Source organism: Tachysurus fulvidraco, chromosome 11 (assembly GCF_022655615.1).
Source record: "Tachysurus fulvidraco isolate hzauxx_2018 chromosome 11, HZAU_PFXX_2.0, whole genome shotgun sequence".
In the NCBI taxonomy this organism is placed as follows: Eukaryota; Metazoa; Chordata; class Actinopteri; order Siluriformes; family Bagridae; genus Tachysurus; species Tachysurus fulvidraco.
Window position 1 is genome coordinate 6,255,703 of NC_062528.1, and position 144,179 is coordinate 6,399,881.

The 144,179-nt window shown below is 38.7% G+C and overlaps 3 protein-coding genes, 1 long non-coding RNA gene and 1 other non-coding gene across 18 annotated transcripts; 1 reads left to right on the forward strand and 4 right to left on the reverse strand.

Annotated features, from left to right (window-relative positions):
* Positions 1-506: 506 nt before the first annotated feature.
* Positions 507-579, reverse strand: trnaf-gaa. Its single transcript has one exon. It is a non-coding gene; the product is annotated as a tRNA-Phe (tRNA).
* An 18,510-nt stretch (positions 580-19,089) lies between these two features.
* phldb1b (pleckstrin homology-like domain, family B, member 1b) lies at positions 19,090-96,187 on the reverse strand. 14 transcript variants are annotated; one of them, XM_047820685.1, is made up of 25 exons: positions 96,080-96,187; positions 86,568-86,669; positions 83,900-84,023; positions 80,483-80,653; positions 70,194-70,307; positions 63,779-65,256; positions 52,576-52,785; positions 51,505-51,645; positions 51,151-51,288; positions 48,524-48,652; positions 47,160-47,315; positions 46,483-46,593; positions 43,360-43,449; positions 41,012-41,128; positions 40,365-40,523; positions 35,877-36,020; positions 33,940-34,065; positions 33,717-33,819; positions 32,530-32,577; positions 30,446-30,722; positions 28,186-28,276; positions 27,919-28,065; positions 25,119-25,338; positions 23,860-23,945; positions 19,090-20,871 (listed from the first exon to the last, which is right to left on the reverse strand). In XM_047820685.1, exons 2-25 carry the CDS (start codon positions 86,625-86,627, stop codon positions 20,731-20,733), a joined length of 4,581 nt encoding a protein of 1,526 aa, XP_047676641.1. In that variant the 5' UTR covers positions 86,628-86,669; positions 96,080-96,187; the 3' UTR covers positions 19,090-20,730. The 14 variants fall into 14 exon arrangements, with proteins under 14 accessions (XP_047676641.1, XP_047676640.1, XP_047676646.1 ...); XM_047820684.1 differs by lacking the exon at positions 96,080-96,187 and adding an exon at positions 87,568-87,730; XM_047820686.1 differs by lacking the exons at positions 19,090-20,871; positions 96,080-96,187 and adding exons at positions 20,882-23,571; positions 87,568-87,736.
* Positions 76,795-83,555, forward strand: LOC113660460. Its single transcript, XR_003444810.2, has 3 exons — positions 76,795-76,928; positions 82,507-82,695; positions 83,387-83,555. It is a non-coding gene; the product is annotated as an uncharacterized LOC113660460 (long non-coding RNA).
* Positions 96,188-131,762: 35,575 nt separating the features above from the next.
* Positions 131,763-133,277, reverse strand: LOC113660431 (transcobalamin-1-like). The gene is made up of 4 exons (XM_027173933.2): positions 133,117-133,277; positions 132,724-132,868; positions 132,316-132,452; positions 131,763-132,218 (listed from the first exon to the last, which is right to left on the reverse strand). Exons 1-4 carry the CDS (start codon positions 133,190-133,192, stop codon positions 132,157-132,159), a joined length of 420 nt encoding a protein of 139 aa, XP_027029734.1. The 5' UTR covers positions 133,193-133,277; the 3' UTR covers positions 131,763-132,156.
* Positions 133,278-136,456: 3,179 nt separating this feature from the next.
* Positions 136,457-137,971, reverse strand: LOC125145911 (transcobalamin-1-like). Its single transcript, XM_047820712.1, has 4 exons — positions 137,811-137,971; positions 137,418-137,562; positions 137,010-137,146; positions 136,457-136,912 (listed from the first exon to the last, which is right to left on the reverse strand). Exons 1-4 carry the CDS (start codon positions 137,884-137,886, stop codon positions 136,851-136,853), a joined length of 420 nt encoding a protein of 139 aa, XP_047676668.1. The 5' UTR covers positions 137,887-137,971; the 3' UTR covers positions 136,457-136,850.
* Positions 137,972-144,179: the final 6,208 nt, after the last annotated feature.

The window sequence follows — 144,179 nt, forward strand, 5'->3', positions numbered from 1 at the left end:
CAGGTAGAAGGCATGAAACAGAATGGTGTTTATAGATATAACTGTGGTTCTTTGAACGCTGGATAATCAGCAGGGATCCAAAATGCTGCCAACACAAAACATACTATGTTTTTGTCACTTCATAACTTTGTTGAAATTCCAGTCATGCATGCACATGTGCTCTGGGTGTTGGGAACAGATTCTTGCAGTTATCCAGTGTTCATAGACCATAGTTGCATTCATACATTGAGAATTAGAATAGAATAGAACAGGGCATAGAAGCCTTTATTATCACCACATATACATTACAGCACAGTGGAATTCTTTTCTTCACATACCCCAACTAAGGAGGTTGGGGTCAGAGTGCAGGGGCAGCTATGATACAGCACCCCTGGAGCAGGGAGGGTTGAGGGCCTTGCTCAAGGGCACAATAGTGGCCACTTGGCTGTGCTGGGCCTTGAACCCCGATCCACCGATCAACAACCCAGAGCCTTAACCAGATGAGCCCACCACTGCCCCAAACCAATTGCCGACACCCGGGATCGAACCAGGGACCTTTAGATCTTCAATCTAACACTTTCCCAACTGAGCTATTTCTGCTATTACTAGCCCTGATTGTCTCTAATCAGCCTTCACAATTCAACAACAAAAATTCACCACCCCACCCAATTAATTAGGAGGGTTAACCACCAGCTATGTCCACTTCCCCATTATCTGCATACACACATGATACGTGATGATAAAATCTATGCCACATGACAGAGGCCTTGTGTGCTCTAAACATTAATGTGTTCCTTAACCATTAGTGTCTGTTCTAAGAAGTAACCCACATCATTTACTGCCAGGTGAGAATGTTAGAAAGACCAGACACATGACAGACTCTCTACAGCATATTTTATAATGACCTCGTTCATTTAGTCACCTTCATTAACTTTATCATGCTATGCATTCAGAGCTTATCATGGGAACACTGGACATGAGGTAGGTCATGAATAATAAACCACAGTCAGGGCTTTCTTTCTGTGATCCATTATATATATTATATAATTATAATATGCTAATTGTTTATTACCTTACTGTCATACTTTCAGCATAGCCGATCTATATGAAACCATTTTAGAGAAGCTATTTTTATTCTACATGTTCATTTGTATAAACATATTTCAGTCTAGTCTATGTGAATTGCTTCATGTTGATACATGCTGATTGATGAGTTGTGTGTGTGTCTGTGTGGTTATAGGGAGAGATTATTGGGCCACATCGACACCATACTGTGAAAATGAAAATAAGCAAAGGAAAAATCTCCAATTTAATAACCAACGCTACAGGCAACCTATCTGAACTCCTGGAAATCTTCCCATTGCTATAGCAGTATACAGCACAAATAATGCTAGATATTCTGATATCACTAGAGCAAGTATTGTATAAATGTTGATGCTTATTTTATTTAGATTTAGAATTTAAAAGTCAATGAGTGAGAAAAAGGAGCTGTGTTGTTTTAATTTACACTCTGATGAAACCGAATAGATTCCTTTTGCCAGAAAAGTGTTGCAGATCATTTCATGCCATTTCAGGTTAATAGTCTTAATGATGCTTCTTTATTTCCTTTCTGAGGAGCAGAACACGAAGTGTAAATGGCTGTAAGTTGACTCAAAAGACCAAAAATTATGCAGCAATTATCTGTCTAAAAATATATCAGCAAAGAACATTTTCTGTGCTTTTCAACCAGGAAAATAGATTCCTAATAATAAATAAGTAAATAAAATGTATCTGATAATCAGATTATGAAAACTGATTTTTAGAGGAAGAGCGGTGTTATATTTGCTGACAAAGGAGAAGACAAAGATACACTCTCTATAAGAGGGGAGTAAAATCTCTGTGGATTTTTTTATTTTTTAAATCAAGCATATATTATTCATAACAAATGGTCCATAACAAATGATGACATCCTGAAATCTGTATAATATCGATGATCAATTATCAATTTAATTCAACCATTTTTTTGTATAGACCCAGCTTTTGCTAATGATTCATTTTAGTCATGCAATAGCTTCAAGTAGGATTTAAAACAAGCATTTAAATTCTTTGCTTATCAGAATTCTTCTTCCTTTTTTTTGACATCCACAAGGACTCCGTTCCCGCAGCGCTTTTGGCAAGGCTGATAAACCTGCCATTACTTTAGAATGTTGACTAGACCTGCACATGCTTGTAAAAAAATAGTCTAGGTTACCTGTCAGTGCTAATATTTAAGAACATTGCATCCAAACAATCTATATAACAGAAGAAATAATAATAATAAAAATAAATAAATAAATAAATAAATAAATAAATAAATAAATAATAATAATAATAATAATAATAATAATAATAATAATAATAATAATAATAATAATAATAATAATAATTTCTGCTGAAGATTAACAAGTAATAACATGTTCTGTATGCATGTCTGAAATAATATTATAATAATAATAAAATTTAAAAACATTTTCAGCCCATAGCAATATGCCCTTAAAGTGCATTGCTATTTAAAAATCTTTATTCTATAAAGGCAAAATGTCTCTTTTTACAGCCATCTTCTAATCTTATATTTTTTTGCACTGACACTTTAATTCTGGACTGTCACTGTCACTTTAACTCTAGACTTGCACAGCACAGTACCACTTTATACACTCTATACACTACTTACTGTACACACCATACTGCACCTGGGCACTTTAAGGACAATATTTAAAAACCATACACATTTATGTATATGTACATTTATGCAAATGTATATACATTATTTCTCCTTTTATATTTTTATATTTTTTATATAGTTTTTTTAATATAGTTTTCTTATATAGTTTATACTTTTTATTACTTTATTTTATTTTTTATTTTTTGCTTTTTTTATACTTTTTATTCTAATACCAGACAGTTGCATAAAGCATTTCACTGCATGTCGTACCCTGTATGTACGTGTATGTGACAAATAAAATTTGATTTGATTTGATTTTGATCTCAAATTAACTTTTTTCCCCCACCATCACCTCAGGATTTAGTTCATATTTTATTATCAGGGATAAATTTATACATTTAAAATTTATATCTTGAATATATATATTCCAGTGAAGCTGCTTTGTGACACTGTCTATATTTCATAGTTCATATATCTCATTGTTTTGGCTCTTCTGTTTCATTAAACTAATTGATGATGTGTTCAAAAAGCGCAATTTATCTTTAAGGACCAAACATACCGTATATCCAGCAGTCGAAGGCTTAACTGGGTTTGTGGCATGAGTCAAATAGCCGCTTCATATTGGCAGGCAAATTCATCCCCAGCGACCTAAAGGTGAGCTGCCAGGTCAAATGGAGTGTGGAGTTGTGTTCTGAATGCCGTGAGAATCTCAAGAATATTCTGACAAGCAGAGAAAACACACACACACACTGCTCTAAATTGGACAGCTGTTGACAGCTCTGCTGAGCTGAACATGTGTATCTGCAGAGCTTTTCGATCATCTGGAGTATATGGGGTAGAGTGCTGAACAAAACTCGGACGCTCTGTGGTTGTTGAGGGAATCCTGGTCTGATGGTGAAAATACACTTTATGGCTAAACATGTTGATTGGCATACTATTGTTATCTATGTTTTTCTTGTATTTTTTGTGTTGTCTTTCTCAGAAATGCACAAGTTACAGCTGCATTTCTGGAGACATGAGGCACAAAGAAATTACTGCCATGTGATTCTATGAAAAGAAGGTTACTGGTCAGGTGAACAAGATCATTTTTATCCTGTTAACTACACTTTACCCTGGTTGAGAATGAGAAGACTTAACTCTCTGAAGGTGAAAACATATTTAGTGAAAAAAGGTGAAAGTCTACTACTGCTGGATAACAAATCACACATTAAAAGCACCTCTTTGGTCTGCAACCATATATGCATCTTTAAAGAGGAATTAACCCCATATGCAAAACAATTGGTATGCTTTTGGCTGAGATGGGTCTTATTTTTCAATTCAATTAAATAACATTTTATTTGGACAAAGTCATTTTATTTTTAATAAGCAAAACCAGAGGTAATTGGTGAGGAATACCTTCCTGAGATGAGGTAGAATGAGGAAGAAACCTTAAGAGGACCCAGACTCAAAGGAACCAGACTCAAATAGAAACCCATCCTCATCTGGCTGACACTGGAGTCTGTGATCATAAATAATGTCCTTTCTCCTAACCATGAGAATATGAGCAACATACTGTATAAATCAGCGTAATTTATGAATTCATTATAGATTTAAGACTAACAGTTCCTGCTGGAACCATTCAATGTTCAACGATGGAGCACAAAACCAACCACCGCAACAGAATAGATGCCTATACTTTGTCACATATACATAATAGCACAGTAAAATTCTTTCTTCACATATCCCAACGTTGGAGTCAGGGATGATACAGCACCCGTGGAGCAGACAGGGTTAAGGGCCCAACAGTGGCAGCTTGGCAGTGCTGGAGCTTGAAGCCCAATCATCTGATCAACCATCTAGAACCTTAACCACTTCAGCCACCACTGCCACAGCAGATCAAAGTTTTTGCCACGGTCTCCAAGTAGTTTATCTACACCAGTTCCATACATCTCCAGGTATTAGCCTGATACTACACCTATACTATGAGTTGCATCTCTTTCTGTGGTAAATGTGAATGTGAGGCCATAAATTAGGATCGTTATTTTTTTATCCTGATTAAGAGAAGCATTATGAGTCTTACAGCATGAGAGAATGGAGCCTCTGATTCAAGTCACAAAAGATTAAAACACACCTTTTTCAGTAGACGTAGCAATTCATTCCTAATAGGAGTAAACACCTTTTCCATGTGGGCAGATAGACCACAGGATGAACAAGAGACGTGGTAATAAACTGTTATGTGAAGTACTTTGATAGTCAATATATACTGTACTGTGAGCTGTTCTTGTGGCATGTTAGCTTTAAAATAAGCATCACACCCCAGCAATCTGGGCAGTGTTAAATAAAATAAAATAAAATAAAATAAAATAAAATAAATAAATAAATAGCGCTTGTCTTGTTTGGAAAGCAACATAACATGGCTGTTACTCCAGCAAAATTTGAAGGTAGCGTTGCATGAGCCAGTGTAACTCCATGAAAGTGTGGAAAAACTTGGTAGGAGAATCACCTCAGATGAACTTAAAATAACCTCGTCAGCCTTAAACTGGAAACAGCAACACTTATTGCTGCATAATAAATGGCACAACACTTTAATTCCATATTTTTTGGGAAGGGAATAAATTATTTAGCAAGCAGTACACCGGACATGTGGAATTGGACATATGAAATCTGCAAGAGTTTCAAAAATGAACAATATTTATGATTATATCTAATAAGAAAAAAAGCAAGCGCTGCACATTTCCTGTGTTCACTGTATATAAATGAGACAGTGTAATATATGTTCAGATGTACAGAAAAATAAGAATGATATTTAAACTCAGACGAGGTCATTAAGTCATATTGAATATATCTAAAAAGATACAATATAATAGAAGCAAAATAATAACAATGTATGTTTTATAATTGTATATATTTTTACATTATGCATTATAAAATATAATACAAACAAATAATGATTCCATATCATATAATAAAATTGAATAGTGTGTGTGTGTGTGTGTGTGTGTGTGTGTGTGTGTGTGTGTGTGTGTGTGTGTGTGTGTGTGTGTGTGTGTGTGTGTGTGCGTGCGTGCGTGTGTGCGTGTGTGTGTCTGCGTGTGTGTGAAACCACTGAATGTTGAATTGAATATCAAAGGGTGTATAGATAGGATATATTAGGCAGCATATGAACAGTCAGTTCTTGAATCCCATGTGATGAAAACAAGAAAAAGACTTTGACAAGGGTCAAGCTGTGATGGCTAGATGCCGGGGTCAGACCATCTCCAAAACAGGTTTTCTGGGGTGAACCTGGTATGCAGTGGTCAGTACTACAAGAGGTCCAGCGACAGGGTCATGAGCACCCAAGACTCACTGATGCATGTGAGTAATGAAGGACTGATTGGACTGTCTGGTCCAATCCCACAGAAGAGCAACTATAGCACAAATTGCTGAAAAAGTTAATAGTTAGAAAGGAGGCAGAACACACACTGTATCACAACTTGAAGTATGGGGCTACATAGCTGCAGACTGGTCAGTGTCTAATGCTGAATCCTGTCCACCACAGAATGCCTCTAAAACAGGCATGTGAGCATCAGTATTGGACCATGAAGCAATGAAAGAAAGTAGCCTGGTCTGAGGAATCGTGTTTTCTTTTACATAATGCGGAAGGCTGGGTGCATTTGTGTGATACCAGGACACACTATAACAAGAAGAAAAATCAGCCGAGGCAGCGTGATTGCTCTGGGCTGTGGGATGTTCTTCTGGGAAACCTTTGGTCCTGGTATTCATGAGGATGTTACTTTGACACCACCTACCAAAACGGTGTTGCAGACCAAGTCCACTCAACAGTGTTCCCTCTTTCATCAAGATAATGTGCCCTGCTCTCCTGCAAAAAAAATGTTCAGGACTGGTTTCGAAACATGATTTGAATAAGTGATGTTGATGCTACAATTCTTGTAGGGGGATGTGGTACTGTAGCTTAGTGGTTTAGGTGTTGGACTACTGATCAGAAGGTTGTGAGCTCCAATCCCAGGTCCACCAAGCTGCCACTGCTGGGCTTCTGAGCAAGGCTCCTAATTGACTTGACCGGTCCCACTACTGTATCTCTCAGGGTAACAGGCAAGCTTTGTCTTGCACTGTTTGCACCAGATTGCAAAGATGCATTGTATGTGGCTAGGACTAACTTACTAAGTCCTTAGTTCTGTGTTGTTCTATGTAGCACCATGGTTCTGAAGAAACGTTGTCTTATTTTACTATGTACTGCGTCAGATATAAATGGTTGAAATGACAATAAAAGCTTCTTGACTTGACTTGACTTGATCTGACTTGACTTGACTTAAACTGACTTGACTTGGCATACAAGTAATACTCTTTTCTGTTCTGGCACAAAGTTGGTCCAGAACAGAATGTCTGAACAGCTGAGTCACTGGCAATCTTCAAACGACAGGAAAATAACTACCTCTTCCTAAAACACTTAAACTAGCACCTTCTTTCCTTGTTTGTTTTATGACACACACACAAAAAAAAACTGGAACAGAATTTTAGGTTGATAATGTACTAAGTCTATAACCTTCTGAGCCAGTGTTAACGTATTCAAGCTCTTTTGTACGTCCCTATGGATAAGAGCGTCTACCAAACGGTGCGATATAAATGTCATTTTAAATTTCACTAAATCTCTTCTAAATTCTCCAAATCTCAATCTGATCGAGCATCTGTGGGATGTGCTGAACAATGAAGCCTCAACCATGGAGGCTCCACAATACAACTTAAAGGACTTAAAGGAGTTCATGCATTTATGCAAAGACTTTTTTACGTCGCTCTGGATAAGGACGTTTGCCAAATGCTTTAAATGTACAGTAAATTGTAACTGTAAAGTCTTGGTACTAGATACTGTACATCAGCACACTTTCAAATCTCCATGAATCAAGAAGTGTTGGTCTCCCTTTCTGACAGAAGGGAGACCTACACAGCATTAGGCAGGTGGTTTTAATGGTACCTTTGTAATGTTAAACTGACATTAATATGCATACATTTTCAAATCATTTGCACATCATTTTCATGCTCAGCTACTTCCTTCAGCATTTCAGACACACTCATGTACATGAACGTCCCACTGACGGAGCCACATTTTGACTGGGTTAGACACAGACATCATGTGCAGGGGCTTATTATAAAGTATGTCATCTGTTGCCGTTTGAAATTTAACAAATCATGAATATTTTTTAGGACTACAACATAAACAACAGACAAATGTATTAATTAATTGACTCTTTATTAAGGTGATTAACACATTTATAAATAACTTTACTAACAAATGATGTTGTATTCTATATACAAAATAATTCACATTCTCTAAAAAAATATATATATATATATATTAAATACATTAATTCTTTAACCTGTCCAGCTTGGAATTAAGTAGAATGTGGAGGGAGAAGCTCCTTGTAGTGTACATTGATTATTGATTTATTGTTTTAATTAACAGTTTTATATATTCCATTTGTCCAAGTAGATTTCCACCCACATCATAGATACAAGCTGGTACGTAGATTGGCGTCTCTAATTTGTCTCCTAGGTGTGAACGAGTGTGAGAATGTGTGTGTGTGTCTGTGCTTGTGTGTGTCAGAGAGAGAGAGAGAGAGAGAGAGAGAGAGAGAGAGAGAGAGAGAGAGAGAGAGAGAGAGAGAGAGAGAGAGAGTGCGACAGAGAGTGAGAGAGATGATGAAGTGTCATCCAGGGTGTATTGTATTCCTGCCTTGTGCAAGAATATGTAACTTGCTAACTTGACAGGATGACTAGCATTAGGTACAGTAAGTAGCAAATTCCATAAAAAGAGATAGACTGAATTAATTATTTTCATAGAATTAAAGAAGCTAATGTGCCATGACAAGCAAATTAAATTTTTGTCACTGCACTAAATGCTGAAATGTGGAACCTGAATATGCTAGTCATCCTGTCAAGTTAGCAAGACACAAATTCCTGCACAAGGCATAGATACAACCTGGATGACACTTCATCATTATCACACACACACACACACACACACACACACACACACACACACACACACACACACACACACACACACACACACACACACACACACACACACACACACACACACACACACGCGCACACACACACACACACACACACACACACACACACACACACACACACACACACACACACACACACACACACACACACACACACACACACACACATTCTTACACACACTCATACATTCTCACATTCATTCACACCTGATGACAAATTAGAGATTCCAAACAACGTGCCAGTTTGTATTTGGAAGATGGGAGGAAACCCACTATACACCCATCAGCCTTAACATTAACATCACCTGCCTAATATCATGAGGGTCCCCTTGTGCCCTAAGACAGCTCTGACCCATTGAGACATAGATCTCTGGAGGTGTGCTGTTGTATCTGGCACCAAGACATTAGCAGCAGATCCTTTAAGTCCTGTAAATTGTGAGGTGGAGCCTCCATGGTTTGGGATTATTTATCAGGGAAGATATCTGGGAAGTTCATCATCACAACTCGTTGGTGTTATTAAGCAGTTATATACAATTCAAAAATGTCTGCACCTGCCTATTGTATGTCATTAAATATGAAATGAACTCACTTAACTCTAAAGCCTTTGGGTCAGTCAGGAGGATATGGGTCTCTATGGCAGTAGACACTAGTTCTTATGAACCCTTGTTTCTGCTTTCTGCCCTGCAGTTTTCCCTGTAAGGTATAGGCTATGCCTCAAGCATTGTGCAGAATCTGATTCAACAGCAAAATGCCTCTGGCAGCTTTCTCTCTGCACAGATGCTGAATTTGTTGCGTTCTCGTTGTTCGCTTACTATTTGCCCCAGATCAGTCTGCCCCAGCTGGAGTATTAACGGTGTATGGAGTAACCGGCACAGACTGATTCACCAATCTCAGTATATCCAAAATGCCTGGAACAATTTAAAGGGATTAATTTAAAGGGAGATTGCACAGTGTTGAATCATACTGTATCGCCTCAGTGTATTTAAATTCAGTTTAGAATCTCATATTAGCAAATTGCTTTGATATGTACAGTATCTCTACATAGACAGTAGTAGTGTAACTCTTACGTTTTCTTTTTTTTTGCAGGAGCTTGTAGTATTTTCTACTCTCAGAACGAGCACAGAATTTTATTAAAATGGAGCTTGTTGAACTTCATTGTCCTTCCTTACTCTAATGTCCCCTATAAACCTGTGCACTTTGGGGACTTACAGATCCCTTATTCTAATGATCCCAAAAAAACTCAATTTCTCAATTGTTCTTCTGCACACCACACTTTAATGTTACTATATTCAGCTCACCTTCCGATTTGAAACTTTTCATTAGGTAATATTTGCACATTCTGTACTGTTACTACATTCCACTACATGTAACCTGTAGCATACTTAACATCATATTCTATTATCTCGTCTTATTTCTGTTCATTCTTTTTTAACTTAGTCTCTACTTCTAATGTACAGTACAGACCAAAAGTTTGGACACGCCTTCTCATTCAAAGAGTTTTCTTTATTTTCATGACTATGAAAATTGTAGATTCACACTGAAGGCATCAAAACTATGAATTAACACATGTGGAATTATACAGTATACGTACATAACAAAAAAGTGTGAAACAACTGAAAATATGTCATATTCTAGGTTCTTCAAAGTTTTTGCTTTGATTACTGCTTTGCACAATCTTGGCATTCTCTTGATGAGCTTCAAGAGGTAGTCACCTGAAATGGTCTTCCAACAGTCTTGAAGGAGTTCCCACAGATGCTTAGCACTTGTTGGCCCTTTTGCCTTCACTCTGCGGTCCAGCTCACCCCAAACCATCTCGATTGGGTTCAGGTCCGGTGACTGTGGAGGCCAGGTCATCTGGCGCAGCACTCCATTTGGAAGATGTGTCCAAACTTTTGGTCTGTACTGTACTGAACATCATAATTTATTACCTCCGTGTACTTCTTATTTCTATTAATTCCTTCAAGTTTTAAAGTTCAGTTTCATACAGAAAATGTGCATTTAATTCAGTTTTGTAAATACATGGACAAGTGTAGATGCATCATTTTAGTAATGTCTACTTACAATGTTTATTACAAAAAAAAAAAAAAAAAAGATTGGGACATAAAGAAGTTCCACATTTACAGAAGTTAAGAAAATGTTGAAACTGCTTACACATATTTGTTTAAGTCTCAATAATTAAAAAATGAAGTTTACTTTGCAAAAATTAGGCAATCGATTTCCAACCTTTTTTAAGTAAACCAAACTGGTTAGAATTTACAGTGTAACTTCTTGTTTCTGTTCATTCCATTTTTAAACTCAGTTTTAACTTCTAACACACTGCAGATCATATTCTATTACCTCTTTTTTAAATCAATTTTTATTATTTCTATTCAATCTTTAAAAAAAAAATTATTTAAACTTGAGTTCAATTGTTCTAACTTGTTTTAAACTTTTACATGCACAATACAAGGAAGAATGGCCATATTTTCATTTTACTATAAGTTGTATACTGTGTATAACTAACTATAAAAAACATTGAATCTTAATTAATATTCTGACATGATGGTCAATGTATATAATTTGATTCTTTTTACATAATTATTGAAATAAGTCTAGGATTATAGTATGTGTTTTGTTTTTTTTCCTCACACTTTAACACTGACTATTACAGTCCCTCTGACATAATCATTATGATTTAAACCTCAATACACACATACTGTACCTCACACTTGTCAGTACATGGTGCTTTACCAGGAGTCTCAGCTAGACTAATGATAAGCTCAGGGCAGAAGGCAAGGTCTACATTATTCTTTTTTTATGTGTTTTAATTATTTATAACATACAACACTGTTAAGTCTGGTACGTGATGAAAGCCGGTACAAAGGAGCAGAACAAGATCCCAACACGGTAATCATCAATGTCAAACTGCTGGTCAGCTACAAGCTGGAAAAATGTTTCTGCAGACTGTGAGTGACATTTTAAAGGGATTCTTTGATTCCTTTTCTACTTGTGTTGCATGCTTATTTCCCCTTTACTCAAACAAATAAATCTGGTCTAAGAAACAGATATACTCTTACTTGTTTGAGAAAAATGGCAGTAATTGTATCTTGGTAATACTTGTCTATGTATTGTCCTACAAAGACAATAACTCATCCATCATCTTTAGCTATAATTGCTTTATCTTTATCAGGGCTGAAGTGAATTGAGGAACGCTGAGCGCAAGGCAAAGATACACACCAGACGAGATGCCAGTACATGCACATTTGCAATACACATTCACAGCATTTAGAGAAGTAGGAAACTGGTGTACCCAAAGGAAAGCCATGCAGACACAAGGAGAACATGTGAAACTCCACAGAGACACTAACCTGAGCTCAGGATTGAACCATAGACTCTGGTGTATTGAGACAGAACGTTTTCTGCTGCATGACAGTGCCACCCAGATCATTCTCAGAAATTCAGAACGGAGTTCTAACTGAAAAATCTTTGATATTCTGGTTTGCCTTGGACAAAGTGACCAGGTTGAAAATTGTGCTATTAAAGAGAAAAAGTATAGTGTGAATAGTGACTTTTTTTAGTGTCAATGTTGTCACAGTCTTTCACACTTACTAGGAGAGACATATTCAGATTTTTTTTATTTCCTTCATGATGCCTGCTTCCCAATTTTCCCAAAACTGAAATGCCATAAAGAAGGCGGGGCTTTTAGAGAGTAGTCGTGCATATAAAAGTGGTCGATTGGCTCATCAGGCATTTTTATTACAAAAATCAGATGCCTCGTTTACACCTCAGTTACATTAAATTCATTCATTCATTTTCTACCGCTTATCCAAACTCACTCTCCCAAGGCACGGGGAGAACATGCAAACTCCACACACACACAAGGCGGAGGCAGGAATCGAACCCCCAACCCACCGTGCCCCCCTACATTAAATTTGAATTTTGAAATTTAAAAATGTATTTATTCCTAATGAGCGAGAAAAATCTCCGAAACGATACAAGGAAGAAACATTGAGAGGAACCAGACTCAAAAAGGAAGCCATCCTCATCTGGGTGACATCTGAGTGCGATTATAAATTATTTTCCTTCTATAACTGTGTACTCTATAGTCAGAAATGAGCTAGTTGAAGATAAATATAAGAGAAGTTTTTTAATTCATTATTATTTTAACTTTGAGTCTATTTTGTTGAAGTTATTAACAGTTCAATGATGGAATCTTGCATGCAGAATTGTTAATTGAAATAGCAGTCCAGAGTAATCTCATGTTGCTGTCCATTTGTGGCCATCCTCAGCAAGATTGAGTGATTTTCAGATAAGAACTTCAGATAAGAACTAGTGAGAGAGAGAGAGAGAGAGAGAGAGAGAGAGAGAGAGAGAGAGAGAGAGAGAGAGAGAGAGAGAGAGAGAGAATCTACTTACTATGTGTATTGTCACACCCCCAACTCCCAAACCCACCAAAAAACTCTTAACTAGCATTTCTTTTGTCCCAGAATACCATTGCACTAGCACATAGAGAAAGGTGCCAAGGATGTTGCCAGATCTGCCAGTATGTAGGTCTAACATTCCAGCAGTCTGTTCGTTTCAGTCAAATTTGCTTAGAAGCTGAGAAGAGAAACAGCTATGTTGTGCTACATTCACTCATACTGTACAGTCATTCACATTGACCAGAGGCCATTTATTTTCAATATGTGATGGTGACTTCTGGTGACATACAGTATGTGGGTGACTAGATGTGGGCGTGTCCAGTGGTGGCAAAGTTGAAAAAAGTTTAACTTTATGTAAATATGGAGTGACTACCAGCAAGACTAAATGTGAAAGAGAGTGAGGATGTGGTAGCTCAGTGGTTAAGGTGTTGGGCTACTGATCGTGAGGTCATGGGTTCAAATCACAGGTCCACCAAGCTGCCACTGCTGGGTCCTCAGCTGCTCAGTTGTCACTCTGGATAAAGATGTCTGCTAAGTACCATAAATGTAAAGACAATAGAGCGTACCAATTCCATCTGCATCATCTCATATGATCCGATGCGGACATATATGCTAAAATTTCGCACCTAATCTCCGTCCAAAATGTTTAATTTCAATTCAGTTTTTTAATTGAATGTATTTGTATAGCCATTTTAACAATCAGCATTGTCTTAAAGCAGCTTTACAGAAGCATAGAACTGTAAGAATAAAAATATAGAAATCTAGAATAAAAATGTATAAGTTTAAGGTTAAAAATTTTTGAAATTTATCTCTTACATCTATCCATAATGAGCAAGCCTGCGGTACGTGGAAAGGAAAAAGAGAAACAATAAACAACTACTTCAGTTATACCTGAAGAGTGACAACAGACAAAAGCTGGGCCTTTGTCTTTAGTGGCTATCTTATTCATTTCACATGCCATGATTGCAATGGTTTCTATTTCACAGATTATTAAATTCACTCCTGACAGGCTTATCTTTAAAAATGTATCCCATCTGGAGTAGATAATTAGAGATTCCCTAAACGGGAAAGCTGAAGAAAGTAAATATAATTAAAGCCACTGTGTTTGGCAGTGTTTAGAGGGCATAAAGCTGCATGCTATCGTACAAAACACAGCCCATGACATCATCTATGACCTTCTCAGGTTAGGAATGAGAGTCTGGAGCTTTATAATGGATGGTAGTTTTCAATGTGAAATTTTGTGACCTCGCTGTGTGATACCTGAGCCAGGGTGTGTGATACTCCATGTACTGTATATTGCAGGGCTGGGGGAAAATCTGGGAAAGAGGAAATTAAAAGCTGGAGCTCTTCCGTTGTGCAGGTGGTAATGAAACTTGCAATCAAAGCAGCTTTGTTTTATGTTTAAATTCAGTACTAAATTCAGTGGTTGGTTCCTTTTCCAATCATGTTGTCATCAAGACAAATGCAAACAGACTCTTGATGTCCACACAGTGTCGAAGGGACTCTGTAGAAAATCTGAGCAGTCGTAAACAAATAGCGCTTAACAATGGGCCGGAGATCGGTGGATATTATTTTTCTGAAACAACGATGACGTCTGATCGATTTTGACATGAGGTAAATATTTGGTGTACAAGCCTGTATACAAATGGTGCTATTCACTAATGAGCAGCTGTGAAGGTTTTACTTCTGGCTGATATTTTTATAATTCGATTTTTCTGCATTGATGTACTTCACACTGTAGTGCTATCGAGCTGTGGATCTGATTTAAAGATAATTATATATTTTACTACATTAATGTAGATATTTTACATGAAAAATAAAAAAACTGGCATTTAAAATAGAATTTACCATAACATGTCGACTTAATCTGTTTTAAGCTAATATAATCTTTTTTTATTATCTGAATTGTCTACAAATAATATAGTATAATAGTGTATAATTTGAGTAGTTATTCGATGATTACAAATAATAAAACCAATTTACTCATTGTAGTAAGTAACTTTTAGGAAGTATTCTCAGCTCGAGTCCAAGTCAAATATACGTCAACAAAATATCGTCTCAGGGAGTTTTTCCTCAACACAGAAAAGATGGATTTAAAATTTCTGCATTTAATATTCTGAATTTATATATTTTAGTGAAGCTATTTTGTGAAAAAGTACATTGTTCTAAGTGCCAAACAAGTAAAACCAAATTGAACTGAAATTGAGCTTAAATTCAGCCTAACTGACAAAGATTTTTAGGTGCTACAAAATTTTGAGGACTGATAATACTGACCATTATTTGAACTCAAATTCGTATGTCATACATAGAACACCAATAGTTGTGTTTTGTTTTGTTTTAATTAGGCTTTCTAACTTTCAAACTCAAAAATGAAAGGATAGAAATTGAAACACTAACCCAAAGCAAAAATTGAAATCGTTAATCAAATCAGAATGAATTTTGATCTTCCAGTGAAATGCCTAGCCTTTTTAATTCTGTAGCATTAGCTGTAAGGGCTAATCATCACATCCTACAGAGCAGTCCATAGAACACATTTTGACAGATATTATCAGTCATCATCATGAGTGTGATATCTGCCAGTAGAAATAACCTTATGGAATGTTACCACCACCTAACCACAATATCCAGCGAGCCCTGGTTAACAGTCAGGAAAAGATGAGGAACATTTTAAGTTAGTCTTTTAGTTTTATTTAAATTTTTAGTGTATAAAGCACATACTCTTGTGCTTACATAAGGACTGGCTTATCTGACAATTGACTTTATATTCAATTCAATTTATTTGTATAGTGCCTTTAACAATTCCCATTGTCTCAAAGCAGTTTTACAGAAGTATGGAAACAGAAGAGAGAGAAAAATATATATAAATAATAGTAATAAATGAATACAATTTTAAAGTTTAAAATTAGTTTATTAAATTTAAAATACTACATATCTATCTCTATACCTTAAATGATATATAAGGTATTTTATAACCTCAAACATGATTGCTTATATTAAAAACAAATCATAAAATAAAAAGAAGTATAAAAAATGCATAAATAAGACATCTTAATAGGAATAATAAAATAATAATAGAATAAGTAATTTTATGGTGAGATATTTATATTTATCTGCTCTTAAATCATGTAATCATTTGAATAATGGGATAAATTGCCAATGTTGAAAGATTAATGACTTATATAAAAGATTTGTTAAGTCCGGCTCTCTCTCTCTTTCTCTTTCTCTTTCTCTCTCTCTCTCTCTCTCTCTCTCTCTCTCTCTCTCTCTCTCTTTCTTTCTTTCTTTCTCTGTCTGTCTGTCTGTCTTTCAAGCTATACATGCCACCCATGAGTTCCATGTGTTCCAATTCTTCTTTCTAGACCTACCTGATCCATCCAATGCCCTAACCCTGGTTGGAGGCTCATCCTACGGTGGTGCACTGGGATAGATCTGCATAGACATTGCATGACCCATGGGATTTCTGAGGTTGGAACTTGGAGATTATCACACCGTCTTTGAACTGCCATTGAACGGCCAGCTTTGTACTCGGGTCTTCATCAGTGAACATGAATTTGGCAGGAAGTCTTTAATGAACTCAGAAATTACACTTAACTGCTAGTTCCACAGGAGCTCTTGATTGTTTAATTTCATTTCAATATAAACTGTTGTAGAAAGGACATTATTTACATTTACATTATTTCCTGTCCAGTGTCACCCAAATGAGGATGAGGTTCCCTTCTGAGTCTGGTTCCTCTCAAGGTTTCTTCTTCTTATCATCTCAGGGAGTTTTTCCTTGCCACCATCACCTCAGGCTTGTTCATTAGGGATGAATATTCAAAACAGTCAATTGTCTCAGTGTTAGATCATGCATTTTTATTCTGTTCTTTGTTCCTTTATCATCGTCCATCCTTATCTTCCGACAACTCAGTCAATGTAGCCACCAACAACCTAAAGTTTTTCAAGTATGTCGGACAGAATCTCAGTGAGTACAATACGATATGAAACTTGAATGCAAAGTGACGTGACATACAGCTAAGTACGGTGACCCACACTCAGAATTCGTTCTCTGCATCTCCATCCAAAGTGCACACACACAGCAATGAACACACACACACCGTGAACACACACCCGGAGCAGTGGGCAGCCATTTATGGGGAGCAGTTGGGAGTTCGGTGCCTTGCTCAAGGGCACCTCAGTCGAGGCCAGCCCGAGACTCGAACCCACAATCTTAGGATTACGAGTCAGACTCTCTAACCATTAGGCCACGACTTGCTTGTTTTCGCATATCCCAGGTTATGGGGTCACAGCGCAGGGTCAAGCCATAGGGACGGCACCCCTGGAGCAGGTGAGTTTAAGGACCTTGCCCAAGGACCTAACGTTGATGCTCAGCAGCTTGTGGACTCGAACCCCAACCTTCTGATCAAGATCCCAGGACCTTAACCGATGGATCATCACGTATGCATGTATGAACGTAGCTCTAGCGATTTCATTTTAGGGTTAGTACTATTGGTAAAGTTTTTATAGTAGATAGGATTATTACTGAACACACTTTCTATTTGATTGCATAAGCCAAATGTACATAAATTATTAAATGACAGTATATTAAATGACATACTATCTCATACTGATCGCCATTCTTTAAGACTCCTGGCCAAGGCCAATCCTTGCCAATAATAATAAAGTGAGCTGGTAGAAATACTAGAAGGGGGCAATCAGTGGTAGTGGCCCCAACACCTAGTTCTCCCCATATCCAATATTTACAAAATGCCACAGAGCCCTACTGTAACTTGTTCACACAAACAATCTTAACTACACTAAGGATGCTCTTGACATTAAAGCAAAGCGTTTTTTTCTTCTGTGTTTTACCCAGCAGCATACAGTCAATGGTTTCACCTGTTGCTTCTGCATGTGACTGTAGCTGGATGTTTGCTTCTGTAACCTCCCCCTGTTACTGTACGTGCTGCTTTCCTGTTAAAACCATGTGAAGTAAATACTACATTCTGATCGTCAGTAGTGGCATACGTCTGACATGTGAAATAGGACCTCTGGGTCATGTGCAATGCCTGGAATGATGAAATGAGCAGAAGATACTGTATTACTGAAAGCACACTTTGGGTAATTAGCTAATATTGGCTGGGATGCGTCGTTATATAAAATTGAAATTTATTACCCTTTTACTAAAAATAAATAAATAAATAAATAAATAAATAAATAAATAACGGGGCATGGTGGCTTAGTGGTTAGCACGTTCGCCTCACCTCCAGGGTTGGGGGTTCGATTCCTGCCTCCGCCTTGTGTGTGTGGAGTTTGTACTGTATGTTCTCCCCGTGCCTCGGGGGTTTCCTCCGGATACTCCGGTTTCCTACCCCGGTCCAAAGACATGCATGGTAGGTTAATTAGCATCTCTGGAAAATTGTCCGTAGTGTTTGCCCTGAGATGGGTTGGCACTCCGTCCAGGGTGTATCCTGCCTCGATGCCCAATGACGTCTGAGATAGGCACAGGCTCCCCGTGACCCGAGGTAGTTTAGATAAGCGGTAGAAAATGAATGAATGAATGAATAAATAAATAACTTTGATTGAGCAAGACTAAGCCCACCCCTGCCACCGGCCTAGTTCCTGGGTAAGCTAGGTCATGGTTCTACTTGTGATATTTTCTAGTTAAGATGAGGTCAACGGAATGCATCTCCATCACTCTGGGACGAGCTGTACTGTCCTTTACACAGTAAAAACACAATCCTCATGTGTGCACAAGACTGTGTTCTGAAAACCCTGCACTCAGAAATGCACTGGAGTGAGAACAGATAAACAGATGCCTGACCTACAGTTTTATATCTCACAGAAAATTTTGTTAAAGTAAGTAAATAAATAAATAAATGAAATCATGAGGCCTCTCATTACAGCTGTGGTAATAACAGTGTCACTAGTAATATTATTTTTCAGTTTCATTACTGTGGAACTCTATGTTCTGCTTTGAGACAAAGTCCAATGTTAAAAGCTGTAAAATTGAATTGAACCGCACAGGAGAAAAGATAACGAAAGGTTTTGTATATATATTTTTTAATAAACCTGAAAAAAATTCCATGAAATCCATCTAAAGTGCCACATGAACAGTACCATCATATTATATCATAGTGTCGTCGTGTGTAAGTGTGTTAGTAACAAAATAACAGTTAAACAGGATTTGTATGCATGTGACTTGTCATAGTACAGTATGGTTCTCCATGTGCACACAACATAACACTGAAAAGATATAAAACACTGCAGGGAACGTACTCAGATTCGGTTTTTCAGAGGGGTTCAAAAAAATAAAAAATAAATAAAAAATTACACACTGAATTGAAATAAAAACACTGGCAAAATAATAACTAATCAGTATTTTGGATGCATGCAGAGTGATTTTAGGGAAAACGCTCGCATAGAACAACAGAATTTGGCAAAACATTTAAGAAACACAAAAATTAAGATGATCGCTTTTGAAATCACAGCATAGATCAGTTCGGCGGACAAAGTCGAACATGGGCCAAGACAGATTCGTTACTCTGATCTGTATAAAGGATTCAACATCTATTAAATCTAAAAGCTAATACCATTGACATTTTTTTTCTTTTTTTGAGCTGATAAATCGTTTACATATCACTTTCCCATCATCACGACTGCATGCCTTGTGCAAACAACTGTTATGAATAGTCACAATAATAGATCTCTGCAGAATAAAAATACGTTTGAAGTAAACAGTGTGTACAGTATTTCTGGTGTTTTCATGGTCCTGCAGGTTTCTCACAACAGTATTGCAGTGATGAAATGTGGAGAAATATCAAGGCACTGAATGATTTGCATTATTATGCGAAGGTTAAGTTGGTTAGCGTTTCCTTTTGTGTTTTATTAAGTTCGGCCACCAAAGAGCCTTCAGGTGGCAGTGTACTGAGGACGGCTGCTTCCTTTAAGAAGTGAAGGCTGAAGTTGAAGTCAGGACTTGGCAAATAGACTCCCCAATACTGTGTGTGTGTGAAAAGACAGGTGATGTTTGGCTGGTTAAACAAAGTGGATGAAGAAAGGACATACAGAGCCACTGCAGGTGAAGCGGAGTTGTTCATGAGCTTTGGTGATTGAGGTTCTTGTTTCAGTGATCTTGGATATTTGTCTAAAAGTCTCATAAAAACAACCAAAAAATAATAATAAAATAGAACCCACATCGACTACGATACATTTGCTTTTAACATCATCTCTACAGGTACGATCTGTATATCCATAACCACTCATATTGTGTGGAGGTAAAATCATAATAAAAAAAAAAAATAATAATAATAATAATAATAAAGTCCAGACGTCATTTGGCTCTACCACACTTTAAATGTGGAGAAAGTTCCGCAGAAAAGAAAAGGAGGAGTTATAAAAAAATAAAATAAAAAAAATCCCACACACGATGAAATGCCACAGAGATGTCTGTTGGTCAAAACCATCAACAAACAATTGCTTCTCGTTTTGTTTTTTATTTAAATCTTGTAAGAATCCCTTTTAAAATCCAGGCATAAGGTGTAGAAAACCTCTGACGACCGTGCAGCTGAGATGAATATACATCCTAGAAAGAAAAGTATATAAAATAAAAAAAAAGGCTTGAAGTTTCCCTGGCGTGAATGCTTCACCTTTTATTTCTTCTTTTTTTAAATGTCCTCGTACGACTTTAGTTCATGAACTGCGTGTAGCCTTCTGCTCCTGTTACGATCACGTCCATCCAGATCCGCATGGCTTCGGGAGACGGAGCCACCACGTAGTACAGTCTGTCGTGGGTCTTCACGCAGAAGGTCAGGGAGGGGTTTGGACTCTGACAGCAAGACACAAAAGAGAAATAAGCCACGAGAGAAATCACTGAGCATCTGTTATGGTTTTAATAATAAAACTTATCTGCTAGCATCACTCTGAATGAGGTTCCTGCATGCGGGTCGACGCGGATAATTCCGCTTCGGTTTTAAATAGAAGTTAAATAGTGCTAGTCAGAACACTGTTGGTGCTCAACATCTCATCACTGGTTTAAAAACAAATGCTGTTCAGTTCATTTATGGTACATAATTTGGAAATTTGATATAAAAGTTTCCCATTTTCAGATATCGGTTGCGTCAGTCAGCTTTGTGCTCGGTTCTTCATCTGCGATCATTTAAAGACTTCGCCAGGAAGGAATTAGTGTCAAGTCTGTAATGAACTCAGAAATGATGCTGACCTATTAGTTCCTCAGGAGCTCCTGGTTGCTTAAATTCACTCGAGTACAAATTGTTGCAGAAATGACATTATTTATATTATATAATGTCCAGTGTCACCTAAATGACGATGAGGTTCCCTTCTGAGTCTGGTTCCTCTCAAGGTTTCTTCCTCATATCATCTCAAGGAGTTTTTCCTTGCCACCGTCACCTCAGGCTTGTTCATTAGGGATTAATCTTAGAGGTGTTGAGACATTTTCCATAACATAAGTGGCAGCTGTAATTCAAACCACAGGCTGATGTAAATGCTCTAAACTGCTGCTGTCATTTGTTTACAACCAACGCATCATTACTTCCACTCTACAGAACTGAACACTGCTCTACGCTGGTCTGTATACACCGATGTATTAGTGTCTTCTTTTTTTTTGCACAAGTTTTCACACAAAACAGTGTTCATTTACTTGGTTAAGTTTGATGTAGCTCTGCATTTTTTGTAACACCAGCATCCTGAAGGAACATTGTATCATTTCGCTATATATGGTGATATTAAAATAACAAGATAATATTTGTTTGACTTGACCGACTCGACTTGTGCGCTTGTTTGAATATAGCTGTTTCTATAGTAACAGCTACAGAGAAGTGACAGATATGCAACATAATACCTAAGAAATTTTGAAACCGTTTAATATTCATCTCTCTCTCATATCATTTCTATCTATCTATATCTATCTATCTATCTATCTATCTATCTATCTATCTATCTATCTATCTATCTATCTATCTATCTATCTATCTATCTATCTATCTATCCACAAAATAAAATTAATATTGAATTGATGATACGGTGACATTTTCTGTAAGGGTTTATTTAACATTTATGAATAACGTTTATTTAACGTTTAAGAATAAGGAGTCCTGGGTGTCATTATATTGCAGCAGCATTCCACAGTTTTCTACCTCAGGAACGTCTTCAGGAAAGAGGACACGCATTTTGCCGCTTCTCTCTAATTTAACAAGCGGAGTTTTTTCTCCTGATGAACATTTTTAGAGAGAAATTGCAGAGATGCTGCCGAGCGAACGACTCCTCAGTTATGGTAACTAACCTGTTTTATGACAATCCACCACATCGGACATATACGAATGGATCGAACGTATAAAGAGGCATTTGTTATTAAAAGGAAAAAAAAAAAGGTTTATAAGTGGAATAAACCCTTTGGATATGCTGTTAAAGAAAAAGAATAAATTTTCAGCTTCTGTGGCAAGAGTAAATTCCACATCACACCACCGGGTCGTCGCTAAAGCAGTAAAACATAAGGAGAAAAAAAATGTCCACGGTAACAATAGTGTACATGCTTAATACGTACAGAATGAAACAGCTTGTCCCATAATGTCTCCTTCTTTACGTTTCAAACATGTAAAATATTGTTACTGAAGACAATTTTCTCCTTAAAATTTTACGGCATGCCATTCAGGACCCTGAACTGTCTTGGCAGACATTTCTGGGCAGCGTTTCGAGGCTTTTCTCCTGAAAATAATGGCAATCCAATTCCAAAGACAGCTTAAGACAGTTGTCTTCCAAGGCTCATTATTTTGGCCAAATTTGAAGGAAGCACTGCATATATGCTACTCGGTGAAGGCAATCTCACTATTCTGTTCATGAGAGTTTCATAAAAATTTGGAAGAAAAAAAGGAAAAAAAAAAGGGACAGGGAGAGAAGGAAAAAAAAAACAGTGGTCAGGATTGACATTGTGCATAATTTTCCACCTTCGTGAACAATTAATACACAAACAATCTTGGGTAATATTAAAATATTAGACAATAATCATGATTAAAAAAAAACAACAGATTAAACCTAGAAATCCAGAAAAAAAAACATAATATAATTAATATAAACAAATACACACAGACAATAATTCACATATGCAGTTAGTAACACACACACACAGTTATTAACACACACACACAATTGTGAAACTGATGAGGCAGCAGTTCAGAAATGTGCTGAAGATAAACAGATCAGATTATCACAAAAATATATTTTCTACGTATGCATGTATAATATTTAAAATATTTTCCTCTTTTTTTTTTTATTCGACACCATGCAATCTGTCCGACCCTAAAGCGTTCGACACCATGGCCGGGTGGAAACCTGAAACAAGCACGATCACCCCGAGGTCCAGTCTGTGACTAATTCACATCGACGAGGATTAAAGGGCAAAAGAATTTAGAATTCAGTTCAGCTTTGTCTGCGAGCAAAAAGGAGGCTTGACTGCATGCAGGACGTGTTCGGAAATACGTACACTTGTCAAGTTCAGGGTGAAAAATCCTTTCTGTAGGAACAGAATGGTCAGAAGAGAAAGTTGAAGAGACCAGAAAAAAATAAAAAATAAAAAATACAAAGCCGCTCAAAGATGCTAAAAAAGCATTGGGCAACAAATTTATGGAAAGTAAATGAAAGAAATGAAATAAAGATGAAAGAGGGGGGAAAAAAAGGCAGCAATTACACAGAGGATGGCAGTGTGAACGCTGTGTGTGTGTGTGTGTGTGTGTGTGTGTGTGTAGCTTTGATACAGAGAGCGAGATTCAGCTGCAAATCTGTGCTTAATTGGATGAGTTACCTTCGTTGCACTCCGTAAATGGTCGTAGTAAACTTCCTCAATGGCCTGGAAATAGATTACTCCTTTCAGCTTGCTCTCATGCTTGTCTGTGAACAGGACAGACATAAAGTGAGAGAAAAAACAAACAAAAAAAAGGCTAAATAATATGTTGTTCATGCTCTCCCTACACTAGTTATTGAAAATAAATAAAATTCACAATTATTAGTGCTATAAAATGAGGAGATTTTTTAGTTACACAGTTGTAGAAAGTCTCGTCGGGGATTTGTGTGTGTGTGTGTGTGTGTGTGTGTGTGTGTGTGTGTGTACGTACAGATGGGACGGCAAGTTAGAGATGAAAGTCATGTGACTGTATTTGCCCTTTGAGTTAAATGATCATTACTATTATTACTATTATATTTTGTACCAACTATTCATTTTAAAGCATACTTAAGTAAAAAAAACAAAAACATTTTTCTCACATAGCCTCAGGGGAATATAATGTTTATTTTTCATAAACGATTTAAAATAGTTTTATTTTTATTTTTTCCTAAGAGAAACTAGTCATAAATTGTTCATGGGGTTAAAAATCAGTTCCTGCATCATTCCACTTAGGATCATTTTGAACATGCTTCATTTGGAAGGGAGAAAAAAAACCAAAAAAAAAAAAAAAACAAGGGGTAAAAACTAGACTGCCCTAAGAGGCAGCGATATGGGAGGCAGCAATCCAGCGCTGTTATTGAGTTTGCACCATCTTTTTTGCCTGTGTAACCATTAGGGGTAGAAACCGCTATCCCTGCTGAGCACGATGGTTGAGTGTGAAACAGAATTTCCACAGCATTGCGCTCGATTTCATCAGCATCATACAGAACGCGGACGAGCTGCTGGATATTTGTATGCCTCGAGCTATCCCGAGGCTATCGGAAACCACAGCAGCCTTCCCCGAGCTAAAGCCGCCGCTAATTACTGCATCCCCCCACGCTAGCTTCACTACGCCAGGACTGAGCTCTTGAGAAAGATGTCTTATAATTCATCTAAGAAATCAACTGGAAAAAAAAATAATAAAAAATCTAAATGCTGTAAAATACTGTAAATCTTTCGTTCATTTATTTCACTTTTTGGGCTTAATTTGGTTCCTTCTGCTTCTACTTTCGCTGCCAAGTTGAATTTCTTGTAAGTGATATCTTACTTGGCCAATAAAATGGATTCAGTTAAGAATTGTAGGCTCTCATCATCCAGGCTGCTTTCTCACTTAGGGCTCGGGTGCAGAGCTGAACACTTACCGGCGTAGTAGGAGAAGGTGCGTTTAAGGCGATCGAAGACGAACCAGCGCTTCTTCCATGATTTAATCTTTCCACCCATCTTGACCAGGTAGCCCTTACACATCTTTTCTGTCAGGATGATGTGATAGCAGGTCTCCACGTTGTGACCCGATGATTCGACATGAGAGCGCAGGTCAAACTCCTCTTTGCGGATGGGCAGGTAGCGCGTCATGGGTCGAGCCTTTGAGCGCAAGGTAAAGAAAAATCGATTTTTAAGACCTCGACATCGCTTTATCTGACAGATCATCGAACATCTAGGGATTTGAACTTCATGTTACATCAAAACAAATAAATCATGATGAATAAATGGCATGGCTCAGTTTGTGGCTCTGCATTATATAAAAGACATTTTGTTTGTGTATAAACTGAAGTGTCTGAGGACACGGACTACAGGCGGCAAATCCTCAAAGCCGTCTTTCCCCAAGGCGCCAGACTCCTCAGTACAAACCCGAACAGAGGTTTAAAGTCTTTGCCACAGTCTTTCACACCGAGCGCTGTTGCTATAGCTGTCACTGTCACTTAATGCTGTGAAACCGGTGATTAAAGGAAATTTCCATAAAATATACTGGGTGCATTTTTACTTGAATTTTTAGTGACAAAGGAATAAGAATGTTTACAGAATTTATATTATGTAGGTCTTGCACACGCACATGCTCACATGCTCACACACACACACACACACACACGTATGCACACACAAGTGTATGCACACAAACACAGCCCAAAAAGAACTCAAGAACATATGTAATTCTAGGACACACACACAAATGAATTAATATACACATACTATGAATATACTTGTATCAAACATGCGTGTATGCATGCACACAAACAACAAGTATATATATATATATATATATATATATATATATATATATATATATATATATATATATATATATATATATATATATATATAGATTATATATATATATAATCTTTGTGTGTGTGTGTGTGTGTGTGTGTGTGTGTGTGTGTGTGTGTGTGTGTGTGTGTGTGTGTGTGATTTTCCTTTTCTTCTTAGTTTTTTTCTTTGTATGACTAAAGTGTACATCACATCAGTGTTCCCTGTATATCCTTTTATACTACTATAGATTTAATCAATTTCCACTTCAGTGTGTGTGTGTGTGTGTGTATGCACGTGTGTGTATGAAATTTTTTTTCTCTGAAATGTGAAATATTGATATTTTACCAAATACTGGGGCAATATTTCACATTCAGTCAATAGCTACAGTAATATATTATGAATATTCTAAAGAAACACTGCCACACACACACACACATACATATATATACATATATATATATATATATACACACACACACACACACACACACACACACACACACACACACACACACACACACACACACACACACACACACACACACACACACACACAGTATAAAACCAGTGATACATGAAAAGTTTATGCGGCAAAAATACAAACAAAGGGAAAGACGCCCTCAAGCTAGCCGACTACCTGAGATCCTCTTATGGGGTTTCAGGAGCAAGCAGAGCTCTCAGTCACTATTAAAGCTCTACACTACTATAATAATCACAAGTATATTGTGTTTTGTTATCTGGGACTCCAGCCAATAGATGACTTACAGTATGTGGATGATTTGATCAATCATTTTATATTCTATAGGAATATAATATTACTACTACTATTAAAAGAACTTTGTTTAAGCAGCTCGCTTTTAAATAACGAAAGACGTAATGCTTTAGTAACGTGTAAATAAAGGGTAAATGTATTTAATCCCTTCTCATAAGGACATATTAGTGGCAGCTTCAAACGTCCCACTTCATAAAAATGTAGGTAGTGTTGAATTAAAATACATTTTTCTTTTGCATACATGGCCACCGGAAGAAATTCGACGATATTCTAACCTCTTTTCTCTGCAACTTAGTAGGAAGTTTATTAAGAAATGTATTAAGTATGAGATAGTAATCAGTCGTAACATTCGGTAACCATACGCTGCTGGGAATTACATCGCATCCCCTGCTTGGATCTGGCTGAGAAACGCTGATACAATATTGACTTTCACATTACAGGTAGCTGCTTACAGACGCTGTACAAATCTTACACGAGGATTTCATTAACTCGTGCTCCCGAGTGCACGGTGTCATGTGGGGCGACTACAAAACAATGACATAATCTCGGTAGGGTGCGCTGGTCATTTCCGCTGCAGGATATTATCCGAACAAATAGGAAATGTGACCTTGTTATTCACACGAACACTTCACTGACCCATCGCATCAAAACACACTCATTCAATATACATCCTGTCTACAGCACCAACCGTATCGAACGGTTTACTTTTATTCGGTCAGTTGCTGTTTTTACACACTACACTTCAATACCTCATCAAACTGCTGCTGTTACAGAAGTGTAGATACGTTTAAATAGAACCGTCTTGTTCGGATGGATTCTTTTTTTTTTGCACGATGTACTTAATAACATACAGTATGACGACACGCTGGTGATTAAAACGAATCGAGGCATCATATATCTGCGTTCATTCAGTAGAACTAGAGCTTCATTCTGAATGGATTCTAAATTGCCTATTGGTGATTGAATGATTATTAAAAAGAGACGGAAATAAAACATTCACAAACTAATGTGTGAATATTTTAGCAACTTAAAATAAAAATCTGACCCCAGATTATCAGTATCAAGTGTTTTGTCTGTGGATCGATGTCTTTGTACCCAATCCTATCTGTGGCGTACATACTCCTGTTTACCGTTCACCTCACCTGAGAAAAGTTCTTTGCTCTCATCTTCACCTCCTTCTCGATGAGCTGCTGCCGGTGCACAGTCTCCTCCTGCAGCCTCTTCTCTGCCTCCTCCCTCCTCTTCCTCTCCTCCTCTAGCAGCTGTTTACGTGCCTGGCTCTCTCGCTCCTGCAGTAAACACACAAAATAAGAAGCACCAGGAGAATTTAGTAACTCGTTGTCTCCTTTGTTACACTATTACGTCAATCTTCCTTCGCGTAGACGGATTTCGAGCTCGTCTACCCCTACCTTAGACTCCAGGAGTCTGGCCTTCTCCAGATGAGCCTCCTTTAGAAGCTTCTCCATCTCTTCGATTTTCAGCGCATCCATCCCGCTTGCACTGGATCACAGAAACACACAGGTTTCTTTTAAGAGTACATGGTACTAATTTAAACAAACGATTAGCTACAGTCTGCCTGTAAAGCGTCAGAGCAGCTTGGGACATAATCCCGGAGGAACAGAAGTCATTAGGTGTCAGGAATTTGTTATAATATAATATTGTACTATAATAATAATACAACAATGTAAAAAAAAAAATAAAATCATATGATCTGTATAAAAAAATAGGACTGTAGTATAACTACAAATAATTCAACAGATAATAAATACAGCAGTACAAGTAATTAAAATGAAATCATTATATATGAGTGTAAAGTATATATGTGAAAATAAACACCGTTTAAACAGGAGTTAGCGCCTGTGACAGGAAGCTTCTGTTTGCTTTGCGATTTTATTCCCAGAGTGAAAGTGTCCAGGATGGGAAAGAGGAAAGGTCTGCAATGATGTGTTGGATATCTCTTAATGCTTGACTTGTACATGTCTTGGATAGACAGTAAGCTACACATTATCTTTTATTTTCCCCTTAAAGAAGAAGTGATGACGCGCTGCAGTTTGCGCCCGGCCTCTGAGCAGAAGCAGCACCAAACCAGACAATTATAGAGGAGGTTAGGATGGACTTGGTGATGGCTGTGGACCACTACTGCCTGGGGGAAGAGTGGCTTTATGGTTTGTTTTTCAGCTGGCTCAGACTTTGCTGAGCTTTTTTTTTTGATGATGCAGGTAGCATTTTTCTCTGGCTAAAGGTTACATGACTTGACAGGCCAGAGGAATGATTGCTCAATTGCCGTTTTCTCAAATCGATAGTCTTATCCTGTGGTTTGTGGGTGTTCACGTCCAGGTTATTGTGACTGTACCAGATTCATGTGCGTGTACGGATTTCTCTGCGAACGTGTCGAGCCTGATGGACGGCTCGTTAAAGGTGCAGATGTTGCTGTATAGGAAAAAGGAAAGAAGGGAAGAAGGAGAGCACGTATCTCTGGGGTGTAGCAGTGCTGAATTATAGCGCCTGACATTTTTTTGCCATGCTGTCTGTCTCTGTCTGTCTGTCTGTCTGTGATCCACTTGCAGATAGAGTTTGGCAGATCGAGTCGGTTTCTTGTCCAGCAGCTCTGGAACGATCATGTCGAAAGGCCGAGCTGAAGTCAACAAATAAAATCCTTACATGTTCCGGGTGTCAATAAAACGCCGGCTCAGATTTAATCCACCATCGATTGATCTGTCAGTTGTGACAGGAAACTGCGGGAGTGTTGTTTTTTTTTTTTTTAAAAACAGAAGCTGCTGAAATCTTTATTACAGATGTTTTAACACTGCTACACAGAAAGACCAGCTCAAGGTAAAAAAAAAAGTGGAAGTAATTTTTTAGGATATATATATATAGGAGCTCCAAATGCTGTTAGAGTAAGTGAACTAATAAAGCTAGCTAGCACCACTTATGTAGAAGCGGTGCAAAAAATTTACATGGCCTTAGGATAAAATTAAGTACAAATTTAATCAACAAGACAATTAGAGTGTTTGCTTTCACAGATGTTTCGTCATTATTACACGTAATAAAATGCTAAGATATTAATAGAAAAAAAAATCATTAAAAAGTTTTTAGGATTTTTTTTTCTTCCCTCAAGGGAGTCGAACAAAAAAGAAAACTTTGTGCTTTTTTTTTTTTTTGGATTCCTTTAAATCTGGTTTTCTGTTCATTTTGCCACATGTCTTATGGACAGTTACCTTTCTGCAAAATGCATAAAATTTTGCCCTTTTTAATAAATTAATAAATTGTAACAGACATTTGAGGTGTTTTTTTTTTTTTTCGCTCTGAAAATGGAGATCTTTTTATTTTTTTACTTACTAATTTAGACTTGCTGAATGTGTGGTAATGTATTTGGCTGTAAATGCCAGATGTTGTATGGTGATAATGTGATACTGTGAATGTTGTAAAAACAATGAGAATGTAAAATGCAATATTATACAAAACGTGTAATCTTGAGATCTACAAATGAAATCAAATCTTATTTAATGGCTTTTTAAAATTTAGGGACTTGATGGCATTCATTTGGATTCTGTTTATAAAGTGAATTTTTGGGAATGGACATTGTTACAAAGCAATGTAACAGCTTGTAGACAATCCAACACACGGCGTCATTAAAGCATTTAAACACATTAAACTCATTATTCTAACCTGGACATGTTATCTGGTGAGCAGGCGGAGTTGTTGCTGGTGGACACGCTGGTGTCGATGCTGTCCGAGCTCTCCAGGCTGAGCGTGTCGTAGTTGTCCTCTCCAGCAGAGGGTGCTGTGTGGTGCAGGATGGAGTGATGGACCAGCGGAGGTGCTGGAGAGCTGCTGAGATGCGTGTGGGAGCCGTGCAGCGCCTCCCACTGGCACTGAGCCTCTGCTGCAGCCTTCTGCTTCAGCTCGGCCAGACGACGCCGCTGCTCCTCTATCACCTGCTGACCTGGAGAGAGATAGAGAGAGAGGTAGAGAGAGGGGGAATGAGGAAAAGAGAAAGGGAAAGAGAGTGGGAAAGAAAAAGGGAGAGAGAGACACAAAGGGTGAGAAAGAAATAGAGAGTGAAATAGAAAGGGAGAGAGAGGGGGAATGAGGAAAAGAGAAAGGGAAAGAGAGTGGGAAAGAAAAAGGGAGAGAGAGACACAAAGGGTGAGAAAGAAATAGAGAGAGAGAGAGAGAGAGAGAGAGAGAGAGAGAGGGGGGGGGGATATAAAAGGAAACAGAATGGACAGATTTGAACATTAAGTGAGAGACAATATGGAGGATGAGAGTGACAGTATGGTTATTTCTTTCCTACATCACAGCTCTGTATTCTGTGAGATGAGGACATGGAGCACTAACATGGTGTAACATGGTCACTTATTCCCATCACTAACCTGCTCCAGTGATGAAATTAGAAAGAGGAGATTCAGCATTTTATCAGAAATACGGAGCCATTTGAAAGATGTTGCAGATTTCCAGAGGCACATTTTTGTGTCATAAATGTAACAAAAAGAACATTTGAGATTTCTTCATCAACAGATAACAGTCACACACCTAGTACAAAAACACAGACACCGACACTCTCAAACACACACACACACACACACACACACACCCTCTCTCTCTCTGTATCTCATGTACATGTACACACTCACTCTCTCAAACACACACACACACACATCCTCTCTCTCTGTATCTCATGTACACGTACACACTCACTCTCTCAAACACACACACACACACACACACATCCTCTCTCTCTGTATCTCATGTACATGTACACACTCACTCTCTCAAACACACACACACACACACACACACACACACACACATCCTCTCTCTCTGTATCTCATGTACACGTACACAAACACTCACTCTCAAACACACACACACACATCCTCTCTCTCTGTATCTCATGTACACGTACACACACTCTCTCACTCTCAAACACACACACACATCCTCTCTCTCTGTATCTCATGTACACGTATACAAACACTCACTCACACACACACACACTCTCTCACTCACACACATTGTCTCACTTACACATACAGTACACACACAGTCCCACACACACACTCGCACACTAATGCTCACACACAGCCTCTGTCTCACGCTCACACACACACACACATACACACACACACCCTCTCTCTCTCTCTCTCTCTCTCTGTATCTCTGGCACACGTACACAAACACTCACTCTCAAACACACATACACACACACACTCACACACAGTCTCACTCACACATACTCCATCTCTCATGTACACACATTGTCCCACACACACTCGCACACAAATGCTCACACACAGCCTCTGTCTCATACACACACACAATCCCATGCCAAGCCCAGCTATACAAGGAAACCCATGTATCCATGTAGGATGACACGCCATAGCCACATCGCTCTTTTATGCCCTCACACACACACCAAACAACTGCACTGTGCTTTAAAATAACTCAAAATAATGCCCAAGCATATCTGGCCACTGCTTCCAATCACAAGAAAATAAACACACATTAACCATTTAGCTCCATGCTGAGCGAGAGAGAGAGAGAGAGAGAGAGAGAGAGAGAGAGAGAGAGAGAGAGAGAGAGAGAGAGAGAGAGAGAGAGAGAGAGAGAGAGAGAGAACACACTTCTCATGCACCATTTTCAGTTAGAACACACGGAAGCAGCTTAGAGAGAAAATAAAGGATGAGGTGTGATGAAGAGGAAGATGACAAAGACATGGCCAAACCCACTCCAGACTTAATGCAAGCTACCTGTGGGACTGTCCATGGTGGAAAACTCAGGCGATGATGGCAGGTAGTCTGGGTGAGAGCGGGGGATAACGGAGACGAACAAACAAAGTGAGAGAGACAAACGCTACGCTGGGTATAAACAACTGCAGGAGGAGTTCAGAGGAAAGGTTGGAGGTGAGGAGAGGTAAGAAGCACTGGTACATTTCATTCCAGACTCTTATCAGATGATCAGTTTATTCTCTCGCTGACCAAGAGCTCTTCCAGGTTCCGGACATTTTCCAGTTCTTTCTATCAAAATGACCCTTGAATGAACTTTAGAAGTACTTCTTTCCTTGTAGTCCTGAATTGTATAATAAAATACATTGCTTTCATAATTCTATTATGTAAAACAATAAATGTTGGCTACATCAGAGAAGAAAGTGTATTAATATCTAAATTTAAAATCCTGGACATTCATTCATTTTCTACCGCTTATCCGACCTTCTCGGGTCACGGGGAGCCTGTGCCTATCTTAGGCGTCATCGGGCATCAAGGCAGGATACACCCTGGACGGAGTGTCAACCCATCGCAGGGCACACACACACACTCATTCACTCACGCAATCACACACTACGGACAATTTTCCAGAGATGCCAATCAACCTACCATGCATGTCTTTGGACCGGGGGAGGAACCCGGAGTACCCGGAGGAAACCCCCGAGGCACAGGGAGAACATGCAAACTCCACACACAAGGCGGAGGTGGGAATCGAACCCCCAACCCTGGAGGTGTGAGGCGAACGTGCTAACCACTAAGCCACCGTGCCCCTAAAATCCGGGACAATTTTAAGTTTTTCCCTTAATTTCTAGATCTTAATTTAAGATTTACGAATTGTTGGGTGAAAGAACACTTTATGTTTATGAACATGTACTCAACAGAAACGGATGCCATGTGCTAGCTAAAAGATTCGCAAAAAAAAAAAGAAATCACTTATATATACACAAACTGACCATTTTAAAGCTGAATAGTTTTGTTCGTTACTCCTGCCATCTCTGAAATGTACAATAGCATTTCTAAAAACACTCTTTGGTGTCCATTAAAACTAAAGCTTAAAGTTTCCTACGGGAAAAATCTTCAGTATTTCTTTGCGCGATACGCGTATTGATCCTAAAAGAGTATAAGAAGTGAAACAGGAACGCTGCGGTTTAAAGAAAGTTTAGTGTGAATACCTTTCTGTTGCAGCGCCAGCTGTCTCTTCATCTCGATGTCCTGTAAAGTGGCTGCGAGGTTGCGAGGGAGACTGCCGGTGCTGTTGACCACCATGATGGGACTCTGGGTAAGTGAATATACAACCGTTTAAACAACTCGATGGTTAAATCACAGTAGTGTGTGATGATAGGGTTACGCAGTACGCGCGTGTGTGTGTGTTTGGGTGGGTGTGGGGTGTTTTACCCTGGAGGAAGTGTTGCGGCCAAGTGTGGCGCTTGTGGTGGTGTAGGTGGTGGGGGAAAGTCCAGCACTCACTCTGGGCTTCTGTGAGGACTGACTGGCATCGCTGTCTAGCCTGGAGCGGTACACCTATAGAGCAGAGAAACCAGGCAATTTACACAACAATCACTCCACACAGTGTCTTCAGGAAATGAGGGGGGAAAAAAGAATGTTTTTAGATTACCGATTTTAAAAAACAGAGAGAGATTATAGAGGTTTATAAATATGCACTAGCCTGAGACAAACACTGTAGAATTAGTACAGAGACTCAAATCAGGGACTATTTTGCACGTGTCGCAATTAGAAGTAAACTTGTATCAGGTAAAATGTGTTTAAACCCAAAAGTGAAAAGTGTGTGAAAATCTGCCCCTCACTCACAACATGACTGTGTAAGAAAACTCATACAGTGTGAGGAAAACTTCCAGTTTTTCTCCTGTTTTGAAATTTAGCCACATCGACAATTTTCCCCAGAATGCCAGACAAGCATTACACACATTCTCAGTCTATTTAAAAAAACAAACAAACAATACAAAAACAAACAAACCAACCAGTATTGGTCTATGTTACTGTTCTCTCAATGTTTTTATTGTTATCTACATTATTAGGCTCATCAAACCACTTGCTTTTCTATGTATTTAAGACACCAAATTAAGTTATATATTTGTTAGATATATAATAAAATCTACGGTATTTTCCGCACCATAAGGCGCAGTGTCAATTACGGGGTCTATTTCTGTACTTAACCCATACATAAGGCGCACCGTATTATAAGGCGCATGCTAAAACATAAGGTCTACAAAAAAAGGTAACAGAAGCAAAACAGTGCGTTTAGTTGAACTTTATTCTACTATTTAACAACACAAACATTATTTTTTAATCAATCTTCTCCCACAAATCCATCAAAGTCCTCATCTACTGTGTTTTCTTAACTTGGCGCAGTACATTTTCTTGCTTCCTCCACTCCCGAACCATAGATACATTGATGTTGTATTCTTTCAGCTGCTCTATTCCCATTTACAACCGCGTAACTGATAGTCTGTAGTTTGTATTGTGCCTCGTAAGCATCTGATTTTTATTGGCGGATGACAAACCAACTTAAGGTGCATTTACCGCCACTTACTGGACTGGAGTGTGGAGCGCATAATGGTTAGGAAGAAACGCATGTTGTTTTGCAACATACCGGTAGTTATACCTACCAGAGGCGTGGCGAAGGTAAGCGTACGTACTGTACGTATTACGTAATGTTCTCTGATTGGTTTATCGCTGCCAGCGTACGTAGTGTATGTATTACGTCCCTGTGTCAGCAGGAAATGGTCCGACAGTCAATCAAGCGGAGCGCTTACCAAAGTCACACAACATTTTTACAGATTTTTTAACTCCGTGCAAACATAAGGCGCACCGGATTATTAGGTGCACGGCCGATTTTTGAGATAATTTAAGTATTTTAGGTGCGATTTATAGTGTGGAAAATACTGTACTGTCACAGTTAAATAGACTTTAATACTGTAAATAATAGGAACTCATTAATTATAAAAATTTGTATATTATTTGCAAAAAATAAAAGAATCTTAACTTCAGGTTGTGATTCAAAATAAAACTAGCTGCTTTATCTCTTATAACAAAATAATAGCTGACTGCTTTAGTGTTAGACAATTTATGCAAAGTCATGTGATCTTTCCAGTTTGTTGGCCAGCAGAAAATTAGCCAAGATTCACAAAGTCCAAACACAACCAAATCAACCCCAAACAATACGACAACACTCAAACAGACACAACTCAACACTCAGTGCTCCTGGAGCTTCCATGCATTAAGAGATATCTACATGAGGAAAGACATGAAGGAATGAGAGCAGGGGGAAAGAGAAAAAGGAAGAGGAGAGTTGGGTCTGTGGCAGGAGTTACCTGCAGAGGTCTGTGTGCTGAGTGATCTTTAGCTGGGAGAGGAGGCTGGCATAGCTGGCTGGGATCTCCAGCTGCCATCACCTCCTGGTACCAGCGCTCTAAATCTAGCCTTGGGATCTGAGGCCGAAGCCGCTCCAGCTGACTCTGTTCCCGCATCGGAATGCAGTGGAAGGTGGAGGGGTGGAATGAGACGAGAAAGTGAGGGAAAGAGGAAAAAGAAGGAAAAAAGAAGATAAAAGTGTTATCGAGGAACTGAAAAGTTGGTTTTAATGAGAAAAGTGGACAGCCATTTAATTCACTTTAAAGATAATACCGAGACCCTTAAGGAATTTAAGGAGTTTATTTGTGATTGTTGCAGCCAAAAAAATGTTGCTTTTGGCTTTTTCGAAAAATGTGTGATGCAATCTGCAGATATTTTGGGCTTATTTTGTTGCATAAATCTACTTAAATCGGTTAAAACTGCATGCACAGGATTCTTATTTTAAACCTTCCCAGTGAAGACACAGATTTAATGTCTTTCTATTTGAGCTGTACTCATGTTAGACGCACGTGAATTAATAAGGTCTTTGGCTGAGTGTGCTGTGTGTTGTTGTCACACAACATTGTGGCCCAAATCTGTAGAATATCTGTGTTGGTTTTGTAAAATTGCAAGCTTCTCCTTGGCACTTAGCTGATATTGTGCCATTTTCTGTGATGGCAAATTCATGAAATCCTGGAAGGACTTAATGGTTATGCAAGCTTCTGTTTTTTTTACCAAGAGTCAGTACAGCTAGGTAAAGTTACCAAATGAGCAAAAACAAACAAACAAAAATAATAATACAGCTAATTTTCAGCTGGATGATGTCAACTCTTTACCCAGCAAACAACAGACTTAAGCCTTATTCGGCCGGGATTAGTTCTACGTGGGGACGTGGGGGTAAAGTAATCATTACCAGAGCTTCTCAGTGATTTTAGTCCCGTCCGAATGTGCCATCTCGGTAATCATTACGGACAATGTCAGTAAAGATTACGGCGACTTTTACCTTCTGTAAAAAGGTCTGGAAAAATTACCTCAGGTAATACTAATCCCGTCCGAAAAGACCCGCTGTAAATATGTACGGTAAAAGTTCGTCATTTCCTGTTTAAAAGTAGTTTTTGGCACGTTTTGCAAGCATGGAGGCGCTTGAAAGCAACATCATACGCACATGACGACAAGGAGGTTAAAGTGAGTTACCCCTCCCACTTCTGATAGTTTTACTGAGATGCGAATTGGCCAATTAATATTACAGACGTCCTGTAAAAATTGCATTACTCCACGTCCCCACGTAAAACTAGTCCCGTCTGAATAGTGCTTTAATCAGCAATCCACTGGACCTAAACATCATGCTTACTCTCCACACCTGTCCTCACTCCAGCCCTGTCCACAAGCTTTTAATGTCTCACTGTTGACCTACGGCTTGAGAATCTTCTCTTAAGGATGGTCATAATCAGCACTACTGTAATTGTTCATATGCAACCTTTCATTTAACTCGATCGTGTAATGAAATTGCTCTTTATGTACCAGCAGGACCGGTTAACACCAGCAATGCATTGACTGAAGAAGATGCAAACTACTGCAAAAACTGTTGTCTTGAGGACAGCAACAAGGTCTTGAGGACAACAACCTCCTACTTAAAACACAAATGTGGGAATGTATATGACTGTAGAAAGGACATTATTCATAATAACATCCTCTGGTGTTATTCACACCCCCCAGGGTCACCCAAATGAGGATGAGGTTCCCTTTTGTGTCTGGTTCCTCTCAAGGTTTTTCCTCACCACAGTCACCTCAGGCTTGCTCATTGGATATAAATACAAACACATTCAAATACAAGTCTAATATTAATCTTGAAGTTTGTGTACTATATTTCTTATGTTCTGTAAAGCTGCTTTGAGACAATGTCCATTGTTAAAAGTGCTATACAAATTAAATTCAACTGAATTGAAATGAAGTCCATCTTACAACTTATCTGTGCATCCCATATCATATACTGCTGCGCTATGCTATTCCATTGCCATGCCAAGAAGAAAAAGAAGAGCATTTCAACTATTCGGATGATGATGATATAAAAAACAGCAAAGCGTGGAATGTTGAACTGGTAGCTTTGCTTACATACTGTAGTGGAAGAGGGGCGGGGCTAACAGATGCTCACACTGGACAAAACAACGTACATGTCTTATAAATTAGCTCATGTTGTATGGTTTAATATTTCACATTTTAAAAATGTACTGTATTCTGTTAAAGCTAGCGGTGTTGCATTACACACGCTTGATGTCATTTGCCATCAACAGCTTATAGTTCCAGCTAGGAAAAAACTGTTAGTGTGCTGTTTGAGATGATACGGAGATGATACTGCCTTTCTAAAATTCATTCACTAGACATTAGATACATAGTGCATGGTGTAAGAGCATTGTGTGGTACGTCACTTGGGACGCAGCTCAAGTGAAATTAATTTCCTTCAAAACGCATCTTTTTATCTGATGGATACTTTACTTACTTTTTATGGTGCAGTAACAAGCAAGCAAAACTCCACATATACAGTACAGACACACCTTCCAAAAGTTTGGACACACCTTCCAAAAGTTTGGACACAACACCTTTTCAACAGGACAGTGACCCCAAACACACCTCCAGGCTGTGTAAGGGCTATTTGACCATGAAGGAGAGTGATGGGGTGCTGCGCCAGATGACCTGGCCTCCACAGTCACCGGACCTGAACCCAATCGAGATGGTTTGGGGTGAGCTGAACCGCAGAGTGAAGGCAAAAGGGCCAACAAGTGCTAAGCATCTCTGGGAACTCCTTCAAGACTGTTGGAAGACCATCAAGAGAATGCCAAGAGTGTGCAAAGCAGTAATCAAACTTTGAAGAACCTAGAATATGACATAATTTCAGTTGTTTCACACTTTTTTGTTATGTACGTATACTGTATAATTCCACATGTGTTAATTCATAGTTTTGATGCCTTCAGTGTGAATCTACAATTTTCATAGTCATGGAAAGAAAGAAAACTCTTTGAATGAGAAGGCGTGTCCAAACTTTTGGTCGGTACTGTAAATCAATTCCATACCTGAGTCAGCAATTCAATATCCCATAAGAAATAACTTTCATGCAGATTTGATTTATTTATTGCTGCCATTCCATGCAATGTTTGAAAAAGCAGCCTTTATTTTGTCACACGTACATTAGAGAACAGTAAAATTCCCTCTTCACACATCCCAACTTTAGATGTTAGGGTCAGAGCACATTGTCCAGCACCCATGAAGCAGGGAGGGTAAAGGGCCTTGCTCAAGGGCCCAAAAGTAGCAGTGCTATTGCTTGAACCCTGATCCTCTGATCAACAACTCAGAACCTTTACCACTTGAGCCACTGCCCACTGTCCCACTACGGCCACTTTTGCATGTCTGCGATTGGGGAAAAGTCCAAAAATAAGTTTAACGCTGATTTTTGGGGTGCGAATGTCCAGCATTACCTGTAATCCACTCCACAGTGGTGAATAATGGCTCATAAGAAAGTCCTGACTCATTCATTCAGACTTAAAATAATTAATTTTGTTATACTTATTAAAAATTTCCTATAAGTCAGTTTTCATTCTGCCGTCGGTACAGAATTATAGAGTGCTGGTAAAAAAAAAAAAAAAAAAAGAAAGAAAAAAACAATGGTTTCTATTTTGTTCATTATTAAATAAGCACAGATACTTGTTCCCATTTTCAAAGATGTCGATGACAAAGAAGCGCAAGTTTTGTTGAAGTATGAACCAAATGGTACTTAAAATGTCCCTTTCTGTAGGGTTAGAAAGCAGACTTCTCTGCGTGAAGGGTGACAATGACTACAGAATGGACTGGAACAGTGCCACGATGGAAAAGTGTAGAAATGATCCCATACACAAACTGTCCTGCTATTCATTTGGGACATGCAGAAAATCTTTGATTTGCTATTGATCACTTCAGTTGCTTCAGTCAGAAAAGTGTTTCGCTTTCATCACTGTGTCGCAGTCGTGCGACACTGAAATGCAACCTCAGCTCTAAGCTGTAGTAGGAGAAGAGCTGCACTGCCTGAAAGTTTAATGTTCCTGAAGGCCCACCATTGATTCCTTGTTAAATATTGATCCAATAATGATAAATGATTAAAGTGCTAATATGACCAGAAATACTTACAACTCAAATCAGGAAAAAAAAAAAAAGAGACAGAAAGAGATGAAGCAATGTAAGAGCAATAAAATGTTTTATAATGTTTTGCTTTGTGAAATATTTACTGCGTGTTACTAATAAATAGAAAAAGAGCTTGGGCATTTTATTCACCTTCTTTTCACTTTGCCTTTTGCTTTAGTGCAAAATGTTCTTCATATTAACAACAGCACATGTAACTAGTGTTGAAGGAAGAGTTATTTGATTTAAACACAACTAAACTGGATCTAATGTCAGAGAGATTAATGTAGCAGAAAGCAGGAGCTAGAAGAAGAGAGACACACCTCAAAACAGAGAGATAGAGAGGAGCCATGAGGAGAAGGAAGACAGGAAAAGGCAGGATCAGTGAAGGTGGGGTGACGCAATTGGGCAGGAGAGGTGGGGGAGGAATCCACCTTCGGCATCCCATAGATCTGGTTTAATTGGCCCACCGTAACATAGTCCTGAAATCCAGCACAGACACACGGGTGCAAGCAGGTGGGAAGGAATAAAGAGGAAAAGAGCGATTCAGGTTAAAAGGTTAAAGATGGACAAGCACAAAAATTTTTCAGCGATGAACAGGAAATTCTGATTCTCCGAATACAACGTTCTAGTTTTATAGTAAAGCTTTTTACATCTGTTCTCCTAAAAATGACAATTTTAGGCACAAATAAAGAGAGACATTTAATTATGGGGTAATGTATGTTAAATGTTTAATGCCGATATGACTAATATGCTTGTTTAATTTAATTAAGTAAGCCTTTGATGAGTAGACTTAGTAGTATTTGTTTAGTCAGATTAAAAAATTTGTTTAGATTTCTCAATAAAACATGATTTTATTTGCTTGTGCTAAAGTTCATTTAAATCAGTTTCTTCAGTGTACTGCATCAAGTATAAGTGCAAGCAAGCAACAGAGAGAGGGAAAGAAATGAAAATGTGATTTTTATGATACCTCGCAAGGGGCAGTTACTGCTGGGTCAAGTCTAATAGAGAGGTCATGTGAAGCAGATTTGGCCAGCTGGGTTTCGCTCACATACATCCTACAGGCATCTGCCATCCTGCAGTAACCCTGTACAACCACCAGAGGATTTACACAGAACCAGAGGCACAGTCATTATGTACATAAATGGACATAATGTACATAAACGAACAGAGACACAGACAGACACGCACACAGAGACACAGACAGACAAAGACGCACACAGACACACACAGACAAAGACATGGACACACAGACAGATGGACAGAGACAGGGACACAGACATAGACGGACAGAGACAGGGACACACACACAGACATAGACGGACAGAGACAGGGACACACACACAGACATAGACGGACAGAGACAGGGACACACACACAGACATAGACGGACAGAGACAGGGACACACACACAGACCTAGACGGACAGAGACAGGGACACACACACAGACCGTCGAGGGACACAGAGACCGTCGAGGGACACAGAGACCGTCGAGGGACACACACACAGAGACCGTCGAGGGACACACACACAGAGACCGTCGAGGGACACACACACAGAGACCGTCGAGGGACACACACACAGAGACCGTCGAGGGACACACACACAGAGACCGTCGAGGGACACACACACAGAGACCGTCGAGGGACACACACACAGAGACCGTCGAGGGGGACACACACAGAGACCGTCGAGGGGGACACACACAGAGACCGTCGAGGGGGACACACACAGAGACCGTCGAGGGGGACACACACAGAGACCGTCGAGGGGGACACACACAGAGACCGTCGAGGGGGACACACACAGAGACCGTCGAGGGGGACACACAGACCGTCGAGGGACACACACAGACCGTCGAGGGACACACACAGACCGTCGAGGGACACACACAGACCGTTGACGAGCACGGGCACACACAGACGATCGACGGCCAAAAATGTATCCAACTTAATCTTCCCCAAACTGCTACCACAAAGATAGAAGCATACACTTGTCTGGACAGTCTTTATATGCTGTAGTATTACAATTTCCTTTCACTGACACCAAGAAGCCCAAACATGCTACAGCACAGTCCTGCAAAGAGCCCTGACAACTCAACCACACTGAACACCTTCAGGATGAACTGGATGAACACTAGGCACTTTTGCCCTACTTGTGAAAAAAAAAGTTGGAAATCCTCAACGCCCATGGTGTCTACATACATCTGACCACATGGACACACAAAAAGGTCAGCTGAAAGTAAGAAACCCAAACCGTGGTAAATTGTTAGCATTCAAAATGTATGTTTTCTACACAAAGCTTCAGGAAGAAAGCCTGCTGAGCTTTCTCTTTCTAACTTATTCATCACATGCAGTATAATTAAACCCTACTGTTGGGAGTTATGATGTCTGAATATGGCCTGTCGTTCATTCTCGATAAATAAGTGCAATATGTTCAAGCCTGGACAGACTGGTGAGGAGTTCAGGCTCTGTGGTTGGAACAGAGCTGGACTCAATGGTGACAGAGGTGTTGGAAGCAGAGAGAAGAACCCTTGACAGACTGCTCTCCATCCTGTATAACACTCAGCACCCTCTGCACAGAGGTCATATTCACCAGACAGTGAAGTGTGTTCAGTGGCAGGCTGCTGTCTCTGTCTAACTCCACTACAACACTGAGGAACTCTTTTGTCCTTCTGGCAATTACAACATATCTAAGGTATGGCAGGGTGGAAACATACAAACAGAGGAATGACTCAGAAGAAAAAACTAAGATACTGTCTTTACTTGCTGCCACTGGACATTTTTAAATTCCCTAATTTGCACATATTTCACCCTAATGTTTGCACAGAAATTGACTGCATCTACACCAGCCGGCACTAATGGTTGTCTAAAATAAATTAGCAGTATAAGAAAGCTAAACTGCTTGTGAGTCATGATTGAGTAATTAAAAAAAAATAGCCCTAATGCGAGACCGGATAATAACCACTGATTTATAGGATGTTTAATGAGAAACCAACGGTAACAACTATTTTGTGTCTGTAGCAATAGTTAATGTCTGCTGAGAGAGCTTTACCTTATCATTAACCACACTGGGTTCGATTATCATTAAATAATCAAAATAGATTTCTAGATTAAACTGGCAAACTAACAACGTTAAATGAAATACAGTAAACTGTGAATTCATTCAGTGTAAAACAGGTAAAAAGTGTTATTAGAAAGCATATAGGGAGGGAAAAGAGATTAAAGAAAAACTAAGCTTCTAAACACTTAGCTTCACTGTTCTACATTTGTACATTAAACTTTTATTTTCACAGGTTTAATATACCCATACTGTACCTCTTTTAATGTGCTGGAGCCTTTGGGAAAAGTTCTGCCTCCAGTTAAGCTGAAGTATCTCTTCTCCAGACCAGCCAGCCTCTCCTTCTCCTGTAATATCATGCATGTATAAGAAAGCAGAAAGCCCCTGCCTTGAGCAGACGGTCCCATATAATTCAGTACTTCATCACATGCTAGAAAGTTGCAGATGTTTTTTTTAGATAACTAGTGATGAAGACAGACCCTTCTTTCTCTTCCATGTATAGTATATTAGGCCATCCTTTAAATTCTTGTTTGCCGTAACCCGACCGACCCTGTCAATTTAGGACCAACTCAATATTTTTTTTTTTGCTTTAAGTCCGACCGACTTGCCGGTTGTAAATTTGCGTTATAAGACCAACCTTTTTTTGTTACTCTTCAAACAACTAATACAAAAGCAATAAAAATATTAATTATATTTTAGTAAGTATTGTTAATATATAAATTGCCTAGGTCTACATACAAACGAAAGCTACGTTCTTTCTTTTAAATAGAAACCCGCTCGCTTCGTCTCATACTCTCATTCACTGTCAGAGTCAACGGTTCCTGCTTGGTAATGATGGCTGCGGCTGCAGTAAACAAAATGTTCGCGGTCACCGTTCAAAGTCATACAGGTTCAGGCACCATAATACATCTAAAAAAAAAATTATTAAAACAGCTCGACACCGCTTTAACTTGGCATGTAGTTCTGTCAAAACTGTGCCCAGCATCAAAATGAGGTTTGCAATGATGCGCCCGAAGGCACGAGTTGAGACAGTCAGTGATGTCACGATATGCTAATTTGTTTAAATTCATACCAACGTAATCACCAATGTGTGTATATATATACCAATGTGTGTATATATATATATACACACACACACACAGAGCCGGATTAAATAAATGGACTACACTAGGCAGGCTGCATTTTTTGGGCCCCCCTCCATCGATGTTATTTATGAATTGAAATCTGAAACTTACCAAAGTTACTAATAAAAGTTAATTCACATTTTACATAGCCCAGTCTTTAGTTACAAATTGGTTATGTTGTATATTAAACAGTCTATCAGACTATTTTTTGATATTCATTATTTACACGTCATTACACGGGCGCCACAGTGTCTTCTGCCGCATCTTCCTCCGCGTCTTCCGCCGCATCTTCCACCGCGTTCACAGCTGTCAGACGGCTGCCCGACAGAAACTTTTGCAAAGCCCCCCGCTGTCTCTTCTTTTGTTCTTTTCCATTTTTTTTTCTTTTCACGTTTTGCCGCACCCGAAAGCATCTTCAAGGTCAGCCTACTACTCAAAACACACCTGCCTGCTATATTTGTTGCCCCGCTCTGACATCTGACCGCCGCTGACGTCTCCTCGGACTTAACTGGCTGGCACCTCTATATAAATACAGTCTATGGTTTAAATAAACATCGTCACTATTTTTATTTAATTAATAAATAATGAAATAAATTGTAGATAGGACATTTGTACATTTTATTTTTATTATAATTTATTTTTTTATACATATATTTTTTTGTCCCCCTGTCTGGGCCCCATCCCGCCAATCGGGCCCTAGGCACGTGCCTAGTTTGCCTTTGCGTTAATCCGGCTCTGTATATACATATATATATATATATATATATATATATATATATATATATATATATATATATATATATAGACAGACCTACCTACCCTTTTTTTTTTTTTTTTTTTTACTGTTACTGCAAACCAAAATATTTGTAAGGATGGCCTTAATATGTAAATTTTATGTGGATGTTATCGGAACGTACCACAAAAGCAGCTTTGAAGCAGTATACTTTACTGTGCACAACATGCTAATAATGTATCGTTAAAGGACAGACCACAAGAGAGTTTTCTCTAGCCTCAGAGTTTCCTCCTGCACATTCCAGTTAGAATTAAATTGTTCAGAACTCACTAGTGATCAGATAAGAAGAGCATTAGTGAGAGAAGAAGCCAAGGGTGACTAGGTGCTACCACCCCCATGATTCTCTGTGGGGATGAAGTTATCATGGTGCTGTACAGTGTTTAATTAGGAGATATCAGCCAAAACCAAAAAGTCCATTTTTGTTCTAATATTGGCCACCATATGGCTTGTCACTCATCCATAAAGCCCAGCTTGGTGAGGTATGCAGGCTATGATTATACAGTGAATTGTGAGTGAACGTATGAGCTGTGAATCTTTACCAGCTCGTTAGGATTTGGTAAAGTTAGCCTCAGCACATTCCTTGTTTCTCTGACTAAGGTTAGTCACTGAATTTTGGTGGACAGTTTTCTTTTTATTCAGGGCTGTTCTTGTGCCATATTCTATTCTTCCCATGATTTGATAATTGAATGAACTACTGTAGGTGTTGCCGGACATTCCAGATTTTGGATTAGATTTTTTTTTTTAATAACCAATCCCTGCTTTGATTACGAGTCCATGGACCTACATGATGCTGTTTGTTTAGCTATTAGATTTGAGAGTTTATTTTCATATGTACAGGAAATAGTCAGTTACACTATCAGGAAATTCTAACTTTGCAGCAACCTCTGACATAATTTAAACAGGATACAGGAAAACAAAAAATTCTGTCTTTTAATAAACTCTGAGGCCTTCAGGCTGTATTTAGATTGAGATCACATGACACTTTATTGCCACACAGGTGAACGTTATTCAGCTAATTATGTAACTCCTGGTTGCACCAGAACCATTTTAGTAGGTACACAGCAAAGGGGCTGAATACTTACGCAATCGCAACTATAGTATTTTTTATTTGTAAATAATTGTATAAAGTATATTGTTTCCCCCCACTTTAATATTACGTGCTATTTTAGTGAATACCTAGGCAAGGCACTGTAATTAACACTGTTAATGTGTGTGTGTATGTGTGTGTGTGTGTGTGTGTGTGTGTGTGTGTGTGTGTGTGTGTGTGTGTCTTGGATGATATATGAATGAAATATGCATGAGGTGCTGTGTGTATTATAGTGTGTAACGTGCACTTGTTTGGTTTGGGGGGTTAAGTCTGCTGTATTAAGCTGTTGTAGATGATACATGACCCACAGTATACAGTGATTATGCTATGCTTTGCTATAGACTCTGAATGGAACACTAATAAACTCATTGTGTACCTTCTGAAGCAGCTGCAGGGTGACGCTCCTGTCCTTAGCCAGCTTTTCACACTCCTGTGCAGCCTGCAGGCCCAGCTGATTGGCCTGTTTCTCTAGCGCTGCAACCTTGTCCTACAAACATCAGACCATTATGTTAGTCAGTGTGCACGTACACACGTTCAGAAAGACATACTGTACAAACCAAATATATACATTTTCTTATATATAATATATTATATAAGTAAATTAACACCTATCAAGACTAAAGCTTTATGGATTGGTGTTTATTTTCACATAATCAACCAATTGACATTTTCCGTCTTTGATTCACTATATTTGGCCCATTTTGACAGACAACTGTACATACACAAATACATGTGTACACACACACACACACACACACACACACACACACACACACAGTATATATACATAGCAGAAAATGTATGTATATACATATCAAAGTTTTTACTTTACATATGCATGAATAGAATGTTAATATAAACATACACACACACACACACACACACACACACACACACACACACACACACATATATATATAAGCAAGTGACAACTTAAAGAACATGCCAATGACAATATTTTCTATTGATTTAAAGAAACAAATTAAAAAGAGAAAACAGCTAAGTTTCCTGACCAAGATCCACTATTGAAATAAAAACCAAAGTGCTGTGCACCTTTCTCTTGGCCACGCTGCTTTGATACTGAGCTTTCTCTTGCATTAGCTGTTGTGAAATTGTCTCCCGCTCCTCCTCCAGACTGCTCTCCTTCTCCAGCTGCTGAAACTCCAGGTCCTCAAACTGCTTCGTCTCAGCCTCCAGGGTCTCTGCTTCCTACAGAATGTAGACATGTATACACAAACAATCATGTCAACCACACGGTCAGAGAGAAGCGTCAGACAGGCAGGCAGGCGGCTCCAGCCATGCTCCTCAGCGGGACAAGCGCAAGAGCACACGGTACTGTGGCTTAGGAGCGCAGCTGCTGCACACAAAACATGAAAAGCTGCTGGGCTTTCGATTTATTCATGATCGTATAATTCCTTTAGTGTTATCGGATCGTATACTCCTTACAGTGCTATAAAATGGCTCTAAGAGTGAATTGAGTGAATTCGTATTTTATTGTTCATACGCTGATGCTGATCTTGTCTATACTTTACCTATAGTGACCCTGACTCATGCTTTCACAGAGAGTCACTGTACTATATAACCAAACTCCTTTTGACATGAGCAAGCCTGAGGGCAAAGAGTTTGTGTCGGTGTTGATTTCTCTGACCAGCCTGCAGGACTATTCTTTTGCAGTAAAAAGAATAAATACATTTATACCAAGCAGATGTGTACTGACTGCTGAGAGCCTTCTGAAATACTGAATAACAAAACAAAACATCATGTTATTTTCTCATGATCCCGATACCGATGCAAGCGTGTGGAAGGCATAGCGACGGAAATCGCCGTCACTGTTAATCTCTAATTACTATTAATATATTAGTAGAATGTTAAGGGTTAATGGGTTTCACTGAGGAAAATAAATAAATAAAAACATGCATTCACACAGGAGACTCCAAGAAGAAAAACTGCAGAACGGAGCAGACGTGCAGAGCTATAACGAACAGAGCTGATTTTCTTACCCAGAATTCACCACACAGCCCTTAGACCCCATTTGACACACCTTCTCGCTGTACATTTACCCATGTAGTTGAAATGAAGTAAATGAAAGATTGACGAGACAGCAAAGGAATAGTTTCACAAAAAAATAATAATAACAGGGCTAAAAATCAGCGCAAGCCAACAGCGTCTTGCGTGATTTTTTGTTTTGTAAAACTGTTCCTTACAAAGTGGCATTGCTTTCGTTATACATAGCGACATCATGCATACCAACATCTACCATCTGCTGGACCAAAGTGAAGTGGTGATGTGGTTTGTTTGTGTGTGTGTGTGTGTGTGTGTGTGTGTGTGCATTCAGATATGTTGTGTTTGATTGTTGAGGCTGCGCAGAGTTTCTGATGGTCCTGGTACAGTTAGAGACCCGGCAGGATGAGACTGACCCTTTTGAGTTGCTCCTGCAACTGCTCCCTTAGAGACTCAGGGCAGTTATGCAGCTGGCTCTTCAGCTCATTGTAGCCATCCTGAAGCCTCTCCAGGGCTTCCCGCTGGCTGTCAACGTTCGCCCTCTCCTAGAAAGAGAACAAAACACCATCCGTGGGGAAGACAGAGAGAAACAGAGAGAGAGAGACAGAGAAAGAGAAAACACACTGCTCAAATCCACGCCATGCACAAGCGTCTGTGGTTAGAGGACATGACAGTCCAGGAGAACAAAAAAAGATGTGGCTTTCTACTTTTATTACAGCATCCATACTTACTTAAAAAAAAAAAAAAATCCCTCAAGATGTACGGTATGAATAAAACACACTAATTAGTACATCTATTTACACAACAGTCTGCCAAAGACCTTTAAAAGGGCAGAACAGGCTTCAGTTCTCTAGAATTTAACCACGTTTGGCCTGAAAGGACTTTTCGTTTCTTGTAAGACATCTGCAATTTCATGGTTAGCACTTTCTTCCTTTCATCCCATAAAGGTTTATAAAAACTGTATCATTAATATTTTGGAAAACACTACATTTAGTCCTTTAAATAATTCTAGGCTGCACAGAAATACACATTCTTCACCTTCATGCGGTTCCAGATCAGTGAAACATGCCATGCCACATTGTCAAACGTAACATAAACCATGTTTTGTCTTATTATTTCTGTGCACTTGAGTGAAACGCCAAAAAAAATCAGATCCTCTCAGGTGATACTGCAACAAGACAAAAGTCACATTTGACAGAGCACTCGATTCAGTCCAGATAAATCTAGTGAACTGCAGAAAGCTCAATGTTTAGGATTTGCTGTTTTTGCTGAAGAAGCCGTTTAGGAACGACTGTTAAACTCGATCATCAGCCATCGCATAGCAGCAACATTTTCCAAGTTACTAAGAGTTTAATCTAGAATTTCATTAAACTGGTGGCCAGGATAAACCCTTGTAACACACATATACAAAACCAGGCATCAATGACTTATTATTTCAAGTCTGACACTATATATATAGTCTCCAGCAAATATTTAGTAGATATAGAATTTTCATTTATTTATTCATTTATGCCACTATTCACCCACTAGTCAGTTCTGCACTGTTATATAAAATCTACCAACCAGGGACACTGAATGCTGCATGTTTCCATTAGGACATGTGAATCCAGCCAAGAGTATTTTCTGTAGATTATAAACCACTCAGAAAAAAGCGCCATCTGTCTTCTTCCACATATACAAGCTCACAGACACTCACGACTAACTAGTGTTGTCGTGACTGACAGAAGTCCGTCCTGCCCAGAGCACATGGGGATTTTCCCTCACTTGTCCCCTGGACATAGATGGCTGGGGAATCTCTAGGATTTAGCATCTCCTGGTGATAAAATGAACGCCTTTCTCTTGCTACTCATGAAAGCCTTCATGTTTCTTAATTGTTTTCTATTTACATTAGGCATCAAGTCCTAGTTATCCAACTTAAGAAAGGTTAAATTGTGTAGAAAAATAAATAGTATAAAAATTGAGCATTCAAAAGTCAGACCAACCCTCTAACAACTTTTAACAGCTTAAGCAGTTATCATCCCAGCACCTCATAACAAAACCCCTCACACACTCAATCACACACCCAAACACACACTCAATCACACACACTCAATCACACACACACTCAAACACAACATTAAGAAATTCCCAGACCAGATGCCCTCAGGAAAGCTCAGCTCTGGCTTGTATGCACTCAGACTGATTTCCGGTTAAAGCCCCTGAGCTGATCCTCGAGTCTGAGAGAAGCCAGCAAGAAGAGACACGGCAACACAAAGAAAAACAGAAACGAGTGTAGACGGATGCACCAGGAAGATTAGAGGTTAATGGAGTTTGGTTAGTGAAGCCAAGTAGATGACTTGATGAAAATCGAATAGATATACTTATTTATAACAATCAATTTAAACTACTAACAAAATAATTCCACCAAATAGGAAAGGCGTTTTCATTTGGATAAAACTGTATTCCCATGGTATTTTTTACCGGTGGATGGCAAAGGTCACCAGAAAGTACCTGGAGTGGCAAATATGGAGAATAATAAGATTTTAGAGTTAAAAACCGAGAGGACTGTTCTGTCCAGGGAGGCATACCTGTATCTCTGTCTCTATCACACACACACCTCTAGAAAAACAGAGCAGTCTCATGACTCCAAAACCCCAAATCTATCGAGTAATTAATAGTCAACAATATACTTTTTAGATGATCAGTATTGTTGTTTTGTGAGATTATATATAGATATCACAAAACAACAATACTATATATAGTATTGTTGTTTTGTGATTATATATATATATATATATATATACACACACACATATACACACACACTATCTATCTATCTATCTATATATATCTATATACATATATATACACATTATATATATATATACTATATATATATATATATATATATATATATATATATATAGTATTGTTGTTTTGTGATATTATATTATATATATCACAAAACAACAATACTATATATATATGCATGTGTGTGTGTGTGTGTGTGTGTGTGTGTGTGTGTGTGTGTGTGTGTGTGTGTGTGTGTGTGTGTGGGTTCTACCTTGTCTTTTTCCCTCTGGAAGGTGCTGTCCAGTTCATTGACTTTGTGCTGCAGCTGGGTGATGACATCAGTCTCAGTCTCAATCTGGCCAAGTTCTGCCTCCCTCTCACCCTGTAGCAAGGCCCTTTCCATCTCCGCCTACACACACACACACACACACACACACCTCATCTCAGCTGTGTTTCACATACCCCTCTCTCTTAAACTCTTTTCCGTAGGTACGGATTTCCTTTGTGTATATAAACCGCATTTGTCCGGCAATTTGTGTGTGTTTGTATGTGTGTTGTCAAGGATGTTGTCAAGGATATTTGAATGTGTGCTTCAAGTGTTTTTGAGCCTCTGCGTGTCTCACACCTCCTGTTTGTTCTCCTGTAGCTGCTGTTCCAGCTCCATGAGCCGAGTCTTCAGCTCATCAACCCTCGCCAGCACTCGCACCCGTTCCTCCTCCAGATAACTCAGTTCCAGTCTCGTCCCACTGCCTGATGTCTCTTCCAGCTACACACACACACACTTATATGTGGACAGGTTTTCAAATGCATTTAACATATAGTCAGAGCTTCAAATACAAAACAGCACTCATGTAATCCTACTGTGGAATTTAGCACATACACCAGTATGCAGTTAGTCATCTTTATACAACAGAACTATTGAATTCTCACATCTCAGATAATTTCTGTAACCATAATTTCTGACAATAATGATATCCATTATAGAAATAACAGGTTTATATGAATGTGTTCATGCTAATATGTTATCATTTAAATAGTAACAGCTCATTTACATGGACCTGTATCTCCACATAAACAGAAACAAACACTGTTGATTTGAATTGCTGTATTTGTTGATAAGATAAAGGCTTCTGCCCTGGAAGTGGGAAAATAAACTGCGAGAACCTGAGGGGAAGCATTTTGATCAGGAAAATTCCCAATGCCCAATCAAGAGAATTCCCAATGCCCCATCAAAAGAATTCCAAACCAGGACAACACCCAATGACCAATCAAATGAATGCCAAATGCCCCCCCCAGGACAATCCCCAATGCCCCACCGGGACAATCCCCAATGCCCCACCGGGACAATCCCCAATGCCCCACCGGGACAATCCCCAATGCCCCACCGGGACAATCCCCAATGCCCCACCAGGACCATCCCCAATGCCCCACCAGTACAATCCCCAATGCCCCACCAGGACAATCCCCAATGCCCCACCAGGACAATCCCTAATGACCTACCAGGACAATTCCCCATGCTCATTTAAAAGAATGCCAAGTCAAAAGAATTCCCAATACTCAATCAAGGGAATGCCAAGTCAAGAGAATTCCCAATGCTAACATTTGATACAGTATACTTAAAGGTGTGTTAAAGGTATTGCATTGTATTACTAAAAAAAAAAAAAAAAAACCTCTGTACAGAAGGAGAAGCCCTTACCTGTGTGTTGTCTCCATTCTGCAGGCTGTTTGGCGTCCTCCTGTCCTGGTGTGTACTCTCTGTACTGCTACACTCCTCTCTCAGATTCTCCTCATCACTCTCCCTCTGTCTCTGTATCATAGTGGGCCTGGGGAGACCCATCACGCTCGGCCCGTCGTTCTTATTGTACTCGGCACAGAGGTTCAGGATGGTCTCTAGTCGCTGCCGTTCCTGAAAAAAAGGAGCAGGAATTAAACTATGCTGAATAGGCGAAACTGAGTCGAACATTAGCAATAACAAACACTCCATCCATGCCATACTGGCCAAACCGCTAAGCTGGTTCTCCAGGAGACTACAGAAGCATCACTATAACAGAGAAAGGTACAAAAGTTCATTCTTGAATGTTGCTCTCTGACTCAGCAACACGGTTAGAGGACAAGGTAGACACTCGACACAATGTCAGGGCAATAATCAGTATTTGATTGACATCATTTTCATACACATCAAAGCATTTCGAGGACACCGGCCATTGTGCTATGCAGATGTAAGTGGAGTCATTCTGGAGAACTACTTCATTCAGAATAGTAATATTTATTGCAATACTTTGTATTGTAGTGTAGAGACCTCTCACTAATAAATAAATAAATAAATAAATAAATAAATTCTGCTCTCCAGATCTGCCTGATCCAAACTGATGCCATACTTCCGCTTGGGAGGTAACACATGGACGGTCTACTGTACAGTAGATGGAAGGTACCACTCAGAAATCATGAAAATGACTGAAAAAGGACTGCAATTGAAACAAAAGAGTTTTGCACTCAATAGTCCATCACTAAACAGTTAACTTCAACAAGATCGACTTTATGTTTTAATTAGTAGAAATATCATGCGTACACGACTACACGTTTGATCATAAAGACCATAAAGTGAAATAATTTATAATCGCACTCTCTGATGTCGCCCAGATGAGATTGGCTTCCCTTTATGAGCCTGGTTCCTCTCAAGGTTCTTTCCTCACATCGTCTCAGTGATTTTTCTTACCAACCTCACAACTGGCTTGCTGATTAGGGAAAAACAAACATTTTAAATTTATACCTTAAATTTATTTAAACATTACATATTAATACATTCCTGTAAAGTAAATTTTTTTGACAAATGTCCACTGTTAAAAGCATTGTTCATTCATTCATTTCCTACCGCTTATCCGAACTTGAGGCATCATCGGGCATCAAGGCAGGATACACCCTGAACAGAGTGCCAACCCATCGCAGGGCACACACACACTCTCATTCACTCACGCAATCACACACTACGGACAATTTCCCAGAGATGCCAAATCAACCCACCATGCATGTCTTTGGACCGGGGAGGAAACCGGAGTACCCGGAGGAAACCCCCGAGGCACGGGGAGAACATGCAAACTCCACACACACAAGGCGGAGGCGGGAGTCGAACCCCCAACCCTGGAGGTGTGAGGCAAATGTGCTAACCACTAAGCCACCATGCCCCCTTGTTAAAAACACTACACTAAATAAAATTGAACGGTTGTCCTGCCTTTAATAAGATTTTTGATTTAGAAGAGAGAAAACAACCGTTTAATTTCCTCTGGGAATCATGAGTAAGACAAAGCAGTGACATAGATATGGCAAGAGCAGAAAGAAAAGGAAATGATGCTGTATATATATCTGCTCTTATCAGACCTGGGCCTTCAGAACCTGATCCTGAAGAGAGACGCTCTAAGAACACGAGCGGTTAAAGGAGCAGTAAGCTGAGCAGTGTGTTGAGCAGTGTGTTTCCTTCTTCAGTGCTGACAAACACACTTCTCATGTGCTAATGGAGCAGCATGGCTCCAATCTCCTACTGCTCTGGCTCTTAGAAGTGTCTTGGCTCAGCAGGACAGCTGTCTCTATGTATCTCTCAGGCCCACCTTGAAGGGCAGCAGCAGTGACATTTCAACACGGCAATACATTACACTTACTTACAGTCCAAACTGCATGCAGATAAACTGGGAAGAGTGGGTTTTTTTTCTTGTAATGTATCTTTGTGTCCCAATTTTTCTAAACTATTTACAATCCCTCTAGGATTCGATGATTTTGCAATTGCAGAGATTAACACGTAATTAACGCTAGCGAGATTATTATTTTTCAAAATGACTTCACAGATTTTGGCCAAGACACACAGTGTGACATCACAACACACATTCAGGCTTTTTTAATTCACAAACAAAGCATGTCTTCACTGGTAGTGGTTCGAAAGACGACTATTGGTGCTAACAATCTCCTGAATTCAAGTGTTTTCCAGCAATATTCTGCAAGTTGTGTTAACAATTATAAAGCTGAAGCAAAATCATAAATGACAAAAAAAAAAAAAAATCTAGGTGAAATCCTGAAGGAACTCATTTATTTATGTTTGTTTGTTTGTTTGTTTGTTTGTTTAAATAATTCATTAGGTATAATTCCTAATTAATTTGGATTAATTGGGCAAACAGACTTCATTTCCACCATTCCACATAATTGACCGATTCAAATGTCTGAAGTCACCTGAGTTACTTAAAGAACGTTAACATATAAAGAATTTGTTTTCCCTCTAAAACAGGGCACACGTTTAATAATCACTGCAACTGCACTGAACTCTGTTAATGCACAAAGCTAAAATCATGATGAAAAGAAGATAAATATTTGGTGCTGGAAGTTCTTGATCACGCTTCATTCTTCGTATAAAGCTCAAAGCTGGGTTGAGCTTCTGCTGCACTGTGATCTTGCGTGATGAAGCTTCTCCAAACCCTCCATTAGTTAAACCTGTAATCTGCAGCCCACAAGCCCTACAGCTACAGAGCTCTCAGCTGAAACACCCCCGACCCTTCAGAAGCTGCAAGGATCAAGGATTTCCTTGATGTTTGGTGGGCAGGTCCAAAAAAAAAAAAACCTAAAAAAAAAGGTTTAACACCGAGATCATTTTCAAACTAAAGATCAGCTTAAACATGTTTAAACACCCTGTTTTTCTGTTAAGTTTCTGTTTTAATGTGATTTTATCTGGAGGAATTTTTATTTTTTTACTATGTCAAATCGACGCCTCCTCCCCCGAATCTGACTCAAATGTCTTTCTGAGAAAATTGTATGTCTGACTGCCAGTATCCTGTAATCCCTCTGTTCCGAAGCTTTTGGAATGCATTACTGTGTTTCAGACTAAATTAGGGAGGATATACAATCAACTGGCAAGTTCCTCGTCTAAACACATCTGCCCCTGCATAAGCAGGACTACGTTCAGAAGCTTCTGGCCAAAGAGAGAAACCTTCAAGGTAAACAAATACATTATAAGAGCAGAAAGATTACACACAGGAAGTTCATGCTGCCTGAAAGTGTTCAGTCTGGTCCTAGAAAATGCAACTCCACCTTTCTAGGTACAGTAAACTGTCAGTGACGGTTTATAAGCTTCCATCTGAACTCAGGAGGCATGTTCCTTCAGGTAGCAAGAGTCAATGAAAGCTCAGGTTGTAAAACCTTTCTCCGTTCAGGCTGCAGTACACATTTCATCTCCATCTACGCCTGCTGTGTCTATGATACTCTGGCTTCCGCTCAGGAGAATAAAGTGTGTTATGAGGAGAACTTTTCAACATTTAATAAGCCCACATTCTCTCATAACGAGGCAGATCTGACATAACGACACACAGAGAATGAGGACAGCCCTTACAGAAAGTAATGACGCGTGTACAGTAATCACTAGTAGAAGTTGAAAACAAAAGCCCAGTGTGTGCTTGTGGCTTCAGCGATTTAATAAAATTACAAACAAAAGGCGAGTTGCATTAAATATTATTGAAAGGCTGCAGCTAAAATTGTGCATTTTTGGCACAAAACTCCACGAGGGAACAATTTTATTTATTCCTTGTTTTGTTTTTTTCATAATTCAGTAGGTCATTCTTATGCAAACACATGTTAAGATGGAATATTAATTCAAATTATTTGAATAAACGGACTCCACCTATTACACCATTTCACATATTTGCTTGATTCAAATGATAAAAGACATAAATGAAGGAATATTAATATTCACATTTAAAGACTTATTCCTGCTTTTATCAATTCAGTAGGTAATTTTAATGCAAACAAATAAATTCAGATTAATTGGATAAGATCTGTTTACACCATCCCACATATCTGAGAGATTCAAATCGAACCATCAAAATTATACTAAAGGGGGGGAAAAGCAGCCTTTTTTCCTTTACTTAACAGTACAAAAAGACAGAAAATCCCACAAATCCCCAACTGGAACAAAATCCCACTTACCCTCATTGTGCTTGCTTTAAAGTGGTTCTAGTTCTCACACTGTGGAGACATTCTCTCCTGGAGGTGGGGTCTTTAAGTTCCTACTTGTACAAACTCACACATGTTGAGACAGATGAACAAACACTTACCACTATTACCCTTCCTCCTCTCCTCAGATCATCCTCCTCTTCTTCTAACCACTATTCCCCTTCCTCCTCTCCTCAGATCATCCTCCTCTTCTTCTAACCCACAGAACACACTAAAACTCTCCTGCTCTTCTTGGAATTGGAAGGTTGCAAGTTTAAATCCCAGGTCTACCAAGCTGCCCCTGCTGGGACACTGAACAATGCTACTTTCACACTTATGATCGCTGCAAGTTGCCAGTCTCTGAGGGCGTTTAAACTACTGGTTGCCATAGTAATAAGATTTATAAGTAATAAGATTTATCAGTGGGTGGAGCAAACAGGATTCCAAATCAGTTTTTTCCTTTAAAATGAAACATTCTCGAGGGAAAGTTGGTGTTTGTGTATAAAGTGCGCGCACACACACACACACGCACACACACGCACACTCACGCACGCACACGCGCATGCATGCACACACAAGCACGCACACAATACAATAAGAATGTGGAGCAGTGTTGCTCTTTCAGTTTTGCTCACATCCACATCTATTCAGCAACGTTCAATGTTTTTGTGTGCGTGTGAACGCAGCATAAGTATCACTATGAGCATTATGGTCCACATTGGCCTGAGAAGCAGTGTATTTTCTTATATAAGAAGTCATCTATGTTGGCAAGCTGATGTTGCAGGCCAATATATTATTTTACTTCGCTGTGAGAAGCCTTGGTATAACACTTTCTGTTTTGCATCTTATCTATTGAGAAGTAATGGTGCCAAAGAAGACATTTACAGCATTTGCCAGATAAATATAACAATATTTAAAATTATGTGGAAATAAAGGACACAGCATTGAAATAGCTTATCGGTGCTGCGTGAGGCATGTGCCCCTGATGCCCCAGCTGCCCGTGATTTGAAGTCGTGAACAGCGCTAACTGTGGGGTAAGGGTAAAAGAGGGATGGTGTTATTCGCACCTGTCAGTCAGAGTGCCACTAACTAATTGTGTGATGGACATATCGTAAGCAGCGCTTCCAAAACATTGTTTGAGAGGAAGCACGTCTCAGTAACAAAGGAGGGAAAAAGTGATGTTTCTCTGTCATTAATCCCTTTATTTATTGGCCAAGTAAATTCTAAAACCCCTTTATTTTAAACCTTATCTTGTGAGTTCATTCAGTAAATAGAAAGATTTATACTGTAAATGAATCCTAGCTTTCAGCAAAGGGTTGCTTTCAGAGCAACGGTGAGCTATCAGCAAAATACTGTTTTAACACTACAGGAACCTGTTGCTTGTTTTTTAACCTGTTTCAGTACTTTCCTACAAAATGACTCAAAATGACTTACTGTTATAAATAGTTTTAGCAAGAAAACTGCCACCGTTCACATCCGTTGAAAGGAGAACTGAGAAAAGATTGCTGATCATGTTGTATCATCTGAAAGAATGGGTCGTGCAAAATAAACGTAACATAAATGAGTGTAAGCTGTTCTGCTGTGTTTAACTATTGCTGTGAGCAATAATAAATGAGGGAGCAAAACCTTCTTCAAAGCCCAACAATATGAAATGCACAAGATAAGAGCTAAGAAGTCTTGGACAAAGCCGTAGTTGAAATGATTCATGGTTTTCTTTAGAGATGCTCCTGCTCTCATTTCCACTCAGGCAAGTCCAGCAAGTACTGACCAATCAGAGTGCAGGACAAAGGGCTGTGCCATCTGACCCGAGACGCCTACATTCCTAAGGCCTGCCTGTGATGATTCCTCCACCACACACACACACACACACACACACACACACACACACACACACACACACACACACACACACACACACACACACACACACACACACACACACACACACACACACACACACACACACACACAGACTCTCGTCTCCTATGTAGCCGTGTTTGGAATTTCTCTCTCAGCACGAGACTCAGTCAAGCTTTAATTTGTGAGGTATAATATGGAAGCTATATTATATCAATTGTATTTATAATATCCTTCTATCTTTTCATTCAATTTAAAATATCAAACCCAGAAATTCAGGCACGTTTCTGCTAGTCATCATTTTTTAAATATTTCATCCGACAGAGTAGAGAGCCACGAGAAATAAATAACAGAAGTCCGTCCAAAAAAACGTTGGCTTGTTTGGACTTACAATTCAGCCGTGTAACTTGCAGACGTCTGCTTCGCTCTGGCTGCCGTACACCGATTCGCTGAGACGCCGGAGTCTAGCCAGCTCATTCACTCAGTTCCTGCTGTTACTCTATAAATTCAGTCCATTAGTCTTGGCTCAGTGTGCTGATATGACATACAGTTATAAAGAGCCAAATAAGGAAGAAGGAGAACGTGTAAACTCACTACAGGAGTTGACTCAGAGCAGCTGAGTCATCTGTGAAATTTTTTTCAGTCATTCTGGACATTTCAAAATGTCTTGTACATGAAGGTAACTAGACAGACAGTGCGTCCAGATGTCAATTAACTTAACAAGAGTTATAAAGTCATTGGTATGAAGGAACCTGAGGATAAAATTCTGTGGCATTTCCCACCAATCAGTAGTTCCCACAGATTTACATTTATATATCTGGCATTATCCAGAGTGACTTACATCTTATTTAGAATTATACAACTGAGCAATTGAGGATTAAGGGCCTTGCTCAGGGGCCCAGCAGTGGCAGCTTGGTGGACCTGGGATTCGAACTCATGACCTTCCGCTACCACATCCCTAGCTTTACCAACACAAGGACCTACGTCTGTTGTATAAAGCAGAATTTTTCTCTCTGTTGCAGCCAGAATACAGCTTTGACAGGCTTATAGTACTTATTCAACAAAATGAAAATTCCTAAATTCACAGAAATTCAGGTTTCTTACAGCCAGAAAGACCAATCTGAAGTATACCTCTTTTGATCTGTTGCTGCTCTGTTTGAATGTGACCAGAGAAAGTCCGATTTCAGACAAACTTATTTATTTCATTTATTAGTATGGTCAGGGTTCCTTTTGCAGGCAATGCAGCATCAATTCGTTCAGCTCTGTGACTAGAGAGACTCTGAGCCATTCCTCTTGCACAACACTGACCAGGTCACTACAGGATAGAGGTCTGCACGGGTCCACTTAGGTCCGAAAACCCGAGGTCCGACCTGAGCGGGTTCGGGCCTAAAAGTTTCACGTGTGCCTCGACACGGATCGGGGAAAATAATAGCGGCATCGGGTCTCAGGGTAATTTAAAATTAATGTGTTATTACCGAACGGACCCGAGAAGACCCAAACTGCTGTATCTCGTGTGTGTGCATCGACTGGAGTCCTTTTCCACCCTCTCCTCTGTTTGCCAGGACCGCTTGTGACATCGTGTGGCTGGCAGTAAGCTAATTTTCGTTGAAACAGACCTGGACATTCGGGTCAAAAAACCAGTCGGGTCAGACTCGGGTCTAATTTTTTAGGGTTTGTCTCGGGTAGGGTCTTTCTTAAAAAAAATAAATAAGAAATTATGCATGTCGGGTTCGAGTAAAAAGTGATTCCGGTACATTTCATTAGGCCCGAGAAGACCTCTACTACAGGATGTTGGGGGTTTCCTGACTAACTCCTTCAAAACACCCAAATTATACAAAATCTGGTGATCGTGCAGGTCATGGGAGATGCTTAAGTCACGCACCAACAATTTGTCCTCTTATGAATTCTGATATGCCTTCCATTATACTGTCTGGATTGCAATATTCTAAGTCCAGTCGCTGCTCTGCTAATTCAACCTTCCCACTCTGCTCTTACTTACAGGATGTGAAACCAAATTATCCAGCCAAAAGCCAACCATAACAAATACTCCGAACAGGTCTATAGACAAAGCAGCTTTACTGCTGTTATTAACATTTGGACTGTCTGAATTTGACACGGTCATTGATTTAAAAAATGTATTACTGGATCTAGGTTAAAAGGGACTGAGGTCACATGTAATTTGGATAATTTTCTCTTTCTCTCAAGCGTATTCATTTAATTTGCTTTACTGTGCCAGTCAGAAGGGCCGCCCTCGATTATTAATGTCCGACTGCTGCTTGAACGTGCCACAGTTCTGGAGAAGAGAAGCTAGATACTTTCTCTCTCACTCCGCTTGACCAGTAACGTATCACGCTCTACAGAGCGGTCAGTTCTACATGAAAACGTGATCACAATTTTACCCCTACTGCCACAAACCTCACTTTTTACTTACTGTATGTAGAGTTTCCAAATCATTTTCCAGCTCATTTTCATCAAAGCTGAAATAAATTAGACAGTAATAAGAAATATAAGTGGTTAAAATACCTGTGATGGTTGGAAATATTTGTGTATGCTTTTTTTAGTGTATCTCAAAGTATAATCTCCTGCACCGTGACATTAAACTTAGTAACTTAAACAGCAAAATAGCCTCAAAAGCACTGGCTGGAATTCATTAGGTAACTTGTTGAAAAAGAAAAATCAGCAGTAACACCATGTTCTCCTTTAATTCTAAATAATCTAATTATTCTCTCTCACTCACTCTCTCTCGCTCAACATTTGGTACAGTAATCCATGTAAGACAGAGTTACACTAAAACACAATTACTGTAAACTCCTATATTGTTACACAATAAAGCTCACTGTGACAGTTCAAAATTTCTGACTTTTCTACCGTCATATTCCATCTTAAGGTACAGTATAAAGGGAACATGTCGTCACCGCTGGACCTTTTGCTTTAAAAATGAATGAGGTCATCTTTGGCCAGCCTTGGCATCTTTACAGCACGAACCGACTGACAGACTAGTGACATATGCCAAGTGTCTGTGTGCCAAGGCTGTCTCTCCAGCAACCAAACGAGACTCTGGAGCCTCTGAAGGCTAACTAATAAAAATAAATAAATAAATAAATAAATAAATAAATAAATAAATAAATAAATAAAAACAACACACATCATGAAAGTCTTCCGATTCCTAACTCTGTTGGATTTACAGTAGAAAAAGACAGATATTTGGGGTCAATGCCATGCTCGACTGCTATGGTGCATGACACAACGATCCTCAGATATGAGATGGCTTTTTAGACGGATGCTGTAAAAGCCGTGATTTAAAGTCGTTCTGCTTCGTGAGAGGTTTTTTGGACTATTTTTATATTACAAGCCTGATTGAAATGTTCAATATGCCTACTGAATCCATTTACTGAGAAGAACTTTGCACAGAGGGATTTATGGGGTAAATATAACCTGCACTGCATTCCCCTCTTACATTGTAGTGTGAGTTATGCTGGAAGGGCATGGAAGTCTCACTGCTGCTTACCTCTGACCTCAACTGACTCGGTCACCGCTGCGTATTTAGACCCCGGCTTCTGGCCCACTTCAGCTGTGCGTGGCGCTAAGGTATGTTTAGTTTGGTAAGAATACTAGTCTGATAAATGCCTCAATGAAGTGTTAAAGCTTTTTTCATCATGTGATTCAGAACACAAGCAGGACTTTTGAAAACACTCTGATTAGCACCAATCAAGTTGTGTCAGATTTTAACTACATTAGCTTACATATATTACCAAAAAAAAAAAAAGTCAAGCACTGTTTACTCAATATGCAAATAGTATATAGCAATATATTAAACTGGGGCATGGTGGCTTAGTGGTTAGCACGTTTGCCTCACACCTCCAGGGTTGGGGGGTCGATTCCCGCCTCCGCCTTGTGTGTGTGGAGTTTGCATGTTCTCCCCTTGCCTCGGGGGTTTCCTCCGGGTACACCGGTTTCCTCCCCGGTCCAAAGACATGCATGGTAGGTTGATTGGCATCTCTGGAAAATTGTCCGTAGTGTGTGAGTGAATGAGAGTGTGTGTGCACTGTGATGGGTTGGCACTCCGTCCAGGGTGTATCCTGCCTTGATGCCCGATGACGCCTGAGCACAGGCTCCCCGTGACCCGAGGTAGTTCGGATAAGCGGTAGAAAATGAATGAATGAATGAATGAATGAATGAATATATTAAATATATAATCAGAATCAGTTAAACCCAAAAAGATGCATCTTAACTCTTAAGCAAAGCTTGAACGGTCTTGTGCTCTTTACACTTCATCTTAAACAAACGCACTCGGCTTGCTCAACGTCGAAGCAAAGTTTAAATCAAAGCTCTACCGCTTACAGCCTCAGCCAGGATTATTTTATCCTTAACAAATCCTTTATTGATTTTGTCTTGAGGGCCTTTGCATCATAAATGGCAATAGGCCAAAATGTACACACATACACCATTTATATAATTAGATCACCTTATTTTCTTCCCTCAGTGAAAAAGTGGGATCGAGGGGGGGAAAAAAAAAGTTATCCCACCGAAGTCTTAAGACAGCTGACTCCATAGCTTCATTCAGACAAACAACCAGACAGACACGTCTGTCTCTCTGTCCCGCTCACCCCACTCGCTGTCTGAAGGACAACATACAATAATGTTGCCATGGTGAAATCAAAGCCGTCTCTCACAGTTAGACAGCAGCCTCAATCAGCTTGGAATGCTTGTTATCTTGAGTAACAGCAGCTTTCAGACTCTAACAAAGACCCTCGTGGCTACAAATTATAAAAGTCAATTCTTATCAATCATCAGAATATCGTCAGCAACTGCGATTCTTCTTCAACAGTAACAAAAACAATGGTATGAAATATTCAAGAAATACGGGTTAACTAAATAATTGCTAATATTGTTGCCTTTTCCCTGCGGTACCTTAAAAAAACCCAACAAAATTATAACTTGAGCTCATTAATAAGTCTGCCAAAATATTTACAGAGAAGACAAATGCAACCTGCAGTGTTTTAATTACTATCTGGTAGACTTCAATGTCATGGGGCTAAAGTATTTTCCAGATCACACTATTCCATCATGTCACTTACCAGTCTTTCCATTTCCTGCTCCCTAAGGCGCTCTTCGCGCTGGCGCCGGTGGTATTCCAGCAACTCGTCTTCGTTGTCACTGATCTCTGTGATGCTATTCTTGCGCTCCCTCATGCCTGGGTGGCCAATCCGCAAGTCCCTGTGCCCTGCTGACATCTTTCTTTGGTTCCTGGGACTAGCTAAGGGTGAAGATCCAGGAAGAGAGCCTAGACTGTAGGCAGGAGAAAGAGTCTTTCCAAAGCTTCCTTTGCGTCCACCATTATCTGAGGTGGGGGAGGGGCTGCGGGCACGCACTAGTCGGGGACTGTATAGTTCCTGAGAGGGAGAGGAGGCCTTGCGTCTCTGTCTGGGACTCTCTGGAACTATCTTAGCAGTAGGGCTCTCTGAGGACCAGGTTGGGAGGGTTCCTGAAAGTGCACCTGGTAGTACTGGTACTCCTCTACGTGCCAGGGAGGGGCTGAGAGGTGGCAGATCCCTCACGCTATTGCCACAGCCAGCCTCTAGGTTCCTGCGGGCCAGCCGAGGACTTTCTGGAGGTTGAAGTGAGTTTGGCTGTGGTTGTCCACCCTGGATTATGTGAACAATTGGGTCCAGGGGGGGCTGGAATGCCCGAGGTGGAGGAGAGAGAAGCTGGGAGGGGCTAGAAGTGAGTGAGCGATCTGACTGTGACTGATCATGAAACAGATTGGATGGATGATCCTGAAGACTGCTAGTCATTTTTACTCTGGGACAAAGAGGGGACAAATTTGATGCTGTGGAAAATTTGGATGTCAGTTTGGGACTGGATGGTACAGCTAGTCTGACAGATGATGCGTCACTGCATACTGAAGATACTGAAACTGAAGGCAACATTGGGGGCAGTCGGGAGCTGTCTAAGGACTTCCCCACAGGGCTATCCTGACTCAGCCCCCTGCGAGCTGGTTTAGGGCTTGGTGGGGCTTCCAATAGAGCCTTTCTCTGTAACCGAGGGCTCTCAGGCACCTTCGGGTTAGGCAGCATAGTCCGAGGTTGAGGTACGGGTGGCTGGCTCGTGTAATTGTAACTGGAGGACCTGACCGGAACTGGAGGAAGAGCAGGAATCTGGTCCTGGTAACCACTTGGTGAAAGGCTGTTGAAGCTTCCACTACTTGCAGCTGAGGGTGAGGATAGAGGGGAGAAGGGCGGAGAGGTATTCTCATAACTGGAGCCCACAGACATAGCACCAGGGCTCATTGGGGGTGAGAGGAGATAGCGACCGCCTCCGTTTAACATGGGGGACAACGGGGACTGAGCAGCATGGGGACTGGATGGCTTATTGGGGTCACAGGAGGAGGAAGATGGCAGAGGATCATCCATGACTAAGGAGTCCATAATGTCCTGAAGGTCCTTTTCAATGGAACTGACAATAGCACTGTGCACAGGACGCACTCTCTCGTGACCGGATGGGTGAGACTCAGGTCCTCCTGACTGGTGGTTCCCATTGACAAAGCTCTCTGTGTCTGTCAGGGGGAAAAAGCAACTGTGAGAATTACAAACAGATTTGACATAATTCTGTACTGAATGATTCATGATGTAATATATTTCATGATGTGATGTCCCTACTTAAATGTACCATCATGTAACCATGACATATTTTCACAGCACACAGATATGATGGTCAGCACACTCATGGACAGCACGCGCGCACACACACACACGCGCGCACGCGCACCCTGCTTTACTCAAACCAAGTATCATGTCAACACAAGTTATACAATTCTGCTTCCCAAACCAATAGAGCGGTCAATCTTAGCACTCTAACGAATCTGTAATTAAATAAAACACCCAGGAAAAGACTTGCAACAACTAAATCAACTGAAAAACATGCGCAAATTGTAGAAACATTAGTACACGACACATTCAGCTTTGTTAATGTATCAAATCACGCTTATGATACATGCATTTAAACAAAGAATACAAACGATGCATAGTTTTTGTTTTAAAAATGAGATTTAAAATGTGAGGTTTGTGTTTATGGCATTAAAAATAACGAGTTGACAGATTCGTTTCCATTGGGCTTTCGGCGCATCTGTCGATAATCAGCATCACGCTGCTATCCGTTCAGACTCAACATTAAAGCGTAATGGGGAATAAATCAGTACTTACATAAAAGACACGTTTGCTGCTGAACCGATCTTTGTAATTAAGAAAATCACGGCGTTCGCTAAAGCCGGCTGCCCAGCCCTGTCCACGGTGCTGATGTGCGGCGTTATTTTTTCCCCCCCACACACCTGTATTCCGGCAAGTCCCGCCTCCCGTGCAGCATGATTGGCTGGTAGTATTGCGAATCCTAAGCAAGCATTGGCTAATAGTCGCCTCCATAATAGAGCAAGCCACCGATTGGACAATCCCAGCGCAGGAGGCGGGATATGCCGGAAAAATAAAAAAAATAAAAAAGCGAGGCGGAGAAAACATCTGACTTCTGTCTCTTAAAGCAACACACTCCTTTTAATTTTTATTCATTTCGTCTTATTTCACCTTGTTCCCCTCTTGTTCTCTGCCCACTGCACACACGTTACAAGAGAGAACATTTTATAACTAACTCACACTAAGTTAGTTAAGTCATTTTTTCACCTTTACTGGTAAATACGTAATATAATAGAGTTTGCTTTGTAGAGTATTGGTGTCGTTTTTTGTGTGATTATTGGTGTCGTTTATTGTGTGTCTCTGTGTCAATTGTATTTTTTGTTAAGTGTAGCCAAATATAAATATTAATAAATAATATTATTCATAAATATTGAGGAGGTTGTCCAATTTGTACAGGACCATATAAATTGAAGGTTTTGATACTGACCAAATCCTTTGTACAAAAGGTCAGCTTTTCTGTCAGCTTTAACCCTTTTTCTTAAGCGTGCATTCAGATGAAATGCTGATGGATTTGCTCAAACATGAATCTTCAATTTTTTGCTCAAACTTTTGGTGTTCATGCGGTTCAAGCACAAACCGTCATGATATCAAAAAGGCGATGAACCGCATATCAGGAAATTCATGTAAATATTTCAGATACTACTTTTCACTCAAGTTGTTGCTGATATTTGTAATAAAAACGTGTGTTAAATTAAAGAATATGAAACTTGCTTGTGGTCGCCGACTGTATATTTAGTTACCGACATTAAATCTCTCTGTGATGAGAGATATGACAATAAATCCTTCTTGACTTCTGAATCGTCTGTGACAAAACCAAAAACTAGCTCAAATTATTTACCTTTTTTATTATTGTGCTTTTGCATGTTTTTTTTTTTTTAATGTTTTGGGAAAAAATTGCCAAATTTGAAGGGATTCATTATAGGGTTTTGATGGCTTGAAGTGTCTTGAAGACCAACGCAACTGAACAGGGAGAAAAGTAAAGCAAGTTCGAGATAAAAAATGTGAATTCATTTGGATCATGTGGCTCAGAGATTACATCTCAACTAATGCAGTTATGTAGTGTTTATTCATTACTGATATTGTGGATTTGTACAGTATAAAACCTTTACATGACATTACAGTTATGGTATTTCTCAAACAAAGTGACTAATATTTCATTTATACAACTGATCAGGTGAGCAGTTTTAGCTTGGCAGTGCTGGGATTTCATGACTCATGGTGTAACTGCTGAGCTACCGCTGTCCACATCACATCATTACCTGCCATCTTCAAAAAACTAATGATATGTATACAAATATGAAATTGATCATATTGAGTCTTGAGCAGCTTTGCTGAATTGGGCACATTGGATGAAATACTTTCAGATCAGAATCATTTCATCAGCCTAGGAAATGCAACGGACCGAAGATGTTTACATGCTTTGTAGCCCAGCAGGAAAAGGCAAAACATAACAGGAGGCAGATTGAAGGAAGATTGGAGATTGGTTTGAGCCATTTTCCTGCAACACAGGAGCCTCTGTGCCTCTGGGACAGGGTGAGGTTAAATGCCTGAAATAAGTGCCTTATTTAAAAAAAAAAAAATAAAAAAATAAAAATAAAAATACATTACTACAACTCAAGGCAGGATTTCACACTGTAACAATCCACGTGATTCCTCCTGCTCCCCGCCGTGGCTTGTAAAGGAGCTCCACCTACTCATGACATATTAAGAGGAAGAATGTATCCATGCTAAGAAATCTGCCTCAGCACCAACGCAGTCAGGATAAGTCTTGATTGGAAACGCCCTGGTATGAGGTTACCAGGACTCGGGTATTGTCTATTATTGACCGTATGTTGCTTGAAGCAGGCATGACTAATTAGAGGTGTCTGTCTACTTGTAAACCTCCTAAACTTCCTGCCTCTCTGTATCATTAGCCTGATAAAAACAGTGGAAAAACAAACAGATAAAAGATACAGTAAAATCTCACGGACCTTTAATCCCACCAATTTTGTTGGTTAGCAACTGAAGATCTGTTTTGGAGAATTTGATGAGTTCATTACAGTGATGCTATACTGTGGCAGTTTCTTGGCTGACTTTCATTGTTCATTGTTTCTTTTGCTTTCCTTCAACTTTTCCGGGTGCGGTTGCATGGACAGCAGGCTGAAAAGGTCAGTCCAGACCTCTCTATCTTCACTCACTGATTCTACCTCCTTCTGGGGAATCCCCATACATTCCCAAGCCACTGTGAGATCTAATCTTATCAGACGGTCCTAGGTATGCCCCAGGCTTCTGTCTAGTTGATGTTACAGGGCTGATACATCTTTAGCAGAAGCTGACTAGACGGCATACTTGTAAGCTGAAAAAACCACCTACATGCTCTCTAAATGATTCAGCAAAGCTGCTAGTGGCTCACAAAGTCTGTAGATTTCCTCATCTGGGAAAAAACCCTGTAACCCTGTGAAGGAATCTCATTTCCTCTGATCACACTTACAACTTTAGTCTTTCAAACAATACCCATAAATAACAACCATAAGGTAATGATGGGGACATAGACGGACTCATCCTCAAACAGATTTCCTTCGTAATAAAAACAGAACATTACATCAGCTTTAAGATACCAAGATACTCTTTTTCCTAGAGGCCAAACTTTGTGCCTGTTTTGGTGTGCCCATCTTCAGCAGCGTGCTACTTAATGACTCGTATGAAAGGAAACACACATGGCTAGAGGACTTGATGGGTTTCTAAGTTTTTCTATTTATTACCTAGTCGACAATGGCGCAATATATTTATAAAAAAGTATGAACAAAAACGTTTTTGACACAAAAGTATCTAACTTCAAAGTAGGTGTTGATATCAAACCCAGTTCTGCTCTCTTGTTCATAAGCATCCAAATATGTGAAGTTGTTCGCTTCAACCACTAAAATTCTGTCTAAGGTTATCCAACAGAGGGAAAAACACCTCAGACTGGCAGCCAACCGAGTCTAATTTTATATCTAGACTTTTAGCATGATTGAAAATGTCCTATATGTCGATTTCCTTTCTTCTGACATACTTAAAATGGGTTAAAGTTCTCCATCTGGGAGAAATGTTTCTATCTTTCCTAGGAGAGAACCATAACCTACAAATTGGAGATGCTGATCTTCCTGTCAGCTGCTTTACACCAAGTAGTGAAACTTTTGAGTGGATGTTGGAGAGCCACTGTATTAAGTATACGTACTGCTTTCATTTCAAGAGATGTTTAAATTCGAAAGTTGGAAGACAGAGTTAAAAGGCTATTTTGGCACTAGTGGTACTGTATGGTCTACAGCACACTATCACAATGTAACCTTAACTGAATACTAAAATTGCCAATAGTGCAAAAATAAAATGCTGTTGTTTTTTCTGGCAGGTTGTTAAAATTAAAACCTTTATTGGGTTGCCTAATGTTAGCTTTTCCTTTAAATTGTTACATGGTTGTATTTATCTGATAAAAACGATTAGGCTATAAGAGAGTCGTTTTCATAAGATCACCTGGATATGTGGCATTGTGTCTTTACATTCAGAAGGAGTGGGTTTATCCACAACCAAGACATTTACATCATTGTTTCAAATAATAAAGTAGCTTTTCAGCATGCTTAAAATGATGGAATTCTGTCATCGTAGGCATGGACCAAGTCAGACCACTGGGACATACAGACTGCTTGTTTGTTTGTTTTTTGCTTTTTTGTTGTTTGCTAGAAGCGAAAAAAAAACCAAGGAGGAAAGAGGAAAAACAGGCAAGTGTAAGGATCTGAGCAACTTCGATAAGGGACAAACTGTGATGTCTAGGTCAAAGCATGTTCAAAACTGATCATGTGGGATTATCTTGGTATGCAGTGGCTACTGTAGTAATACCAAAACTGGTCCAAGAAAGGACGACAGTTTCCTCGGGGCTCTTGGGTGCACTGTCGCATTTAATTGCAAAGGTCAAATCTGGTCCAATCCAAAAGAAGATCTACTGTTGCACAAATTGTTGAAAAAGTTCATGCTGGCCATGTATAAGTTTACGTGTGAGATGCTGATGATGCGTTACCTTTATTGGTGCTGGTTCTAAGATGTCCTTCTGGCCTCATGCTCTTCATTCTGAAAGCCTCCTCTGGGTGGTTGAAGCGGAAGAAGGACGACTGTCCAAAACACAGCATGCAGCCTGCACACAAATGATATCATTAAGTGTTTTGGAAAATGATGGCACATAATACGAATGACGGGTGCAGGCTGTCATAACCACAGGCTGTACTGTCAGGAGGGTGTGGTTTTTGGTAATACAACGAGTTAGGCTCCAAGACACACAAATAATTACATGTTATTTGGATTAGTTTACTCGGAGATATTGTGCTCTGCCTTTCATCCCTGCAGGAACGAGTTTCTTATATGAGACGAAACCAAACAAATGATTATATTAAAGTAGCAGTCTGTCATTTTTGGAGCCTTCTACTGCCTGCAAAGAAAATCATAATTGCAATGATAAGGCTTTCTATTACCCCAACTGACCCTTTACCCCTATGGTAAAACTAGAGTCTACCTCTCTACCTGATTTTTAATAGAAACATTTCTGGGCCAGAAAAATGTACTTAGACAAAAAAAACTGGGTGATGCTATTGTGGATCACAGTTTTAAAAGCATATCCCAAGTCTACACACTGCACCTTTAACAGTGGAAACATTTTACATGTGAATGTTGTTCTCACAATCACCAAAAGGCCTGCTGGGTTGGTGTGGGTTGGTTTTAGCTCCACAGTGTGAGAGGTGCAGTCTTGTGTGTATGGAACATTTGCTATCATGGTTAGACAGAGAGGGATGGGAACATTCAGTACTACAGTATCCTTCACTGCAAAGTCAGCCCTTAAACAGCCTCTTGGCTTGCTGAGTGAAGAGAAAAATAAGACAAGACAAGCCTTGTTTCTGTCTGCTGTTTTCCACACCACTTATCTCACTTCAGATTCTTCTCTCTCTCTCACACACACACACACACACACACACACACACACACACACACACACACACACAGACAGACACGCACACAGACAGACATGCGAACAGACACACACACACAGACAGACACACAGACAGACAGACACACAGACAGACAGACACACAGACAGACAGACACACACACACACACACAGACAGACACACACACAGACAGACACACACACAGACAGACACACACACACAGACAGACACACACACACAGACAGACACACACACACAGACAGACACACACACACAGACAGACACACACACACAGACACACACACACAGACAGACACACACACAGACAGACACACACACAGACAGACACACACACACACAGACACACAGACAATATTTGGGCACAGAACACACATTTTTTTCATGTGCTGTTTTATTCAAATACCCAACATTTACTGGGTACTTTTACAACTCAATAAAATGAGACAAAAGCAGCAAATGAGGTGTCCATAATCTTATTATGTGGCACTGCATTAATACACACAGCGGAGAAGAGAATTCATTGACAAAGCATTCAAAGCTGGAGAGTAGAAGCGGGTGGTGGTGGGGGGTGCGGTTACTTCTTATGGAAAGTTTCTCCAACAAAAAAGCAGATGTTCAATGAATAGACGGTGGCAGATGCCCTTTTTTGTTCCAGATGGATGGAAGAACATTTAGCTCTAAATCCCTGACAGGAACACAAACCCACAGGTATCAATGATTTCGTGACTCACAGAGACCACAAACACGTGTGAAATCGGTTCGATCAACAGTATTATTAGTACAATAAAAGCTGGGTTAGACGTCGCCTTGTTTGTTACTTTGAGAGGGTTGTAGTGTCTGTTCAGGAGGCATGGCTGTGAGATGTCTGTCTCAACACGTCCTCTCTACAATCCATGCCCTCAGGGTGTACGGTACAAAATACGAGTCATATTATCAGCCGTATTCACAATCATGGTGTTAACCCTACTGTTTCTACCTGCATTATTACTGTACATGCTGAAACGTTTGTCCTATAGTAAATACTGTGCATGCAATTTATACGACTGTATTTAACATCAATACATCTGCTTTGTGTTAAAGAGGAACCCTCAGGTTCACATTAAAAGACGTTTAAGAGAGAGCGGCTAAGCTCCTGCACTCAACGTAGGATGAGTCAGCGATCCGTCCCGAATTCAACACACACCATAGCTTACTCAGCACCGCCAACAAAACAGCAGCACAGTGCTGTGAATCCCAACTGCACTCATCAGCCGGAATGATAGAGCAGTAAATCCCTTTCTGACTGGCAACTTCATAATAAACCAAATTCAACAGAAGTGCACTTTTGTGTCACTGCATGACTTCCTTAGGGAATCAACCTGAAAAACAAAGAGATTCCCAGTGAGACTGGGAGTAGCATGTGATCAGATACACTCACTTGTTATGTCTTTTTACACGAATAGATAAGTGAGAGAGAGAAAGAAAGAGAGAGAGAGAGAGAGAGAGAGAGAGACAGAGAGAGAAAGAGAGACAGACAAACAGAAGTTCTTCACACTGTTACTAATGTCATATTCCAAACATGTTGGAAAAGTGAGAAACTGACTATCGGAAAAGTGAGCAAAACGCCACACTGCATTCTCATGTACCATTTGTGAAGACGACCGATAGCCTTTTATTTATTTGACGTTTTTTTTAAACCCTGAATGAATAAGAAGTGCATTTTTGCCAATGAATTTACACAGCAGAGTATTAAAGAGCATTAATCAAAACTTAGCGACAGGGCTGTGAGTGATGCGAGCGTTGAGAGCCTTTAATGGAGTCATGAATTACACCTGCTGATATACGAACAATTCACTCCAGTGCTATCGTATATAATACTGTCATGAAAAAGCACTCGGTCCTGGGCTATAAACCACACCACTACTGCTGGGTTCAATCCTTAGATGCTTAGTCTAATATGATTTATATTCAAAATGTCTACAGACAGTTTAAGCTTTCCATATTATGCATTCATTATTTTGTATTTTCTAATTCTTCTCTCCATTATCAGACCAATGATGAGTGTTGTTTTTTTTTCCACCACTAAAGGGTTTAAAGATATAAATAGACCCGCTCCCTGTTTCCTGGGGTTTGTTTATAGATAGCAAGCTTCTGCCAGGCATTATGGATCATTTTACCACAGATATTTTTGTTCCAGGAGAAGGCTATGTGTTGTGTCTGTTTCCTGTTGCAGAGTCACGCTCGTTTGACAAGTGGACTTACAACACTCGCAGCCTCACTTTAAACCACACAGCAAACAAACATCGAGCAGTTGTTGGTAGACTATTCGCAATATCCTTCTGAGATTCAGCAGACTGACCTACTCTGGGTTTATACTTCACCAATATACTGTATGCAAAAATTCAAGCTGTGTCATAACTCTGCATGTGGAGTGCGAGACAAATGATGCATTTCCTCTGGTGAGAACATTCCAGCGTAACATTCTTCCACGTTAGATGACCAACTGTGACTCAGAGCCATCTTTTAATTCAATTTCATGACTCGAGAGGATGCAAACCAGTCAGAATAAAAAAATGAAAATTCTTTTGTCATATATTAATCATTCATAGTCGGAACATATTCCTTATATTACTGCTAATGCATGTGCTAATTAAACTAAGTGAAACTTGGGACCTGAGCCAACAAAACTAGGACCATATTTCTGGTGAAGACCAATTCATCAAATCAGTCCAGAGGACAACCAGGAAAGCAGAAATAGAATTATTCTGGAAATTTCACTAAATCTGAAAACAAGTGCCATTTGCTAGCAAAGGTTTAACCAACAGTATGTGACCTTGTTATAAAGAATACGAATATGGACTGAGCTCAGTGCTAACAGACATGTGTAGTTGTCACACTGGGGACGTTTGCTGTGGTCTTAATCTGAGTGTGACTGTTCCTGGAGGCTAGCAGCATTGGTCTGGATTCAGACTGATGTTATTCTATTGACCCCCAGTACCTTTGTGTTCAGTTTACAAACTCATCACAAACTTGCATGGAGAACACAACCATGTTGACTCACACCGCACACCATGTTTATATATTTTTTGTCATTATTGCCGTGTTGTCATGCACAATAAGGCACCACACCTGCTTCTTCTGTATCCCACAGCATTCCCCTTTCACTCATACAACACATGTGCTATGGAAACTAATAATATTATCATCAGCTAAAAAACACTTCACTTCCTAAACAAGTCCGGATTGTGTTCACATTCAAGGGAATTGCGGCAAAGTTCAAGTGCAACCGAACTCCTCCATCTCCTACAGGAAGCCTCGGGTTCAATACTAATACACTTCCTGTCCATATGACAGCTCACTTATTTCCTGTTTATCATCTAAACCATGATCTGATTCAGATTAAACTGCCAGTATGAAACTCCACCATGTTCTTCGGCACCGTTTGTAAATTTTGCTACATGGCAGTACGTCTGTTATCAACAGAGCTAATAAATAACGGCCCCATCACCACTCAAGCAACAGTATTAATGATGTAAAGAATAAAATACAATGCAGTTAATCAGAGTTAGTGTGATCTGTTACCACAGAAGTGATAATCTCCTCATATCAGACACAACATACTATATTTATTGTGGAACATCATTAAACAAAGTAGTTAGCGTCTGTTATCACTAAACTTACAGCAATAACAAACAGACATTCCGACTCAACGTAAATGTAAACAAGAAAATGTAAAGACCTGTCGCATGGTAGAAAACTTTCATTCTTTTTGTGAAAGTTTATATATGACTACAATTCCATGCAACCCGTAATTCTATTGACCCCTTTAGAAAAGCTGTAGAAAGAAGTCAAGTGAATTATTACAATAATAATCTCTTACAGGTTGCATAGGATTGTAGCCGTATATATAAACGATTTTTGTGTTAGAAAACGTAACCACTACATGTTCATGACGCAAACAACATAATACAATGTCTAAAATCTAAAAAGAATGTTCTAAGATTTGAGAAAGGAAAAGATTGGTGATACAGTGGGAATAAAAACAGCATATACAGCATGCATGGAAAGCAGAAATCCCTAAATCCCTTTAATACGAATAATATTTGCTTGTTTACTTTGTTCAGTTGTTTCAGATCTACTTTTATTATTAACGTCTAGAATCGGACACAACGTTCAAGGTTGATCTTTATAGTTAAACAGCACTCCTTCTATTGAGCTAAGAGTTATGCTAGAAACTTTATGCGCATGCTGCTACTTTTCTAATTGACACTACACTCTGTAAACCAAATGATCAGATTTATAGCTCAAGCAGATCAAAAAACCTTTACTTAAACACCTCAATAGAAGCAAGAGCGGTCATTGGAATGACATTTTGGTCAGATTGAAAGGAGCAGTGCATTTAATTGGGATATAATATCCGTGTTAACACTTGAATCTGACTATTTTCTCATTTGGATAGAAAAACAGGAGAAATGCTCTTAAGTACTGTTCAGAATATATGTAATGCACGTGTAGATGAACGTTTGAATCGGATTACAATGTATAGCCATGTACAACATGCACAGTACTTTCAGTATCTGCAATCAGAAAGAATTTATAAGGACTGGTTAAAATTGCTGCTGTAAACATACCTAAAGTTAAAACAGTGCCAAGTTTAAGAGAACAGAAAGACTCCCCACACGGAGTGAACCCTGAGGACAGGTCAAAACATTGTGGCAGGACCATAGGGGACACAGTGAGCTTATCTCTGTAGCTAAATACAAATTGATCCAAATGTCAGTAATGTTAGGATGTAGGATACACTTCATAAGGTGTTTATAGTACACACTGTGATTTTACCTTCAGGCCTGAGCCTACAGTATGTATTCTGCCTACAGTTCAGTTCAATTCTGAATCAGATATACAGCTTTTGGATATATAACCATTAATTACAAAAATAGCATGTGTGAAAAGGTATGCATCTTTCCCTCAAGGAGTTAAAAAGAGAGTTAGTGGCTCACATTAACCAGGAATAGCAGTGTAACAGTATACGAGAGCCCATGAGCATGCTGAAATGACTGATCTTCATGCCACAGAGTCTAGGACCAGCTTTATAATCACTGTCTCAGTCAGTGTCGCTTGCTCTATGATTGATGCTATGCACCGTGCATAAGCTTTAATAAAAATAAATAAAATAAAATAAAATAAAAAAAGACAAAATAATAATAAAGAAAACTGCTGAATACAAATTGTTAGCTCATTTGGAAAACCATAGGATTGCATTAAACATAAATGACCACAAAAACCAACCAGAATTCATGAATTTAGAGGTGAATTTTACCCTTAAAAATTAATTCACCAGTATAGTGATTAGAATTATAGTTAATGGACAAACGTATTCAAGTAAAGTTAATTTAATCAGTTTAAATATTAATTCAAAGTAAGTTAAAAGAATTAACTAGAATAATTAAAACACCACTTGATATTTGACAGCTTGCTTATAGATTAATAGTTGTTGCTGTGCTGTAACAATAAAGACCTGGTCCTGATAAATCAATCAGTGACATCAGTTGAAAACTGTAGAGAATTAATATAATTTAGTTTAAGACCAGTCTGAAACCCAAACCTAATGTGAACGCATGTGTAAATTTGACATGAAATCGGTGTTCGCATTCATGCACACTTACTTCTAAATCCTCATGGGTGCAGTGTGCAGGAATAAGTGCAGACTGGCCCTTTAAATACAAGCCACGTTTTCCTGATAGGAGAGTGAAGTGGAGTGGAGTGAAGCCGGTGATTCCTCTTTTCTCCTGCCCTTAGGAAATCCTTTGTTAGCGGTAGGTCATTCTTCCCAAATCCATGCCTAACGAGGGCAATTCTTCAGGAGCATGGCAGTGTTTAGTTGTCTTACAATACGCTATCCAGTGATAGTGATACTAATTATGGCTGCTGCTGCTGCTGCTGCTGCAATAAACCCGGTACAGATTTAGCTGTCAAACTGATGTCTAGAGCGTTGTGTAAAGACAAAGGTCTTAAGAGATGAACAGTTGCTGTCTCCGTCAATAAAGCAAACTCATTTCCTCGTCACAGAAAGCAGGGATGTGGAAAGAGTGAGAGCTTTTCCACTCCCCCTGAGTTAAAGCGTCTATCAGCAGAGGGATTTCAGTCTGAACACCGCCCACTAATACTAACCGACTGAGTCCCATTGTAGAAACACGCATGCGCGGAGTATGGACCCCTTTCCCCCTTCCGGTATTTTAGGGTGCCAATATTTTTTAGGGGCTAGTGGATATGTGCATGTGACGTCACCTGAATACACGTCACGCAATTCCCCTTGTGCTGAGTGTTTATATACCACATGTCCATTTTGTGGTAAAGGCCAGTAGGTACATCAATTTAAATCTTTGTCCAGCGTATTACCCTAAAGAAGCTGGACGATGTTTTGTGTAGATTGTTTGAAAACCTGCAGAGTTATAAACCTAAAAATGTTATAATTGGTGTCTATGGCAATAAAGAAAGGCCATTTTTAGACCCAATACTGTGAGTATCAGTACTCGGATCGCTTAGAAAAGTAACAGCAACCATCTTCAGTCTACGACATATCCGATTTTGGTGCATGTGGCTCAAAAGCCCTAGGAGGAGTTACTCTTTATAAATTTTTGTCTAAGAAGAATAAGCAAAACAGAATGTTAGCTTCTTACAAGCCAACATAATTATGGCAAATAAGCTACAAGTGCAATGGTTAGAAAGGAAGCTAATCTGACAGACTCTTTAACCTCAAGCTTGTGTGGCACTATGTTCCATTTCATTGACTAGCAGCATCTAGGTCTGATACATCTCGGCACTGAACAAACGGAAATTTTCCTCATTCCCAATATGAGTTTTAACTAAGCTCTTAATTAAAAATACAGCTAACATAAGAAATGCTCCAGTGTTACTCTGTAAATCATTTAAATAAACTAAATTGTGATATCTACTCATCACCAATCCTAAAATAAGTTTAACAATACTTTGCCCTGATTGCTGTTAACGAATTCCTCCACAATTCATATTAATATCCTTTATTTAGTCTGAAATTATTAATTTCAAAGTTTTTTTGGCAAAGATGAAATAAAAATTTGTTTGGTTCATGCTGGTGCTTAGCATAAATTTTTTTAGTTTTTGCCAATGTAATTCCATTTTTTTGGAGAAATGGGCACATTTTAAAGGTATATTCATATTCAGTCATAGTCATTTTCAGTCATCAAGTGTAAAAACCCAACAAGCTTTTGTATATAGATATTTTTCCTTAAAAGAATAAACTGAAAATAACCTGAGTCCTAGGAAATCTCTTTTGAGAGTTGTGTGATTACATTGCTATAAATTCCACAGCTCTCCTAAAATGTCATAATTCCTAGACATTAAACACTGTCATGCACTGTAATGTAAAGAAATATGGACAGAGACGTCTTTAAAATGTTTGGGTAACATTCTATAGAAATATGCAGTTCACTTCCTGTTTAATGTAGCTGATCATAGCCTATTGACTAACGTCAGAACAACCCTAGATAAGAACGAAATTGCTTGTGCCAGATGTGCCACTATCCACTATCCTTCGTTCAACCCCTTTCATCCTTCACTCATACTGTATGTGGTCATGATGAAATATGTGTTTGTCATATTTTTTTGGCTAATGATCTTAGGTAGTGTATTTTCAAAGCTATGTTTCTTGGCAGTCTAAAAGCATGTCATGTATATAAAGCACCAGTATTGTTAACTAGAACTGCTGACAATTCTGGTAGAATTACCATGGAGATGGCTTTTGAGAGCAATTGCCACAAATACTTTGCACTCAAGTCTGCGTCACTGAACAGCTGCCAACTTCGACAAGACCGACATCATGTAACAACTCGAATAAATTTCCTGGTTACATAATTGCACTTTTTGACCATATATTACATTTATTTATAAATTATTTATATTCACACCATGCAGCATCACCTAAATGTGTATGGATTCTTTTTTTGAGTCTGGTTACTTTCAAGGTTTCTTGCTTGTATCGTCAGGGAGTTTTTCACATCTGACTTACTGATTAAATATCCATTGATAAATGTGCTATACAAATAAAATTGGATTGAATTTAACTGGGCACGGTGGCTTAGTGGTTAGCACGTTCGCCTCACATCTCCAGGGTTTGGGATTCCTGCCTCCGCCTTGTGTGTGTGGAGTTTGCATGTTCTCCCCGTGCCTCGGGGGTTCCTCCGGGTACTCCGGTTTCCTCCCCCAGTCCAAAGACATGCATGGTAGGTTGATTGGCATCTCTGGAAAATTGTCCGTAGTGTGTGATTGCGTGAGTGAATGAGAGTGTGTGTACCCTGCGATGGGTTGGCACTCCGTCCAGGGTGTATCCTGCCTTGATGCCCGATGATGCCTGAGATAGGCACAGGCTCCACGTGACCCGAGATAGTTCGGATAAGCGGTTGAAAATGAGTGAGTAAGTGAATTTAACTGTACCTGACTGTACATTTCACATCTAGCAAAGTTGCTTGCTACATCCAATGCAAACTGTATTTTTAACCAGAGAGAATTCAGATTTCACTGCAACACTTGAATTTCTAAAGCCCTCAAATGTTTTTACCAGACAGCTCACTCATGTCATAACGATCAATCCTTACCTTCCTGAAAATAATGACTTTCAGGCTTAGATATCACATCTCAATACTATTCTGAAGACTCAGCAGGAGCTTGCGGTTTACCACAAATCAATTCATTCTGGAAAGAGAAACCTGTGCATTTCCTGAATTGATTTTCCTTTATTGCCTGAGCCCCCCAAAAGTAGACAACACTAATAGGTTCACAGTTTGATTCTAATAGTCTTTGTTTTATCATTTGTCATTTGAAAATGAGATTTACACGTATCATAGTAATTAATAAGTAATTTGTATCTAAATGTTAATATCTGGAAAATTAATGATCTGCTCACCCATTGGTTTACATGCTGTTAGTCACTTTTCTGTTTATTTTCATCATCTGCTTTCTCTAACTATAATAATCCAATGTAATTTCTTCTATTCAATACCCAAATCCTCTACATAGCCTGGTATAGTATGGTAAACAATCCAGTGGTCAACATGAGAGGTCATGACTTTGACAATTCTCTGTTTGGAGGCAACATAATTGACAAAAACCTATGTTGGCTTCAAATTCCAGGATAATTTGATGACGTATCCTATGAATACAAATTATTCTTAATAATTACATCCTGATCAGCCACACTATGCAGCTGCCTGCCCTGGATCTGATTCTAACAAATCCAGCTAGTCTGACCATATTCTGATGAAGAGTACTGTAGAATTGAAACATCTTCAAGGTTATAATACAAATCTAGACATTAAAGGCCTGTTAGGCCTACCTTGAGACAGGCGTACAGGCTTGGTGACTGGAAGTCCATCTATGCTACACTGATTTCCACAGGGGTTTAGGACGATTATTCCAGCCTTGTTCTCAATGAAACAGTGCTGGGCTGCAACTCCAGGACCCTGGATGTTGATGTCCACAGCTTCATGGCCCAGTGTAGTCTTCCCTACAAAACAAAAAAAATAATTTTTAATTTATTTGCCATTAATTGTATAGCAATAATATACTTTTATGTATCTTTATTTTTGAAAACATTAATAGATTTTACCATAATAATATGACAGTTGTTATTATTAGGCGTACTTTACCTTGGCTGTCTACCTACAAATATCATGTTGGATCCAGAAGATTAACTCAGACAGTCTGTCTACAGATGTGTAAAAGCTTCATAGCTAAAGTGTGCTTTTCTCATAGCATATCATGTCTTGATTATGTTTTGGACAGCAATAAATCATACTGAAAGGAACATAGGCCTTATAAAGTGTAGTTTGTGATCAGTTGTCATTAATGCCTTTGCACAAACATTTGCACAATTTTGGGGTAAACAGTCTTGAGGAACATTATATGGCCAAAAGTATGTGGACACCTGAGAATTGAGCGTGCTATTCCATAACCATGGAGCATGGCTGTGAGGATTTATGATCATTCAGCCACAAGTGTGCAAGAAGGTAGGTCCTGATGTTTGTCAAGAAAACCGTGCCAAAATTCAGCGTTCCGGTTCATCACAAAGATGTTTGGTGGGATTGAGGACAGGGCTCTGTAAAGGACAATCAAGCCTTGGAAAAACCATGTCTTCATGGAGCTTGCTTTGTGGACATTGTTATACTGAAACAGGTTTTGGGTTTGTATTTCCACTCAAAAATAAATTACACAATTGTGTTCTTCCAGCTTTGTGGCAACAGTTGGGAGAATGTCCTTATGTCTTTACATTAAAAGGGAAACATATTTCAAGTCACGATTGAAATTTGTAGATTTTCAGAACTAAACTGTCCAAGTGAAGGGTTTTTGCAAATCAACACATACTGTATATAATGCAGTCATATTCTTTATCCAGTGGTCAGAAAGTCAGGGGTCCAAGGTATAGGAACTTATAGATCACAAGCATCATGTTAAAAACATTGTAATGAATTCTGAAAAGTTACATAGTGTCTACTAAAACATATAAATGATAGTAGCTATATAGTAATCATAACCTTGATATAAACTGCTTTTTATACTCACAGGTCACGTTTTTAAACCTACAATCTGCATGGGCTTCAAACAGATTCATAATTCCACAGTAGGTGAGATACAGTATCTCACCTTCCACACCTAGCATTAGTCAGAAAGGGCTCAACTATTATGTCATGCAAGACCATTGAGGAAGAATGTCTGGCTTTTTCTCAAAGGGGAATGAATCATGGAACGCTCACTACAAGACATGACAACACTTTAACCAGTGCATGGCAGACCGTCTCCAGGCCAGGATAAACAAACACAATTCTGGCAAGGAGAAAACAAATAACATTCCCCTCTTTCACTGGCACTGCTCAATCTTCTTCAGTGTTATCAGTTAGATTAGTAAGGACATGTGGAACACCTCAGGCAGGGACCAGTCACTATTTCATTCTACAATACCTAACAATGTATTAAAATGTGTAAAATGTTTTTTTTTAAGTGATTTTATTGTAAAACACCGTTTTTGTTTTGTTGTTTTTTATCTTAGATGCCATTGAAAAAATATGTAGCCGTAGCAATGCTACTGAGCAATGCTAAAGAGTATTATATTATGTCAATAGGGAAACTGCTCTAAATGTTTTAAAACAGATGTGTTAAAAGGATTGAATGTAGAAACAATGTAGAAACATTCTTTTCTTCTATTTATCCTTTATTGTGTTTGTTCTTTTTAAAGTTTGCTATATGTCTATGCTGTATCAGCTGTCTATTGGACATACACACGATGCACCTGGAAACAATTATTTTTCTATTATCATAAGCAGAACAGTAACATGATTTGTATTTACTGTACAACTGTTTCAGGTTTTCTCAGGACAATCCATCAGGCCTACCTTCCAGCACACCCCTATATGGACATAAAGTGAATTTTAATATGAAAGCTTGTGAACGTTTTCCAGAACATTCCATGGATTTTCTATAGATGGCCAGATAAAGGATTGATAGGAAAAGGCTGGATGGTTCCATTCAGACAGAGGAGGACTTGACAGACAGGTATGAAATGGGTTTATTAAGGAGAAGGTCTTTACAAGGTCTTTTGTTACTGCAGTCTCTGAAAAAATGGGGTTGAAGGAAGCACTATCATGCTGTGTTATTAGCCTTTCAGTGTGAACCTGGTGGGGGTGGATATGAAGAGGGGGAGGGCAGGGTCATTTTGATGTTTCCAGTGGTTGTGTTCTAAGTCTGGGTATACAGACACGATAGAAACGAAGCCTTTATTTCGTCACATATACATTAAAGCCCAGTGGAATTCTTTGGGGTCAGAGGTCAGGGTCAGCCATGATACAGTGCCCCTGGAGTAGTGAGGGTTAAGGGCCTTGCTCAGGGGCCCAGCAGTGGAGACTTGGCTGTGCTGGAGGCTTGAACCCTAATCTTCTAATCAACAACTCAGCACTTAAACCAGTTAAGCCACCACTGCCCTTCATATTACTGTATGTTACATTTATGAGAATGTTTACACACGTCTTTTTCATAAAGAGAAGGAATGAATAATCATCCATGAGGATTATCATCAAATAGTGAGTGTACTTATGCCCAGCATTAAATTTGGTCTTCAGACACATTTTTTCTAGTCACTGTACAGTAAAAGAGTGAAGAGTGTATGTGTAAGGGGGGCATATGTGGGCTGATATTTATTAAATTATATATTCATCCATTTATCTGCAAAACTGGCTTTATCCTTCAGGATTGTGGTGGATCCAGAGCCTATCCCAAAGCACTAGGCAGGAAGCAGGGACACATCATGGATAGGATTTACACACTCATGCCCAACACATTACAACTGGAGTCAATTTAGAGTATTATTATTGTTATATATTTTCTTAATAAAAAAATGTTTCAACAGTTTCAATAAAAAAAACATGTATATGTATAATTATAAATAAAATGTGTTATTGTTATATAAAAATAAATAATTACATTTTATTTTTTATTTTTTCACTCCGTATGTGTAGAATGCTGTGGGTTGGTGGAAATGGCACATCAAGTCTAATTAATTACGCCTGGCCAACACTGATCAAAAAATTATTATACCAGGCTAAATGTTTTCTCGAAGCTACTCTGGTGGTTCAGAAGTACATTTGTTCTTCTTCATAAGCATGTCCCTTTAAAAGACATCATTGATGCATCTCAAAACCACAGTTTAGCCAATTAATTGCGGCTTTAAAAATGGTTATAAAGAACATCCTGTTGAACTCACCCTCAGGCAGGGGCAACAATGTGATGGCTGTGCTGAGTCGGCCGCTCCCAAGACTGACCAGATGGGGGCGTTCTGCTTGAACCTTAAGCCCCTTCCCTGTCTCTATTAGGTCCAGAGGAGTGCTCTGTGGAGGGAAAGACATCCGTCTGAATAAGGATCTGGTTTAATCTGGTCCATTAGTAATAGTATTTAATCATTTTTCACTGTAAAATGCTGAAGATCTATTTTAAAGGGGTGTGGGAATCATCAGTGAGGAAAATTCTGTATCATCCTCAGCACTGGTTTACTTAAATCCTGGTGGTTTATCTGTATTTTCTAATGTAAGTGGTACAGCTACATATTACTAATTGCATATATATTAAAAGATCCTAAATGGCTTGTAAAGTGAGATTTAATTTCAGTAGGAATCAGTGGCTGAGGATGCATTGTTTATTCCCCTGCTGCTGTGCCCCAAAAGCTGAAAAAAAAGAGATGTAGTCAAGTAAGCTGTAGTTGTCATGGCAACAGTGTGATGGAATAGCTGAAGCTTGGCATTTTACTATCTCGCAGTCACATAATTGTCCTGAAGCTTTCTTGTCGTTTTACTGGGGATTCTTGCACAAGGTTTTGTGTCCTGATAATGTGCCAGATGTAATGTTTCTCTTGTTGAAAATAATTATTTTCCTTTACTGTAAGATCTTTCTTCAAATCTTAATGGAATTTTACTTGTACTTTATTGTAAATAATGTCTTGTCATTGAAAAGTTATTGGAAATTCCAGAAGATTTTCTTTCAAATTAAATAGAGCATTTTAATGCTAATTCTGTGTTCAAAATTACATACTGTACATGGCAGAAATATTAAGAGCAGCTTGGTGCTCTGCTAATTTGAGTATAGAGTAAGTAACAAGGCTCTTTTTATTTATTCAATAATCAACACCCAAAACAACAGCACTACTCAACTGTTGTTATTTATTTATTTGTTTGTTTGTTTGTTTGTTTGTTTGTTTAGCTTGATAAAATTCAATTTATTTGTATAACAATTGAGTTTGTCTCAATGCAGCTTAACAGAACATAAACATAAAACAAAAAGTTAATATAAAGATTAACATAATACAGAAATTCAAGATTAATACTGGATATATTTAAATGTGTTTGTATTTATCCCCAGTGAGAAAGCCTGAGGTGACGGAGACGACTGTGGCAAGGAAACCTCTCTTGGATGGTAAAGAAAGAAACCTTGAGAGGATCCAGAATCAAAGGGGAGCTCATCCTCATACACAGTCTGATAATTGTGTACTGATAAGGAGGTTGTTGTCCTTAAAGACCACATGGAGTTAGTGTCTCCTCTTAGTATGTCCGAATGATCGATATGCACTGTAAGTTGATATTCTCAGTACAATATTTCTGCTGATGGAAGTTCATTCAAACTTGTTTAGAAAAAACACACACACACACAAAAACACACCTTCGGGATTCTTAAAAAATAATTATACAATAATTAAATTCTTAATAGATCTGAATAAGAAACCAAATGAGTCTCATTAAAATAATCCAGGTAGAAGTTGTCCCACTGGATATTTGTCTGGTCCTTTATAAGACAATTCCAATTAATACAATATAGGTATCTTATAGGAATGGGTCCAAATTATGATGATGACATTCTGATTACATTCTTGTGTAATTTTCTTATTGGAATCTTTTATCATTTTTTGACAAGGGATATTATGTAATGCTATTATGTATTATATATAATGTTTATTGACGCTTATGCATGAGCATAAATTCATATCATATGATATGTATATATTTTTTAAATATCTTCTTTCTTCTGTTCTGTACAGGATGGTCATCAAAAAAAAAAAAAAAGCATTTCACTGCACATTGTACTGTGTATTGTGTATGTGATGGTGAGGGAAGTCATGGCCTAATGGTTAGAGACTTTGACTCCTAACACCCCCCCACACCCCCACCCCAACTGCTCCCCGCAGCATAAATGGGGTACTGCGTACTGCTCCGGGTATGTGTTCATGGTGTGTGTGTGTTCACTCTTGTGTGTGTGCACTTGGGTTAAATGGGTTAAATGCAGAGAACGAATTCTGAGTATGGGTCACCATACTTAGCCGTATGTCACTTCACTATTTGTTATTTGTTTGTGAGTAATAAAATTTGAATTAGAATTTGATGCAATTCCATAGATATCCAGACAAATGTATTGAAATTATTTTCCTTGTATATACATTCATTGTCACACTGTGTACTAGTAAGTTACTTTATATTCCCAAGGGGCATTGTGTAGCTATTATCCTTGTATTGTATCCTTTATAACTCCTTTACTAGTGAAGATGCAATAGAGGATATGTTTACATGTTCCTTTATCTCTGCACACACTCACTCCTCTATCTGAATGGATTAACACATCTTAATGTCTACATCTCGTGTCACTCAGAAGACGATGGGTTGCCTTTTGAGGCTGAATTCCCTCAATGTTTCTTTCTCATCTCATCTCAGGGAGTTTTCCCTTGTCACCCTTGGCTTGCTCATTAGGGATCTAAATCTACTTCCAGATTATGGAAGTAATAAAAAAAGCTATAAAGGCAATATAAATATATATATATATTAATATGGAAATGTACACATGACTATTACAGCATGACATTAAACTGTTTTTTTATATAATCCCAGTCTCACCTGTAGCACCTGATGTGTTTGTCGTCCATGATCAGGCGTGTTTCTGTTCACACGGTCCATGTCTTCTGTGTGATTTGTTACTCCCCCTAATGTCTGGGCATCCTGTGAGACACAATGGGCAGCCTTGAGAAATTTGAAACAATTTGTTTTGTGTAAAGGTGATACACAGGACACATCCCTGAGTCTTATTACAATGTAATCTTATATTATGATGGTTTAACAGTCATGCATTACAATGGGTCGTGAATCGATTAATGAAACAACCTTTAAACATAGACGATTCAGATTTTACAATTCATATAAACTATTCATATAAAATTCTTCTGTTCTCAGCTGAGCCCTTCCGAGACCTAGCACGCTCACACAAACATGCCGCCCTCCCCAGAATTCCTCCTGACTTACTCACAATCCTGGCTCTGACTTTTCTTTTAACCAGAGCAGACAGAAACAAAGGCAGGTTTAGAAATGGCTATATTTGTCCATGACCTATATAGAGAGATGGCTGGAATTCTGTAATCTGGATAGAACAACAACAACAAAAAAAAAAACCACTTTTCTGAAAAAAGGATTTCATATGTGAAAGGCTCAAGTTGCATGGATGCTAATACAGTAATTATTACAAATGTCATCACTGTTAATTAAATTATATTGTTATAATAGAAACAACTGGTTATGTTGAACTGGAAATCACTGGTAAACTAGACATAAAATCGTACATTCATTAGACCACAATAAAAGATAAAAAGGTTTAGTAATAAAAAAAAAAAAAATAAGAAACATAATTGAATATATTCAAACCATCACTAAAGTCAGGAAAAATTTTTTTGTTTTGTAGTAATAATAAAATGTTAGAAATTCTTTAGAAGTGTATTTACTGTTTTATTTTTTGTTTGTTTTTTGTTTTTTAGTTTTTTTTAGTTTTAACGAATATGTTGTTATGTTGTTTTAACGAATATGTAAGTTATGCAGCAATGTTTATTCAAATCAAAGAAGATTTTACCTTTCACCAGTGGTCCAGCAATGTAATTTCACCACATCTTATTTGTGGTCCTTCAGCCCAGAGTGTCCCTAAATATCCTACAGCGAACAAGAGTCAAACTAGGTATATTATAGTCTGCTTGTCAGACCTCTCTCCATTCTGAGCAAAGAGGAGCAGGCTTCGCAGCACAGACCTGCCTGTACATGCATCAGTGAGCCGTAGCCTGCATTCCAGCCCACCAAAGCCAAAAGCACTGATAAGCACTGAGACTCTAGAGAGCAGGTCAAAAACAGCAGAGAAGAAAGAGAAAAAGGCTGAGGGTGATAGAAAGCAAATGGGAAATTCTGAAGCTCAGGCTTAGACAGGGCCAATGTGAAGAGCTAAAGGGAAAAACAATGAAGCCTCTGTATATGGGTCAGTAGAGTTCATACAATGAGACAGTATTGTAAGCACACAGCATATTCTTCCAATAGAGTTGGGTTTGATCTCACTCCAGAGCCCATTCATGACCACAAGATCATCAGAGCTTATCATCTGTCCATATTCTCCCTACATCCCCAGAATCTCCACAATAGCTTTGTTCCAAACCTCACAAATAACCATCTGAATGATGAGCATTTCTTTTTCCAGCAGCAGCAGCCTTAAAACTTGCCGTTATTTACCCGAATGCATACAGAGACTTGTCTCGGTTGCTGCGTCAGATCTGTTGTCTTGGTAGGTGGGTGTATGCACTGAGAAAGCGCTAAAAGATATGGTAGCAAGACATGTGGGTCTGGTATAAAGCCACATCACAGTGAGAACACAAACAAGACAGTCACTGACATGCACAGTCCATAACAATGTGGAGCACACATGGCAAATATGCATTCTTCCTTTCAGTGCCTGAGAATATTTGGCCTTAAAGAGCATGCGAACACCTTCTTTCCTGATCTCCAGTAAAATGTGAGGGCCCAAAATTGTTTGCTTGTAGAAATGTGGTGTGTTGGATGAGCAGAGGAGGAATTTTCCAGGCCTTAAAAACAGCCTTTCTGAATTCTGTTGTATTTGTTGTTGTTGTTGTTGTGATTTGTATGTAATCACTGTAAGTATTCTAGTACTAGTCTTACTGTATTTTGGTGTTAAGTTTTTTTTTTGCTAATTTGCTAACAAAAGCTCTTAAACTCATACAGTGCTAAAAAGAACATTCTCAATCACGATTTTTCTTTTTCTGATTATCTGGATAGATGCAGGTTTTTTTTCTTTACCCAGAGGACAAAATATTTTTTTCTGAAATTCTTTGTCAAGTTACACTCAACACTGGTGGGTAATGGCTCATATGAAAGTAAACACTCAGGGTATTAAGACTGTAGTTTATTATAAGTATTTCTGGTTTTCCTAGCCTACTCAGGACTATATATTAAAAAAAAGAACCCACAAAACATTTTTTTACACAAATGTTTATACTCTATATTCAAAGTAAATGGTAAGATCAAACCCATTTCAGCAACAAAATGTTGACTTGCAGGTAGCACAGTGCCAGAGCAATTATCAACACCTTCTGACCAGCTAGAATGAGAATTTTACACGGCTGCGGTATATGACTCTGTAATACAGACTCTGATGCGTACACTAATGTATTCTGACTAATGCACTCGAATTTTCTGAATGAACATCGTTCCACTCAATGGCTTTATGCTGATAAACGGTTATACAATATATTAAAGTATTTAACATGTACATTATTATTGTAGAGAAACACTTCAGTCCATATGGGGGAAAAAAGGCAGCGTTTGCATTCCCGCATTCAGAAGAAAGCAGAAGAACAGCATGTTGTTTTTCTTTTGGCTGCTCTATGTTCAGGGTAACGCCAGATCTTCCAATCCACAGATTTGATTTTGGCTCTTTTTTTAATGCTGGATTCCTTTCCTGATGAATCCCTCCCATTTTATCTGGGCACCAGTCAGTGGTTGGGTTGGTTTCCTGCTCATGAATCAAAGCCATGCCATGGTGGTGAAAGCATGGGATCCTGCCACTGGACCACCAGGAACCAAAGCATAAAAAACAGCATAATCTTTCTTACTTTGGGCAATTTTAAATACATATGTAAAGCTTGAAATTGTAATGCTAAACCCAAAGACACTGAGGGAATTTCTTAATGGCTTACCTACTCAACTGTAGCAAAGGATACAGGTACAGATTACTCATTTCTCATTACTCATGAAATATGTTAATGATATCATCATTAATTTAATGTTAATAGATATTGCTGAAATTTGATATAGATATTGATATTACATCTTAATGTTTAAGGTTCCTTTCTCAGTCCTCAATCATAGTCCTATGTACATTCCCATGCAATCCTCTAACACAACTTACTCAGTTCCTCTAGAGTGATAATTAATCAGCTAGTGATCTGAAATAAATAAGGTTTGGGAAGTGGGTTTTACAGGAACCAGCTGATCCGAGCAGCAAACTTATGGACTGAAAGGAGAGCAGGGAGCAAGGGAGGAAAGAAGTGACTATACTGCTAGAAATGTGGATATATTACCACTTTATCCCATGCCTCATAATAGTCAGCAGTGGTTTAAACCATGCTGAGAGCATTAGCCAGTACTGGAGTGATGGAGTGACTTCAGTGTATTCCTGCTGCCTAGATAATGGAATTTTCCCTTGGAGATGGTACGCTGCGTTCTCGTGAAATGGTGAACAAAAAACCAGCAGGAATCACAGGATGGAAATATATAAAAGAAATGCCTTTAAATATTGTTGTTTCAGTAGTCTCATAATAGCCTGCCGATTATCCTTCAGTGGAAATTCAGCTAGGCTTAAGGAATGAGAAAGAAGATGGAAAGAGGATTTTGTTCTGTAGTTAATGTTTTTTTAAAGCTGTCTAATCCAAGACCTCCACCTGGTGGTGAGCACAGAGCATACGTACCATTTTCCCTGGCACATTTTCCATTGCTGGTTGTAAAGTGTTAATTGCAATAATAAAGGTAAATGATCTAACATGGAAATGTTCATGAAAACTTTTCCAAGTTTCCAATTTCAAGTTTCACAATTCAAAGAAAGAGCACCACTACTGCACAGCCCATGCTGCAAACTATAATTATAAATAGGGACAAGTGTTGCCTGAGGCCTTTGTTTCTAGTTTGGATAGGCCTATTCCGAGCTTCAGTAAATTTGTTTAGGAAGAGGAATCTGAATTATGCAGTGCACCACGTGTAGTCAGGATATTGAGGGGCAGAAGAGACATACTTGACATTTCTGTGAGTGTATGATTATAGCCACACTGGTGCCCAGGGAAAGATGTGGGCAGTTAAGTGCATTCCCTGTTATAAACCATTCCACAACTATGTGACAGAACTGCTGAAGGGGTAAATGGGTACGTCAGTGACTGTATCTTGCAAAGAAATGTGCAGGCAGCAATTTGTGCATTCAAGTTATGTAATAAATTGTGGATGACTAAAAAAAAAACTTTGTGGTAAAGAAGCAAAATTCTTGATTTTTTTTAACAGTGCTTACATATTTCTAAAATCATGACATGAGATCTTTTTGCACACATGCATTTTGATGTTTTTTCTGCCTCAGTAGCCAGACACCAAAATATTGCGCTTGTAAAAAGTCCTGATGCTGTTTTATAATGTTTGATGGAATCTTTAGTATTCTGCCATTCTGAGTTTTATTGGTTTTCAAAAAGCAGCATTTTGTCTCAAGAAAAAGGTCCATCAAAGCATGTTTATTTAAATGCCACTTAAATATATCGGAAACAAAAGAGGACGATAAACCTGGTAGAATTTCAGGGGGAAAAAATGCAAAAGTGAGTAGGAAAGATTCTATGCTTCTTATGCAAAAATGACAATGAGCAGGCAATAATTCTTATTAATATGCAACACTCTTGATTGCGAGATCAGACCCAATGATTAATGTGAAACCTGAGGTCTTTTCAATTTCTCTCCAGTACTTCATTAAAATTCTCAACAAACAGCTGTCTAAACCCTTAAAAGCTACCCTTGGTCTTGTCTACAACAATGCACAGATAGATAACAGAGGGAGATTCCCTAACTTCCAATGACTTCCAAGTCTCCAATGAGATTCCAATATGCTTCATGAATACAGAGTCACAGCAGGAAGAACACAGTGAATGAAAGCCCTACACAGCAACATAACATGGAAACATGTGATCAAAAAAATAGCAGTTGCGCAGGAACAGGAAAACAGGAGACTGGCGAATCTATATGTAGACTTCCTGTAGTTCATGGACGAGCAGCATGTTTCCTGTGAAACCAGACTGGGAGACACCTCTTTTAGACACTTCATTTCTGAGGTGTTTTCCTCAGAGGTGTTGCTTCAGATAGCCATGAATCATTCACAAAAGTGAGAACACTAGTGGGGTGTCCGTTAAACTTAAGCAGCTTAAGCAATGGTACTTTCCATACTACTGATTGGTATGGGATTATCCAAACCTCAGAGAGACGAACTATTTGGACAAAACCACTTTACTTTGTAGGTAAAGAAAAGAAATACATACATATGTACCAAATTTGAAGAAATCACCAAAAACATATCGGCTTCTAGTCAAGATCTGCAATCTCAATCTAGTAAGCATTCTGATAATATTGGGTTTTACTTCTGCATAAATGGTGCGTAACGGGAAAGCCTGACTAATACATTACATTGCTGGCTGGGATTTTGTGATTGGAAGTTCCTGTGGAGTCAGTCTTTCCCTTATTCCCTTAATTAGGGGTATTGGGAAGTGGGGCATTCTGGGAGTGCCGTATTCGAGTAGGCTCTTGCGCAAATGTTCCGTTGACTTTGGCTGTTTGTTTCCCAAAGACACTATGCTCAACAGGCATTCCAGCTCCACCAACACAAAGAGTTCTTTTCAATGAATTTAATCCCTGAAGAGGGGAAAGGGGCCTGGCCCTCCTCCACCACTGGTGGTGACGTGGATATTGTGCACGCGCACACACATACACGCACACACATACACACGCACAAACACACTTAGACACAGCTTTCTGCAACAAAATCCTGGAAGAACTGCTCAAATAACGGTTGGATCTATGATCATAATCATAATTTTGTGTTTTTCCTAGAAAACTATTAACAAGGATAATAAACAGAGTAAAAATGTGTGAAATCATTGATATGGTGATGTTTTCTGTTTAAAGACATTTAGGCTTGAAAGGATTCCCCAGAATCAGTATATTTAACAGTCTGAGTCGTGCTATCCTTTACGTGGATAGAGGGCTAACTTATTAGTTTAGCAGTAAATGTAATTGTAAATGGATAAAAATTGGTAATAAATAAAGCTGTGGTGTCAGAAGAATAAAACATTTTGTCATGTGCAGTCATATTCAAGATAATCAAATATGTTTTTTTTTATTTTTACTTATTTTATCTTCTAATGTTTATACCTGCTTAGTCCAAAACTCCTTTTAATTTGTTTTTCTGTGCTTCCTTATTTTTGTCTTTCAATCTTCAGGCATGTCTCTTTAGTCATTACAATACAGAATGATGCTCTTTGTATACAGTAAATGCTGGGTGGTGTGCTCATTTTCGAAGATTGCATCTGGCAGTCTCATGGATAATTAAGAGATAATTTGTTTATGTTAAATTTGCAAAATAAGTGTAAACGTATATTTCAGAACCGATTCTTCTTTATATTTTTTATGAATAGCTCAAAACTGCTCTAAATAACATTTCTGTTCTCATTGCCTGCTCTCCATAATCCCATTTTTCACATGTAGAGGAAAAGCGTCCTGTTTTGGTCCAGACCCCAACATTTCTTGAGCAGGATTTGACAAAAGAAAGAAAGTCTCGGCTCATGTTCCTTATTCAGTGCCAAAACCTTCAGAGTCTCCTCTAATCCATTTGAAATATACTGACAAAAGGGCAGTCCAAGGCCAGGAATTTTGATTGAGGCACAAAGTGCAAGAGAATTGGGACAAACAGCAGAGACCCCTTACAAAGAAAGAAACAACGTCAGGACTCACCTTTTGACCACTACACTGCAGGAATTAGGCTACAATGTAAGTCAAGTAAGTATCCTCAAATCACCCCTTCATGCCAGCGAACACCACCAACAACATCATTTAGTAGAGAATATAATAGAGGAACCACAAATCCATGAGGCCATGTCTGAGGAGTCAGAGAGAGTGTAGAGCCGAGCCATGTTCTGGATCCCAGATTGTGAGGAAGTACTAACGTGCAGGATGAGAGCATGGAAGCAAGCTCCTTCCTGGTGGATTGTTTGTGCTGTAAAATAGAACCCTTTCTTAGAGTGTACCACATCTCTGAGTATATTTCCCATTAAAATTTATTTCATTTATGAAATAAGTCAAGATTTTGAGAAGAATGAAATCTTATGCTATATTAGAGATTGACAGACAATGATGTTTAGAAGACAATGATATTTATTTGCAAGATCTGCATTTTTGCTTGTATTTAAGAGCTGCTTCTGACAATACACACACATACACACACAAACACACAAAGACACACACTTTTTTGTAGAATCATTGTCATTGCACTCACATTTACTAGCAGCATACATTGGGATATTTGACATGATTTCGTTTGTAATAAATTATTTGTTTTTAGGTTAAAACACTCAATAAAGGAAAGACTGGATCTATGTGATTCATAAAACACACATTCGTGGTTAAATTACACCTAATCATATTAAAAAGATTCAAATAAACTCCTTTAAAATATGAGAAAATAGACATTTCTTTTGTTGAAGGGATTTGTTTAGAGGTATAAAGTACAGTACAGATGTAATTGACTGGACTTTTTTTATGTTTTGTTTTATTTTGACTTCAGCACATTAGGTGTGAAGTTGAAACAGTGACTGTATTTAAATCTAGATTGAATTAATTGCGTACAATAAATGTTTTATTCAGATTCAGGGCACGATTTACGAGATATCACATTGCTTCATATCACTTGTTTAATACAAGGACCAAATAATTGAGAGACAGCAAAACAGATCCCTATAAAGCTGAAAAATGAATGAAGCACAGATATGGTGAACATCATGGCAAGAAGGTAGGACTGAATATATGAATGTCAATCAATGCCAGACAAAAAAGGCAAACTGACCATGAACATTTGTGTTAATGATAATACATACGAGGAGAGTTTGTATGCTGTGCTGCACTGAAAAACCCCATCTTCATTCATTATGGTTTGGGTTCTTTAGGGGTTCTTTGCATAATTAGGGTTCACCAAGTACAATATATCCTGGAGAACAGAATCTAAACCAGAATACCTGTCTACACTGTACACACTAGTTTAAGTGCATTGCAGTTACTTGTTACATACTTAACTAGAACGTTAATTAACAAAAATAATCTCATAAAATTACAGTTTGCAGTTAATTATTGAGCTTAGCCTAGGTTCATTCTCAGATATAGAATCTGTGATACTGTGATGTTTCTGATTCTGAACAATTCAAGACAAATTGCAATTTACAAAAACAAAATACAACAGGTACAAATGTGGATGGATGGATAGATGGATGGATGGATGGATGGATGGATGGATGGATGGATGGATGGATGGATGGATGGCTGAATGCATGGATGGATGGATGGATGGATGGATGGATGGATGGATGGATGGATGGATGGATGGATGGATAAATGGATGTATGCATGGATGGATTGATAGATAGATGGATGGATGGATGGATGGATGGATGGATGGATGGAAGGATGGATGAATGGATTGATGGATGGGTGGATGCATGCCACAGAAAAAGAAAAGCGGTTAGCCTTAAATATTGAGTTATAGAAGAGATTTTATAGAGATTTTTCCAAAGTCATGAAAGATCATCCGTTCATGGAAAGCCCTCTCCTCTCTCTTAGTGCTGTGTTTTGAATGGGAGAGGAATAGAGAGGATCTAATGCAACATTAAACAAGTACAACCAAAGCCCATCACTTTTTTCTTTGCATGTCAAAAAAGGCTGGATGAAGCTGCTAAGAATTGCTGGATGGCATCAAACTAAGGAAACAATCATCACTGCTAATTATTTCATTCAGTCATGAAAGCATGTTGTGAGTAGCAGAGCAAACTGCAAGATAACAACAACTCTGTGTTATATGATACACTGATCAATGATAGAATATAGCAATTAATTTTCATTAATTGTAGTACTAGACTGGATCAACCTACAAGGTAAGTTATCTTGTGATCGACAATGGAATCCATCATGAGAGATTTAATCGTTAGCATTCACTGACCATCACCTAACATCTTAAAACAAACATATGAGGAAAAACTATATTTACACTATAATCCACTTACCCATGACATCAATTGACATTAGTGTATGATTGATTTCTCAAAATTACATGAATAAGTCATAGTGTATTCAAATAATATAACCTGAATCTATTATAATTAAACTCTTACATTTTGAGCCACACCCCCCTGAGTCTTAAGCAATAACTGATTAAGCATAAACTGATTTAGCACAACAGTATTGTGTGGTTAGAAAGTCAGGCTGTCAGGCAAATAACCTCACATGTAAATGCATACAGTACATACCTGTTTTACAAGCAGCTCATAATAAGTGTCCCTCTTTTATGAACCAATACTCTTAAGCAATACAGGCTGAAGAGAAAATCCAAAATCCAAAATCCAAAAGGAAAAGGCGTGTGGCGTTGTATTTACAAAATCAGTCTTGCACACACTAAAATTCGGTTCTGAGTTTTATTCACTACACCTCTCTCTCTCTCCCTCTCTCTCTCTCTCTGCCATCAGCCCCTCCTAGTCCTGCACAAGGCCGTCATTATCCCAGTCAAAGAAATCCTCACTTGTTCCTCATCTTTGCAGGAGCCCATGTTATATGAGGTGGACTGTTTATAGAATCTGTGGAAAAATTCGAAGCTGAATCTAAAGTGAGGCCTTTTCAGACTAGCCATGAGGTGCAGCTCACTCTTTGGTGGTGAAGGAGCTCCAGGCTAAGAAGAGCTCAGGTCTGTGTTTAAGCTTCACTTTCCTGTGTATTTGTGTTCCATTTGTTTTCACTGATGTGTACTTTGCAGTTACTGACCTTCACTGACCTGTGCACTTTTGATGCCCTTCTGTTAACCAGCATCTAACCAAAGAAATGCATTTATTATCTCACAGGGAATGTACAACCCCTCAGTGCATTAACTGTCTTTTGCTTTACTTACAAAAAATCAGTATAAAAGGCTATGTAAGATTAGATGTGAATTTATAAGTGCTAGGTATGTAATGTACATATAAAAATGATGTCTTTGTTTAAAATGATTACCAAACTGAAATATTTCTCATGATATTAAATGTAAATTCTGTAAATTGAACATTCTTTCCATCTCAAGAGTGCATACACACCTGACATGAATAAAACCAACCAGCATGTAAACACAAGTCATTTGTGTGTATATATTCCAATGCAATTGTTTTCCAAGGAGATTTCTAAGAAAGTTCTACAAAAAAGTAATACAAAGCACACACACACACACACACACACACACACACACACACACACACACACACACACACACACACACACACACTGACAGACAATGCTTCAAATAAATGACATTAGCATACAATATACAGAGTACATTAACAGGAATCATGAGTAAATGAAAACATTACAGTATTGCACTGTGCTAAAGTAGAGTATAAGACAAAATTTTTTGTCTTTTTAAATGCACACACAATTTAGTTGGAATTGGATAATGAACTGAACTAGAGGCAATTTGACATATTTGATATATCAAATTATTTCTCTCCATTATTTGTTACACAAAATCTAAACACAAGATGGGCAGAGGGGGAATATAATAACAACTAATAACTTAAATATTAGCAGTAAATATCTCTCTTTTCTTTTTATCTTTAGGGAAAGCTAACTCTCTCTTTCATCCCCAGTCTTTCAGGGATCTGTATGAACATGCAGTCGTCAGAGACTGATTAAGGAAATACCCTAGCTAAATATGAAAGACTATGATAGATGATCAAGCATATTAAAACCACTCAGAAATCACTGGACATCAAAATACACTGGCTGAGCATCCTGCCTTAATCCCAGTGCTGGGATTATAGTGGTGCTAGATAAATACACTTCAATATTGTAGGTTCTAGATACTTTTAAATATAGATCAGGAGTATCAAAATGATAAAACTCCAAATTACATGTGGTCAAAAATATAATTTTTTAGTATTTATTTATTTAGTAACCCAATAGCACATCAATTACACCTGTTAACGGTGTTCATTTATAGGAATTTATCTGAATTTCAACATATAATATATTTACAACAAATGAACAGACTGTAATTGATTATACTGTATAAAACATCTTAATATTTGAAATTATGGTTCAAGATAAATACAGACTGTATATTTACCCTCTTGAATTTTGGTGTTACATTTTATCAGCCCAATTGAATTATATGTCATGAATCTATACAAAATATCTTATAATATTTAAATATTTTGTTCTTAACTGAGTATATAAGCCGAGGTTCATTGCGCTCATTTACACTTCGAATAACAGAAAATAGACTGGATTGTTCAAATATTTTAATTGACTAATTCAGGATCATTTAAATTTAAAGCACAAATAATAAATTCATCTAGCGAGCCGGTTTAAAACCTTTAACTAGCCTATTTGCGCCCCCTGCTGAAGACATTCAACATTTTACATCATAGCTCTTGCTCATTGGTTCCTTAAAGCACAAAAATAAATCAATTAGTTGGAACAATTAGTGTTTTGTCTTGCATAAAGTATTTTTATATTGTATTGTAATCCGTTTTAAAGCTAATCTACACTTTGTTAAATCTAAAATGAATTATGACACCCATTTCCTTCTGCATTCAGATTTACAGCCACATGATGAGAATAAAATTTTATAAATATTATTCAATGACTAACTATTTTCAGAATTTAATAAGTCAAAATTAAATTAAAAGTGAATCTTTGCAAAGCCAGTGCCATTGAGTGACTGGCACCGATTCCCATGATGCATTAATGATATAATAATAAATTAGGGAAAACTGATTATTATACACTTTTATATATTATTTTACTGTGTAATGACACTGACACCTAGTGGCTCTGTAGACATCTCCTGCAGATAATATTTCTCTGTCAAAACTTAAATATAATGCACATGTTACAAGATTACCTACAAGCACAGCTATGACAAATAAGGGTTTGTGTGTTAAACAGGAACTGAAGGAAATCTCTCCATTGTAACACCGGGGTTTGAAAAACACACACATGCCAGTTTGAGCACAAAAGGAAGGCCAATGTTTGCTCTGTTCCATGGGTCACAGGAACGAAATTCCTCATGTCCATCCAGATTGAGTCTAATTGCCTCTGTATGTCTCTGGAAACTCAAAGCATCTTCAGCTCTCAGAATACTGAACAGAGCAGCAGGAGAACAGTGACAGGTGAGGACAAATTTCACTCTGTCTCACTTTCACTAATGCAAGTTCAGATGTCTTATTTACAAGAGGGTCAGTCAGGCTCACAGCTTGTTTTCTAAATTTTAGAAATCCTTTCATGCTTCTTATGACCCTACATCCATTTTCCAACAGCAGAGTAATGACTTTTCTGTAGTTTGAGACCCGATTTATGTCAGCTTTGCAGTGCCTTAGACACTTAACAAAACATATAGTGGGGTAAAAGAAATCTGACACCACCCTGACTGCATTTTATTTATTTCAATCTGGAAATAAACATAAGATTTTAGAATTTAAAACATGCTGAGTGTCATTAATGAATATATAATATTCAAGATTCTGCACTATTTCTAGGTCCCTATTTACATGGAAACAACTGTGTGATACTAAGTATGTTAAATGCTTTGTACTAAAGGTCAGATTCTCCTCATGCTTAATGTCTTCTGTTGAAGCGTGATCAGATGCGATAATACATGAAACAGTGCCACTTTCATGATCAAAAACACAATGCAAATGTGAGCAATGCAAATAAATAACAAATGAACCAAATTAATGTACAGATACATGTATACAGTAGATATGAGTGGTCCACCTCAAATCTTGCAAAAGAGTAACAGGAAAATAACGAGTTACCTGGAAGCGGACTTTCTTCAGAATCATGTTGGAGTCCAGATTTACAGACTTGTCTCCTGGTTTTAGAATCCAAAGCAAGAATGAATTCGGAATTAAACAATATGAGCCATCACCTTAACCAGAAGGATTGCAGTGTGCACTGTCCAAGATCCTGTCACAAAACATTTTGTGCAGCTCATAAGAAAATCTTATGGGTTGTGGGTGTAAAATATTTTGACTGGATCTTTAGTCTTTTAATCCTCTCTCTCTCTCTCTCTCTCTCTCTCTCTCTCTCTCTCTCTCTCTCTCTCTCTCTCTCTCTCTCTCTCTCTCTCTCTTTCCCACTCTCTCATATAAGCCCTTGAACAAAGCCTGGCTCCATGCTTATCTCCTTGCTCATTCATCCAAAAAAAGACCCACCCTCTTTTATGACTAGCAGAACAGTCATTAACACCCCTTCTGCCACTCCACTACCAAGTAACCCTCAAATAAAGGTACACTTCATCCCCCACTCCTAGCCAAGCCTACTACTGTAACTCTGGCAACACCAACACAGCTGTCTTCTCACATCCTGCTGTACAAACAAAATCTTTCAGGCACCCATAATTAGCTTACTGATAAAGACCATTTGTATTTAAATTAGTAGGTTAATTTATAGGCTAGGATAAGGGCTTCTTCTAATGTGTTACACTAGAATATTTTTAGTTAAGGCTTGATTTTATGAATTTTGGTCACACATTTCACTATTACGGATACATAATTGCTCGGAAAAAATGACAAGAACAACAAAAACAGTAATAATATTGACGTTTTCAGAGGAAACTATAGTTGTAGACTTGGAGTATTACTTATCTGTGTATTTTATCTCAGAAGTGCCACTTCCTCATTCTACTTATTGCATCCTGCAGAGGTCAGCAGGAACGTTGTCCATGCTAGGCATTTGCATGATATTCTGATGGTATTGTCTGTGACTATTATCTGACAAATAATCTGCTAACTGATTTTTACAAAGGTATAGATTTATTTTTAGGAGATGAAATAGTAGATCAAACCATAGGATCACTATAAACTATTTGATTTTATTTTATTTGATTTTAACATTTAATAGTCTTAGTTATATGCCAAACTTCAAGATCCACTGCTTGTGATTGTGTGCTAAATGTGAACATCTCATATACTAAAACATACATCCTGCATCTTCACCCACTCAAATAATTATATTGTTTAAACTGAATTTAGTTAATAAACCAAATGGATTTTTTTTTTTTTTTTTTTTTTTTTTTTTAATGTTTTTGCCTTAGTATTGTGAGATGGGCAAATAACCAGAACCCCTAAAAACAGATCCGTTGGTTTTCAATTTTCACAAATTTTTGTGATTGTCTTACTGGTTCTATTTTCTTTTAAACTTGTATGAGCATTAAAAGAAAGCATTTGGCATACACCCTTGTCCAGAAAAACCTACATTTTATCTATATTTTTATACAACTGTGCATTAAGGGCCTTGCTCAGGGGCCCAGCAGAATGCACAACCTTCCAATTGGGAGTACAACACCTTCACCACTAGGCTACAACATTAGTACTGCAAATCAGAAAATGTTTCCTTTATACCAGCATTTATGAACTGGCAAAGATGGAGGTAATGTACATCTCCAGGTTACACTGTGGCATCCTCCTGGGATATCTTCTGACCAGAGAGACAGAAGGGCTTGCGGAAGGAGAAAATGACAGCCAGATCTGAATGATGGCTTTGTCTGCAGCTGGCTCCTGCATCTGCACTAGGAAATGAACAATTGTGATGAAAGGACAGGACTTGAGGACCTTAGGATGTTTTCTGAGCTGTTTGTTCTGGGTTTTCGGCAACAGTGTGACAAAAGACAGCAAATACAATATACAGTACCTGAGATTCATAGGTGCATTATATTTAAAGAAAAACAAAGAAAAAGAACAGCTCACAACTTTATTCAGACCCCAATTCACACAATCATGCACATCAGATCACTCAGTAAGAGACAAAGAAAAAATAGCTTGTAAATAAGAATTCACAGGTGAGCCACATTAGTTTACTTCCACACTCAAGCTGCATAATCCCAATAAACCACATAAACTTCTCCATAGTCCAACTGCAAATCAAAGTGATGACGCCTAAGATGGGATATTTGGAGTTCTGGTGGCGGTTACTGTATAGAGCTCTTGCTCCAGGTGGATTAAGGCGGTGTGCGTTGGTTTGGAGATGGCATCATCTGTTGAAATGTTTGCCAGCATTGTTTGATCTAAAGCAGGTTGAAAATATTTAAAAAACAAGCAGAGGCAAATTATACACTTTTTGAATACGTTATTAGGAGCACTATAACAATAACTATTAAGATTTTCCCTGGAAACATTTAGTTGAGATTGTGGGCAATGGTGCCTCGTACAAGTTCTTTTCAAATGCATGGTCATGTGGTGAATCTCCTTTTCTAACACATTTCAGAGGTGCTCTATTGAATTCAGTTCCATCGACTGGGAATGCAACTGAAGATTTATTTGTCATTTTCATGAAACCAGTTTGACAGAATTTTGCTATGTGATATGATGCATTATTGTGTTGGAAGTAATTTTTGTTGATGGCCACTACAGAGAATTCCTCCCCAGACCACCAGAGGGCATGTGCAATATTTTTTTTATTTCTTCTTTTAGGTCTTCAATTCAATTAAATTCAAGTTTATTTGTATAGCGCTTTTTACAATAGACATTGTCTCAAAGCAGCTTTACAGAACATAAACATAGAACAGAAGGTAAACATAATTAATGATAAAGGAAATAACAATTAATAAAAGTAAAAGAATTGACTGAATAAAAAATTCTAGATTATTATTAGATATAAATAGTTCACAATCTGTATGCATTTTTCCCGCTATGAGCAAGTCTGAGGTGACTCAGGCAGCAGTGGCAAGAAAAAACTCCCTTAAATTGGTAAAGGAAGAAACCTTGAGAGGAACCGGACTCAAGGGGGACCTCATCCTCATATGGGTGACACTGGGGGTGTGATTGTAATATACAGTCAGTTAAATGTTGTATTGGTGTAAGGATCATGGACTTCGGCTCTCCTTAGTATCACAGAGTCTACCTGGAGATGTCTCATGATTCTTAAGAGTCGGCCTCGGCTCAGTGGACGTCCAAAGGCTACAGAGGACGTTGGGAGCTGGTACAATGTCTGGATGCCTCGGGATGGGTACAAAGAGAGAAGCAGTGTAGAGGGATTAACATATCTGCTGTTCATAAAAATGTGCAGGTCTGATGTACTAGTGCACGATACTATAGGATGTATTATGTGTACGCCTGACTAAAGAGATGAGTTTTTAATCTATATTTAAACTGGGAAAGAGTGTCTGAGCCCCAAACACTATCAGGAAGACTATTAAGTTTGGGAGCTAGATAAGAAAACGCTCTACCACCTTTAGTAGACTTAGATATTCTGGGAACTACCAGAAGTCCTGAGTTTTGTGATCTCAGAGAGCGTGAAGGATTGTAACATGTTAGAAGACTAGTTAGATACATGGGAGCTAAACCATTAAGAGCCTTGTACGTAAGTAACAGCAGTTTGTAATCAATTCTAAACTTAACTGGTAGCCAGTGTAGAGATGAAAAAAATTGGGGATATATGGTCATACTTTCTTGTCCTAGTGAGAACTCTGGCAGCTGCATTTTTGACTAACTGTAACCTATTTAATAAAGATGCAGGACAACCACCTAGTAATGCATTACAATAGTCCAGTCTAGAGGTCATGAATGCATAAACTAGCTTCTCAGCATCAGATACAGACAGGATGTTTCTCAGCTTGGCAATATTTCTAAGGTGGAAGAAGGCTGTTTTGGTAGTATGGGCGATATGGTTTTTAAAAGACAAGTTGCTGTCTAATATAACACCGAGGTCTTTTTTACTGTCGAGCTACTAGTAACAGTACATCCCTCTAAATGGAAGTTAAGTTGTGAGAGTTTCTGTGCACTGGTTTTTGGACCTATAAGTAGTATTTCTGTCTTATCGGTGTTTAACAACAGAAAATTGCAGCTCATCCAGTCTTTTATCTCTATAAGGCATTGAGTTAATTTGGACACTGTGGCTATTTCATCTGGTTTTGATGAGATATATAACTGTGTGTCATCAGCATAATGGAAACTAATCCCATGTCTGCTAATAATGTTCCCTAATGGAAGCATGTATATCGAGAAAAGCAGAGGTCCTAGAACTGATCCTTGAGGGACCCCATAATTAACTGGTAGTAAACTGGAGTATTCACCAATTAATTCTACAAAATGGTATCGATCAGACAGGTAGGATCTAAACCAACTTAAAGCCTGTCCATGAATACCTGTGTAATTTTGTAAGCGATCTAGAAGAATGTTGTGGTCTATAGTGTCGAATGCAGCACTAAGGTCAAGTAAAACTAATAAGGACGTACAGTCTTGGTCCGAAGCTAAGAACAAGTCATTTGTAACTTTAACAAGTGCAGTTTTTGTGCTATGATGGGGCCTGAAACCTGACTGAAACTCTTCAAGGATGTTGCTCTCCTGTGAGAAGGAGCTCAGTTGGACAGACACAACCTTTTCAAGTATTTTAGACATAAACGGAAGGTGTGAGATAGGTCTGTAATTTGATAGTTCATTTGGGTCTAAGTTAGGTTTTTTGATGAGTGGCCTAATAACTGCCAACTTAAAAGACTTCGGGACGTAACCTAAAGATAACGAGGAGTTAATGATATTAAGAAGAGGCTCACCAGCTTTATGTAACACTTCTTTCAGTAGTTTAGTTGGGATGGGGTCTAGTGAACATGTTGTTGATTTAGCTGTAGTAATAAGTTTATCTAACTCTTCCTGTCCTTTACTTGTAAAGCTGTGTAAAGCCTTAGGTGAGATTGTGTCACTAGTTGCTCTCATATGTTGAGCATCACCTATTTTATAAAGAATCTCATAAAATCCTCACTACTGAACTGTGATGGAATAGTGTGCTCAGATTTCTGTTTTTTTGTTAAACTAGCCACTGTGCTAAATAAAAACCTGGGATTGTTCTGGTTATTTTCTATGAGTTTGCTCAGGTGCTCAGCCCTAGCAGCTTTTAGAGCCTGTCTGTAGCTGGACATACTTTCCTTATACGCAATTCTAATTTAGTTTTTCTCCATTTCCATTCGAGGTTACGGGTCTCCCTCTTGAGGGTATGAGTATAACTATTATACCACGGTGTAAGTGTTTTATCTCTAACCTTCTGTAATCTGACTGGGGCAACGGTGTCTAATGTGCTAGTGAATATAGCGTCTATGCTGTTAGTCATTGCATCTAGGTTGTTTGTGTTTAAGGGTACAGTAAGAAGTCCAGACAGATCAGGCAGGTTATTTGTGAATCTGTCTTTAGTAGTCGGAATAATAGTTCTACCGAGTCGATAACGTGGGGAGACATAGATAGTCTGTTCTACGGGTAGTGTGTACATTATGAGGTAATGGTCTGTGATGTTTGGGGAATGATATCTATATCAGTGACATCTATTCTATGTGATATTATTAAATCTACTGTGTGATTACGTCAATGAGTTGCACTAGTGAGTTTAGTAAGTCCATAAATGTGAGTTGTCGCAGTCCATCTAGCGAAGGGGGGCGAAGCGGTTCCGGGTGGGGATCTCGTAGACCGGCGGTGGTGGAGGGGGAGAGGTCCTCGGCCGGGGACCGGTACGCGTCCTCCGCTGCTGCACCCAGGACCTGCGGTGCCCTGGCATCGGAGTGAACAGCTCCTGGGCAGGCCACTTCATGGGTGTGTTGGGCCTGGACAGAGAAACACACGGGGTAGAAATGTAGGTCTGCTCCATATCCTTCTGTATTATCCTTCCTACTGTATTATTCACACCAGTTCTCTTTTGTTTTTGTAGATGTTATATGCTAATCTTTGTCTGTTTGTTGGTACTATTTGCACTGTATAATTTCCAGTGTATGTCCACTGCAGCTTCAGTTTTCTGTTCCTGCTGAAAGAAGTGAAAGCTTACATGGTCTTCTGCTTTTGTAGCCCATCTGCCTCAGTGATCTACTGTATGTGTGGTGTAAACTGTGATGCTTTTTTACTCGGCACATTTGTACAGAGTGGTTATCTTAGTTACATTGTGTTCAGTGTGGCCTTCATCAGTGAACATTTGAAGGCTTCAGCAGGAAGGAAGTAGTGTAAGGTCTGTAATGAACTCAGAAATTAGATTCTCATGAGCTCTTGATGGCTTAATTCCACTCAACAACAAAATGTTGTAGAAAGGACTTTATTTAAATTTAGATTATTTACATTCCAGTGTCACCCAAATGAGGATGAGGTTCCGATCTGAGCTTAGTTCCTCTCAAGGTTTCTTCCTCATATCATCTCAAGGAGATTTTCCTTGCCACTGTTGCCTCTGGCTTGCTCATTAGGGATAGATGTTAGAAATAAATAGTAACTAAATTAAATTGTTTCTACATATAAATCGAATGGAATTGAATTAAATTACTGTAGCCTTTCTGTCAACTGGAACCAGTCTCACCATTCTCCAGTGATTCTTTAACAAGGCATTTCTATAACAGAAATGCCTCTTACTGGATGATTCTTATTTATCAATTTAAGAGGCTGTTGTGCACGGAAATCACAGGAGATCAGCAGATATAGAAATATGCAAACCAGCCCAACTCGCAAAAAAAAAAAAGGTCATAATCACTGAATGCACATTTTTCCTTACTCTGATGGTTGATGTGAATATATCCCAAAGCTGGTGCCTTTTGTCTGCATTATTTTAGGCATGGCACAGCTGCCTAACAATTGGCGTATAAGAAAATTGCATAAAAGTGTTGGTGTACAGGTATTTTGAATAACATGTTGAGTTTATGTGTGAAGACACCCACCAATTCACCACCTAACCTGAGCACTTGACTCCATTAGGGCCTGCTGCTTTTTTGAACCATGGAACCATGCAGAGTGCCTCACTTAGTTGGTATTCATGGTCAGACCATGACCTAGGTGGTCTGTTCACTGTTTGGTAAATAATTTTGTGTGTAGTCCTCATATATAAAATGTATAAAATGGGCATGTCTTATCCTATCATTATGGTGTATTAACATATGTTAATTATGTTGAGAAGACATCATGGGTATGTCAGAGTCACCATCCATTTTCCGTTAATTAAACTCATGGCTAATTTATGCATTTTGATTAGCTTTGACCTGGGGTGAACTTGAACTCAAGTTTTCTGAGCATGTACCTCAACAATGCTCAGATTCTCTCAGACCTCAGTTGCATGTGTCCTACAAGAACAACACTGCTCTGAACAGTCAACCTGACCTTGACTCTAACTTCAACTTTAGAAAAGGTACAGTGAATACTGCTGTGCCGACTCCCTCTTTCTGATAAAACTTGCCAATATAAAAAGTTCATAAGCTGCACAAAGCCTATTCATGCTTAACAAATGCACCTAAACAATTTGTTCTCGTTATCTTAAACCTTACTCTATTAAACTAATAACATAAATGGTGCTCAAAACTACTCATGATGTCGCCCCATCTTTTACAATGACACAAATTCATATAGGCCTAAAAAATAACCCACGCTATATAGCTGCGTCCTGACCTGATGTAACATTTGTTTTATCTACCAATTTTAGCTACAGTCAGGTCCATACAGTAGATATGTGGGTGCTGGAACAGTTTTTGTTATTTTAGCAATCTACCACAGCATGTTGGAGTGGAAATCGAATCATGAATATGAGCACAATGTGCAAATTTAAACAGCTTGAAATTTGGGGTAACTCAGGTTAACAGTGTGGGAATTACTGCACTTTTATGTCCAGTCCCTTTCCCTGTAACTGTATTTCTTCCATGATGATGCTCGACCAGGTCTCTGCTGCAACTGTTTTCTGTTCCTGCTTGTGTCTCAGGAATTTTGCATTCAGTGTTGCTGTGCTGACATTTCAGAACATTCTACTGGTTTACCTAAAACGTCTTTAGATCATTGTCTATCTGAATTAATATTGCTGCTTTTGTCAGCAGTAACAGCATCAATAAAATTGAGTTCCATTGGCAGTCATACATGGCCATGGCATAAGTGTCAGGGAGCACTCTGACTCTTCTCCCGTGCGTGGAAGCTGAGAATTTTCCCCAATTTTTATATTAGGAATTAAGTTCTCAGCTCTTATTTCTGTGGTGTAGTCATGACGTTAGCCTTAAAATCTTTGGCCATTGCTATTGTGATGTGTCCAGTGGCTGAACAGTACCACAGACCTTAGACTTTCTGGAATATTTTTTGGAAAGCAATTTTCAACATCTAATTGTCATTATTAACCATAAGGTAGTTGCAGCTGATCAGAATAAACTGATGCTTAATGTAGTTGCAGCTCATAACTGGTATAATGGTATAAAGTGATTTAATATTGGGTAAGCATAAAATGTTATTTAACAATTTGCAGTGTTCTGATTTAACATGATTTAGATTAGTTTAGAAAGGGGGCAACGTGGTTTAGTGGTTAGCACGGTTGCCTCACACCTCCAGGGTTGGGGGTTCGATTGAGTGTGTGTCTTGATGCCCGATGACGCCTGAGATAGGCACAGGCTCCCCGTGACCCGAGAAGTTCGGACAAGCGGTAGAAAATGAATGAATGAATTAGTTTAGAGGCTGCTATGGTGGTAACAGTGCAGTAATTATAAAAATTAATGGGTGATTATGACCGGTTTTAAATTGTTCCATGAAAAAAATAAAAACCTCAGGTCTATAGTTAAACAAAAGTTGAAAACAAAGAACAGACATGTATACTTCATGAGTAAGCAAAAATGTCATTGAATTTATATTAAATGATTAAACTGTGTATCATCCATCACATAATTATGAAAAAAAAATGGAAAATAATCATTACTTTGGGTGACTCTAAAGGAAAACATTAAAGCAAGCTTAATCTTCTTATGAAGTGTAAGACCCATTCTAATCTGGGTCTTACACTTCTGTCCACATACCAAGTATAGAATAATAAGGTCATATTAAATGTAGGTATCACACCAAACAAGAGTCAATATACTGTGATTTCTGCTACCTGAGGACACATGTAGTTTTGAGAAAATAGAACACTGGTAGTAATGAATAAAAAGGATTACAATTTATTTGTGCTGCTGTGCTACGGGATCCAATGCTTGTCGTGAAACAAGAGAGATGAAGGCCCCCGATCATTCCGAACATAAACAACAGCTCATTATTTTAAAAATAGCTTGTTAATAAGCATTCACACATTAATAACAGGCGAGCCACATTAATTTACTCCCACAATCCAGCTGCATAATCCCACTAAACCACACGCGATGGTGATGAGGGATTATCATGTTGGAAGCAGACATATAGGGTCACCACAGACTGAACTACCACTACTATTTCTCTGAACTACCAGAGGGCGACCTTAGTTCTGATTGTTCCATCTTCTTTGGTTCTTTCACACCCATTTGTATTTTCCAATGTGACACCATATTTAAGTTCTGTGTTCCTTCTTTTTATTTGTTGGAGCAGTTTCTGTTTACATATGTGCTGAGAGTTTGGTTATTGTTTGCTACGTTTCTGTAGTCTTGCTTCACCTTCTAGTGAAAGAAGTTAAGATACATAAAGAAAAATCATTTTAGGACTACAAACCATTGAAGAAATGGTATTATTTACATTTAGATTGAGGATAAGTTCTCTTCTGAATCTTCTGAAAAAGACGATAACTGAACAATACAAATGACGACACTTAACAATGACTAAACATAACGAAGGGGTAAACATAACTAATTAAATTTAATTTACCAATTTAATTATCCTAAAGACAATGATGACACAATATGGATCAGGTGTGGAGACAGGGAGGAGCAGACGAAGGCGGGGCAGACACGTGACGAGGAAGATAAACAAAGGCACGTGGCCAAAAGTCCGGGCTGAGTCCTGACATGTTTTGATTCCATAAAATAATAAACTCCACCAAGATTGATGTCTAAAATGACTAATACCACTTTGGTGAGTGGTAAAAAAAATTTTTATCTAAAAAAGGTTTTGTGGGTACTTCAACCATAGACTTGAGTGAAGCTGGTGTTTCCTGTGCAATTAACAGCCGGTACCTTAATTCTTACTCAAATATGTGAATTTTACATTACAAAAATCATATATATTGTTTCAAATGTGATTCTGGAATAAAATGTGATTAGATATAAAAAACAAACAAACAAACAAAAAAAAACATGCATGTGATAATTATTCATAATTTATGTGGAAAAAAATCACACCAATGCATGAAGCCACATGTCCCACATGTGAAAATAAATCAACTGTGTTAAAATCCCATGTGAACATACAGTAAGTACATTATGTGTAAAAACATTCACATTAAAAATGAATGGCTTTGTCACAAATGCTATTTGGAAATAAAACAAAGAACTTACAACATGGTCAGGAATCAAATACTAAGAGTAAATAAAAATTTCCAAAGACATTTGGAAATTTGAGTCATATGCACACTTTTTACTTTTCATGCGCACTTCCTACCCTTCATAATGAGATGGATGACGATAGAGGGGGAAAATGATCTGGTCGACCCTGTTATTTCTAGTCACCTTATTCTGCTAAAGCTGCTGTATTTATGTGCTGTGTAGTACGTCATTTGGGACGCAGCAAAGAACAAAAAAAAATTTAATTCTGCAATTTAGCATAAAACAAACATACATACAACAAATAAATAAATAAATTGATTAAACAAAATTTATCAGTCCTTTATTTAAATACTACATTGTAATGCATAATAAAACGCACACAAATATATCAATGTGATAAATATTTATTTTAATTTATATCTTTAAAAACTAAAAGGTGTGTTGATGGATATAGTTATTTACATTTTTTAGATCTTTAGTTGAAATATCAATATTTTTTAAGAACTAAAAGGTAACAGGAAATGGGAACATGTAAATAAACCAATAACTTTGTCAGGGTTTTCAGTATATAAAAGCAGAATAAACTGAAAATACTGTCTCCCTTAAAAAAAGAATAAAATAATAATAATAAAAAGGTTGCAGTTACAGAAAATACCAATAGATATTGCTGTGTTCAAGGTGCTGTGTTGTGCCTCAGGTCCACCATACTGCCCCTACTGGCTCCCTGAGCAAAGTCCTTAACGCTGAGATTTAAAAAAAAAAAAAACTGAGATAAAATGTATGTCGCTGTAATGAGTCCGTCTGTGTTTTCCTTTTTGTCTGTCTGCTGCCTTGCCCTGTTAATTGTTGACCCTGCCCACCTATCTGTTACCATGGACATTAACTACACTCATTCTCTTCCCCAGGTGTCTTGTCTTAGTCTGTGATTGCCTCTGTCTTGTGAGTGGTTCTTGTTCCCTATATATACACTGTTTGTTCAGTCCCCTATTCCCCTGTGAGTCATTGTTGGTGTTTGGTGTTTTCTCTTGTTTGTTCCTGTCCCCTGTCCTGTTCAGTGTTATGGCCTGTTTTGCCTGCCTGTTTCTGTTTTGTTTATTAAATAAGTAAAACTGCATTTGGATCAACACTTGCCTTTGTCTCACCATGTCACATCGGGACAGTCGCTCTGAAATAGGACGTCTACCAAATGTCATAAATGTAACATCGAAACATATTTTGCAGCTTGCTGGACCAGAGAAAGGCTACTGTATAGAGACATTTAACAGATTTCACCCCTTAGAAATATCCAGTTTTGGAGCTCTCTGATTGGTTAAACATTAAAAGTGCATACTTATTTATAAGAAAGGAATGTTATGTAAATTTCTGGGTTTTTTCACTGAGTCTTGCTGTGTTGCACTGTTTCATGTTTCTCTCTTTTGCCATATAGGAGGCCATTATTCAAATTATGAAGATGCGAAAGATCACGAATGCCCAGTTGCAGACCGAGCTGGTGGAGATCCTGAAAAACATGTTCCTTCCCCAGAAGAAGATGATCAAGGGGCAGATCGAATGGCTGACTGAGCACAAGTACATCAAGCGTGACGAGTCAGACATTAACACCTTTATCTACATGGCATAGCACTGAGGTTTACGCTGGAAATGCTTATCGTTCCAATCAAGATAAAGATAGTGAGCTTGCACCGGCTCAACAGTGGGAGAGGAGTGCTGACACAATGGAGCAACCAAGCTGGCTATATTTTTGCCAACAGGTCGTCAGTATGCATGGTGGGTATTTTGCATTTTTTTCTGTATAAAAATTATAATTAAATTCTGCAATATAGCATAAAACAAACAATAAATAAATTGATTAAACAAAATTTATCAGTCCTTTATCAGAATACTAAATTGTAATGCATAATAAAAAGCACACAAATATTGCACGATATTAAAGTTTAAATATCTGAGATCTACAGACTAAAGTTATCAGTGCAGTTATTATTGTAATTGTTAATATAATATATAATGTATCAAATATTTTACAAGAGTAAAGTACTTGTTTTAATCAACAGTGTACAGTGGCCCATGCATCTGTCCTGGTGAATGTTTTTATTTTATTTTAGTGCAGTTATTATTTTTATTAGATATTATATTATAACCCAAAATCATGTGATAGGGTGAACACTAATTTTGAAAAATTGTTTGAAAGAATTTCAGATGTCGCACAATTCGTACACAATATTTTCAAATACCACCCAACTTTTTTTTTTTATCATTATTGATTGGTTTTATCATTTATTGATGGGTCAAGAGGACATTTTAAAACTTTTAGGGCATTCACTGCTGGATCGGTTGCTAAACAACAAAATTAAAATGTCTAATGCTTAGGCTGCACATTAATATTCATATGGCAAATTAGTTATATAAATATATAGGATAAGAGATTTTCAATTCAATATCATTTAAAAAGTGTTAGCCCTAATGAATGCACTTAGTATATGGTTATTTCTAAGTCTATTCTGTGCTATTAGGTTTGGACCAAAATGACTGCCTTATGCCAATGTGTGCTTATAAGGAGGTTCATTTACCTACCTACCTACCTTCCAATCTAATGTACCTATTTACCTTTAGCACCACAACCTAAGTCACAATGTCTGCTTCACCTAGCCACTCATCCTAGCTCACCCAGCTTGCTCCATCTGTTTGCTGCCTACAGCTGACAAGCTGGAAAGCAGTAATGGGATTTCTGGCTGGTTGGAAATCTGTTTAATATTTGAAGGCTCCAGGCAACCAAAAAAGGCATCAGCTGTTGCAGATCCTTGTGCTGCAGTATGCAGACAAATTTTGTGGCACAAACAAAAGAAGAGTAAACCATTCCTGCCATGGCTCTTAGTATTCTACAAATATATATATACACACACTACATATTCTACAAAAACTTGGGCAGTATTCTACATAAAGACTGTCACAACCAGATAATACGAGTGTTTATCCTTTGGAATCCTCAGAAGAAAGTTTTTCGATAGAAGCACATCTATCTTCACACCGAAGTTGCCATAGCTCGAACAGAAGTAAGAAGAAACGGCTGCAACAACTAACCTTGATTTCACATGTCCAACATGCAATAAAGTCATCACTGGATACAATGAACTACCATAATGTAACGTATGGATGTGTATGTAGATTTAGATGTGTAAGGCATGTGTGTAAGTGTAGTTAAGTGGGTGGGTGTGTATGTGTATGCATGCACACCAGTCATGGATTTATTAAGGTCTGTATATGGGTGTGTGTAAATAAGCAGATGTGTGCAGGTGTGTATGTTAGTAGATGTGTAGGTGGTCTGTCAGTAAGCAGGTAGGTGGACAGTTTTGTAGGTAAATTGTTAGGTGTGCAGTTAGGATTGTGTGTAGGTGGGTTCATGCACTAGTAGGCAGGCGTGTGTGTGTGGTTGGTCTTTCAGTAAACAGGTAATTGGACAGTTGTGTGGTAGATAGGTAGATTTTCAGGTGTTCACATGCAAAATGTGTAAAAGGTTATAAAAAATAATAATAGAGAAAGATGCTTTTTTTCATAATAGATTTTGTGACAAGCTCTCCATCCTATTATTGGTCAAACACCCAAGTCTAAAGTAGGATAACTTTTAACCCACAGGCTTACCAGTAAAATCTTTATGTGGGGGAATTCCTGTTCCACTCAGAGGGTCCGGCCCGTTATCCACTGGAGTAGTGGATAGGAAATCGGACAGGTGTCCAGAGCAGATAGAGAAAGCATATGGCTGGGTATGGAGTGATGGCAGGATAGGATCAAATCGGGGCAAAAATAAACTAGGAAAAGTGAAGGGATTAGCTTGTAATTGTAAATATATTTATACTGTATACAGTTGTATGCAAAAGTTTAGGAAACCCTGACAATTTCCAAGTTTTTCATTTATAAATATTTGGGTGTTTGGATTAGTAATTTAATTTTAAGATATCAAATAACTGAAGGACACAGTAATATTTCAGTAGTGAAATGAGGTTTACTGGATTAATAGAAAATGTGCAATATGCATAAAAATGAAATTAGTACGTGTTGGGGCTTGGGGTTCTCTGCCGGGGGGCCCCACTGGCAGGAGAGGGCATCAGGTTTGGCGTTCTTCCAGCCAGGTTTGAAAGAGAGGGTAAAATCAAACCAAGCGAAGAACAGGGACCACCTGGCCTGTTGTGGGTTCAGTCTCTTGGCCTGCTGGATGTAGGTCAGGTTCTTATAATCTGTCTGGATAAGGAATTGGTGCTTGGCCCCCTCCAGCCAATGTCTCCACTCTTCCAGGGCCAATTTAACAGCCAGGAGCTTGCGATCCCCTACAGTATATCATAATTCATTTCTTACGCCGTCAACTGGCAATTGAAATATGCGCTGACTGCTAGGACAGAACGGCTTGTACTCCTATATCAGAGGCATCAACCTCCTCTATGAACTGGATCTCTGGATCAGGGACCCAAAGCACAGGGCCCGCAATCAGCCTCTCCTTCAAGGCCTCAATGGCCTCAACGGTCCATACAAACCTCCCCTGAAGCTTCTTGGTCAGGGCACCAAGTGGGCTGTCCAAGGTGCTAAAATCGCAAACAAAATGCCGGAAAAGGTTAGTGAAGCCCAGAAAGCGTTGGACCGCCTGGATTGAGGAGGGCTGAGGCCATTCCTTTACCACGGTGACCCAAAGGGGGCCAATGCTCAGGCCGCCCAGAGACACCACAAAGCCCAGGAAAGAGATGGTATTCGCGTGGAACTGCGAGTTCTCAAGCTTACATATAGATAATTTTCAAGGAGAAGCTGCAGGACTCGGTGGACCTGTAGGACATGTTCCTTCAATGAATTGCTGAAGATGAGAATGTCATCAAGGTATACAAAGGCATAGCGATTCAGGGTCTCCCTGAAGACCTTGTTAATGTAGTGCGGACATACTGTTATGGGGCGGAATTAACTCGGAGGAGGGGGTACCGGGTCTGACCCGTTATCCCCTGGAGTAGTGGATAAGAAATCGGACAGGTGTCCGGAGCAGATAGAGAAAGGGTGTGAGATAAGCAGATAGAGAAACGTATTACCACGCTGGTACTGATACTGGTTTTCTTAACACTGGTTCTCAGCAAATAAAAAATAATAAATATCAAGGTACACCACAACCAATTATAAACTTATCCGTCAGTAGACAGACGGACATAGATAATACAAAGAGAAGGAGAAATAGAGGGGAAAAAAGCGAAACGTAAGGGGAATAAACAAAGAAAGATTGATGTAAAAATCCAAAAGGTTGAAGAATTGGTTGAAGAGTTGAAAGATTTGAATATGATTGTTTAAAGGAAGACACCGAGGGATCAGACGCTGCACCTAGACAGCTGGAAGAAGATTCCAAAAGAAAAGAAGACTATAATGCATTATATGTTATGTTTTATTTTCAGAATGTTCAAAAGAATTCTGAAATGTTTTTCTTTTTCTTATCATGTATTCTCATGTAATAGAGTTGATTAGATTAATATTGTTTATTTTACTGTAAACTTTCTAGTAGTGAACGCTTAAAGCCTACTGTGTATTACTGAGAGTATCTGCACACAAGTGTTTCAAGGCCTGCTGTTAAGTCAAGCCTTCTGTGTATTCGCGCGAGTAATCTGCATGCGCAGTGTTTTATAGCTTGCTGTCAAATTCCACGGCAAGAGAAGGCTTCGGTTCTATATAATCACAGCCTGAGAAGTTGCAGGAAGTATGACCATACATAGAAGTGTTAAGCGTGAGGTTAGGAAAAAAAAAGACATTAGCATATGTTTGGGAAACTGAGAAATATTTATGAAATTAGAAAGTAGCCGTCTAAAAGGCACAAAGCCAACTAAACCTGACAGCCAAATCTAACTGCATGGCCACAGTAAAAAAGTATAAAAGCCTGCTTTGAATCACATTAAGTGTGCATTCTATTGTAAGCAGCCTTAGTGCATGTTGTACTTTAGGTGCATCATAGAACAAATGCAAGTTTACACTTGGAGAGTGTTTCTTGGTTTGTTATAATCTTTGCATCTTAATATTTTTTACTTATTCTAGTAATGTTTGATTATTTGAAGGAAGTTTTTATTTGTAATTTTTCTTTTTATTTTACATATATTACACACAAATATTTGTATTACACTACTTTTTAATAAAAACAAGGCCTCCCATTGTGAGGATCCTGAAAAGACAAAAAGGTCTAAGTCTGCCTCCTTCATTTAAAGATTCAAACAATAGTTTCAGTAGAAGACCTTGGAGAGGAGCCTTTGTTAGAAGACCGAGGGGACTTCGAAGGACACCTGCATTCAAGGTAAGACCAACTTTTAATAGTTGATCCTGTGTTTCCAACACGACCCCGTGCCAATTAAGACACTCCTTAGCGGGGGCGCGGAAGGTTTCCTACGCAATCCGAAAACGTGTCGCTAAGGGGCAAGTACGTCGGTATAATTACTTCGAGGCGTGCTGGCGGCTTTAAAAAAATTATAAATTTTATCAGATTGAAGAACTGCATTGTAAGTTTTGTTTCAATAAAAATGGATTTGTTTTATTGTTAATGTTTCTGCTTTATGGCAATCCATAGTCATAAACGGAGAGAAGTAGCGCCGGTTACAATGTTCTTCCGCAATAAGCAAGCAGTTCTGTCTGTTTATTAACTGCTAGAGCGTGTAACAAAAACAGCAGCGCGACAAACTGGGTTCCTGTGTAGTGCGTATGTGTGTCTCTGTTGTTAAAGTTTATCGCTAATTTGATAATGGACATTTGTAAATAATTTACAGAAGATGAAATACATTTTGTTGTCCAAGTACCTGTTACTTTGTTCAATGACAAAGTTGAATCTAATCTAACCAATCTGATGAATGTTAATACGAAAGGAGGCACGTGGAGTTAACGGTCAGGAAAACCAGCTGAGTGAGGAAGGTTTTGTGTTTGTTACAGGGGGCTGTCTGTGAACTCTCACAATTAAGCTGGTGTTCTCAAAAAAAATCTGCATTTTGGAGTTGAATCAATGTTAAAATGATCAAGTTATTTTTCAATAGACATATTTTTTTGTTTTTGTGTGAAAAGAGGGGTTTAAGTAAACTAAAAACAAATATGTGGGTTTTTGTATTTCTGTTTTAATGTTTCTGCTCTATGGCAATCCATGAGGACTATGAAGTATGGCTCCTGTAGCTAATTTATCTATCTATCTATCTATCTATCTATCTATCTATCTATCTATCTATTTTTTTATTTTAGTGTCATGTAAATGTAACTTTTTTTTGGAGATGTATGTTTCCACAAGAAACATACATACCACAATACAGGATGTATACCAGGGGGAGTTGAATCAGGCTGTAGGTTTAATCCAATGAATATTCAAATAAATCACAATACAAGTTTTGTTATTCTTTTATTACAGAATACTGACAACAATACAACTATTAACTGTTTCCTTTAATACAAAGTTATAATACTCATTATTAATAACAATCACTTGTTAAATTAGGTTAATATAAATGGGATTAGATTAGATTAAATTAAATTAGATATTGCCTTAAGCTAAAATTACAGTTTGACTTAATCAACATTTGTTAAAATTATCAGCTTTATAGGCCATTTGTAACTTTATCGGCCAGTGTGATCAGTCTGATAAGCCATAAGTATAGTTTGGTAAATAATTACTGTAAATGTTTTCCTTAACTGTTAGGGCTGTAAGGCTTAACTGTAAGGCTTAACACATGGCAGAAAGTGTAACTGGCACTGCTGAGACACCAGTAGTTTATCAGCAGGAGAAAGATTTTGAGATGAGATTTATCCAGAGTCCCAGAATGGAATAGCAAATTAAACTTTTCTTGAATATTTTCTTGTTTTAAAGCTGTGGTTTCAGTCTGGATATAAGTGAAGGAATTACAAAACTGCCAGCACACAAAGAGCTTGTACAATACAGTTTCCGTCAGGTAAAACATTTCCTAATTATATTTCCTCAGACCTTGTGCAATGGAGACATAAATATACATATATTAATGGCTTACATATAAGATATTTTAAAACAAGGAAATATTTCCTCTAAAGAGGAAGAGGAGGTATTCTGATATAAAATTTGATTTGATTTCAATAAAATCTACAACCACTGCTTTGTGTCTGACAGGCTTCAAAAGACCCAGCTACATTACAGCTCCATTAGAGCTACTTCAGGCTACCAGGTGGTGAACTTGAGTATAGCTGTGTCAAATGGGTTTGGTATATAACATCCAACACCTGAAAGAAACAAAGTTAGGTGATTATGTTTAAATATATAATATACATGTACATACATTGTGGATTTAAATCTCAAAGATATAATACTGAATCTGTACTGACCCACATCAGGTCTTATCACGGTGCCATTTCGCATATGGACAAGAAGCTCCCAGTAAGTATGTTCTGCAGGGTTTCCTGCCATTCCGTTCACACTTACAAGGAATGGACCATAGTTTGGATTATCTTCAATGGTGAATCTTTGAAGTGAAGTAAATAAACTTTATTTATCCAAGATGAATTTATATCACTGCTTCTACTTTGGGTACATTTTATTCATTGTCCCACACCAAAGAACACTTTACAAAATAAACCTGAATTAAATTCTATGATGCCAAAATAAAAGACACAATATATTATTCTTAATAACAACAAAGACTGTACTTGTCACATATCTGAAATGTCTGTATAATTCTGTGAATAATTATGAACTGCTCTTTTGGCTTTGAGGTCTGTATTATGCAACCAAACTGCATGATCTATTACATGACTCACGTGAAAGTTTTATTCTTTTCTTGTATCTTCCTCATGGCACCAAGTAAGATCCCCCTGTATGCAATGTCAGTGTTGAAAGTCAAATTCACAGGGATGGTGCGATCGTTGTATACAAGTAGTGAAATAGGGTAGGACTTCTGGATATCTGCAAACAGATTACTTAAGTATTACTTATAGTAATAGACAGACGTTTCATGGACAGATAGATCTGTATCATTTGACCATTTAAACCAGTGGTGTCCAATTTTATCCAGAAAGGTCTGATGTGACTGCAGGTTTTCATTCCAACCATGGAGAAGCCACATAGTACTTTGTTATAGTCATAGTACTTTGAAAGCCAAGGTCAATTGATTAAACTTGTGGAATCAGGTGTAGCTCCTGTTTAATTGGAAGGAAAACCTGCACTCATGCTGGCTGTTTGTGTATAAGATTGGACACCCCTGATTTAAAACCTTAATCATTTGTTGAGCTACATACATTTAAAAATACCACATTAGATAGCACATAATATACTGATAGTGTTATGCATTCTCACCTGAAGTGAAGACCAGGGCAGCCAAATGGTATGTGAGCATTAGCACAGGCAGAAGAGTTGACACTTTGAAGCCCATCTTGCTGCTTCTTTGTCCTGAAGCTGTGCGTTTGTGTGTGTGTGTGTGTGTGTGTGTGTGTGTGTGTGTGTGTGTGTGTGTGTGTGTGTGTGTGTGTGTGTGTGTATATGAGAGCGTGATGTCATATACTGTATGCTGCAAGAGTTTTTGCTCCTGCACACTTTTTTGTTAAATTTTAGTTTCATTTGATTCCTGTTTTTAATCTTTACTTGTTTGTGTTTCTATACAAGAATAAAACATTACCTCTCAACATAATTGTTTATCTCACAGCAGTATTTTATACATTAGCAAATTTGATTGCACTCTTTACCAAGCTAACTCAATATAATACACACATGGACAAAATTGTTGGTATCCTTTCAATAATATGAAGAAAAACCCACAATGTTCACTGAAATAAAACTGAAAATTGACTAATAAAAATCAGACATTGCTTTTGAATTGTGGTTCAACAGGAAGCATTAAAATAAAAAATCTACTGAAACTGGTCCAGACAAAAATTATGGTATCTTATCTTTATATTTTGTTGCACAACCTTTTGAGGCAATCAGGCAATTTCTCAATGAGTCGTCTGCACCTGTCAACAGGCATTCCATGTGTTTTTGCAATTTCAGAATTAAATAGTGTTTGATTTGAAGCGCTACTGAATGTGTAAGTGGTGGTAACTGAACAGTCTATATGTGACACCACTTATAGCTATGTAAATAGTCAAACATTCTTAACAGGGTCTTAGGTTTTACATAAAGAAAAGAAATAACTGAATAAAAACAGTTTTGTGGACAGTAATGCAAAGCTTCTGGAATGGATGTAATTTAACTGGATCATAACTATCTCTGAACAGTGACAGAAATCCACAATGACACATTGTCATGTGTATTCTCATGGTTTCACTTTTATTCACATCCCTAAATTGTACTGTCATGACAGTATGAGTCACACAATGTCATTAAATTGTGCAGAGTTTCCCATCATCAGGTTGAACTTCCTCATTAGTGGCAAAGTTTATAACTAGGCCAGTCTCAGAGTTCATCAACTCAATATACTGTATTGCTCCTTACTTATTACTTAAAGGATTTTTGGTGCTTTTGTTGATTGATCTAAATTCTGTTTTGGTGTTTAGTTGATAACTATAAATCTACAGTATGTTAAATAACAGTTGTGGTGAAATGAATTCAACATGTTTGTTGCCACAGCACTTTTGTGGGTTACAAAAGTTTTGCATCACATTTCATCCAGCATTTTTAGATGTGTAAAACATGAACTGTGATACAACGCCAGGCCTATCTGTACAGCTGGAAAACACTATGATGGATTAAACCTTTAACTCTGAAATTATTTGTTATTTTTAAGAAAATGGGCAAAACATGATACATAATTTTTCATAAACGATTTAAGAGACAATTTATTTAACCAATCTTGTTAAACATTAAAAATGCACTACTTAGAAACTACTCTTTATTAAATATTATACATACACTATATTATATCTATTGTATATTACTATGATGTGTTATCTGTTGTGTTAGTTACTGAGGAACACATACAGCTTAGATTAGACATGAATAACATTAAGAGGGAGGAAAACCAATGCTGTTTGTCTAACAAGTAATTCATGTTCCAAAGTGAGATCACCTGAGATGGTTTAATAGGGCCCCAAGACACTATCTCAAGTCATTATCAATCATCAATTGTGGCAAACGGCAAAAAATGTAATCCAAAACCATGGGCCAAGTGATGTACAAACTACATATACAAGGAAAAACATGATTTAAAAGAATCTGGATCAAACCAGTTAACAAAAGAGAAAACCAAGGCTTTGTATAAAACGGAACAATGTCATAGATTGTACATTTCACAATGCTTGTGAAATGTACAATCTATGACATTGATTGTACATTTCACAATGCTTGTGAAAACTGTTTACACATTTCTTTGATTGTTCTTTTGCACACAACATTTCAATACTTCACCCATTTGCATTTGTGTGTGTATATATATATATATATATATATATATATATATATATATATATATATATATATATATATATATAATGTGTGTGTGTGTTTGCAAGAACATTGTGTTTACAACCCTCTACTGCACAACCCTATACCTTTGCACAATGTTTTGTACAATATACAGGATGCACACTGGTTGGCGCTATCTTGTGTTTTTGTCCTATTTTAATGTTTTGTTTTGTCTGTCAGCACTGTCTCTCATCTTGCATTGTTTCCACTAGGTGTCACACATTAAACTTTATGTGGCTAGGAGGCCCTAGCTCTGTGTTGTTCTATGTAGTTCTGGGTTGTTTTATGTAGCACCATTGTCCTGGAGGTATGTTTTTTCATTTCACTATGTACTTTGTCAGCTTCTTGACTTGACTTGATACTCCTCTCAGTGGAGGACCCCAGAACGTAGTTAAAGTCCATGTGTCTGATTTTCAATAAAATATTTAGAGACTTCTTATTTTCTTTTCTTCTAGAAAAAAGCCACCACAAGATATGCATGTCTGTGTCCACCACAAGATACATATGTGTGAGTATGTGTATTTTTTGTACTGTATGTGTATTTTAAACAAAGTATATTGTATTTGGGTTTGGTGTGGAAGAACCAAGTGTTTTCTACTGGCCATATAACCTCTAATTCACATCATAAAGTAAAAAATCCCAGAATTAGAGACATATCGGTTCTGTATCGGAAAAATATCAGGTATTTCTGAAAAAAGCTTAAGCAAGACCTAGGCCATTTCAGGAAGTAATGGAGAGTTTATGATTTTAAGGCATCACCATCCAGCCAGTTTGGTTTCAGACTTCAATTTTCAAATGTTTTGTTCAAATAGTGATGTGACATATGGCTAAGTACAGTGACCCATATTCAGAATTCGTTCTCTGCATTTGACCCATCCAAAGTGCACACACACAGCAGTGAACACGCACCCGGAGCAGTGGGCAGCCATTTATGCTGCGGTGCCCAGGGAGCAGTTGGGGGGTTCGTTGCCTTGCTCAAGGGCACCTCAGTCGTGGCCGGCCCGAGACTCGAACCCACAACCTTAGGATTACGAGTCAGACTCTCTAACCATTAGGCCACGACTTGCCCCACAATGAACACTCTGTTCCCTGAACATGTTTCAGGTTTGCATTCCTCAACCATTGAGTGTCTCTAATAACATAACCTGGGCAGTTTTTTCCCCATCTCAGCTTGTGACACATGTCTGATGTTGCATACAGTTTCTTTGTGTAATGTCACAACAGGTCACAATTATGTGAGCAGATAATGAATGTTGCTCTCCAGGTATATCACCATTTTATCAAACAAACCTATCTTCTCACAGTGTTAATGACTTTAACATTAAATCTTCACTCTCATAGTATACTTAAAATGGTAGATATGTAATTTTATCTAGATGTTGAGGCAACATTTATATTTCATGCTAAAGGTGTAATATGTCCTGTGGTTTATTGAATCCCATGGTTTAAGATGGATATTGTTACAGTAAAATATATCCCCTCAGCATATTGCTTGCATAATTAAATGATCTGAACCTTTGTGTTGAACATCCTCCCTATAGTTACACTTTTTAGAGCTAGTAGATCAAGGTGCTCTCATTCCTAATTATGGTCTTCCTAACAAGGGGGCAGATGTGCAGGCCCTGAATACGACTTACCTTATATCTGACTTAGTAAATCAGAGATCTAGATGTATTCCATGAATGTTTTCAGCATTTAAATCAAGTTTACAGTGATTAGTTACATGTTCTTTCTTCGGTTTGGTGTTTAGACAAGATTATAAACACTCAATGTAACAAATGATCAGAACCTTCCTTTATGCCTTTAGGTTCGCCCAAAGGGATGAGAATTATGGTATTATTTTTTGTTTTACCATGATTATGGGATGAAAGATACACGATTAAATCATTTAAGATCAATTCAATGTCATTTTTGCTTATGCATGTCTGTTCTTTGTTTGGTTTCAACTTATGTTTAACTATTGACTTTGTCCTGGAACAATTTACAACAGCTCATAATCACTCATTAATATTCATAATTAAGTACTTATTTACACTAATAAAATTATTCATTTTGTCTCATTTCCAAGAAAGTTTATGTCATGACTCAGCCTGGACTTTGGCCACGTGCACTTGTTTGTTTATGTTCCTCGTCACATGTTTGCCTTGCCCTCGTCTGTTCCTCCCTGTTTCCACACCCGTTCCTAATTGTATCTGATTGTCTTTTGTATTTAAGTGTGCCGCGTTGCCGATGGCAGCGTGGAATGTTGTTTCATGTCCTTTTGTTATTAAACCCTGTTGATTTGGCTATCCTGCGTTTGGGTCCGCTTCCTTACCCCACGTCATGACAGAAGGCTTATTGTGGGAGCATTTTTTTATTTATTTTTTTTTCCCCCTGGACTTCGCGGATTTGGTGACATCGGTCCGCATTTTTCCGGTGAGGGACACCGCTCCGCATTCCGGTTTCTCCGTGGGGGGCTGCCTCGCCGTGTGCCTCTCTCCCCCCATCTACCTCGCTATGTGCCTCGCCCCCCTCTCCCAGACTTTGTCAGGATTAGGCACTTCGGGAGCTGTGCCTCGGGGGGGGTGGGGGGTGGGGGGTTGTTACTGTCATGACTCATGTCATGAATCATGACTGTTTATGTTCCTCGTCACATGTTTGCCCTGCCCTTGTCTGTTCCTCCCTGTTTCCACACCCATTCCTAATTGTATCTGATTGTCTTTTGTATTTAAGTGTGCCGCATTGCCGATGGCAGCGCGGAATCTACTGTTGTCCTATCCTGTCTCTAGTCCGTGTGTTGTTTCATGTCCTTTTGTTATTAAACCCTGTTGATTTGGCTATCCTGTGTTTGGGTCCGCTTCCTTACCCCACGTCATCACAGAAGGCTTATTGTGGGAGCATTTATTTATTTATTTTTTTTCCCCCCTGGACTTCGCGGGTTTGGTGACATCGGTCCGCATGTTTTTGGTGAAGGACACCGCTCCGCATTCCGGTTTCTCCGTGGGGGGCGCCGCCTCACTTCCGGGTTGCGGGCCATGTCGCCAGCCCGAATTTTGTTTTGTTTTTTCTGTGTCCTGTGACATTGACCCGCATTTGTCCGGTGGGGAGAGTCGCTTCACATTTTGTTTCCGTAGAGGACGTCGCCCCACTTCCTGTTCGTGGGGGGGGGTGTTGCAGGCCGTATTTTTTGGCCCCTATGGATTTTCTGTTCTGTGGAGGATTTTTTTTTCTTTCCCCCCTCCCTCCCCGTTCCTGGTTCCTGAGAGGTGGGACTGGCCGCGGTGCGTCGGGGGTAGCACTCTGCCCAGCAGCTCGGCTGTGGACGTCGCTCGTTCCCCCTGCTCGGCTGTGGACGTCGCTCGTTCCCCCTGCTCAGCTGTGGACGTCGCTCGTTCCCCCTGCTAGGCTGTAGACGTCGCTCGTTCCCCCTGCTCGGCTGTGGACGTCGCTCGTTCCCTCTGCTCGGCTGTGGATGTCGCTCGTTCCCCCTGCTCGGCTGTGGACGTCGCTCGTTCCCCTTGCTCAGCTGTGGACGTCGCTCGTTCCCCCTGCTCGGCTGTGGACGTCGCTCGTTCCTCTCTGGCTGCCTCGCCGTGTGCCTCGCTCCCCCCATCTACCTCGCTATGTGCCTCGCCCCCTCTCCCAGACTTTGTCAGGATTAGGCACTTCGGGAGCTGTGCCTTGGGGGGGTTGGGGGGGGTTGTTACTGTCATGACTCATGTCATGAATCATGACTGTTTATGTTCCTCGTCACATGTTTGCCCTGCCCTTGTCTGTTCCTCCCTGTTTCCACACCCATTCCTAATTATGTTGGCTTTGTAGAAGCCAACATTCTGTTTTCCTATTTAAGCTTACACAAAAATTTATAAAATTTAATGCAGCCTAGAGCTTTCGAGCCACATGAACCAAATTCGGATATGTTGTAGAACCTGGTCTGAAGTTTGTTGCTATTACTTTTCTAAGCGATCGGAGTACCAGTACTTCAAGTACTGGGACTCAAAGTGGCCTTTTTCCCCATAGACTCCCATTATAAAATTTGGAGGTTTATAACTCGGCAAGCTTTTGGACTATCTACACCAAACTTGGCCAGCTCCTTTAGGGTGATGCTCTGAACAAAGGTTTAAATTGGTGTACCGACTGGCCTTCCGGCTGTGCCACACAGCCCTGCCCCCAATATATGCAAAATCAAAAAACTTTTTACAACATGGACATGTGACAAATCAAAACACTCAGAACAATGAGGGGAACTTCCTCAGGAGTATTCGGATGTCACATGCTCGTCTCCACTTGCCTCCAAATGTTTTGCACCCTATCTATCTGTCCACTTGTCTCCAAAAGTAACACTGACCCTTATGTCCACTCGCCTCCAAAAAGCACCGGCCTTTGTGAATACTTGCATCGTCAAAGCCAACATCAAAGTTTGTCGTGACGAACTTTACAAATCTAGTTGTATCTGATTGTCTTTTGTATTTAAGTATGCCGCATTGCCGATGGCAGCGCGGAATCTACTGTTGTCCTATCCTGTCTCTAGTCCGTGTGTTGTTTCATGTCCTTTTGTTATTAAACCCTGTTGATTTGGCTATCCTGCGTTTAGGTCCGCTTCCTTACCCCGCGTCATGGCATTTTATATAGTATTATACCTTATTATACATTATGGTTGTCCTTTCTTTGGTTTGGTGTTTAGTCATGATTATAAACACTTGATGTAAAAAATGTTCAGGACCCTTTCTTTCTCAGGTTTCATGACGAGTGTTGGGTCTTGTGTGGAATCACAAATAAATTCAGAATCCCAGGTGATTCATCCCCAGGTCAGGATCTTGCAATATCCCTAAACAATGATCTGATGTCCCCTTCATGCTATGGCTCGAAACCTTGGGGTAACTATGGACAATCCAATGTTGTTTTTCTCGCATGTTGCTAATTTAACACACTCAAGTAATTTTTTTCTCTACAACATCAAGAGGATTTGACCATTTTTATCTACACAAACTGCTCAAGTACTTAGTCTAAAAAAAAACAATTGTTTTAGGTTCATGGGATCCTAAGTCTGTAACCTAGTCAACCAGTGTTAATGTATTCAGTGATAGACTTCAAAGCACTTTTGTACATCACTCTGGTTAAGGGCGTCTACCAAATCCTGTAAATGTAAAATGCAAATGTAAATTGTGACCATTTTTACTCTTGCCCATGCCTACCAGTGTGCTATTTTCTCAAAACGTCTATAGCACTAAAGTTCCTGGTTGCAATGCAGCCATAAATGTTTCCTGGGTTTCCTGGTATGCTTTGCCATCCTTCTGTTAGCTTATGTTATATTTTGCTGTTGCTGTATGTGTGTTTCTAAAAGCATGTTTGCACTAAAAAGTGTTCAGTCTATATTGGATATTGGATATATATTGGATACACCCAAAATAGCTCATAGTAGGGTTTGCATATAAGGTCAGATAAAGCATTTCCCAATAACATTTTAAAAACAAAGTCAGCAACAAACATGAAGATTAAATTTGAAGATTACATACAGATTGAAGATTGAAGATTACCTACAGCAAGATTAACAGTTTCGTGGCACAATTTTAACAGGATCCTGGAAATAGCAATTAAACTTTTAAAACTTTTAATTAAAAAAATATTTGCTTGTTTTAAGGCTGTGGCTTCACTGGATATAAGTGAAGGAATTACAAAACTGCCGGCACACAAAGAGCTTGTACAATACAGTTTCCATCAGGTAAAACATTTCCTAATGATATTTCCTAAGACCTTGTGCAATGGAGACATAAATATACATATATTAATGGCTTACATATAAGATATTTTACAAGGAAACATTTTCTTTAAAGAGGGAGAGGAGGCATTCTGGTGTAAAATTTGATTTGATTTCAATTAAATTTACAACTAATTTTGCTTTTTGTCGGACAGGCTTCAAAAGACCCAGCTACATTACAGCTATATCCAGGTTGCCAGGTGGTGAATTTGAGTATAGCTGTGTCAAATGGGTTTGGTATATAACATCCAACACCTGAAAGAAACAAAGTTAGGTGATTATGTTTAAATATATAATATACATGTGCATACATTGTGGATTTAAATCTCAAAGATATAATACTGAATCTGTACTGACCCACATCAGGTCTTATCACGGTGCCATTCTGCATTTAGACAAGAAGCTCCCAGTAGGTATGTTCTGCAGGGTTTCCTGCCATTCCGTTCACACTTACAAGGAATGGTCCATAGTTTGGATCATCTTCAATGGTGAATCTTTGAAGTGAAGTAAATAAACTTTATTTATCCACCATGAATTTATATCATTGCTCCTACTTTGGGTACATATTATTCATTGTCCCACACCAAAGAACACTTTACAAAATAAACCTGAATTAAATTCTATGATGCCAAAATAAAAGACACAATATATTATTCTTAATAACAACAAAGACTGTACTTGTCACTTATATCTGAAATGTCTGTATAATTCAGTGAATAATTATGAACTGAATAATTATGAACTGCCCTTTTGGCTTTGAGGTCTGTATTATGCAATATATTATACAGACACTATATTATATCTATTGTATATTACTATGATGTGTTATCTGTTGCGTTAGTTACCGAGAAACACATACAGCTTAGATTAGACATGAATAACATTAAGAGGGATGAAAACCAATGCTGTTTGTCTAACAAGTAATTCATGTTCCAAAGTGATATCACCTGAGATGGTTTAATAGGGCCCCAAGACACAGTCATTATCAATCATCAATTGTGGCAGACAGCAAAAATGTAATCCAAAACCATGGGCCAAGTGATGTGCAAACTACATACAGTACAAGGAAAAACATGATTTAAAAGAAACTGGATCAAACCAGTTAACAAAAGAGAAAATCAAGGCTTTGTATAAAATGGAAGAATGTCATAGATTGTACATTTCACAATGCTTGTGAAAACTGTTTACACATTTCAGTGATTGTTCTTTTGCACACCACATTTCAATACTTCACCCATTTGCTGCTTTAACAGAAATGTATATATATATGTTTGCAAGAACCCTGTGTTTACAACCCTCTTCTGCACAACCCTATACTTTTGCACAATGTTTTGTACAATGTACAGGATGCACACTGGTCAGCGCTATCTTGTGTTTTTGTCCTCTTTTAGTGTTTTGTTTTGTCTGTCAGCACTGTCTCTCATCTTGCATTGTTTCCACAAGGTTGCACATTAAACTTTATGTGGCTAGGAGAACTTACTTTCAGGCCTTAGCTCTGTGTTGTTCTATGTAGCTCTGTGTTGTTTTATGTAGCACCATGATCCTGGAGGAATGTTGTTTCATTTCACTATGTACTGTGTGAGCTATATATGGTTGAAATGAAAATAAAAAGCTTGACTTGACTTGATACTCCTCTCAGTGGAGAACCCCAGCACTTTTGTTGAAGTCCATGTGTCTGATTTTCAATAAAAGTTTTAGAGACCAAAAATCTTATTATTTTCTTTTCTTCTAGAAAACAAACACCACAAGATATGTATGTCTGTGTTCACCACAAGATACATACATGTGAGTACATGTGTATTTTAAGCAAAGTATATTGTATTTGGATTTGGTGTGGAAGAACCAAGTGTTTTCTACTGGCCATATAACCTCTAATTCACATCATAAGTAAAAATCCCAGAATTAGAGACATATCAGTTACAGTAAATTCTGAAAAATATCAGGTATTTCTGAAAAAAAGGTTAAGCAAGACCTAGGCTTTTTTAGGAAATAACGGGGAGGTCATCATTTGAGACGTTTATGATTTTAAGGGGTCACCATCCAGCCAGTTTGATTTCAGACTCCAATCTTCAAATGTTTTGTTCAAATGAACACTCTGTTCCCTGAACATGTTTCAGGTTTACATTCCTCAACCATTGAGTGTCTCTAATAACATAACCTGGGCAGGTTTTTCCCATTCCAGCTTGTGACACATGTCTGATGTTGCATACAATTGCCATACTGATGTCACAACAGGTCACAATGTTATGTGAGCAGTTAATGAATGTTGCTCTCCAGGTATATCACCATTTTATCAAATAGTGGTACTGACTTTAACATTAAATCTACATTCTCATAGTATACTTAAAATGGTAGATATGTAATTTTATCTAGATGTTGAGGCAACATTTATATTTGATGCTAATGGTGTAATATGTCCTGTGGGTTATTGAATCCCATGGTTTAAGATGGATATTGTGTTACAGTAAAAGATATCCCCTCAGCATATTGCTTGCATAATTAAATGATCTGAACCTTTGTGTTGAACATCCTCCCTATAGTTACACTTTTTAGAGCTAGTAGATCAAGGTGCTCTCATTCCTAATTATGGTCTTCCTAACAAGGGAGCAGATGTGCAGGCCCTGAATACGACTTACCTTATATCTGACTTAGTAAATCAGAGATCTAGATGTATTCCATGAATGTTTTCAGAATTTAAATCAAGTTTACAGTGATTAGTTACATGTTCTTTCTTCGGTTTGGTGTTTAGACAAGATTATAAACACTCAATGTAACAAATGATCGGGACCTTCCTTTATGCCTTTAGGTTCGCCCAAAGGGATGAGAATTATGGTATTATTTTTTGTTTTACCATGATTATGTGATGAAAGATACACGATTTAATCATTTAAGATCAATTCAATGTCATTTTTGCTTATGCATGTCTGTTCTTTGTTTGGTTTCAACTTATGTTTAACTATTGACTTTGTCCTGGAACAATTTACAACAGCTCATAATCACTCATTAATATTCATAATTAAGTACTTATTTACACTAATAAAATTATTCATTTTGTCTCATTTCCAAGAAAGTTTATATAGTATTATACCTTATTATACATTATGGTTGTCCTTTCCTTTGTTTGGTGTTTAATCATGATTATAAACACTTGATGTAACAAATGTTCAGGGCCCTTTCTTTCTCAGGTTTCATGATGAGTGTTGGGTCTTGTGTGGAATCACAAATAAATTCAGAATCCCAGGTGATTCATCCCCATGTCAGGATCTTGCAATATCCCTAAACAATGATCTGATGTCCCCTTCATGCTATGGCTCGAAACCTTGGGGTAACTATGGACAATCCAATGTTGTTTTTCTCGCATGTTGCTAATTTAACACACTCAAGTCGGTTTCTTCTCTACAACATCAAGAGGATTTGACCATTTTTATCTACACAAACTGCTCAGGTACTTAGTCTAGTCTCTTGTCATTTCGAGATTGGAATACTGCACCTCTCAGCAGGCAGGTCTACATATGAAGGCAATTCAGTCTCTGCAAGTGGTCTAAAATGCAGCTGTACGACTTGTTTTCAACCTTCCTTAAGTTCTCACATACCACCCAACTGCTGCGCTCTCTCCACTGACTTCCGGTAGCTGCACGCATAAGATTAAAACAAAGATTAATCCTGACTGATATCTGATATGTCTGATATTAGCAATTAGAAACTTTATAAACTTTTATTTATTATAAACTTTCACTATAAGGTCTATGTCTGAAGTTTTTGTTTCAGCCAAGCAGGAGATTTGAAAAATCAGAGCCACATAAGGTATTTGCAGATAAATTTGCCCAACACTGTTATACACTGTTGAACATACCTGAAATTCTTACTGGAATCATCTTTCCCTAGATGTCTAAACAGCTGAGTTCTTTAAATTACAGGTGAACACCTACCTCTTCCTGAAAGATGAAAACTAGTTCTTATTTCCCTGTTTGTTTTATGTGTGTATTTAAAAAAAAAATAAAAACAATTGTTTTAGGTTCATGGGATCCTAAGTCTGTAACCTAGTCAACCAGTGTTAATGTATTCATTGATAGACTTCAAAGTACTTTTTTACATCACTCTGGATAAGGGCGTCTACCAAATGCCGCAAATATAAAATGCAAATGTAAATTGCGACCATTTTTACTTTTGGCCATGCCTACCAGTGTGCTATTTTCTCAAAACTTCTATAGCACAAAGTTCCTGGTTGCACTGCATCCATAAAAGTTTACTGTGTTTCCTGGTATGCTTTGCTATTGTAACAGACTTAATCTGTGAGCTGGAGTGAACGATGAGCCTCCGTTTCTTATTTTTTTTAGTTTCATTTCAGTTTAAGCGAACCCGATGTTAAACGCTCGGTTACACTATCCTCCTGTTAGCTTATCTTATATTTCGCTGTTGCTGCATGTTTGTTTCTAAAAGCATGTTTGCATTAAAAAGTGTTCAGTCTATATTGGATAGATAAATAAATAAAATAAAGAAAAATATAGGATATGACTTTAATAAACTTACTGTTAGCTTAACATTAACAGTGTTATTTTTTCCACTTATCATTGTTGTAGAATATTGTGACAAAATAGTTAATGCATACTGAAAACAAGCTTTTACAACCAGCACTGACGTTTAAGCTTTTATTATTTTTCCACCAACAAGTTAAGAGTAAATGTTGAAAAGTGTCATAACCTTGAATAGAAACATTTAGCCAAATTTGTAAGGCATTTGAAAATACACCAAAAATAGCTCAAAATAGGGTTTGCATATAAGGTCAGATAAATCATTTCTCAATGACATTTCAAAAACAAAGTCAGCAACACACATGAAGATTAATTTTGAAGATTACATACAGATTGAAGATTGAAGATTACCTACAGCATGATTAACAGTTCCATGTTTTAATAGGATCCTGTTTTTTTTTCACAGATTTTTTCCATTCATGATTTACCACAATGTATCATGCTTTTTTGTACTGAGTCCAAAAGCCCCATGCTGATTACAGCTCCACTACTTTGGATTACCATTTAGTGAATTTGAGGATAATCGTATCATTTGGGTTTGGTATGTAACAGCCGACACCTGAAAAGGGTAAAGTATTTTATTATATGTTTACATTTAACATATATACACTTTGTATTTTAATCTCAAAGAAATGATATAATACGGAAATACTGACCCACATCAGCCATGATTATGGTGCCATTCTGAGGTTGGATAAGCAACTCCCAGTATGTATGTTTTTTATTGTCCCCTGCCAATCTGTTTACACTTACAAGGAATGGGCCGTAGTTTGGATCCTCTTTAGTGGTGAATCTAATCAGAAATATCAATATTGAATTCATTGTGAAGTAAAGAGTAGAAAATTAATTACAATTTTGGAACTGATCAAAACATCTGATTCAACAAAGATTAATCCTGTATCTCTGATATTTGACATGTCTGATATTAGCAATTATACACTTTTATTTATTATAAACCTTCACTATAAGTTTGTTTCAAACATGCAGGAGATTTGAAAATTCAGAGCCACACCAAGTATTTGCTGGTAAAACTGCCCAACACTATTGTACACTGTTGAACATACCTGAAATTCTTATTGGCTGTTTGGATCTTTCTCATAGCACCAAGTAAGATCCCTCTGTATGCAATGTTAGTGGTGAAAGTCAAATTCTTCTCGTTAGTGAGCGAGTTGTATACAAGTAGTGAAATAGGATACGATGACTGGATATCTGCAAGCAGGAAGTGATGTTAAAATCAATGCATTTTACATTTATCCTGCTTCAGAAGGAAACAAGTAATTTGGAAAGAAAACATACCTTGTTGCATTTCAGTTTAACATTTTCACTTTAATACAAATTTCTACACAGGGATAGTGATGTATCATAGTCTGTCCTTGTTATGTCTATAGAGATCTGTACTGTTTAATGAAAAAAATATCAACTAATACATAAGATACTTTTAATATTTGATTTCTCACCTGAAGTTATAACCAGTGGAGCCATAATGTAAGTGAGCATGAAAATAGACAGAAGAGCTGCAACTTTGAAGGCCATCTTGCTTTTTCTTTGGTCTGGTGAAGTTTGCGTGTGCAGGTATTTGCTCTCATCTGACAGGATTAAATGCTGCAGCACCTTTTTATACCTTTTTTGTTCCTGCCCACTTTTGGTACAATCCAGACCAAACCAGATTTTAGGAAAACATACAAGAAAAAATGTATTGTTTATCTCATTTAAAGCATTTTAGTGCATTAATTTTTGAATTAGCAACAAAGTTTGTCAAGACAGTTGAATTATGGGTGATATAAATAACAATGTAAATCCAAACATAATTTTGTAATTAAAAATTGTGTAACAAGTAAAAACAATCACAAATGACTATTAGCTTTAATTTAAGTGTATTGACATCCAAATTGGGTAAAACTATCTTTATTTTTTTTTTTTTTTTGGACCCTCTCTTTTAAGGGAACAAAAGTAATTTGGCAATGTATTTTCAATGCAGTGTATTTTAAGCAAAGTATATTGGATTTGGATTTGGTGTGGAAGAACCAAGTGTTTTCTACTGGCCATATAACCTTTAATTCACATCATAAGTAAAAATCCCAGAATTAGAGACATATCAGTTACAGTAAATTCTGAAAAATATCAGGTATTTCTGAAAAAAAGGTTAAGCAAGACCTAGGCTTTTTTAGGAAATAACGGGGAGGTCATCATTTGAGACGTTTATGATTTTAAGGGGTCACCATCCAGCCAGTTTGATTTCAGACTCCAATCTTCAAATGTTTTGTTCAAATGAACACTCTGTTCCCTGAACATGTTTCAGGTTTGCATTCCTCAACCATTGAGTGTCTCTAATAACATAACCTGGGCAGGTTTTTCCCATTCCAGCTTGTGACACATGTCTGATGTTGCATACAATTGCCATACTGATGTCACAACAGGTCACAATGTTATGTGAGCAGTTAATGAATGTTGCTCTCCAGGTATATCACCATTTTATCGAACAGTGTTACTGACTTTAACATTAAATCTACATTCTCATAGTATACTTAAAATGGTAGATATGTAATTTTATCTAGATGTTGAGGCAACATTTATATTTGATGCTAATGGTGTAATATGTCCTGTGGGTTATTTAAGATGGATATTAAGATGGATATCCCCTCAGCATATTGCTTGCATAATTAAATGATCTGAACCTTTGTGTTGAACATCCTCCCTATAGTTACACTTTTTAGAGCTAGTAGATCAAGGTGCTCTCATTCCTAATTATGGTCTTCCTAACAAGGGAGCAGATGTGCAGGCCCTGAATACGACTTACCTTATATCTGACTTAGTAAATCAGAGATCTAGATGTATTCCATGAATGTTTTCAGAATTTAAATCAAGTTTACAGTGATTAGTTACATGTTCTTTCTTCGGTTTGGTGTTTAGACAAGATTATAAACACTCAATGTAACAAATGATCGGGACCTTCCTTTATGCCTTTAGGTTCGCCCAAAGGGATGAGAATTATGGTATTATTTTTTGTTTTACCATGATTATGTGATGAAAGATACACGATTTAATCATTTAAGATCAATTCAATGTCATTTTTGCTTATGCATGTCTGTTCTTTGTTTGGTTTCAACTTATGTTTAACTATTGACTTTGTCCTGGAACAATTTACAACAGCTCATAATCACTCATTAATATTCATAATTAAGTACTTATTTACACTAATAAAATTATTCATTTTGTCTCATTTCCAAGAAAGTTTATATAGTATTATACCTTATTATACATTATGGTTGTCCTTTCCTTTGTTTGGTGTTTAATCATGATTATAAACACTTGATGTAACAAATGTTCAGGGCCCTTTCTTTCTCAGGTTTCATGATGAGTGTTGGGTCTTGTGTGGAATCACAAATAAATTCAGAATCCCAGGTGATTCATCCCCATGTCAGGATCTTGCAATATCCCTAAACAATGATCTGATGTCCCCTTCATGCTATGGCTCGAAACCTTGGGGTAACTATGGACAATCCAATGTTGTTTTTCTCGCATGTTGCTAATTTAACACACTCAAGTCGGTTTCTTCTCTACAACATCAAGAGGATTTGACCATTTTTATCTACACAAACTGCTCAGGTACTTAGTCTAGTCTCTTGTCATTTCGAGATTGGAATACTGCACCTCTCAGCAGGCAGGTCTACATATGAAGGCAATTCAGTCTCTGCAAGTGGTCTAAAATGCAGCTGTACGACTTGTTTTCAACCTTCCTTAAGTTCTCACATACCACCCAACTGCTGCGCTCTCTCCACTGACTTCCGGTAGCTGCACGCATAAGATTAAAACAAAGATTAATCCTGACTGATATCTGATATGTCTGATATTAGCAATTAGAAACTTTATAAACTTTTATTTATTATAAACTTTCACTATAAGGTCTATGTCTGAAGTTTTTGTTTCAGCCAAGCAGGAGATTTGAAAAATCAGAGCCACATAAGGTATTTGCAGATAAATTTGCCCAACACTGTTATACACTGTTGAACATACCTGAAATTCTTACTGGAATCATCTTTCCCTAGATGTCTAAACAGCTGAGTTCTTTAAATTACAGGTGAACACCTAACTCTTCCTGAAAGATGAAAACTAGTTCTTATTTCCCTGTTTGTTTTATGTGTGTATTTAAAAAAAAAATAAAAACAATTGTTTTAGGTTCATGGGATCCTAAGTCTGTAACCTAGTCAACCAGTGTTAATGTATTCATTGATAGACTTCAAAGTACTTTTTTACATCACTCTGGATAAGGGCATCTACCAAATGCCGCAAATGTAAAATGCAAATGTAAATTGCGACCATTTTTACTCTTGGCCATGCCTACCAGTGTGCTATTTTCTCAAAACTTCTATAGCACAAAGTTCCTGGTTGCACTGCATCCATAAAAGTTTACTGTGTTTCCTGGTATGCTTTGCTATTGTAACAGACTTAATCTGTGAGCTGGAGTGAACGATGAGCCTCCGTTTCTTATTTTTTTTAGTTTCATTTCAGTTTAAGCGAACCCGATGTTAAACGCTCGGTTACACTATCCTCCTGTTAGCTTATCTTATATTTCGCTGTTGCTGCATGTTTGTTTCTAAAAGCATGTTTGCATTAAAAAAGTGTTCAGTCTATATTGGATAGATAAATAAATAAAATAAAGAAAAATATAGGATATGACTTTAATAAACTTACTGTTAGCTTAACATTAACAGTGTTATTTTTTCCACTTATCATTGTTGTAGAATATTGTGACAAAATAGTTAATGCATACTGAAAACAAGCTTTTACAACCAGCACTGACGTTTAAGCTTTTATTATTTTTCCACCAACAAGTTAAGAGTAAATGTTGAAAAGTGTCATAACCTTGAATAGAAACATTTAGCCAAATTTGTAAGGCATTTGAAAATACACCAAAAATAGCTCAAAATAGGGTTTGCATATAAGGTCAGATAAATCATTTCTCAATGACATTTCAAAAACAAAGTCAGCAACACACATGAAGATTAATTTTGAAGATTACATACAGATTGAAGATTGAAGATTACCTACAGCATGATTAACAGTTCCATGTTTTAATAGGATCCTGTTTTTTTTTCACAGATTTTTTCCATTCATGATTTACCACAATGTATCATGCTTTTTTGTACTGAGTCCAAAAGCCCCATGCTGATTACAGCTCCACTACTTTGGATTACCATTTAGTGAATTTGAGGATAATCGTATCATTTGGGTTTGGTATGTAACAGCCGACACCTGAAAAGGGTAAAGTATTTTATTATATGTTTACATTTAACATATATACACTTTGTATTTTAATCTCAAAGAAATGATATAATACGGAAATACTGACCCACATCAGCCATGATTATGGTGCCATTCTGAGGTTGGATAAGCAACTCCCAGTATGTATGTTTTTTATTGTCCCCTGCCAATCTGTTTACACTTACAAGGAATGGGCCGTAGTTTGGATCCTCTTTAGTGGTGAATCTAATCAGAAATATCAATATTGAATTCATTGTGAAGTAAAGAGTAGAAAATTAATTACAATTTTGGAACTGATCAAAACATCTGATTCAACAAAGATTAATCCTGTATCTCTGATATTTGACATGTCTGATATTAGCAATTATACACTTTTATTTATTATAAACCTTCACTATAAGTTTGTTTCAAACATGCAGGAGATTTGAAAATTCAGAGCCACACCAAGTATTTGCTGGTAAAACTGCCCAACACTATTGTACACTGTTGAACATACCTGAAATTCTTATTGGCTGTTTGGATCTTTCTCATAGCACCAAGTAAGATCCCTCTGTATGCAATGTTAGTGGTGAAAGTCAAATTCTTCTCGTTAGTGAGCGAGTTGTATACAAGTAGTGAAATAGGATACGATGACTGGATATCTGCAAGCAGGAAGTGATGTTAAAATCAATGCATTTTACATTTATCCTGCTTCAGAAGGAAACAAGTAATTTGGAAAGAAAACATACCTTGTTGCATTTCAGTTTAACATTTTCACTTTAATACAAATTTCTACACAGGGATAGTGATGTATCATAGTCTGTCCTTGTTATGTCTATAGAGATCTGTACTGTTTAATGAAAAAAATATCAACTAATACATAAGATACTTTTAATATTTGATTTCTCACCTGAAGTTATAACCAGTGGAGCCATAATGTAAGTGAGCATGAAAATAGACAGAAGAGCTGCAACTTTGAAGGCCATCTTGCTTTTTCTTTGGTCTGGTGAAGTTTGCGTGTGCAGGTATTTGCTCTCATCTGACAGGATTAAATGCTGCAGCACCTTTTTATACCTTTTTTGTTCCTGCCCACTTTTGGTACAATCCAGACCAAACCAGATTTTAAGAAAACATACAAGAAAAAATTTATTGTTTATCTCATTTAAAGCATTTTAGTGCATTAATTTTTGAATTAGCAACAAAGTTTGTCAAGACAGTTGAATTATGGGTGATATAAATAACAATGTAAATCCAAACATAATTTTGTAATTAAAAATTGTGTAACAAGTAAAAACAATCACAAATGACTATTAGCTTTAATTTAAGTGTATTGACATCCAAATTGGGTAAAACTATCTTTATTTTTTATTTTTTGGACCCTCTCTTTTAAGGGAACAAAAGTAATTTGGCAACTGGCTGCTCGGCTATTCTATGCCGAGGGTTAACCACAAAATGTAAACCATTGCTAACAATCAAAAATAGAATGAAAAGTTTAACCTTTGCCAAAAACCTCTTAAAAAGCCTGCAAATTTCTGAAACAACATTCAATGGACAGATAAGACAACTTGCACCATAAAGATTGGAAGAGAAAAGTATAGAGAACAAAATGAACTTTTTCCAATGCCATGGCCATAGACTTAAAAGGTGCAATAATTTTTACACTATTAACCTGGTTTTGTATATAAACACCCCAAATTTAAAGTCTGCACTTTGGGATCATATTCATTATTAAATTTACACTCCAATATACTGTGGTAGATTGCTAAAATAATATAAAAAAAATTGTCAGATTCCACATGCAGCATCTATGAACCTGACTATAGCTTACATAGGCTAACAACTTTTACCTGAGGTCAGGACCCAGCTTTATATCTACAACAATATGGCACATGAATAAAATCAATAGCCCACAAATTACATTAAATTAATCTATCAATATATAAAATTTGATCATGGTCATGTCTGAACACAAGAGAACATTTGTAATAACAAAATTCCCTACTCAATATGTCACCATGAACTGTTTACTCAGGTGTCTCTGATTCACCTGTATGGATTGTGGTGTCATGTCAGTCTCATAATGCCACAGGTGTATTGAAATAAGGAAGCTCCTCTTCAGCAGCTATTCAAGACTGAATAAGAAACCCACTCAACTAAGATAATTGGATTAGCTCGTTCATTTCTTAGATTAACATTTAGATTAAAAAATTTGTACAAACAATCTTGAACATGGCCTTAGTAATACCTATCAGATAATTTCTTGAAAGTATGAAGGATGCCCCCCCACACACACAACCAATACCACCACCACCATCTGTTGTATGACTTGTTGATGTTATTTGTATGTCCAAGAAAAAGGCTGTACTTTCTTTTTCCCATGACTGTATATCTACACATAACACTATGCTACTAAACAATTAAAGTTAAAATAAGCTTTTTGATATTTTCTGTACTGTGTAGAGCCACACCAGTGTACACAGATATCTAATTAAAATAAACATAAAAATGATTTTTTTTAAAAAACAGAAATAGGTGTAGGCAACACAAAAAGCAGTTTTATACTGATTCTGGTTTGAAACTTGTCAGTCAATTTACATTGAAACTAAAGGAAATGTTTTAGTGTTTAAGGTGCAGTGTTTCTCTATAAGTTTATCTAGTCTTGCTAAACATTACAGGAAGAGCTTTGGTTTCAAAATGATCTGCATGCTTACAATTAATACCTTAAGTCACTGAGGAGATGTCAGGCGGAAGAACTTGCCGGAAACCGAAGTGCAATACACAAGGTTTAATAGGGAAACAAACAGGGCATAAGCAGAAAACGGCAAAGAGAACTAAACAGTGAGCTAAACAGCTGCTACGAGCGATAGGTGTGTTAGGTGAAGGTGTGGCTGGTGATCCCTGACAGTGCCACCTCCCCCAGGGGCGGCTCCTGGCGCCCTGACCCTGCGTCTGGGTCGGCCTCGACCCCAGGGCGCAGGACAAAGCGGATGGGCGGCGTGGAAATCCTCCAGGAGTGTCCTATCTAATATATCCCATCTTGCCACCCATGATCTTTCCTCAGGGCCGTAGTCCTCCCAGTCCACTAGGTATTCCAAGCCTCTGCCCTGACGACGAGAGTTCAGCACCTCTAGCACAGTGTAAACTGAGGACTGGTCCAGCACTTCCGGTGGAGGGGGCCTTGCCTCACCCGAATGTTGATTGGTCGATGGGGTGTACGGCTTGAGGAGCGACATGTGGAAGGTGGGGTGAATCCGGTACTGCGGGTAGAGTTCCAGCCGATACGCCGCCTTGTTGATCTGCCGTTTGATCCTGAAAGGCCCGATGTATTGGGGGCTCAGTTTCCTGCAGGGGAGCCGTCGACGGAGATCCTTAATCGACCAAGTCCCCGGGCCGGTAAGATGGGGCCTCCAACCTCCGTGCATCCACGTGTCGCCGAGTCGCTCTCAAAGCCCTGTGCAGTTGATTATGTGCAGCCTCCCATGTCCTGACACTCTCCTGGAACCAGTGGTCCACCACGGGCACGTTGGATGGCTCATCGGACCAGAGAAACAGCGGGGGTTGAAACCCCAATACGGTGTGAGTCCGGTGGTGTTCTGGTGCAATGAGTTCTGCGCATGTTCAGCCCATGGCAGAAACCGGCTCCACTCCAACTGGTCCTGATGGCAATACATCCTCAGGTATTTCCCCAGCTCCTGTATCTTTCTCTCAATCTGGCCATTAGATTGCAGGTGGTACCCCGACAACAGATTGACCGTGACTCCCAGTAGCCGGAAAAACACCCTCCAGACGTGTAAGGTGAACTGGGAGCCCTGGTCCGACACTATCTCCTCCGGGAGACCGAGGTTGCGGAAGACATGTTGAAAGAGGGCTTCTGTTGTTTCTAGAGCCGTTGGGAGGCCTCGGAGAGGGACAAAGGGGCAGGCTTTGGAGAATCGATCCACGACCACCAGGATGCAGGTAAAGCCTGCCGACCGTGGTAAATCCGTCATGAAGTCGATGCCAATGTGTGACCACGGCCGTTGGGGAGTAGGTTGAGGGATGAGTTTGCCCACAGGTAAGTGTCGGGGAGTCTTTAAGATGGCATAGATGTTGCAGCCCTGGACGAGCGCATCGGCCTTTCCATTTCTTGACCCCGGCCGGTAGGTGATGCTGAAACTGAACCAGGTGAAGAAGAGAGCCCATCATGCCTGACGGGGGTTCAGTCGTTTGGCCTCACAAAGGTATTGGAGATTTTTTTGATCCGTGATGACCGTAAACGGATGCATGGCCCCCTCAAGCCAATGTCTCCACTCCTCCAGGGCCAGCTTGATGGCTAGGAGCTCTCTGTTGCCGATGTCATAGAGGGTTCTCGGGACAACTTCTTTGAGAAATAGTCGAGGTAGATTCCCCGACAGTTGGGAGAGGGTGGCCCCTACGCCTGTGGATGACGCGTCCACCTCCACCACAAATGAGGACTGGGGTTTTGGATGGTGGAGGAGTGGAGCAGCACAGAACCTTTTACGCAACTCCTCGAAGGCTTCCTGCGCCTCGGGGGTCCAGGAGAGGGCCTTGGCTTTCCGACGAAGGAGGGACGTAGTGAAGTGGCTGAAACCCCAATGAACCGGCAGTAGAAGTTTGCGAATCCCAAAAACCTTTGGAGCTCCTTGATCGGGGTGGGAACCGGCCAGCACTGCACTGTCATCACCTTCCTCTCGTCCATCCTGATACCTGCAGCATTGATGTTGTAGCCCAGGAACTGTACTTACGAGCGGTGGAACTCACACTTGGGGAGGTTGAGGTACAGCCGGTGTTCCCGAAGCAGGGTGAGTATTTTGGTCACATGGTCGTGATGGTCTTCCTGAGTCCTGGAATAGATCAAGATGTCGTCGATGTATATGATCACAAACTGGTGGAGGAAGGGACGGAAAATCCCTTGGGACATGAAGGTCTGAAAGACCGCCGGAGAAATGGAAAACCCATACGGCATGACCCGGTACTCATAGTGGCCAGAGGGGGTAATAAACGCCGTCTTCCATTTGTCCCCCTTACGTATACGCACCAAGTTGTACGCACTCCGGAGATCCAACTTGGTGAAGATGCAGGCCTCACGCAGCTCCTCTAGGTGCATTTAGGCCCCTGTAGTCGATGCATGGCCACAATCCACAATCCTTCTTCTCTACAAAAAAGAAGCTCAAAGCAGCCGGGGAGGAAGACGGGGTGATGAAGCCCTGTTGGAGGGCCTGTTGGATGTAACTTTCCATAGCTTGATGTTCCAGGGATGAATCGACCCTTAGGCAGCTTGGCCCCCGGTATCAGGTCGATGGCACAGTCCCACTACCGATGTGGAGGAAACTGGGTGGCGGCTTCCTCACTGACAATGTCCGTGAAGGCTCGATATTTGTGTGGAATGTCCACCTGAACGGGCTGGGGAGCACCCTCCACCTGAGTTGCTGCCAGGGTCAAAGGCATCTGGAGGGGAGTTGGGAGTGGACGTAGACAATTCTGCCGGCAGGTGGGGCTTGGGTCGCATGGGTCCCAGGAACATGTGGGGGAGTGCTTGGATAGCCAGAGATGACCCAGGATCACATCCACTGTAGAACCCTCCAGTACGAGAAGCTGTATCTCTTCTTGGTGGAGCACCCCGACCTGGAGGACGAGGAGTGGAGTACAGTACTTGATCTTGCCTTTACCTAAGGGTCGTCCCTGGATGGTCTGGACAGCCATCTCCCGTGTTCCCCTCTCCCGGCGTAGCTGGAGGTGTTCTAAACACGCCTGGGAGATGAAATTTCCCGCGGAGACAGAGTCGACTAGGGCGCTGGCCAACAAAGAGAGAGCAGGAGTTACTAAGGTGACGGTGAGGGTGGACAGGTGAGTAACATCAGAGGAAAGCTTAACCGCACTCATGGTCTGACGAGGAGGTCGAGCCGGACACTGGGCCATGTGATGCCCTCTCTTTCCACAGTAGAGATATGCTCTGTTCGCCCAACGGCACTCCCTTTCCTGCTGAGACAGCCGCTGTGATCCGAGCTGCGTGGGTTGAGATTCAGGAGCTGATGACACCCTCAAGGCTTGGGATGGTTCTGGGATCCTGCAGGCCGCAAGGTGTTGGGAGATGCGGATGGATCACTGGATGAAAGCCTCCAGCCCCAGAGTGTCGTCATACGTAGCTATTGCCAGCCAGAGCTCCTGATTTAATCCCATGCGATACGTTCCCAGCAGCGCCGTCTCATTCCACCCACTGGTGGCCGCCACAGTGCGGAAACGGAGGCTGTAATCTGAAACGCTGTCTGTTCCCTGGCGGAGGTTGAACAGCTGATCGGCAGTTGAGGGTGGTGCTGAATACCTCGGTGAAGTGTTCCGTGAAGGCGGCGTATGACGTCACGGCCGGGCTTACCGTGCTCCAGAGTGCTTGGCTTGGCTCTTGGCAGCCGGTGCAAACGCCTCTCGGAGCGCGGCGGTGAGCTCCCTCACAAACTCTGATGAGGCCGCGGGTTGTGAATCCATGATGAGGTAATGCTGGGTAATTCCTTCTCCGTTTTCTGGTGCCCCTTGTTTTGGGTCCGTTCTTCTTTCAGGCGGAAGAACGTGCCGGATACCGAAGTGCAATACACAAGGTTTAATAGAGAAACAAACAGGGCAAAAGCAGAAAATGGCAAAGAGAACTAAACAGTGAGAACAATAGTCTGACACGTAGTGTAAGTAGCTGGTGTAGTCCAGCAATGTTCATCAGCCTGAACTGTAGAATGGACAATGAGCTTGGTGGGGAACGGCGATTATATAGCCGGGAGGCTGATGAGTGCCAAGTGTAGCCCATTAGTAAGTAGGAGGGCTGCTAGGAGCGATAAATGTGTTAGGTGAAGGTGTGGCTGGTGGATCCCTGCCAGGAGAATAACTGAGTCTCTTCCTAACCAATTTGTGGTTTTCTATATTGATTTGGAAATATGGTTCCAGTAAATGATATTAAGGTGGGCTGGTACAAATAATACGTGGGAAAATTAGTGGTGGTGGTGGTGGTGGTGGCCAATCACCAGTAAAATGATACATTGCACAATACATCACACAATACAAGTTGTAACGACAGTCAAATAACATAGTAGGTCAAATTCAGTACATATCTAGAGCCTGTAAGCCTGTCAAACTGACAGTAGCATAAGGCGAGCGGTGAAAAACTATTCCGTGCAGCAAGGGTAAGGCTTTGTGTAGGGCTGCTGCTGACAGATCATTGTCCATTGGCTGTAGTCTGTCCTCCTAATCAGAAGTTAAAAAATCATGCTGTTATTTTTCACTTTGGTTAAAATAA

Excerpts from the sequence above, each read along its gene's own strand:
- LOC113660431 (XM_027173933.2), bottom strand. The coding sequence starts at position 133,192 with ATGGCCTTCAAAGTTGCAGCTCTTCTGTCTATTTTCATGCTCACTTAC. Across the intron at positions 132,869-133,116 it reads TCCACTGGTTATAACTTCAG|ATATCCAGTCATCGTATCCT; the intron begins GTGAGAAATCAA and ends TCCTGCTTGCAG. Across the intron at positions 132,453-132,723 it reads ACAGCCAATAAGAATTTCAG|ATTCACCACTAAAGAGGATC; the intron begins GTATGTTCAACA and ends ATTTCTGATTAG.
- LOC125145911 (XM_047820712.1), bottom strand. The coding sequence starts at position 137,886 with ATGGCCTTCAAAGTTGCAGCTCTTCTGTCTATTTTCATGCTCACTTAC. Across the intron at positions 137,563-137,810 it reads TCCACTGGTTATAACTTCAG|ATATCCAGTCATCGTATCCT; the intron begins GTGAGAAATCAA and ends TCCTGCTTGCAG. Across the intron at positions 137,147-137,417 it reads ACAGCCAATAAGAATTTCAG|ATTCACCACTAAAGAGGATC; the intron begins GTATGTTCAACA and ends ATTTCTGATTAG.
- phldb1b (XM_047820685.1), bottom strand. The coding sequence starts at position 86,627 with ATGGACCGTGTGAACAGAAACACGCCTGATCATGGACGACAAACACAT. Across the intron at positions 65,257-70,193 it reads TAGAACCAGCACCAATAAAG|ACACAGAGAGCTTTGTCAAT; the intron begins GTAACGCATCAT and ends TCCCCCTGACAG. Across the intron at positions 28,066-28,185 it reads CCAGACTCCTGGAGTCTAAG|GAGCGAGAGAGCCAGGCACG; the intron begins GTAGGGGTAGAC and ends TGTTTACTGCAG.